Below are 126,435 nucleotides of genomic sequence, written 5' to 3'. Positions count from 1 at the left end.
TAAAGATATAAAATTTGTAGCCCACCAATGGCAATGGTGGCGTCTCATTATGAGTGAAAAATTCCCGAGAGGGACGTTTTAATTAAAACAAACAACAATTAAACAAAATCATTCATGCCACCGTCTATCAGTACTCACAGTACTTTGATTCCCTAAGTGGGGGACACAAATTCTCTGAATTAGCTTGATTTAATTGTATTAAAAGTCGCGTGGCACTATTTTTAGCACAGGAGCATGTGGAGAGGTATTACATATAATACAAGTTGTTTACGGACTTTATATTCTAGTTACATCTATTAGAACTGTTTAGTAAAGGCTAAATTGGACACCATGTGTTGTGTAAAATTTTGATAATATCGAACGTGAATATATACATGCATATGTGATCTAATGTTTGCAGTTATTTTGTTCGAAATGCAAGCGCCACGTTGGTCTAAGGGTAAGATTCTTGCTTAGAGAGGTCCCGGGTTCAAATCCTGGACGATTCCGTATTTTATATTATTTATTTATTTTTTTATTAAGGTCTTTCGTTTCCAACGGAAGACCTTCTACTGATTGTAATGATTAAGATTATTCTTTTTTTTTTTTTCCTAGACGCCAACTTTGACGCTTCATATCTTCCTCATTTTTAAACAGATTTTGTTCAAATTTTCAGAGCTTTTAGACTTTACAAAACACTGTCAGAATACCGTAATACAATTCGGAAATTACCTTCTGTTCACGAGTTATTCCCCTTTGATTGAATTTTGCATGCCTCCGATTTCCAGACAAAGGCTCAGAAATGGTTATAATTGGAGCACAAAACCCTTTGAAATTGAAAAGAGGAAGCATTGAAGTTGTGCACATCGGTTTTTGTTTTTTGATTTTTGCATTAAAAATGGCGCTAGAGAGGGGTCAAAAGTTAGAACGCGGAAAACAGCAAAAAATTTGACATATTTTCCTTTATATCTTGAAAACTAGAAATATTTTGTTAAGACATGTAGAACAAAAGTTGTGCATAATTGCAAGGGCTTTCATATTATACTATTTAAAAGGGGCTGGCCCCTATGATTAGGGATCTTGGGCCCTTAAAAGTTTTTGCTTTATAACTCAAAAACGGTAAATATTTCGATCTGGATCTTGGGAACAAAATTGTTCTTTTACACCTTTTTGATCTAATGAAAATGTTGTTTTGTTCGAGTATACCATAGGTACTGCGTAATACGTATTAGAAAGCAGGCCAGGTAAACAGGTAACGTTTTTCATTCGGCAAGGAAATCAGACCTCTTCATGTGTATAACTTAAACAGACTTGCTATCAATAATATACCCTGCGGTATTTAATGTTAATTTTCTTTTTAATAAGGTTTAAAACGTGGTTTATGGTTCACTATTAAATTATTTATTACAACTAGTCTTTCTTTTCTTCTTTTTTAAATTAGGTTAATAGTGTTCAAAAGCGGAGAATATTAAATCTATCTTTCTACGTTTATTATTACAACAAACTTTGTAAGTGATTTTAAACTGTATGCATTGAATAATTCACGATCATTAGCTGTATGCATATTACGGTCTCCATGTTCAGCTCGATGTTTAGTTATGTAACCCAACGCGCAAATTCCCACGCTGTTGAACGAGGTCACCAGTGTACTAGCCACCTGTGGCCATAAACAAAGCTAGTATTTGTGATCGCGTATAATGTCAATTTTGTACAAAGAGCTATTAATTAATGGAAAGTTATGTTTTTAATTATATCGAATCAGTAAGATTACTTTACCGATCTTTTATAATCTTAATTCCAAACACTGGTGCATAAAAATCATTTTGAATTTTAATCGCTGTTTTTGTCTGTTCACGCAACAATATACATTTAAAAAAAGTATTGCTCTATCCCGTGTTCATCTGCAATTGTAATTGAATGGGGGATTCGGTAAATAATTGTAATTACTACGCATGCTACGCACATATTATTTTTACCATCACTCTTGTGAATGTCCATTTATTATTTATAGAATTAAATAAACATTAACATAAATAAAAATTCCTTCAAATATACATGTACTATAATTCAAGTCTTTGTAATATAGCAAACAGTTTCATCCATCTCTGCCGCTTTGTGTCTTTAAGTGTTGTAGTCCAGTCCTCGTTTACATACACGTGGCCACAGAGAGCCGCGGGCACCTCGATGTTGAAATACATTGTGTACTCTGATAGTTGCTCTTCACCGCACAAACAACTAACGTGTACATGCAGTGTAGTAATTGGCAAAGATTGTTTGAAAAATATAAACTCGCATGTGTTCGCTACGAAGCATTCATTTTAAAATTTTATTTACATGTAGATACCTTATTAAGAACAAAATAAAGTAAATGTATAACACCTAGAACAATGTTTAAAAATTAAAATACAAATATCGTGTGCTCGGAAGGGAAGATGGCTTGAAAGGGTGTGTCTGTGAATGCTTAGATCTAGCAACACACTTCGCAAAGTTAAGCATACTTGTGTCCAAATCCTTTAAAAGTGGGGGCAATCCCCAATCCTCGCACCCTTCCTTTTTGAATCTAAAAAGATATACCATACTGAGAGTTGTATATAGAGCGGGAATGTTATTTTATTAGTCCTTAAAGGCACAACTTAAGAAATGACATGATTTTTTTTTAGATAAGATTGTTTCGCGATACAGCTGTGATAAATCTTAGGAACTTCTAAAGTTATAACTTAGGCATATCTTAAGATAACTTAGGAAACGTTTTTGAAACAGGCATGTCAAGCATTCAGTCAGATCTATTACGACGTCCATATTACCATATAAGAGAATGAAATTTTGTTTTGTATATAAAGTGGTTATTACAAATATGCGTGTTACAAAAATGTATGTTGAAATCTTCAAAAGCTATCGAATTATTTGCATACGTGTACTCGTACATATGAACATTGATCAACACTGATCAAGTGTATACCGGGACCCGGGATAGTCTTATTATTAACAGCTCTTGCTTTGTCAAATCATTACTTTCATACCCCTTGCATTTAAGAAAAACAATGTTATAAAAAAATAATAATCTGACATATAACAAGTATACATGTAGCGTGTGCAATTTATTTGGCTAGGGACATGTACACACGTGGTTCGAAACTGTAGGGGGCTACAAATGCGGCCATAACTAGTATATTTTTGAGGTGTTATAAAAAACAAATAATACTCACAAAAGCTTATAAAATTGCCGTTCTATCGATAACTTATATGCCATGTTTCATCCACCAACAACGCCACGACATCGATGAGAAATACGTTTCTACACGGGCATTTTCTTCGAAAAGGATAGGAAGTTAATGAATTAAAATAATTAATTCTTTTAGTTAACGCATTATGTTTACCTCTTTATTTGTTGTATGCAATAAGTATAGACCTTACTAATAATGACTGGTTGGTTGTCACACCTGTGCATGTGTCGTGCGAGGTACAGCGGTAAGGTAAATTACCGAGAGTCGCGATGTGCGGGGTGATTCGGAATACCCTAAATGACTGTGGTCCATTGAATTTCTACTAGTAAATCAACCTGTCAAATCTAACATGGGCCCACATAATACGACTAAATTCGTTTCATGAATGAACTGGTTCTTAACAAATATATGTACAGTATACAATATCTTTTCTTTAGATCTGTTTGTTTATTATTTTCAACCACAATCTGCAGTACATGTATATATAGTTACACGAAATCCATGCACAACGGCGCTACACCTGTCAATCAAAATTACTCGATATTGTGAACTCAGTCTGGTGTTACGGCAGCATTTCCGAAGTGATTCAAAATATTCTATCGGCTAATTCTAATTTTTCGCGTTGAATAATATTTTGGAACAAAGTTGGAATTAAGGCTGGAGCTGCATGCTGTGAATTTATCACACCTGCAGTCTTCCCTTCTTACATGTATATGAAGCATCTGTTGAGTAATGAATCAGAGAGCATAATATGCGGAACAAGTTTGATTGAGATTTTTTACTTTTCCTTTAAGATAAAATGATTAATAACATAATTTATGCATCTAATAGATACATATAAATGTACATGTATAGCTTTTTAAAAACAAGAAATCTGTAATTGAAAATGTGAAAGTGAAGAGTTTAGGTAATTTAGTTCTTAACCAAAATTTAATGACAGTACATTCCTTCCTAGTCTCTATATAACTTTTAATTACGGCCGTGCCCTCTCCCCTTCAAAAGATGTCTAATACATGCTTTAAAAATTCTGTTTATGTATCAAGAAATTTCCACAGGTACTTGTGGACAGGACCCCCCCCCCCCCAAATTCAACCCCAATGTTTGTTGGACATTTTTTTCCCACAAATTATATTTATTACACTTATTCATCATGTGTACCATAGGAAAAAATCGAGTACAAGTACCTGTGGAGATTTCTATTTGCCCCCCCCCCTTCCCCAAAAAACTGAAATTGTTTTCTACGGGCTTGACAACAGGTACTTGTGGACAGACCCCCCCCCCCCCGATATTCAACCCCGGGGCTTGTTGGACATTTTTTCCACAAATTATATTTATTGCACTTACTCATCATGTGTACCATATGAAAAAATCGTGAAAACCCAAAAAAAATTCGTTCCACACAAAAAATGCCTCACTATGTATAGTTAAAACATTAATTTTTCATATTTCTTGATGAAATTAACATTAATAAAATCAACACAAAATTAATACCGTATTACATATCACTTGAATTTATCATAAAGCAGAAAATCTGTTCTGCGGGCTTCAAGGCCAGCTCAGGAACCTAAAGATGTCCTCATTTTCCAAGTCCAGTACAGAACGTAAATTAAATGAAATAAATCACACGATCACTGGGAAGAACTCAAAGAAAGAAGACTCTTGAGGAAAAGATATTTTGATTCGACTTATAGACTGAAATAAACCGATATTCTCTTTTTGCCACTCTTTCCTGGTGCCCTGGGACTCTGAATGTAGGATCAGTATTTTTCTCACAGGTCCGTTGTACGGATTGTACGGGGGGGGGGGGGGGGGGCAGACCTTCTGAAAATAGTCTTTTGTTGTAGTTTTAATATGTAAATTTTGATTTAGTTGCTGCTTGCACCCTCCCCACTCTTTGTTTCTCTACGGTCATACATAGGCGAATCCCAGCAAAAATGTAATGACACCCCCCCCCCCCTCCAACACACACTTTTTTTTTTAAATGTGTATTGCGATAGGACTTAAAATTGGAAAACATTTTCTGTATATCTCTACATCGAAAAATATAAAACAAATATTTTTTTTATATTTCCTTTTTAAAACAACATAGATAATTATGCATAGCTAATTAAATACTGAATTAAATATTTATCTTTGCAGACAATATGCTCTGGGTTATAGAACATGATGTGAAAGCGTATCGTAATGCACCTTGTAATCCTTTGGATTTTCAGATTTAAGGCCAATGCGAAAACCCAAAGACGCCGACATTTTATTATGCTACTGTAATCGAAGATCCGGGGGGCATACGGTTTTTGTCCTGTCCACCTGTCTATTTGTCTGTTAGACTGTGTTAGCCTCTTTGTCCGCAAAAACTTTAACTATGCCCATAAAATTTGATTGGTTGGAACTACTGCTTTCATATTTCTTATGTGTATTCCTAGTAACAAGGACTTCCTTCAGGTACCAACATATTTGACCTCTTGACCTTGAACTTGGAGTTTGATCCTCTTTCGCAAAATTTTACCAAACTATAACCTTGGCCAAAACTTTTGAACAGTTGGTGCTATGGCTTTTATACTTCACATCTGTATCCCTTGTGATAAGTCTCCTCCTTGGGTATAAATATGTTTGACCATTTGACCTTGGAGTTTGACCAACTTTTAAACAACTTTAGCCTTGACAATAACTTTTGAATGACTAGTACTAGGGCTTTTATATTATATAGGTAATTTTCTTGTGACAAGGCCTGTCATTGTATACCTTTAATTTTGACCATTTTACCTTGACATTTGAGTATGTCCTACTTTTGAAAACTTTAACCTTGGTTTTAACTTTTGAACAGTTGGTGCTAAGGCTTATGTTTTTTTAATACCACATGTGTATTCCTTGTAACAATTAAGACCTTCCCTCAAGTACAAACAATTATGATCCCTTGACCTTGGAGTTTGACCTTTTAAAGAAATTAACCTTGGCCATAACTTTTAAACTGTTGCTGTTGTGGCTTTCATACTAGTATATATTTCACAGTATATTCTTTGTTCAAGACCTTTATTTGGGTAATAACATTTTTTTTTATCTTTTGATCTTGACCATGGAGTTTGACCTGCATTTGAGAAACTTTTAACTTTTGCCATAAGATGCCATATGGGGGCATCAGTGTTTCAAAAATCACACGTTGTTCAGTATCCAAATCGGGCATAAAACATTTACAATGATCCTTTAAAGCAGTGAGTTGAACCTAATAGATTACGACTATAGAAATTATGATAATTTATTTCGATGTATGGTCTAAAAAAACGTTTATTATACCTCTGTGAAAACTAGCTTACAAGTGAAAAATCACTAGTAAAATAGAATTTGATTGGCCGAGAAAGTCACGTGTCCATCATGTTTGCCCTGCAACAAAACGTCGTGTTTCACGATTGTGACGTCACAATTAAACGAGTGAGGAGTTAGATTGTTTATAGCGACGCTGCTAACTTCGTTCGCGCGGTAACAACAACTAAAAATTCACCCCAAAAAATCACCTTAATTAATGGAATTGCATACAGATAGTAGATTAAACGTTCTTTGTTAAAATGTTTTCACTTTTCAAAATTCGTTTATGGAAATACAGCTAACATACGTCATGAGACGTCACAGTCTAGACGTTTCAAATGTCTCGTGCTGTTTGAAGAGGCGGATCTTAAAATTAAGTGAACAATGCACTCGCCCAACGGTCGCACCGTCAACATATTATCGTTGATTGATTGTGTCGATTTAAATGTGTAAAAATGTAATGGTGTTTGAATGTTACTGGTGTGATCACACAAACTTGTCACGTAGGAATTTTTTTTAATGAAACGAGGCTATTGGTGTACCTGTAACTTACATCTCTTTCATATCGTTCTCATCAAATGCATGTTTGCTTTATTCATTGGATCTCCTTTGTAATTCCTGCATTTTGGTTAATTCGGTATTATAAACAATTTATTGCATAATAGTGAGGGAGACATAAAGATTTCTTCGCAAATGAAAAATCATATTTCTCTCGGACGTTGCCTTCGGGGAGTATGATTTTTCATGGGCAAAGAAATCTTCATGTTGCCCTCGGGGAATATGATTTTTTATGGGCGAAGAAATCTTCATGACTCCCTCACTATCATGCAATAAATGCAAACTGTGAACTTGTCAATTCCGAAACACACAAAAGGGTATCGCTGATACCATACAGAGTGTATCATTGCCTTGATCAGGCCCATAGGAAGCAAATTCAGGGTTTTTTTGGGGGGGGCACAGCCATACATTTTCAGTTGACAGTTGAGGGGGCACTACTACCATAAATTTCCTGACAAGCAAAAAAAAAAGGTCACCAACTACCAAAAATTCCTTGACAAGCAAAAAAAAAGAAGGTTATCAGACGTTTTTATTGAGGTGGCACAAGCTATAGTATCTATGTCTACTATAGTAATCTATATATCGGCAAATTATTGGGGGGGGGGGCACGCCCCCCCTCCCTCGGTTCCTACGGCCATGTTGATTAAATTTAGGGTTACTAAGGAAAGAATGTTTTGACTGGATGAATGGTCTGAAAGAACATGTGTTAACTTGTCGAGTCGGTAACACATAGATGGGGTTTGCTTAAAACCAGAGTGTGTCATGGTTTGATGCAAGGTCATTTGAACGAGTTCAAGGTCAGAAACAACATTCCTTAACTGTCTTTCTACTGGTGAGACATTGCAAGTTGATACCCCTTACAAGATTGCTTATAACCTTAGAATGTGGCATGACCTTGACTCAAGGTCACTTCTTCCTGTTCGCAGCTCCAACGGAAGACCTACTAGTTGCTTTGCAACGAGCTCTGCTCTAGTTTTATATTATTTTTTTGAACTACTAAATGATAGTATTCAACATATGAAATGAAGAAGTTATGACGTCTGGAGTGTACAAACTTTCTCATAAAATCATTACTACAGTGTGATAAATATATAATGAATCTTCTGTACACATATTAAAAATTAAGCAATCAAATCTATATATATCCATATTGGCATTTTTATTTGCTTCAGTATACATATATACATTTAATAATTCTGCTAATCTGGGGGAGGGTTCCGAACACCCCCCCCCCCAGATCTGCGCATGCTCTTCTTTTTTCTTTAAGCGGGGGACACAAATTCTCTGAATTAGCTTGGGTTTGTTTTTTGTTTTGATGACCTAGACCTAGGTTGATTTTCAAAACTTTAATCTTGGCCGTAACCTTGGCACCAAAACATTCAAAAAACCTTTTTATCTTGTAAAACAGACAAGACAGTACCAACATGCCATAGACCATTGCATTCCAACAAATGGAATTCTCAAAAGCGAGGGACCACAATTCTCTGAAGTTGCTTGATTTTGCTTAATATATATTTCATTGTTTTGTTTTACTGTTTTACAGTGTTCAAGAACGTGTACAACATGACCAATGATACAATTTCAAATAAGAGAAATCAAGAATGGTCGAGTTGGCAAAGATATTTGAACTTAAAATGTGCTCTCTAGTTCGCTATATATTACTTCTATCTGATTAAGAACATATTGTGGTATGAAATGGGATTATGTCGATTGCAGGTGTAGACTTTTTGCTTTATCTATTTATAACATCATCGCTTAACTGTACTCTGTATATAAGGATAGTGTATTAAAACGTCCATGTATATACGGATGTGGGACAGCATTGTATCCTGAATTTTCAATAAAATTAAGTAAAAATGAGACTACATGTCCGGGGGGAATCATATATTTAAGTGTGAATATATAAATATACATTTATATACTTGTTTATTTATAGTCATTCGAAGGTTTGCTTTACATTTAGGTAAGTCTTTCATTCTTTTCTTTATCACATACGTCGCCAGTAGAGTACACAAAAATCTGTGAACTGCTCACCTCAAGCCTTTGTTAGAGTAGTAAAAGCTTTATACCATATATCTCGAACTTTGCAATAAATGATTGCATGTATAAAAAAAATACATATATCAAAAAATACATGTGCTTTGTTCTTGGTCTTCTTTTTGCAACAGACAGGTGCTTGCTTGGAGACGGGGACCCCTTCCCCGTCTCTGGAATAGTATTAATGATGTGGCTTTACTGCTGTATTCAGTAACTAACTTTATTACATTTTCAACAATGAAATACTGTGATTTATTTATTGAATAAAAGTGATATTCTCTCACAGTGTGAACAGATACCAAAATGATATTCTCTCACAGTGTGAAAGGATATCAAAGTAAGTAAAAAATAATTTCTGGCCTGTCATAAGTTAGAGATAGTAACTAACCATCTTGATAGAACTAAAACTGCAAAATTCTTCTCAAATATATTGCTAAAATCTATGCTATGTAATGTTTTCAATCTCACAGCTGGTAAGCTATGACGTCTCAACTGCTAAACTGTGACGTCAAGCTTATGACACCGTGTTAAGAAAAGACAGAGGCAAAGGGAAAATAAAAAAAATGTAATAAACAGAAAATTCAATGTTTTGTAGATGAATATGGAATTTATTTCCCTCGTGAGACAGGATTTTTTTTATATTTTCACTCGTGCTTCGCACTCGTGAAAATATCAAAAATCCTGTCCCACTCGTGAAATAAATTCCATATTCATCTACAAAACATTGAATATCCTCTATATATATGGATGTATTCCTGTAATATCTACAATGTACGCCCATTCCCCCATTTTATATTCAAACTCTGCAGAATTACAATCGCAGTGAATACACGGATCTTTGATTTTGGACGGATTTTAAGATTTTTATGCCCCCGGATCGAAAGATCCCGGGGGTTTATTGGTTTATTGTCTGTCTGTTTATCTGTTTGTCTGTCTGTTGTCAACTTTAACTTTGCCCATAACTTTTGATTGGTTGGAGCTATGACTTTCATATTTCACATGTGTATTCCTTGTGACAAGACCTTTCTTTGGGTATCATCATATTTGACCTTTTGACCTTGATGTTTGACCCACTTTAACAAAATTTTGTGAGACTTTAACCTTTGCCATAACTTCTGAACAGTTGGTGCATGGGGTTTCAAACTTCACATGTGTATTCTTTGTGGCAAGGCCTTCCTTTGGATACCAACACCTTTGACCTTTTGCTTGGAGTTTGACCTACTTTTGAAAAACTATAACCTTGGTCATAACTTTTGAACAGTTGGTGCTTGGGGTTTCAAACTTCACATGTGTATTCATTATGACAAGACCTTCCTCTGGATATCAATTTCTTTGACCCTTTGACCTTGACCTAGGATTTGACCTACTTTTGAAAAACTTTAATCTTGGCCATAACTTTTGAACGGTTGGAGCTAGGGCTTTCATACTTCACATATGTAAATCCTTGTGACAAGACCTCCCTTTGGATACCAACCACTTTGACCTTGACATAGGAATTTGACCTACTTTTGGAAAACTTTAACCTTGGCCATAACTTTTGAAGCGTTGATGCTAAGGCTTTCATACTTCACATATGTAATTCTTGTGATATCATCTTCCTTTGGATACCAACCATTTTGACCCTTTGACCTTGACATTGGAGTTTGACCTACTTTTGAAAAACTTTAACCTTGGCCACAACTTTGGAATGGTTGGTGCTAGGGCTTTCATACTTCACATATATAATCTTTGTGACAAGACCTTCCTTTGGATACCAATAACTTTGACCTTGACCTTGACGTTTTACTTACTTTTTAAAAACTTTAACCTTCGCCATAACTTTTGTACAGTTGCAGCTAGGGCTTTCAAATTTCACAGGTATATTCCTTGAGAAAAGACCTTTCTTTGGGTACCAACATTTTTCATCTTTTGGCCTGGATTTTGACTTGCATTTGAGAAACTTTACTTTAACCTTCGCCATAAGCTGCCATACTGGGGCATCAGTGTTTCACAAACATATCTTGTTTCTAAGATATTATCAACCAAATTTTTTTTTTTATTTTATTTTTTTTTTATTGCAGACTACTATATATAACGGTTCCAATACTGAAATTGTTCTCTCTTTTTAAAAAATCTTTTATATATTATTCAATGATGTACTTTGATATCAAACAGGAAGTGATGAATCTGAGAAATGATAAACAAATCAACGAACAAATTTGTAAATATAACAGCACTAGTTGCACAATAATCAATTCTTAGGAAATATTATACATCTCTTCTTGCTTTTGTTATGCACAGAAAATATATATATATATATATATATGTTATCAAGTAAACGAATTCAAAGATATGTACAGTACATATATATTGATATACATATTTTGTCGACAAACTGTGGACCAGGATTAATAAAATCAATCTTCTAGACCAGTGGTCACGAGAATCTCTATTATTCCTGACGGGTTTTACGGTTTATTGTTCACTCTCCTTTGACCAAAGGAACATTCAAATCGTGAAATGGACCACTTAAAAAAATCAAACACACAAACATTTAGATAATATCGCGGGCACTCTGCTTAGACAGGTATTAAATTTAAATACAGGACACTTCTCTTCCATTGTAATAACACCTTTCTGATCCTTTTACTTGATCATTGGAGTACTAATATGGATGTTTTAAAAAGAAGTACACAATAAAACATGTTGGTGTCATTGTATTTCAAGTCAAAAGCTAGATTTGACGATTCAGCGATACTTTTTTTCCCTCAAATTCGAACATGTAGCTTTATATCCTACTAATAGTACAAATTGTCAATGTAAAATCAGGCAAACATTTAAAAGGTAGCAATATCAAATTCATTTAGAGAAAGGGTTTTATATATTGTAATTGTTAATATGAAGTTACTAGAACGTTCAATGTAATTTAGTTTAATTAATTCAAAAGAAAAAGACACTGATATTTTTCCGAGTGATTTTTTTTAACAATAGCATCACAAAGCGGAACATTCCCTTCCAATATGTTTGCATTTAAAAAAGTTTTCTCACAAAATGAATAATTACTGACTTCTGTGTTCATATATTTTCATGAAATGCGATTTCTTTTTGATGTTCCTTTGACAGAAACTCTAAGTTCACATTATTTAATTATAAAATTAATTAACGATGAACAATATTAAAGTAAGATGGCACTACCTGAAGCTATAGAGAGGACATAATCCCTATAGAAGTCTGTCATTTTTGTCATATAAAATTAACGAGTATAGATCGAATGTAAATGCAATATGTTTCAGTTTTGAAAAGTTCACTATGATATGATATTTGACAGTTTTCATTCATTCATATTTTTCATGAAGAGCTTAGGCCCTTCAAGAATGTGTAAGTCATACTTTTATGAACTTTCAAAACTGAACATTTTAAAATAAATACCAATAATTGTCCTTAACCTTTGACCAATCAATAGTCTTCTTTCCCTGTGCATCCTGCATCTCTGTAGCAAGTATTGGACTGAAAGATCAGCCGAGACTCAGTGGTGTGGCCTCGGATTTTAAATTTCAATCATTCATAAAATGCTCATGCATTCGATACACACTTACACTGAAAATTTGTAGTTAACAACAAAACATATAGACAATCTTTCACTTTACTAGAAATTCTCTGTATCTTTTGTAATAAATCTATAAGTCTGTGTACACATGTACATTCTGACTTATGATTTAATTAAGTCTAAGATGTTTTGTGGACCTGTGCTCCACAACAAAGCTCACATCAAACATCGTCTTTGACTTTGAGCCTTCTGTAACAACCATGTATCACTGTAGGAAAGCCGATGACCGTAATATAGTTTACGGTCATCAAAACATGTCGGCTGATATGATCGGTTGAAAATTTTTGACGGCGATTATAAACATTATTCAGTAAAACTGCATAATTTAAGGTAATGGTTAAACGAACATCGATGTTATCTCCACACCAGTAGTTATTGTTTACCCAAACAAAAGAAAATGAAATGATAAAAGGCCTTCGAAATTTTGCAGTATGATGACCGTAACAAACACATTCCAGCGAGAAGATGATGACCGTAAAACAGTTATATAGATGACCGTAATCTTTGTACAAAATCATGTTAGATGTTTTATATCTTATTTAACATCAATTCTACATGTTCTATAACACCCCTGTAAACAACTCTGATGCGATCGGCAACACTGATAAAATCATTGAAGAAGAAAGTATCGTAGAGAATAAGATAAAGCAGTTTTGTATGCGCTGGAGTATAACCATCTGTAAATAATACTAGAAAAGATTTAATTCGGGCAAATATCACCTAGATTAAATTTGTAAAATAATTTCTGTACAAATGATCAAATCGACAATGCTCAAAACATCGAATTTTCATGCTTTGAGATAGTTAAGATTATTATCATCTATCAACATTGAAGGTCATTCTTAGAGGTATGAACTAAACATTTTAAAATTAAAACTGTATACATTAGCATCAAAACAACTTTTAATTGGAAATTTTGACAACTGCGAGGCGATCGTCAACGACATGTATCGTTTATTAAGCGATCGTATAACTGGGAAATAGCGATCGTAAATTAAACGCATGAAGAAAAAAAAGCACAAATCTGAGTAAATTCTGTTTAGGAACTGTTATTTCGATATATAATATATATTATTAAATTCAAATAAGGCAGTCGGTCATTGTGATATATCGTTTTTAACCAATAAAAATGACCTACATAAATATCAGAAATTAAACTTAACTACCGGTATGTTAATCAAGGAGATACATGTACTACGGAAAACGAACTGGAGGGCTCGCAAAATTTTACCTAAGGTATAGCAGTTATAATATCTCATATAATATATTTCAACAGAATAGAATTTATTTGCAGGCACGCAATATCGCTTTTTTTAAAGGGGGGGGGTAAAATGTAAAATTACCTTAGAAAGTTTGACAAGCAAAATAAAAAAGGAAAATTGTCCAAATTCGAAAAATCCTATATTGAATGTGTGTGTGTTCGGGGGGGGGGGGGGGTCATCTTTCACAATCAAATTTTATTCACAAAGTACCAGAGTATCACTATTTAACTATACTGCAAAAAAGGGGGGGGAGGGCAACCAACTTTTCAATAAACATTTCAACTGTTACAGTAAATAGTTATGTTTAAAAAAAGTGGAAGAAAGCAGCCTCACTACCCCCCCCCCCCCCGTCACATTTTGTGATATCCCGATGAGTTGCACAACTCAGAGGCAATAAAGATTTGAATTGATTTGAGTTTAATAGAGTAAGCTATCATTAATTAAACCACAGGAGTTGGAATATGGCCTTTCTGACATATTTTATTTCTTACATAAAACTTGTAACATGACGACTTTTGTAAGAAAGCAATAAAATATGTCAAAAAGGACACATACCAATCATTTCCCCGAAATTTTCCATATCCCGTAAATAAAAAATATAAATACTACAATAATAACAATTTTCAGTAAAATGATAACACTTGTAATTTTAGTTTTATTGATAGATATCCCAACTCCTGTAATTGTTATTTTTATAGTATAGTGTATTCATTTTTTTTTACTGAAAATTTCGATAAAATTTATAGGTACATGTATGCCAACTTCTGTGATTAAACAGCCATTCCCTAGACAATAAAACCTGTTTTTCTATAATCCTAATATTCGGTCCTTCCAATACTTTTTGTTAGTATCTGATTCATTTTAATCGACTGCCAATAGACAATTATTAGCAAGAGTTCTGAATTTTTTATTTTGCTGTCTTAAAATGTGGACAAAATTACCCAAGCAGAAGATTAGAAAATCTGTCAATCCCCCCCCCCCCTCTTAAAAATCAAATGTTCGGTGTCCTGTTCTGTTTCGACAGACTATCAGCCCATGTAAATCGGTAAACTCTTACTATATTTCATTGAACTGTTAAGGGTATTTAATGAATTTCAAATTGCACGATCGCATGTTTATCATATTTTCTTAGTTGCATGATCGCACACAGAATCGTTACCGATCGTAAAAACGTTTGGCACATGTACACTTCAAATCTTTATTTTGACGCTTTCTGTTTGATATTACGGTCATCATAAATTTACGGTCATCCCACTTCACGGAATAAACCTCGATTACGGTCATCTTAATATTTTGTTACGGTCATCATTCTCAAAAACTTTGAGGTCATACTACAGCTTTATTTCCTTAAGTTCGAGTAAGCTATAATAACCAATAGCAAGTTCTCATTAGCGTACATTCAATTTTCAGCGGAATTTACACAGATATGCTATCAAATGTTTGATATCTTGAATGAAAAATTCTTACCGGTCAGCTCGGCCGACATGTTTTGATGACCGTAAACTATATTACGGTCATCGGCTTTCCTACAGTGATATATGCTCTCTGTAACAAGTAAAATTCAGGAAGAATGTTCCGCTTTGTGATGCTAAGCCCAAGTTGTAATCTTAAGCTTAGAATCGTGTCCACACTTTAACTAGTGATGATCTTTGAATTGTGTCAAAACACTAATTATACCACAGGTGTTTGGGGACTCTCCCTCATGCGTTCCTTACCCCAAGGGTTCTTCGACTTTTTATATAAAATATTTTTTATGACACATTCACAAAGTATCACAATTGAAAAATCCAAAATATAACCAAAACTAACCTTTTATAAAAATTATCACTCTTTGATACTAAAATTTCTATATTAGTATGAAAGAGTGTGAATTTTTATAAAAGGTTGGTTTTAGGTTATATTTTGGATTTTTCAATTGTATTACTTTATGGATGCGTCATAGAAAAAAAATTATATAAAAAGAACCCTTGGGGTACGGAACACGGGGGAAGGGGGAGGTCACGTCTCCAAGCACCTGTCTGTTGCAAAAGGGTAATTATTGCGAGGGTAATTATATTGACCTTTTCCTTGTTTATTTTCCCTAGATTTAGATTTAACGATAAAAATTGGATTTGCAAGTTGGGATTTGTTCCCCATTTCAATGAGTGAATGACAAGATTTCGTCGACTGACACTAACAAATTCAAAAATGACGGTCAATTTTACTTTATCTAAAGAAATTAATATTTCCATTGAAAAAATTTATTCAAGAGCAATAGCATCTACATCTGGAATTGCTATACTTATATGTACATTCTAAATTGTGGCTGTAGCATATTTAACTATATTGTCATTAAAATATTAGGTATTAAAAACTATAATTTTAGATCCGCCAACTCAATTTATCTGGATTATCTGGTTTTATACACACGGTGAAACAGGATGAAATGAATTATTTCATCCCTGTCTATACCTCAATCGATTTTCATCCCCAAACAGTTATATCCGTCGCAAGCTTATCGATTGATCTGCACTGGTTATACATCCAAAGAAATTCAGGTACGTCTATATTCTCTACAGACATTTGAGATATATAATGGGGTATGTGACACTGGTACCCGAATGGAATTCCATTCGGAATCTCTTAGCAGACGTCTTGTGAAAAATGGAGTCCCTTGGCTTAGGGATAGTGATAGTATACGTGTAAACCTTTAAAAAATTCTTTGTCCTGCTGGGACATTGTTAGGGTAACTTAATTATGAGAACAAGATATTTATCTTGCGAAGTAGGGATTACACAAATCGAGACTAGATCTTTCAGGTAAGTAGAAAACAGAGAATGAATTATATGGCCTTATGTATACACTATAATGCATTTTATGTATACAAACTTATTGAGTAGTGACTATTAAATTACGATCATAGATTGGGAAATATAGCCTATATTATAGGAATGATAATCTGTTTCTGAATATAGATTGTGTAAAGCTTCATTCCTAGTTAGACTACACAGTAAAATTGTCGTCACAATGTGCAAATGCTAAATAATGAGTTACATGTAGTGCAAGTACACGTGTATTCAATTTCACTAAAAAGGAGGAAACATCACGTGCCGTGACCCTCGCCCTCTTTCTTCCGTTGGGATTCTGTAATTGGCAAATAAACATTGCAAATATATCTAAACACTTGTTTGCATGATTATGACCACACAATGCCAAGAACACCGGGCCTCCCAATAACATTCTCTTTAGAGAAGTGGACAGGCTTTCGCCTACATCCATAGTGGATGTAGGCAAAAGCCTGTCCACTTCTCTAAAGAGAATAATTTTAAATTGTTTGCTATTCTAAGCTATTATTGGAAATATACTTAGAATAACATTTTGTAGTTACATATGTACTTGCATTTGTGTATTATTTTCTGCAGTATTATCAATGTTTAATGACAAAAAAAAAAAAAAAGAATTAAAACTGCATTTTTTTTTTAAATGAATTACAACTAAATTGAAGTTCTTTCTGTAAAGAAATTTATGCTAACCTTTCAGTCTTCAACTTTACCACACTTGGGATATTTGACTTGTAAACAAGTCAGTATTATTTATCATGTTTATCTGGGTTTCGTTTATTAATGAAGTGGGATATCTGCATGAGTCTGGGACACAATGCCTAAGATATAAAAAAAACCCATTAAAAAACATTATAAATTCCACTCTTACATAATTTTCAATTTGTATAGATTAAGATTACCTAAGGTACACTGCACATTGTGTTACAGTGTATCAAAGCTATAGGTTTGAAATTTCATGATCCGATCCCACAATATGCATCAGATTTTGTGCTTGAAGTTTTTGCATCGCAATTGGATCTGCAATACCTAAGATATATGTGAATAGAAATATTGCATGTTTATTGCATTCTTTAAAACAATAATTTCTGAACCATGGAATATTCTACAATATTATAATTAGGATTTACAAAAATAACCATCATAAGGTATTGTAAATCAAGAAAATGCCATCTTTTCCATATACATTCAGTATTAAGTAAGGGAATTGTTTTCCCTCTCAATGATATGAGGTGAAAATACAATTCTGATACTCTGCAATTTTTATAAATTGATGACCATGATAACAGTATGTATATGCAGTTGCAGTTAGATCCATTTGATCCCTCTAGATGTCCATCATATCATTTTTTTTACTACAGTGCATCAACTTTAAGGAAGTAGTATTCAGAATTTTTTTTTTAATGCTAAAGTCATTTATTTTTTAATCAATAACTTTAAAGATTGCAAAGTTATTTCTTACCATTTATTTCAAAGTAAGAATTCTTTGGGTGCCTCTACATTGTGGCAGTTTATAGGCAGATTTGATGGCCAGCGGTGAGATAGATCAGTTGGTAGACACCTGACTAGTGATTCAGGGGGTCTGGGAACGAATCCTGGTCTGGACCATTGTATTTTTAACCCTTAAATGTCTGAGTTACATTTGGTGCCGTGACCATGCTCTGAAGTGACAGATGATGAAAGACCTGCCAAAGAAGAACCTGGGTTGGTGTCTTCATGGGCAAAGACCTTTATAGAGGGACAGGGGAGGTATGTGGCAGTCGGACAGGTTTGATCACTGCTGGCAAGATACGACATGTAGCTCAGTTGGTAGAGGACCTGACTAGTGTCTTGATTCAGCTAGGGGCCCGGGTTTGAATTTTGGTGTGTCCATCACATTTTCTCCCTCGCTGGTTACAATTAACATAAAAAAGGAAGATTTAAGTATATAAATTTGGAGTTCCACAAAGATTTCAGCACTGTTGAAAATAAGTGATCATATCCTAATGATGGAGAAATAGTTGAACATTGACTCCCCCTTCCCCCCATCCTCTCAAAAAAGTTTAGATGTAGAGCTGCAAATTCATTTCAAATGATATTTTGTCAGTCTTTTATTTATCAAATTAATAAGCCTCTTCTCTTACCTGTGAGAATCTTCTGCAATTTCAACCTCAAGGTGTTGGTCTCCAGTTTTTCTTTGTTTTGTATCTTACAAATTTAGTGTGATTCATTGCTGTGGTCAAGAGAAAACAATGTAATTTTTTTCTTTTCTTTGCTGAATGAATTATTCATCACATTAAATATTGTTTTTAAATGCGACAACTGCCATATTTTTAGTTAGCTATAAAAGTGAGACTGGATTCTGTGATACATACAATGTTACTTAAGATAATGATTTAACCATATTTGTGATTCTATATTTCTTCTATTTAAGGACATTAAGATGAATTCAGCATAATATACTGAATTAATCATTATGTGTTAAGTTTGATAAATTTGAAATTGTAATGGAAAACTTGGAACCTATGTCCTATGTATATAAATTGCTTTAGGAAGATGCATATTTGTACAATAGATGGTTTTCCATCAAGGTGATTTAAGCAAGAGTTATTTCCCATGGCCACCATATTGTAGGTCAACATCCCCAGATCCCTTCATTATTCAACCAAGTTCAATTTGTTATAGTGGGCACTGAGGTGAAGATAACACTGTTTTTCTTATGAATATACATTTTTAAAGCTTCTTTTAATTCAATATTGTAAATATTCTTACAATATATTTTTGGCATGTTTTTTTTAAATTGGTTGCTCAAAGAGGAAGATTCACTACCTTGACCTACAAGATGGCAGCCAAGGGGAATAACTCCGAGGAAAAATATGTCATAGGAAAACCATGCAAAAAAAAAAAAAACCCAGATTACCCTTGTTTGTTATATTGATTAAAAATATACTACAGAATTTAAATCTTCTGTAAAATAAAAAAATAAATAAATAAATAAAAATATGCATTGAACTTCTTAAAGGTGAGAGCAATAATTTAATACTTTTGGTCAAATCTCATATCGCTATGACATTTATCTGATAGGCAGCTGAGAATTAAATTATTCATTGATGATACGTGTATCATAAATGCTCCTGATCAATGATTTTTATGAGATTAGAATCATTAGTTTTTTGATAAACTTCACAAATCTACATCATAGTACATGCAATACATCTTGAAACAAGTGCTGGCATCATTATTTAATCCTTCAGTTCTTAAAATAAGGAGTAGTACAAAATCCTCACCAAACAAAAATATATAAATGTTACATTTCAGAGTTAACTTGTCTTTGGAATCCATGAAATTTTTCTTTTACAAACTGTAGTCATTACTGTGGAGTTTTATTGAGCTGTTTTACCTCCCAAAGAGCTAATAAACAGCTATTGTGCTGGATGTTCTGTAATGTAGCAGGGATTTTAAAAGGAAAAGGATGTATCAAATTGACACATTGTCGAGATAAGATCAACTGTAAGTGATAAATGTAATAGATATACTGAACTTTATGTATGGATTTTATATAGATATGTTATTATATTTATGGAATTAGAAGTAGTTTTACCGTGAGGTCTATTGATTTCATTGATGAAGGTGACTGGTGACTGAAGTATATGTTGGGAGATATATTGTCTAGTTTATACTGCTGCAGTCACATGAATGGAATCCAGATCTAAACATTTTTATTGGAATGATAGAATTGTTGCTTTGAAATAAGATTTTATTACATACATAAAATTGAATGTATACAAAATGTATATTACATGTACAGAGGATTTTATATGATTTTTGGTTGATTGATTTTAATGGTACAGTCAAACCTCGCTATCTTGAACTCAATGGGGCTGAGGAAAAACTTCGAGATATCAGAGGACTTGAGATATCCAGGGTAAAATACTAAAGAGTAAGTAGTTGGGATTTCCAAATCACTTCAAGTGAAGATATCCATGGTATTCGAGATATCTGTGTTCGAGATACCTAAGGCCAAATAAAAAAGTATGTGTGGTTCCGGTTACCCGACCGTCCCTATTTTATACCCCCGACCCTAATCTTTTTTTTGACAATTTTCAAATTTCCGGAATTTTCCCCAATTTCCCTCATTGGCTCCAGTATTAGTTTTAGTTTCAGCAATGGTGGCCTTCTTTGACAACATCGTTTCAACACGCAGTACAAGTGTTTTGTCAGTTACAAATATCACCACTTGAAAGAAAGCAATAGTATTATCTCACCAATATCACCAATAGTTAATTCAAGAACATTCAATGATATTTTTGACGTTCAGTATATCAAAAAAAAAAAAAAAAAAAAACTACCTACCTACCCTAATTTGTTTGGAGGTGTAACCGGAACCACACATATTTTTTTATTTGGCCTAAGTTCAACTGTATAATCTTAACTGAACTGAAAGGATATCATAAGTATACTGGCAAACTTGTAGAACAGCACTGCAGCAGTGCTCTGCCACCATTCTGAAATTTTCATAATCCACTGTGGCTGTTCACAGTTAATACCATCTTAGGCATCCGTTAAAAGTAACATAAAACTGTGCACACATATGAAATTCAATGTATACAATACAGGTTCCTGTAATTTTTTTTTCATATAATTTATTCTTAGGTTAGATTTTTCTTTGTCTGTTGCTTTATCTCCCTTCAAGAATATTTTACTCATGTTGGGATACTAGTAATTGCTGGTGGATATTAAGGTTGCTAATTCAGACTTAAAGCCATTGAGCAGTGAGGGATGTTTTTCATGCCAACACTTACTGTGACACAGTCTGACCTCAGAATATAGGTCTCATCCAAAGGAGTGGTCTCCATGTCCTGCAATATGGGATTCAAACACCCAACATAAGGACAAACTCCTTATTCCTCTAACAGTGAACCAAAACCTTTGCTCTAACCACTGTGCCAGACAGGCCATTGGAGGCTCAGATGATATTTTTATGTGCATAGTGCAATTGGAAACAATTTCTAGAGTAGTGTATATTCAGGTTTGTTCACAAACTGGGACAGGCTTTGGGCCACCCCAGAGTCCAACATTTACAATAAAATGGGGATAAAAACCTGCCTCCCATGATTTACAAGATTTTTTACAAAAACAGAGAGCTGAAAATTACCTGAAATATAAAGTTTAAAGATGGTGTGGACCTCATATTAGGCATATGTTTTGTTATTGACTGTATTCTTTTTAAAGCTGACTCTCTAATGTGGATGAACATCTAGTGTAATATGTTTTTAACAATTGTTCATTGTTATAAAGATACAACATGTGCAAGCCAGTACATGGGACAATTGAACATTTAATAAAGAAGATGCAAATTTCCTCAATTATTTATTTAATAAAACTACTGTGTAAATATAATGTATGTATACTTAATTAAATTTTATCATATGCTGTTTGAGGTAGAAAAATTATAGAAAAAAAAATAGTTTATTATTGGTATTGTATCATATGCAATTATGCATAACAAACAAGAAATTGTATTCAGCTAGTTATAATCAATAAGTAAACATTCATATAATTTAACAAATATTTCAGACTGGCTACTGGAAATAAATGCATGCTCTGAGATTATTGTAATAACTCATTTGTGAATGCCATACGTCCCTGAACTAATAACTAGACTAATTCAATCTTAAATAAGTAGCTGATTTGCACAAATGCCCACGGATGTGAACTGTAAGGAATGTTTGACAATCTGTTGTTTTTACTCTATCAGTTTTTTTTTTCTTGCATGTTGTGAATCCTTTTTGACTGTGACACATTGATTTCTTACTAATGTAGAATGACTTAAACTTCATGCATCATGAGTGAGAAGAAAGGGCTGAATGGAGCAGTTAAGGCTTATGATGGATACGGCAGCGTCAACAAGTACTCCGACGATAAAATCCGCATCCTAGCGGAGGAGGAGACAGTGAGTGTCAGAATTCATATATTTTTCTGTAACTTCATTGTCAACTAAGTCTCAAAAGATTTATGCAATAATACTTTTTTTTCTTTTGATAAAATGAGCTGCATTTTAACCCACAATGAAATTCTTCTAAACTCTTATACAAGTATGCTACTGCAATATAGTGGGACTTTGTTTTGTTTTTGAGAACATGGCTTATGTTGTATATCAAACAACAGTTCATTGATTAAAATGTCAAACACAGACATATTTTGGTTACAGTCTGTGACAATAACTGTATCATGTCAATGTCATTGTTATTTCCTCATCTCTGTAAAAATAATTTTATCAATACAATAATATTTTTCAGGCCAATACAAGTACATGTATACCTTTAAATACCTTTAATGCTTTATTATGGCAAATTTGACTCTTGTTCTCATCAGACATCTACCAGAGCTTGCCATACTTTAACCCTATAATTTTTATCTGCATGACTAATTTGAATGTCAATCTGTAGATTGTCCAAAGGGTAAATTGTATGTACCAACTGCTATGGATATTTTTTGACAGGAAATGAATGCCTTTAGGATTTGAAATTGTACGGATTTAATATGTATTTAGTTTTACTGCATATTACCAGGTACATTCTGGAATGTTTCATATTTTGTTTGAGCATCACTTGTTTTTGCAAGCCTTACCTTCTTCACTCTCGTGCTCAAATGGTGAGTCCAGTAAACATGGTAAAGACGTCAAGATCTGTAAACTAGTAAACATGCAATCTTCACACTAAAACTTTCTGGAGACACTAGTCCCTAAATAGGCTAGTGTTGTGTCCGAGATTTTTTTTTTTTTGGAAGAGTTCGAAATTCCTCTAACAGAATCGATGTCGTCATTCATGTCATGATGTGATCTCCAATACAGATAATACAGAAGAGGGAAACATGCGAATCCCTGTCTGGAGTCTCCATAACTTTAATAAAAATATTATTCTTTTTATACTGGAACGCCCTAGATCTTGATCAGATTGACTTGTGTGAAACGTCATACCTGTTCCAACGTAATACACAAAAACGTCATTTGTCAAATTTTCACAACATGACACTTCATTCAGAGTTTATCACGGTAAATATTCAGAGTAAATTTATTTGATATGATCCCTTATTTAGAATTCATTTTACGATATAACCATCATCCTTAGTTTTCCTGATCAAATTTCTATAGGTATATGCCAATTTCGATACATTATTCATTTTCGAGTCCGAACAAGTGACATCGCGATTATGCATTTTGTCCGTCGTCTGCTTGTCTGTTTGTCAGGAATGAGTCACCACTTCCTCAACCGTTGCATGCAGCATGGTGATCGACACGTTCTCCAAGAATAATTTCGTCATAAAACGAACTGACGAACCGGCGACAGTGCCGCATGATCTGAGGTTGTCTTGTATTTTAACGATCAATTGGCAAATTATCAATGTTGCTTATAGAAGTATATCAAACAATTTCTTTGCATTTTATTGCCAGTTAGGATTTGTTCATTTTTATTCAATTTTTATAGCTGTTGTATCTTGACTTGTGTGTCATCATTTCATCTGTAAAAAACGAGTTTTCAGAAACTTTATTCGGGAAATATCTGCAAGTTTTGTGACTTATTACTTGTGAATATTTGGTTGTGAATCATATAATATTCCCTGGGTCGAGCAGTCTGAGTACATGTAACCCCCCCCCCCTTCTATCGTCGTCTACAGGAGAAAGGGGGGGGGGGTTAAATCGGACTGCTCAGTCGTTAAATTAATAGCTGCAAATGAATTTCAAACTGAAGAATGGAGAATAAAAATTGTCTCTAATAATAATTTTACAATAACTCGATCGATCATTATCGACAATCAAGAATTTTTTACAATTTATTTGCAAAATTTAAACGTCTCGTAAGAGAAAAAATCTTGCAAATGACATTTATAAAAGCAATAATGAATTTATAATGATGTTTACAAATCCACACACTCCTTCAAACAATAGTAAAATTTTGTTGCATATAGATCAGCAATACAATGCCATGAACTTTATTTTTCATAGTAAATACTTTAATTTAATAATAGAATTAATTAATCTTTTAAAAAAAGTAATTGCCATACTTATATCAATTTATAGAGATGATGCATGTATTTATGCATACTTATGTCCATCTCCAATTCTTGGAACTTTAATTGTTACTGTATAAGCTAAACATGATTTGAAGGGGTCTGAAAATTGCTTTCAAATTACAACTAAGAAAATTTTTATTTTAATAATTCCAAGTATTGAAGGCATTGACTGTCCAGATTATTTCATGAGTCACTTTCCAATTCATTAACGTACAATGGGTTATTTTAGTGATTGTCATTTTTTTTTTATTTTATCATAAAAGTGGACATTTATTGTTAGCATAATAATATTAATCTTTAGTGATTTTGAGTATTATAATAACACTTTACTTTCTATGACAATATTTGTGATTGCAATTATTTTAGCATGGCTAATAATGCCAAAATTAGATAATCACTAAAATTTCCCATTTATTTATACAGTCTTAAAAATTTACTGTCAAATTACAGTCAAATTTCAGGATTGTCGAGTGAAAATTATATGTTAAATTAATTTAAATTTGAGTTGATTAAGTATTTGTCCAGAAGGAATTTTGGCATTTAATTGTAAGTAATTAGTACATTGTACTGTAATACAGAAATATGTGTTACATTGGACCAGTGTGCATTAGGACTTCTATAAAGGTTATCAAATGTTAAAATGAAAAACAAAATCAAATTCAAATAAATGAAAAGATAAAATCTGTAAAGGGTAACTGACTTCTTGCATTAAGTAAATGAATTTCAAATATTTTCAAAGTTGACTTTGGCCTTGACTTTTGGCCATAAAGTCCGAAACACTGTACTAAATGCTTTTTTTTTTTTAATTTAAAAAAACTTCGATTTTATTTGACCATTAAGCTGGACAATATTTTAGGTGTTAAGGGTCCAAGGACATGGTTTATGTTGCTAAAACATAATTTTGCTAGTCATGTGTGGGATTTCTTTTGGAGCAAAATGCTGCCAAAGTGTTACTAATGCACTTGGTTTCCATGCAATATAACTTTATAATAGTCTGGGCTACAGTATATTAAATCAGTATACATACTGAAATACATGTACAAGATATTGGATCAATATCCATTTTAGACATGTATGTATAGGGTAACCTGAGGTTGTTGAAATTATGCAGTTTTAATTTTAAAAAAGTTCTTTTAATTCTCAGGAAAAACATCTTGTCTCTGTGTCTATCTGAGTCACAAAATCCATCACTGTCATTTGTTTATGTTTAAACAATGTTAAATCTTATAATAATCTTAAGCCTTCTTGTGCTGAACTGCCTTAAAGGAAATGATTACTTGAGATGTATCTAAAAGCATTCAAACATTGATGTTATAACAATATCTTCAGTCTTTTTGGATATAAATATTTTGAAGTGTGTATATATGTACAACTTTACATATTTACTTTGAAAGGTACACTGCTTATATATTTTTCTGTAGAAGGATAATTTGTGCAGATATGGTATGTTTGTATAATTTTATGGTTGTATAAGCATATTGTTCTGAATGCTTTTTTCCCAAAATTGTGTCTTTGAACAAATCTACTACAAGCTTTACATATTGATCAAATCCATGTAATTTTTCAGAGCTCTGATGGAGGGATTCATATGACAGGTTTGGAGGGGGGCAGGAGTGACCGGTTTCATGCAACTTGCTACCTAAGTGATGGAAAGAGACAAATAGGTATTGACTATACATGTATATATGAATATAGATATAAGGAAACTTGGGCTGTTTATGGTAGCATTGATTATAAGTAACATCTATACAATGTAATGATTCATTGTCCATGTAGATGAGAATGCTGTACATTTATCCAAAATTTTTTGGCTCACCTGAGCTGAAGGCTCAAGTGAGCTTCTCTGATAAAAATTTTTCTGTTGTCTGTCGTTGTTGTAAACTTTTTACAATTTCTTCTTCTCCAGAACTGCTGGGCCAGTTTCAACCAAACTTTGCACAGAGTATCCTTGAGTGAAAGGCATTATTGGGGGTCAAACTTTTAGATGGGAATATAATGGAAAAACCTTTTAAAATCTTTTTCTGGGACCAGTAAAGCCATGAATCTAAAGCTATGATCACTCAAAGAATGGAAGCATCCTCAGTTAGTGTAGATTCAAGTTTGTTCATGTCCCCAAGGGTAGGGCAAGGCCAAAATAGAAGATGAAATGTTTTTTATATAGAAATATCTAGAAAAAACATCTTTAAAAAAAAAAATCTTCTATCCCTCCCTCCATCCCCCCCCCCCCCCCAAGCGGTAGTTTGGACCACTTATATATTTAAGCTTTACAATACTGAACTGATTTCTGCTTTTTGCTTGCGAAAGTGCTCCAGTGAGCAATTTGGCCCATGGGCCTCTTGTTATTCATGTAATATATTGTGCATTTATTATTGTATAACAGTAAATGAATGCATATTTTGAAAGTAGTGTGTGTTACAGTGACTGTAGTAATGTAACTCTGTAATCATTGCTCACGGTGCTAACAAACCATAACTTGGAATATATCTGTTGTACAGTAATGTCTAAAAGTTGCCAAATCCTTCTTCTTCTCTTAACACAGATTTTATACTGGTTTATGAGGAGGAATTAGACCAAGCAAAGAAAAAATCACAAACGGAGGCAACCAACATTGAAAAATGGAGAGCAAAGTTCCTAGTCAATCTGAAGAAAAATGGACTAGATTTGGAAGAGGTATTAACTGAATTAAATGCATTAATATTAAATTGTCTGTCTGACCATTTATCATGCATGTTAATTCAAAATAGAGAGGGTTTATTCAACTTTAGTGAAATATAAAGAGCAATGATGATATTCCTTCAGAAGAAAAAGAAAGGGGGATGTTAAAATCACATACTGTAAACATTTTACATTTGGCTGTGTATTCTATTGAGCACTTTTGACAGAAAGCAGCTTCCGTTATATCAAGTACATTGCTAAATTTCTTGTACATATATAGATAATATGAAAATTCAGAAATGCGATGTCACTAACTTGTTGGAAAATAAATTTCCGCCAAATATGATGCAAGCTAAATATAAGGACGGACAGACTCAGAGGAAACCTATAGTCCCCTCCAGTTTCACCGGTAGGGGACTAATAAATTGACTAATAGTATTTGATTTGGCTTTAACTAAAATCTGAACCACTATATAATGGGATTATTTAAGATAATTTAATTTTCCCTTTTATTTTTGCAAGCATTTTTAGATCGCAAAAATTTGCATAAAATTGTCAATAGTAAATAAATACATAGACAACACTAGTAAACAAATGGGAGAATTACAAAAAAATAGGACTGCACTGATTAAAAATAAGAGTTTTTTGGCATATTTTTGCAAAAATTATGATAGCTATAGACAGCAAAAAAAAAAACCTGTTACAGTAAAATTCAGTTATAGCAAAGTCCTTAAGACCTGTGAATTTACTTTCTTATATCCATAATTCGTTATATTCATAAAGCGAATTCATTAAAATATATATAGGGAATTTGCAATAAACATGTTTTCTTCAAAGTATGACTATCGAACATGTTCAGAGAAGAATGAAAAACAAAACTTGCCCTAAATTACTAAAGTTTTCTGAGAATTGAATTTCAAATATAAATACTTACACAAAGTAATGTCAGTTCAGTATTTTAAATTTTGAGATCTTTAAAAATTCATTATAAAAGATCATGTAAATATCGGTTTGTTTGTTTTTTAATCTGTACAGGACAAAATCAGTTTGCTATATCTGTAAATTTGTTATATCAAATTTCCTTGTTAGTGTAAAGTTTTACAAATTTTTTTGGAAGAATTATTCCAGGGATATAAAAAAACTTAGCTATATCCATGCATAAAGAATGTTTTCACTGAAACTGAATACCGTGGCCCCTTTTTCCGAGCTCTTTAATATCATCTAATTAATTCAAATATTAATTATTTTACACGTTACCCATATTTCATTATTTTGTAATCTGTGGTACACTACTTGTGAAAAATTACATTGAAAATTGTGCTATAGTTTTGTGAAAGGTCATTAAAAGTGCCCACTTTGTTGGTATTAAGTCTGGAATATTGCCCTGAGAATTGCGAGAATTGAATTTTAGATGTGTCTCATCAAAATATGGAGTAGGCAGAGCAAAGTCATTGAACTATAACGCCGAGTCAAAATTTTATGGGGAATCTCGTGGCTGTCATTAGGTTTCTGAGAAAAGTGATGGGGGGAAGAGTTTTGGAGGGTTAATCCCTTCCCTTATCCAGATATTTATAAATTAATGAAAACCACTTTGGTGAGTTCTGCTATATATCCTAAAAGTCAGAAAAATTTAGTTGATAAAATCTAGCAGATTTGCTAAAAACAGATCAATATCAAATTTGTTTTATTTCAAAATATATTTTAGCGAGAGAGAAAGAGGAAGAGAGTTCATGGAATTTGAAGGCTTTATCTAAATATCTAGGATACTAAGAGCTAAGAATATAAGTGACAGGGTTGTGCAATTTATCAAAAGAGTAATATTCTTGGCCCTTGGGCCTTCTGTTAGAAATTTCTTTAGTTTGTCAAGATAATGCTACAGATAGATGGTAAATTGATTTCTGTTCTTGTGAGACATCTATTACTAAAATTTGAAAAAGTCCAACCTTTAATTGCAAATAGACAATACTGTACAGTTTGTGCCAGCAGCTAAATTCAGAACTGCAAGACATGAGGGGATTTCACACACTATATACTAGGTACATTGATAACTACACTGAAATAGCAACCCTTTCAGACATGGCTAATGCACATAGAGTGTTATCTCTTTTATATAATCATATATATAAGGATGTGTTTCATTCATCTGATACCTCTGTAGTGATGAAGTTTAAAGATTAAACAAATTTGATGCAGGAAAATATGTATTGCTTTGAGATAATGGTTTTATCAACATTCAATTTGCACCAACAAACACTGCAGGGAATAGCAAGATTATCATGATGAACAAACAGATCAGTGTTGATGATACTGCTGTAGGCATTTCTAAAAGTACTATCTCAAAAACATCACCATGGGATAAAATCTTCAACATTTGACAATTTTTTCCTGTATTTGTTTACCATAAAAAGTATTATTTTTGAACAAATTTTCAAGAGTAGGTGTTAGCTGCTGCATAAAGCTAGCCTTCCCCATTTTTATCTATCACCAGGAATAAGGCCAGGGCATTATGTTTGTCATGTCTGTCTTCCTCCTGTTCTTCCATCTGTCTGTCTTTCTGTCCTTCCAACTGCCTGTCATTTTTGTTTCAAAGAAACTGTTTAAGATATTTTATCAAACATCATACACTGATACATATTGGTGAATGCTATTCAACTGTATTGGTATTTTCTGACCTTGACCATCCCTATGTCCTTGACCTCACGGTCAGTCATTTTGCTTTTAGCTCGATCTGTTTAAAAAAAAATCTATATATTTTTATAAAAACTTGTAAACTGATACATATTGATAAGGCCAAAAAATAATAGTCTTGTTTTTTGCTACTCGACCGACCCTATTTTTTTGCAACCGACCCTAAAGTTTTTTTAAGTTTTGGGGGAAGAAAAATCGGGAATTTCTGGAATTTCATCTTTCTGTCACTGTAATCGGTTTCCATGTTAACACAAAACAAGCATTTCAGGAAATTTTATGTTTTAAATATGGACTTTCATAAAATACCACTTGAATTGTGCATCAAAAGACATGAAATTTAATTTTAAAAGACAATTTTGACCTGTGACTTGTTTAATTTGATCTCGTAAATAGTTCATATCCAAAAAATGCCATCGGAAAAAATAAAATTAAAAATAAAATAAAATAATTTTCTTACCTACCTACCCTATTTTTTTTTTCAGGCTGGTAGCAGGAAACAAGCCTATTAATTTTTTTGGCCTAAGTACTATTCAGCTGTGTCAAATTTTGTAACCTTTACCATCCCTGTGACCCTGACTTATTTCTCATTTTTTCATTTATCTCGGTTTCTAAGAAACTTTTCAAGATGTATTTTATCAAAACTTGTACACTTATAGATGATGATCAGAACTAATCAATTATGTCAAAATTTTTGGACCTTGACCTTTTCTCTATCCTTGACACCACTTTTCTTCAATTTACATATAGCTCAATTTCAAAGAAATTATTTATGTTTTTTTTTTCAAACTCAAACACTGATACTGACAAACACTTTCCTTTGACCTTTTAAATTTACGTTAAGCTAAGTTTCAAAGAAACTACCGGTATTCATGATATTATTATCAAACTTAATATGCTGATACATATTGAGAGCTATTCAGCTGCATCAACATTTTCAACCTTAACCTTTCCTTTGACCTTGATCTCACTTACTTAAATTAGTGATTATCTCAATTTCAAAGAAACTTTTGATATTTTTGTCAAACCTTAAATGCTCATACATATTGATCAGAGCAGTTCAACTGCATCAACATTTTTTGACTTTGGCCTTTCCTTTGACCTTGACTTCACTTATCTTAAAATGGTATTAATCTCAGTTTCAAAGAAACTATTCAAGATATTTTAATAAATTATCTCAATTTCAAAGAAACTTTAGATATTTTAATCAATCCTTATATGCTGATACATATTGGTGAGAGCTATTTAACTGCATCAACATTTTTGACCTTGACCTTTCTTTTGACCTTGACCCTATTTTTATGTTTAGATAAATTTCAAAGAAAGTATTCAAGATATTTTTTATCAAACATAATATGCTATACATAATGATAAGAGCTATTCAGTGGCATCAGTTTTTAGCTCACCTGAGCCGAATGCTCAAGTGAGCTTTTCTGATCAAAATTTGTCCATTGTCTGTCGTCGTTGGCGTCGTCGTCGTCGTCAACTTTTCACAATTTCATCTTCTTCTCCAGAACCACTGGGCCGATTTTAACCAAACATGGCACAGAGTATCCTTGGGTAAAGGGAATTCAAGTTTGTTCAAATGAAGGGCCACACCCTATTCCAAGGAGAGATAATTACAAATTAGTGAGAAATTAATGGTGTTTTTTAAAAAATTTCTTCTCAAGAACCACTGGGCCAGGAAAGATGAAACTCATGTGGAATCATCCTTAAGTAGTGTAGATTCAGATTTGTTCAAATCATGACCCCCAGGGGTAGGGTGGGGCCACAATGGACGATCAAAGTTTTACATAGGAGTATATAGGAAAAATCTTTAAAAATCTTCTTCTCAAGAACAGCAAAGTCATGATTGCTCATATTTATATGGAAGCATTCTCAGGTAGCGTAGATTCAGATTTGTTCAAATCATGACCCCCAGGGGTAGGGTGGGGCCACAATGGACGATCAAAGTTTTACATAGGAGTATATAGGAAAAATCTTTAAAAATCTTCTTCTCAAGAACAGCAAAGTCATGATTGCTCATATTTATATGGAAGCATTCTCAGGTAGCGTAGATTCAGGTTGTTCAAATCATGACCACCCCCAGGGGTAAGGTGGGGCCACAATGGACAATCAAAGTTTTACATAGGAATATATAGAAAAATCTTTAAAAATCTTCTTCTCAAGAACAGCAAAGCTATGATTGGTCATATTTATATGGAAGCAACCTCAGGTGGTGTAGATTCAATTTTGTTTAAATCATGACTCCCGGGGGTAGGGTGGGGCCACAATTGATGATCAAAGTTTTACATAGGAGTATATAGGAAAAATCTTTAAAAATCTTCTTCTCAAGAACAGCAAAGCCATGATTGCTCATATTTATATGGAAGCATCCTTAGTTAGTGTATTTTAAATTTTGTTCAAGTCATGACCCCCCCCCCCCTTTTTGGGATAGATAGGGACCACTTATGCATTTAAGCTTTTCAATACTGAACTGATCTTTGCTTTTTTCCTAGCCACATTGCTCAGGTGAGCGATGTGGCCCATGGGCCTCTTGTTTACCTTGACTTTTCCTTTGACCTTGACCTCCCCTTTAAGCTCAAAGAAACTATTCCAAAATATTTTTTTTGTGTAAGTATATGCACTGATACATTATTTGGTGAGAATTTCTCAACTGTGTCCATTTTTTTTAACCTTGACCTTCCCTTTGAATTTACTATTCATTGTATATTAAACTCAGTTTTAAAGAAACTATTCAAGGTATTTTCTTCAAACTTCATACACTAATACAAATTTTCTGTTGCACTACTAATGAGCCCTGGTGGGACATTCATGCCTTATGGACATATTTTAGTTTAAATTAATCTTTATACAAAGACAAATATTTTTAAAGCAACTCAATTTGACATTATTGGGTACCATCATATTTGACCTTTTGACCTTGACTTTGGAGTTGGATTCAGTTTTGCAAAAATTTACCCAACTTTATCCTTGGCCATAACTTTTGAATGGTTGGTGCTAGAACTTTCATACTTCACAGGTATAATCCTTGTGACATTTAGACCTTCCTTTGAATACCAACAACTTTGACCCTTTGACCTTGACCTAGGAGTTTGACCTACTTTTGAAAAACTTTAACCTTTGCCATTATTTTTTAATAGTTGGTGCTAGGGCTTTCATACTTTAGATATGTAATTTTTGTGACAAGACCTTACTTTGGAAAACAACAACTTTGACCGTTTGACCTTGACCTTGGAATTTGACCTACTTTTGGAAACTTTAACCTTGGCCATAACTTTTGAATGGAGGGTGCTAGGGCTTTCATATTTCACATGTGTATTCCTTGTGAGAAGTTCTTTCCTTAGGCACCATTAATTTTGACCATTTGACCTTGACCTTGATGTTTGACTTGCATTTGAAAAACTTTAATCTTTTTCATATCTATTCAATGGTTGCTTCTGGGGCTTTCATATTTCACAGGTACATTCCTCTAGACAACGCCTTACCTTCGGTACCAACATTTGATTTCCATTCGGGGAAGTTTAACCTTCGTTGTAAGTTGTTATACGAGGGCATCAGTGTTTTACAAACACATCTTGTTTTTACTTCAAATTGAAATAGATCATTTTTTAAAAACACAAAATTTGGCATTTTTGCAAAAGCAGCATTTCTTGGATTTTACTTTTCAAGCAATCAATATCATGAGAGAAATGGTTTCCTTAATCATCTCCATGATACAGATCTGCGTAGAGTTTTTGATACCAAAACATTTTAAAAACATTTGCCTACTAAAGATCTCAATTAACTTGTTTCGGAAATTTTTTTAACCTCAGAAAGTAAAGAAGAATGATTTTGTTTACATGTGAAAATGGCGATCTTGGATTGGCAAGAATTAGATGCCCTTTCCCTTCCATTCCTTAAGGAGGCAGTTTGAGAAATTTCTTTGGAAAATAGAGTAACAAGACCAGTAGTTAAATGCCTAAGAATTTTTGGCATAAAATACTTTGTGATAGGCTGTTTTAGGAAAATAAGTCCAAAAGAGGTGCACATATTGCATGATCTATTTCTTTTTTTTATACCCCCGCTCCAATGGACACTCTTTGTTTTGGCATGCCATATGGTGGGATACATTTTTGTACGAATCCAATATCAACTTCTTGTTTATCCAGTCTATCTGCACGAAATTTCCATTGCAGTTTTCTCAGCAATTACTCATCACAGTTCACATGAGAGCATATATTCACATCAGATGAAAATAAGTATGAAATGTAAGACTAAAATGATACTCATTAAATTACATGTATACATGTAAACTTTTTTTTATAGGACAACTTCACAGTTTTTTAAATTTATTAATAAAGACACTGAAAATACATACTATATATATGACTGTAATTTTTTTCACCTGGCCTTTGTCATTTGCACAGGAAAGTAATTCTGACTCGGAGATCGTGCATTTTGGGGCTTATATTTCCTGAAACTACACTGTATTTGCAAATCTATATATTGATTACTACAAAAATAATAATGCATGCATTGAGGCAGGCATTTAGGCAGGAGGTGTCATGCCTTCAGGTGGCCCAAGGCCCCCTGCCTCTGAAAAAAATTTCATGCCTCCTAACCCAAATTCCTGAATCTGCCTCCTGAAATGGAAATGAAAATTATTCCTTCTTGCATCATAATTTGCTATAAGCTCAGACCAAAGAAGCAAGGTAATTTCTTTCCATGTTACAATACTAATTTGTCCTGGGCAGGACAGTTTTGATTCATCTATACCCCCCCCCCCCCTTCTCCAGTTGATTGGATCAAAATGCAAATTATGTTCTAAAAAGTAATAAAAAGGAATGGGACAGTAAGAAGTTTCTAGTCCTTGAACAGTAATTAGAAGACATAAAAACTGATTCTTAAAAATCTCGTATCCCTCTCACAAAAATACTTGTAGTTTGGATGGAGGTGGAATGTATAATTTATCTTTACAAGCCAAAAACAAGAACAAAAAAAACTCTTCTGACAAAGAAAAATGGAGAAGCTACCTGGTACAAATGGAGTCAATTTCTTTTTTTCCTCTATATATTAGAGCAAAGAATTTATCACATTGTAACTAGTAATTCTCTTGTTTCTGCGAAAAATTTCCTCATCTGCTGCTCATATCTTATTGCCAGCAATAAAATTAAGTAGCCATCAGTTATGAATAGTTACTCTCTTATCTTATAGTTTCAAAAAAACTAGCAGCTTGTCCAGCATTTTAATCATGAAACTTGCAAAGCAAATATTTTTATGTGTCAATATGTACACACAACAGATATCATAAATACTTAATCATAGTTCAACATGTAAATTGATGAATAATACAAACATTAAGAGAAGTCTTTCTTCCAAAGAATTGATAAGGAACCTGTTTTATTGACAAATATTTCATTCATTCATTCATGGAAATTCATTTTGTATAAAGAAAGTTCTCACTAATTATTCATGAACAGATGGAACCTTCTATTTCTTATGATTAAGATTCTTATGCTGGTACATGTATTCATTAATTTACTTCACAATTAAATGTTTTCAGTTGAAGGAAATAGGCAAGGAATTTATATTTTTAATATTTCATGTGAATTTCTAATGCATGTATCCTAGGAACAATTATATTTATGACAGAATATGTGTGAATGTTATATTTCTTCAATTTGTAAAAGTGTTGTCAATTCTCATTTAGAACCTGGCATAATTAATTCCTAATTTCATTCTCAATTAAAATCAGAGGAGTCGTATTGAATGCAACCATATTGGGTATCTGTCTAACCTTTAACCTCATCCACAACCTTTGAACTGTTTGATATAGAATAGATCATATGTGATCAATATGAAGGTTACATGTAGAAGCAGGGAAGGTTTTTTGCTATTTGTAAACTATTTCTATATTTATAAATGTATACATTTAACAACAGGAGGAGGTAGAAGTGAGTAGTTTTAGAAACTTCATTTCTCTGTAAACGTACTTTAAATTATTTTCATGATAATATGTTTATGCCATGTAGTTTTATAATGACTATGCAATACTGTCTTTAGTTTATGTTACACAGTTTCATCCTTCTTAATTATATTGTCCTGTGTAGTACATATATAAGTATGTATTATATATGTAGCTCTATAAAAAGATTGATCTAACTGTTAGGACCAATCTTCCAGTCTTTATATGTAGGTCTATAATTAGGCATCACTGGTATGCATATCATGTGGAGTTGTTTATTTGAGGGGGAAAAAATGTTGGCCATATGTTCAGTGTTCGAAATTCAAAATTATTTTCTATGGGTCCAATGGACCAACAGATAAAGGGGCTACATGAGTCCTTCCAGGGCAGTGTAGGCCCAAAAATAATACCATCAAATATTTTGGAAAAATAAACTTTTATTGATGATCTCGGTAAGTTTATCAGTTCGTATAAAATATGTCAATTTAACAAAGGGTATCTACAACTCACAAGTATTAACAATATGAAACGGTAAAACATTAAAAGTCACACAGTCTTACTTGGTCATATGTAACACCTAATGAGTTTAAGATGTGTTTATATTTCTGTAAATGTACTCTTTTCATGACCTCAAACTCTGCGGAATTACAAAATCTGTTCTTATAAATACACATGTTTCTTAGATTGCCACAATATGTTAATAAAATATGCTTTAAGTACACTGGGACAGATTTCTGTGGAAAGTTTGTAACGCGTAATATAGCATAAACTTACACCACGCGGAAAAATTAAATCTTCAGTATTTATTTAAAAAGCACATGAAAAGAAGAATTGATAGGGTCTTGATAAAAGTAACTAGTTTTACTAATCTCAAATGTAATTTAATTTGAAGATGCTCATTGGTCACTTTGTTTAATATATCCAATCAAAATGCAGGAAAGATATAAAAGTTACAATGTAAATACATAAACCAACATATGTTAACTTCATTCTCAACTTCTTGGGCCGTTCAGTTCTGACAAGCGGTAAAAATTTTCTGAGCTTGCCGGAAAGGTTTGAGAAGATGCGGTTGACATTAACTTCATCGTCGGCCCAAAATTATTTCAAGGACCCATTTAGACATACTATTCATGAGTCCTTCTGTTTGTACTTCGGTGCAGGACCGACGGACTGACTCTAATTTCGAACACTGCATATGTTACTTGTACATGTAATTCAAAATGCTATATAAGCCTAATTTATTCATACATATCAGATAAACTTATCATAAATTTGCACTTAAATGATTTATAAACCAGCAAATTTGAATTTTTATGAAGCATAATGCCAACCAAGAGATGAGTAGTTTTGCATTTTTTTTTTTATCAACATGTTAAACCTTGTATCATAATAATTTGATATTCTGAGTGTAATGCCAGTACTGTAACAATGTACACATCTATATAATAGATATATTGATTGTGTCTGTAAGGAACACATCACTATATATTCATAAATCTTCCTTTTCATATGACTAAGATCCTTATATTCATTAATTTACTTCTTACGTTTAGATTTTTAGTTAGCAGAAATAAGCATTTTAATAGGAATTTATAATATATGTCTATGTATTTTTAATGCATTTTCCCTATATGCAGAATTTCCTTGCAACAAATCTCCCCTGGGTATGTGTATAAATAAAATATTAATAATTTAATATTTCTTAAACTGGAAAGCATTATCCATTCTCAATCAGAATTTTCAATGTCATATGCCATTAAAATCAGGGGGCTGTATTGATAGTGTGACCACTTTGGGTATCTGTCAAACTTTTAGTTCCACCCTTTGAACTGAATATATCATATTTGATCAATGTGAAGGTATTGATTGAGGCTTTACATATAGAGGCAGGGAAGGTATTTGTTATTGATATGTCTAAATTAAAATGTTACTGTATACATTTAACAACAGGAGGAGGTAGAAGTGAGTAGTTTTAGAAACTTCAATTCTCTATAAACATACTTTGAATTATTACTTTCAGGATGATCAATAAATATGCCATGTTATAGTTTTATAACAACTATGCTGAATACTGTCTTAGATTATATTACACAGTTTCATCCTTCATGTTCATATATTTTTCAGTACATTACATTAGTATGAATTAATATACAGCTGTAGCTTTATAAAAAGATTGATCTGACTGTTATTAGAACCTGAGTATTCCAGTGATCTGACATCTGTACATTTATAATCTGTTATTAGGCTCAGGCTCGTATATTATGTAGAGTTATATATATTATAGAAAAAAAATATTGATCATATGTTACTTGTATTACAAAAAAGTTATTGAAGCTTAATTTTTATAGATATCACATAAACTTAATTATTTTATCACATGTTTACTCCTTTAAACTGCAGTGGATATCAGTTATATGATATTGTTAGCTCACCTGAGCTGAAAGCTCAATTGAGCTCTTCTGATCATGTGTTGTTCACTGTCTGTCTGTCTAGCTGCTCGTCCGTCTGTAAACTTTTCACATTTTCAACTTCTTCTCAAGAACCACTGGGCCAATTTTAACCAAAGCTAATACAAAGCATTCTTGCCTGAAGGGAAGTTTAAATTGTTAAAATGAAGGGCCAAGCCCTCTTACAAGGGGAGATAGTCAAGAAAAGACAAAAATTGGGTGCGGTCATTTAAAAATCTTCTTCTGAAGAAATACTGGACCAGAAAAGCTGAAACTGATGTGGAAGCTTCCTGAGACAGTGTAGATTCTAAATTGATCAAATCATGGCCCCTGGGGATAGGGTGAGGCCACAATAGGGAGTCAAATTTTTACATTGAAATACAATGTATGATGAAAAAATCGTTTAAAATCTTCTTCTCAAGAACCACTGGGCCAGAAAAGCTGAAACTTATTTAAAAGCATCATGGGGTAATGTAGGTTCTAAATTGTTCAAATCATGGCCCCCAGGGGTAGGGTGGGGCCACAATGGGGAATCAAAGTTTTACATTGAAATATAATGAAAAAATTCTTTAAAAATCTTCTCAAGAACCACTTGGCCAGAAAAGCTAATATTTATGTGGAAGCTTCCTGGGGTAGTGACCCCAAGGGGTAGAGTGGGGCCACAATAAGTATTACAAGGGGGAATATGAGTAGAAGAACAGCAGGGCAAAAGTTACTCTGGTGAGCGTTGTGGCCCATGGACCTCTTGTTTTCATTTCAGTGATTGTGACATCAAACAAAATGGATTCATACATAAAAACAGTGTAAATCATGTGATACATGCAACTATGTTTAACATGTGATAAAAAGAATCTTACAAGGATTACAGTTAGATATTTTTTTTTTATACAATGAGTGGTGTATTTTCTATTCCCTCGCCATAGAAAATTAGAATTGGGATAGAAAATACACAACCCAATGGTTAAAAATCACATCCAACCACAAAACATGAGAGATATCCCATATTTTAATTTGCACATAAACCAAATACATATTTTTATGAAGCATGTCGCCAACAGTATATTTTATCAACATGTTAAACCTTGTATTTATGAATTTGATATTCATGATGTAATGAGTACATATGCACATTGAACATATATATATCATCATAACAGTAACTTGATCCGAAGAGCCATATCATGTGGAGATGACAGATGGGGATCATCAGATCTAACGAGATGCAAAGTGACGATATGTGATATGGCTCTTCGGATCAAGTTACTGTTATGATGATGAATTATTATATACCCCTCTAAAATTAGCAAAATATAATAATTAAAAAGAAAACTTTTGGGATCAATTATACAACTTTTATCCATTAAACAAAACATTTTTTCAAGGAACTTTTTGATATGCAAAAAAAAAAAAAAAAAGTCATGCATACTATGTACTACGTCATCAGTTTCAAATAGGGGTGATATGGACTTGGAAAACTACAGTGTGGTGAATGTTGTATCACACCGTCATGTGGTTGCCTAAAATCAACAGTAAAACTGAGTGATACACAGTTGGATATATAATAAATGTGCTTATAATTATGTCTGTATGAAACGTACTTTCCTCTCATAAGAAATAAACAATCTGTGTTTTTTTTTAATCTTCAATAGGATCGTACACAGAGTCAGAAGAAAATCACGTATTTTATCAAGATCCATGCTCCCTGGGATGTCCTGTGCTTTTATGCAGAAGACCTGTGTTTTAGAGCACCCTTACAGGTAGGTTAAACAGCTAAATAGGCAAGGGAATATTTAAGGTTCATTGATACTCTGATAAGAGAGATAACTCTCAATGTAATAAAAATCAATTATTCCTTTTAAAAAAGCTGTCAAGTTGAAATGTCTTTTTTGTCCAATTTTGCCCTGCAAGCTTTACTAAAATTATTTACATTTTATTTATGAAATAGATTACATTTCTTTTGGAAAATCATAAGCTTAGAGCAAGAATTATGTTAGTGAACTGAGGAATTATGAACCTTAATGTTCATAATTTAAAAATAGAGTTTTGAAGTGACATCAACACTAAAGATCAAAATATTTTCCAAGAGATAAAAGACGTACTAGTATTTCAGTTATCTTCAAAATGAACATACATATAAAGTATTGATGCATAATTAATTTATTCAGGGACTGTATGGAAATACTTTGATTTCATGAGTGAAGTGAATGAAGATTTTAAATTTTTTGATGGATTTTAAAATTACTAAGCTGGAAACATTATAAATGATAAACAACTTCATAATCAATGCAAATCCTGCGTGAAAAACTTTTGTGTGAATCTCTCTGACTTATGTTTTCAAGATGCATGGCCAATTGTTCAAGTTTTCAGAGAAGGATCATTCATTGTTACTTAGGGTCAGACAACATATCCTCAAAAATATGTAACTTTTCCCAAGAATTTTTGATTAATATATTACTACTTTTAAGAAGTTTCCTTACAAAAAATTAGGGTACATTACCAGGCATTTGTGCAAGATTCCAGAGGATGACAATTTTCCTATATAATCCTATACTGGAAATCAATTGAACAGCTGACATCACAATTTTCGGTTTACCGGGTATATATTTTTCAGACATTTTGAACATAGTTTAGAAATTAAAAAAAATAATGATAATTATAGAGATTTTTGGTATATAATAAAGAAATGCAAAAACAGATATTCCAGGAAAGTGTCATCAGACCTTAATTAATTGGATCAAACTTGCATGGATTTTGAATCTAGAGATGCTTACTTCCAAACCTACTTGGAATATACATGTATATTCTATTGCTGAGTGACCCAGTGCCAGTTAAAAGTTTTATGAAGGAGGTCAAAACATTTGTCCTCAATTATGTTTTCCTTGGACTAACTGGCATTGCTGATGAGTTAAGTATATTTACTTGCAGAGGAGTTAAGTGGTTTCTCGGGGCTAATAATTGATTTAACAACTCTGGGAATCAATTTAATTCTCCAGCCCAGAAGCAGCTTATCATTAATTCATGTTTAAACATTAAAGATGAAACTTGTGTAAGAATACATAGGAAAAGTCTTCCTTTAGTTTTCTGGAAGAAATCCTGGTCTGATAGCTGTGAACAAGAAAAAGTGGCAAAAGATCTAGAAGTATAAATATTTGTTATATGTAACTATGCCCTTCTATCCCCTCCTACCCCCCACCTCTCCCACCCCACCCAACAACAACAATTTTAAAAGAAATTGCATTCTTTTATGTTCCATGTGCTTTTATCTGTTTTTTTTTTCAATTGTATAAAGAATATGAATTTCTTGGATAATTTAATTTCTTTTCCTTGGTTTAATATGATTTTAGGAATTGATACACAGTAAGGTTTGTTGCATTTTTCATTTATTTTGTTCCCATGCATTGGAAATTTCTCATATTATGCATAAGGTTACAATATCTGTCTCTGTAAAATCAAATAGATATTTCCCACATATATTGATCTTATATGTATCTGCATATCAAATGACTGTTACCTCAGATTGTACAGGACCATTGTTCTACGAGCCAGGGAGTATATTCTTAAATGTTAATTGTCTTATATGGTCTTGTCTTGGAGAGAAGGATTAGAGGCATTTATGCCTGCTGTTCCATCCAATTAATGTTTGATGCATAAAATATTTTTAAATTGAATATATTCTTATTGTCAGAATTTGAATATATATCTGTTTATATCATTCTTGACCTTAAAATACTTACTTTTGTTTACTTCCATGGAATGACTGCATGCTAAAGTACATGTACACTGTATCCCCTTAATACTGTACACCACCTCTTCTGCTTTCTTTTCCAATGATGTTATTTTATGATTCTGTTTACCTAAGTTTTCTCTGCTTTTAAGATTTGACAATGAAGTAATTATGAATATCGACTGACTGAAAATGATTTTCTCACCCTCGCAAAATTTATAGCCAAGTGAAGGATACTTGAATTACAATATAATAGGTATATTAAAACATCAGATAAAATCCAGATATTTTATTCCTATGACATATTTTTGGATAACTTACTGATCTATATTTACCATTTAGAAACAGGACAAGATTAAATATATTTGACATTTGCAAAATAAACAGTAAACAATGTGATAGTTTTTGCTATTAAGGTTCATTGATACTCTGATAAGAGAGGTAACTCTCAATGGGATAAAAATCTATTATTTCTTTATAAATATGTCAAGTTGAAATGTCTTTTTTTCCAATTTTGCCTTGCAAGCTATGCTAAAATTGTTTGTATTTTATTTATAAAATGCATTTTTTTTTGAAAATTTTGTAAGCTTAGAGGAATTATGAACTTTAATGAGTGTTTCTGCTATATTTAAGTAATCTGAAATTTGTTTCTGGATTTTGATACATGCTTAACTTGGTAATGTCTGATTATGGTGAATCAAGATATGTGTTAATTAAGAAGGAATATCAGCTGATATAAATAGTATCCTACATAACTGAAGGCCTAGTCTTCAGTAAATGATGATGATTTGAAAACCTTTAATTACAGAGACAGGTGTTTGAGTGTTTTTCATTAACTTTAAATCACTTTTTATTTGCAAGGAATTTATTTTTTGGTAATTACAAGAGACAGTTTGCTCTTGAAAATTTCATTCTTGCATGTATTCTTAAAGACTATGTAGAGCAAAATCCAAAAATTCTGTCCCACAAATAAAGAGTAAATGACTATCTCATGAAAATAAGCTGTCGCAAAAAATCTGGTAATCTCCACCCCAGTACAGTGTGTATTTACCATTTCATTTGATTTGTTGGTCAGTGCTTCCATGATGGAGGAACAAATCGGTTTCTTGTTCTGTCATGCCTCCTTGAAGGCAGTAACAATTCGGTTTGTTGTTCTGCCTTCATGATGAAGGTAACAATATACATTTACTGACTGGGTTCGAGGGCAACATGCGTTTTGTCGGACCCAAGAACCAAACTGTTTGCCTGAGGCCAGTTTCGTTCGAGGGGTCAACAAAACGCATTTTGTCCGAGAACACAGTCAATAAATGTTTTGTTATACCTTTTATTTATTTATTTTATTATTATTTATTTTTGACATACACCAACGAATGCAAATGAGATTTAGCTGACCCTGCCCATTATGTGACGTAACCTGTCAAACATCTCATCGACAGGTCCAATATCTCACTCCGCGGTCAAACATCGATTTTTTTATGCCCGCTCAGTAAAACATTGGAAATGTTAGCCTTTTATTAGTATTGATTTATATAGGAACAAATTTTTAAAGGTATAACAATTTGGTTTGTTGTTCTGCCTCCATGATGAAGTTAACTATTTCGTTTGTTGTTCTGCCTTCATGATGGAGGTACCAATTGGTTTGTTGTTCTGCCTCCATGATGAAGGTAACAATTTGGTTTGTTGTTCTGCCTCCATGATGGAGGTACTAATTGGTTTGTTGTTCTGCCTCTATGATGGAGGTAACAATTGAACTGTTTTATATACAAGTGTTTAGTTAAAACTTTCTTAGAAGATGAGACATGAAATTTAATTATAATTCATTTGTGCTGTAGCAGCTACATGTGTATTGATGATTGATATTATCTTTGACAATGTTCATATGCTGTTTGCATTACAAGAGAAGACCTGATAAATCAGCCTGGCAGCATCTAATGTTTTGAATCTGAATATAATTGTGGGCTTCAGACTGTCATAGAATGAAAATATCAGACAAACTAATGTAAAGCTAGCCCACTCAAAAGAAAGTGTAAAAGAACGTGGGCTAGGGAGCGCTTCAGATGCTTTTAAATGTAACAGTTAATCTTAATTGTTATAAACAGCCAATAGATGGACTTCATTTCTAGACAGGCTATATCATTTCCAGTTTGTTGCAGAATTAATGGCTTATAATTATTTTATATAAGATTAAAATGTTCATCTCTTTGCATCACTACTGTTCTAGTCAATTTTTTCTTATCAAATAATGAAATTCATGAAACAGCATTGATTCAAAATTCATATTCATTAATCAATATTCATTTCTTTCCATCCTTTCTATCTCGAGTCACCCTGTTTCTTAAGTGATGAAATTGGTGTAACAGAATTAGTAACTGTTATATTTCCATGGATTTTTCAATGTAAAACTCCTTTATACTGAACATTGTCACCAGCGTGAATTGACAAATAAAACGAAGTATCTTTACTGACAAGCCAGTTATTGTATGTCAGACATTCAATGGAAATGTTCATATTGCATGCCAGCTAGAGAAATCTATTTTCTATCCTATCATTAAGAGAAATGGAAGACAAATATAAATTGGCTTTGTTCAAAAGTCATAGTCTTTATTTTCCCCATAGTCAGTGCAGATTGTTAAGGTTAGCTTTTTCATCTGATTTATGGCTATTGTTTGACATAAAGATTTTGATTTATCACAAGTTTTTTTTTTCCAAAAAGAATTCAATTCAGTAACCAACATAAACACTTGGGAAATACTGAATGTTTTCATGGAAAAACTCATTTTGGCTACCAGAATGATTGAGGCATTTTAGCAATTCTCTTTTTCTATGGTATTGAATTTTCAAAGATGCCATACTCAGATGGCTTGAAAATGATAAAAGCTCCACTACAAACTAAAACAAGAGCAGAGTCTCTACTGCAGATCATGAATAAATTTATTGTTTGTTAAATATTTACATTTCCAATGTTTTTGTCCGAGATAAGATTACAAATTGTAAAAATACTTTATTTCTACATAAATCTACTGGTTCATCGATAGGCACGGTTAAAAAAAAAATCACGTGCGGGGCGGGACAAATAGACAGAAGCGGGGCTATTAGCACGGGAATTTGCAGAATCAGGAGCATGTAAATATAAGGAATAACTGTCTTATTTTTTGGATTCATGACGATGATCAATCGATTGGCTTGCGTGATAATTTTATGCATAAACGCCTTCGGCGTTTATGCAAATTATCACGCAAGCCACTCGATTGATCACATCATGAATCCAAAAAATAAGACAGTTATTCCTTAATTAATAGCCTTTTAAAAGTATGTGTATCATTATATTTCATATACATTTAATATGATTTTTTATTATAAATGTTGTGCATTGGAGATAAATTTTTACCCTTGGTTACCACATTATCATTGATCATGATGTTTCTTTATTATCCTTGTTTGTGTCATATTTTTGGCATTTATACAATTGATATTATATGTCTATAGGCACATCCCAATCCTGCAGACAACTGGTCAGAGAATGTACTCCGAGCTCTACACATACCAAACCTTATGTCTGATGATGTACCTAACCAGCCAATGGACTTCTACACATGCCAGTTCAAAATGTCAAAACTGGATAGGTAAGTATAAAATTTTGTTTGTATGTGTTCATGCATGGGAGTGGAATGGAGGGAGGGGAGATAACAAAGTAGGTGGGAAAACTCTTGTCAGCCCTCTAGTTAGACATTTTTTTTTAACTTAAAGTGTGTGATATAGTCTGATTAAAATCAATCCTTTTCCTCTGCACAAATATGGTCAATAATAATAAATACTGAAATAACTTTTTTTGCAGATTTTTGGGAAGTGATAATAAGGACACATACTTCACAAACATTCAGAGACATCGAGTGGTGTGGGAGATTTTGTCTACCACTGCATACGGAAAGAAGAAGAGGGCAGAAATAGGGATAGAAAGGCTCTTAGAAGAGGATGTTTTCAAAGCAGCATTCCCCTTACATGATGTGAGTGACTCTTTGGTTTCTCAGCTCCCCTGAGTCTATCAGTTTTAGTTAGTTATTTTACAGTGTAATACATGTAATTCATCAATAGAGTATATATTTTCGTGACACCTTATTTACACGAGATAGCTATTTGTTATTTATAAGCAAGACAAAATTTTAGCGAGCTGCGGTTACTGCAATATTTAATCCTTTACATTACAAATATATGTGAGAATAAAATATTCGCGAGCAGACAGACTCGCGTAATGAAATGAAAATAAAGTTCTCACGAATAAAAAGTTATTTACAGTAGTACAAAATTCACATCATAAAATTTAACAGGAGTAACCCTATTGTTTCAGATCTTTCCCAAGGTATGTCTTTTGAAGTTCTTCAGATATTTTATCTTAATTGTGATATATATATATTAATTCTTCTGTAGGGTCCATATGAGAAACCAGATCATGGCATTAGTCCTGAAGATATGAACCATCGGCAGGTCTTGTATGAGTACTGGGCCCGATGGGGAAAGTGGTACAAGTACCAACCATTAGACCATATCAGAGAGTACTTTGGGGAGAAAATCGGCATATACTTTGCTTGGTTAGGTGAGAACTTTCAACTGAAGCATAGGAGCTAGCTTGTGTTATATAATCTGGTAGTTAGAACTCTTTAATAACCTACGTGTACTAGAGGTTATATTTTACAGTAAAACTAGTCTAATGCGAACACCACTGGTTCTTAAGAAAGTGGCCAGATTAGACAAGATTTCGAATTAGACAACTTTTTAAGCAATTGAATTAACTGAAAGAGACTAAATAAGTTTACATCATAATAGGCAATATTGCAGAATACACAACATCTGGATTAGACAGATTTTACTGTATTTATTTTTTTATAGGATTTTACACGGCGTGGTTGTTACCTGCTGCTGTTGTTGGGATTATTGTGTTTGTTTACGGAGTCATTTCTGTGTTCCATAATGTCCCAGTGTGAGTGAAACTATTTATAATATGACAGAATTTAAATATTCATGATATTTATAGCACAAAATTTGAAATTTATTGACTGAATTCTGTAAAACTCAAAGTGCAATTTGTCCAAACATGAACAGTTATCATTATAGAGTATATGTTCTCCTTTTGGTGGGTTTTTGTATTCAAAGTTTATTCTCATAAAAAAAAAAAATACAGTGGTAAAATAGTTTCCTGACTTCTGATCTTTGTCATAGAGAAATATAAAAGCCTTTGAAGGAATATAAAAACTGAACTAAAAGCATTCCCAATACTATTTATTTTTCAGAAATGATGTGTGTTCAAGTGGCAAGGACTACAAAATGTGTCCCCTGTGTGATGAGAAGATAGGCTGTGCTTACTGGTACCTTTCAGATGTCTGTACTTATGTCAAAATAGCCTATCTGTTTGATCACCCAGCTACTGTGGCTTATGCTGTGTTTGTGTCATTCTGGGGTAGGTCTTTTTTCTCTTGGTACGTCTTTTTTTATTATCTTTTTTTTTTTTTTTTTATTAAATTGCAGTTAGCACTTTCTTTATGTGTATATTTACATCAAAGATCACAGTGGTATGATTTGTAGTGGTCAACAAGCACTCTGCAAACTTGCAGAACACAACTTTCTGCAGTGTACTGTTACTGAAGTCCTAACATATTTCAGAATGCTGTGTTTTTAACATTTTGTCATTTTTATTTACGATCAGCTGTAACCTTTCTGGAGTACTGGAAAAGAAAGAATGCTAGCTTAGCTCATCATTGGGATGTCCTAGACTTTGAAGATGAAGAGGTTACAGTTTTCTTTTTCAAAGTTATCAGTCTCTTATTAGGATTATAATTAAATGTTGTGGAAATCTATTTTACAGTGGACACTCTAGCTGTTGATGGCTATTGTAGAGTTTATCATATTCAAACAGAAAGGAATACATGATTAATATACACATGCATATCAAATGCATGTTCATCTGTAAATTTGGATTATTTTTTGTTTTTATACAATTTAAGTCGATAATTCTTAGTGCATATACCTTGGACTTAATATTTTGGGTATTGGCCACCTAAGGTTTCATAGAAATATAACTATAAATATATTGTATTTAGCATGTACAATATTTGGCAAAAATTGATTTTGAACCAGTTAGTGTATTCTGATTTAGCGCTTTCTGAATGTGCTATATACAGTATACACCACAAGATATTTAGTAATGTACTTGATCTAGCGGAAGCTGTTTTCTATGAAAGGCGCTAAATAATACACACCCAAATGTAATAGATTTACAGTAATTCATTTATACAATCTACTGGGTATGTTTTCTAATACTCCAGTATATGCTGGAATAGTTTAATGAAAAGCCAAACTTCAACTAATCTTCATTTCTATAATATGGCTACATGTAATTTAATATATCTACCCATTTTCAACTTGTCGATAAATTTTTGCAGGAGAGACCCAGACCAGAGTATGCTGCAAAGGCTCCAACATACGAGAAGAACCCCATAACGGGGGTTAAAGAGCCTCATTTTCCTCCAAGAGATAGAATCCCCAGAATTTTATCAGGATTTGGAGTCATCATTTTAATGGTTATGCTTGTTTGGTTTCTTACTTCAAGTATTATGTTAATTTAACGAATTCTCTTAAAAATAAACAAAAAAAATCAATGCAAAATCTTGGCATGGGTTTATGTTTGAAACACATTCAAATTGATTTAGGTACCAGTGCTTTTAATTGAATATAACTTGTACATCAATATAAAAAATTACAGTACATTAATTCTTGTATTTGTGGATCATAATGGATTATATTGTATTAATGAATATATGAACGACTAATGAGAAAACATTTCATTATGTTTTTGAAGTTTTCTTCCTTTTTTCCTCATTCTAGATGTCGCTGGTCCTGATATTCATCGTTGCCGTCATTATGTACAGAATTTTAGTTAGTATACCTTTGTTTCAAAATAAGACACTGCGAGGCCAGGCCAACCTTATTGCCAGCACCAGTGCAGCTGTGGTCAACTTGATTTTGATTATGGCTCTTGGAAAAGTTTACGAAAAATTAGCATTAAAACTTACACAGTGGGGTGCGTACTTGTTAGCATAAAATTTCACCATGTATTTGGAGCATAAAAGTAAATATATATTTTTGTGTATGATCAGAAATTATTGGTGATATGAATATAATACTTAAATTTAAAGAAGACAATAAAGTACTTCTTTCCTGATATTTTGAAATTGATGTAGAATGTACATAAATTTTAAAAGTCTTGTATGGGAATAGTTATACATGTATTAAAGTTTAATTTTTATTTTTAGAGATGCATCGAACTCAGACTGAATTTGAAGATCAGCTGACCTTTAAAGTGTTCATTTTCCAATTTGTGAATTTCTACTCTTCAATTATTTATGTAGCATTTTTTAAGGGAAAGTAAGATTTTTGATATTATTCAGTCTTAGAATTTTGAAATCAGTATCCAAGTTAATAGATTTTCAGATATGTAATACACTAACAATTTTTTGTCTGCAGGTTTAATGGTTATCCCGGTCACTACACAAAGTTATTAGGTTTAAGGAATGAAGAGGTACATTTGTAGTCAGATTTATGTATAACTATCTGAATAGTACAAGTTAAGGAATGTATTTACACCCTGAGTTGAAAAATTTGCCTTAACAAATGGCCACTACACACATCATGCAGCAGAAATACCCTGTAGAATTATATATTAGAGGATTCAAGTTTTATTTACTCATTTAAAAAGTACATTTGGGTATTGTAGTGTAATAATGGAGGCTGCCTGATAGAGTTGACACAGCAGCTTGCAGTCATCATGATCGGCAAACAGATGATTAACAATGCACAGGAAATCATTATACCGTAAGGAAGAGTCTCTGAAGAGATGAGCCGCAATTCATTGTTTTTGATATCTAATTTAAAATAAAAGAGAATTTCTTTAAAACCAAATTTTCCCACATTCTACAGATATATGGAATATCAAGGGCCTTCATTCAAAATGTTTAAATCATTGATTATCCTCATTGCCTTACTCAACATGCATTGTAAACTGTATCTTACTCTTTTTCTCTGGAGGTCATTGCTTTGTAACCCTTTGGGTTGTTGCTATAATCATGTTTTCTATAATTATGTGCAAGCAAGTTTTATTCTTATTTGATAGTTATATTGATAATTTTTCTGATGAAATGATTATTTAACAATAATAAGAGTCCTCCTCTTTTAACAGAAAGATGAAAGCATTTTGGCACAGATGTAAGACCAGCCTGGATAAGAGTGCTGTCAACAGTAGATGGGAGGAGGACTATCAGCTGATTGAGAATGAGGGACTGTTTGAGGAATACTTGGAGATGGGTAAGATTTGATGATATGCTGAAAAGTACATTTGTAACTGAATGTGTATACATTTGACTTTAAATTATCCATCTTGTTCAAATAGATAATTACCCAGCACTGTCAGTCTTAGTTTTTCAGTGTAGTTTGACCTATTTCAGTGCTACAGTTTGGATTTATCACAATATTTGTGGCTGCGTTTCCCCTGGCTCCTCTGTTTGCTCTGCTGAATAACTGGGTGGAGATTCGACTGGATGCCCACAAGTTTGTCTGTGAAACCCGTCGACCTGTAGCCGAGAGGGCACAGGATATTGGAGTTTGGTTTAAAATCTTGGATGCACTTGCCCAGCTGGCTGTAATAAGCAATGTAAGCAAAATTTTCAGTACCATTCTATAGATGGTATGTAAAGTTTACACAAATTATCCTAAACATGAAAAAAAAAGTAATGAGAAAAAGAAAGACAGGTCAGTTTTTAAAGACTATAGTGAATATTCATTGCGGTGAAAGGTACTGTTGGAGTCCTACCTGTCAGTGTGAGTGACACAGTGATACCCAAAAAGTATAAGATGTTACTGTAAATATTCATATTTTTAAGAGGATACATATATTTTCAGGCTTTTCTGATAGCGTTTACATCTGAGTTTTTACCTCGCCTCCTCTACCAGTACCAGTATAATTGGAATCTGGAAGGATACATTAATTTTACTCTTGCTGTGTCTCCACCGGGCACCATGAACCAAACCTGCAGGTTTGTTTATTAAACTGACAGAAATTAAATCCTTATAGGTGCTTTCATATTGAATTCGTAAAAAAAAATTTTTTTTGATATTATCTCAATGACCAAGGTCAGTACTGAGAAAATTTAAATTAAAATTTAAAAATTTAAATAAAATTATATTCATTTCAGGTACAAAGAATTCCGGGATGATGAAGGACATTACACACTGTTTTACTGGCATTTACTTGCTGTCAGATTAGCATTTGTCATCTTATTTGAGGTAACTTTTGAAACATTATTAAGATTATTCATTTCCGATACTAAAATCAATTTTTGTCAGTAATGTAAAATGGTTTCATTATGGGCAGTGTAAATTAAGTGTTCATTAAAGTTAATGTCTTATAATGAGCAGTGCTTGTTTAATGTTAATGGCAATATTTAATAAATATGAAAACATCTGAAAGTCACCTAGAAATGTTAGATGTTTAAGTGCACTTGTTCAGCATTATTGCAGGGCTTAACAATTCTTCATTCAATATTCCAGCATGTAGTGTTTGGGATATGTAAGTTAATAGATTTCCTGGTGCCCGATGTACCTGAAGCTTTAGAACTGAAAATCAAAAGGGAGAGATACTTAGCCAAGCAGGCCCTGGCAGATACAGATACCATAATGAAGGTAAGGCTCACCTGGGAGAAATAAGTTGCCTGTAACCAAGTACATGTACATTGGGTAACTGTACATTGTTTGGTTTAAGTAACTTATGCTGCCGCTGTGTGTTTGGTGAATTGTGCTTTTGCATTCTGTGAAGATAATTTAACCCGTATGACAAAAAAAAATGCTTTAAAAAAAAGTTTGTCTTGTTTAATATATATTTTGCTGTTTCTTCAAAAGGTAGACTACCTTAGTTGAAGTGATTACATATACTGGATGACAAGTTTCTTATAAGCATGTCCAGTATATTTATTCCAAATAAGTTTGGATTAGAATTTGGTATTTCATAAAAAGCAAAATTTTGTTATTTGATATTTATAATGTTGATACAATTTGTGTATAGACCATACATCCAGAGGATGAGGTATGAATTGTCAATGTTGTTCACAACGTGTGTTAGAATCTGAAATATTGGTACAGAAGCATGGATAATAAAGCATGGGATTAAATATATCACAGTACACATTTAAACAATAATTTTATTCAAATGGAGATGATTTATAGTAATCATAATTTTTGACAATCACCCCCTGTTTACCTGTGTTGCTGCAGTTTTCAAATTATACCAACAAACAGAGCACTGCACTTTTATATAGATATTCCCTGTGTCCACTTAGTAAATTTTGTATGAGAAATTTTATAACCAAATTCTCAAGATGATAAAAGTATTTTGCGAAAGCATTTGTAATGAATACATTCATTTGCCACAAGCGACATATCTATTGTAACTTTTGACAGTTCTGAATATAAATAAAGAATCTGTGCTGATAACTAGACTCTGCCTGTTAAAAGTACATATTCCATAAATAGTCTGTCTGACACAAGTACAGTCAACATCCTTACTGAATCTCAATCTGCCCTGGAGTCATGATTTATTTAGGATATAAACATAAAAAAATATCGTAATGGACAATATGAAGCCTTGTTCAGGTTGAAGTATCAGCTTTTAAAAGTGAACACAAAACTAAATAAAACAAGCATGCCTGTGTAAGACCGAGTCTTGTGATGTATATAATATGTATTGTCCCTGTGAGTTGTGTTCCTCCATTGTTGTTGTTCTAATAGATACGTTGTGAAACAGTGTGAAAATTTTTAACTGACATAAAATTGTAACTTTCTTGTACTAGTATGTGTTCTTTTAAAGATTAACTCTAACTGACAGACATGGAAAGTTTGATTTGCTGTGTCTCTTTTCTGTCAAATCTTTAGAAATAACTAGTTTATATGTCTCCAATGTTTGAACCCATTTAAATTTTCTTTATGATTGGAATCATATTACTTAAATTAGAAGTAGAGGTAGTAAGAAATATCCTTCTATGCTTGGAAATATTAAATACACATATGAAACAAAAGGTAATTCAGATGAATACAAAATTAATGTAACATTTTCTAATTTTTTATTTATTGGTTTATATATTTATTTATTGGGGGGGGGAGAAAATGCTAACTTTGGACAATACTTAAATGTTTCTGGCTAAATAAACGGTATTCATACTTGTATTTACTTCCTGTAGATTGCCCGTGGAGATGACGAAGATGATGAAGAAGGTGTCCTGGTGTCGACCGTACCAAAGGGAGGTTCAAACCAGCAACCTGTGGAGGACAATAAGGTCTAGTTACTCCGACATTCTGGTGTCGATTGTCCCAGAAGAACGTTCAACCCAGCAAAATGTGGAGGACATTAAAATTTATTTACTCTGACATTCCCTCATCACACTTTAAGATGTCTCAAATTTAAACTCTGTGGGGAGAGGAGAACAATATCATGTCTTTCTTTCTTAACAGTTGTGTGTGTATTAGATTTTACATTGGGTTTAGATGCAATACATTAGATAAAAATGATAGTTAAACTATTCCTACATGTTAGTCTGTTACACTTCTATTGGTTTATCTTCCTCTTAAGTAGTTGTACTAATTGTTTAGAACAGCTTTTAATAAAGGTTTGAGCTTTATGATATGATAATGCCAATTAATACTTCCACTTTACATTGTTACTATTATATGTCTGTATGTGATTTTTTCATTCTGCTAAATTTGTGTTTCAAATATATAAGGACCAGTTATTTCACTTGTCTATACTTATTTATTTTGTAGTTTCTTTTTCAACATAATTTCAATTTATTTGTACATCATTTAAAATTATTACATTTTACTTAATCTTGCATTCCTCATACTAAACATACCGAAACAGTAAGGGATTAAATTATTATACTTACAGTGTATATACAACAGAATTATATAAGAGCAGCTGGTGTTATGAAAACTTTATACAAATACTGTCCATGTATTGGGACCAACTTAAGGTTTTTGTTTTAAAAAAATTAATTTTATCTCACTTTTAGTTTTCAGACTCCGATGTTTATATTTTCTGATTGCTAAACTATTGCTGTAGACAGATAATGTTAAAATGTCATGATAGACAGATAGTACTGAAAAATGGCTGAAATACCATAGTAGACAGATAGTGCTAAGATTTAGCTGTATAGACAGTGCTAAACTGTCAATGTAGAATTGGTCTATTTAAGTAATATGCACATTATTTTATTTGCTTCATGCACATTTACTAGTTGAAAATATATATCATTGAATGCTGTGTTAGCTACATGAACTATTACATGGTTTTGTTGGCTACATTTATTGTATTATAAATGCACGGTGGGATTGGAAAGGAGTCATATTAACACTTACTAAGCTCTCTTCCTTCAGATGCATTACAAATATGTATATCAAATGTATATTGGGTCACAGTTAAAACAATACAAGTAGTGTGCTTAAAACCATATGGGTATATTATGATAACATTTTATAGACATGGTGTATTAGACACCACCATTAAGTTCAGCATGGTATCAGCATTCAGCTTGTTATAAAAACTAGAACTGCTTTTACATGTAGCAATGCGTGATAATATATTAAAACCTGCAATTATTCCTTAAAGCAATAATGAGTATTCTACGTCTGTATTTATATTAGGCAATCCAGTAGGAATTTTATATTTAAATGCTGCAACACAAATGCTTAATGCCTATGAAATGGTATATGGTACTTAGGGAAGTTTTCTTCCCCTGTGTAATGAGTAAAGCTATTTTTCATGGAAATATTCTTATCCATTGAAAACCAGTTAATTCCTACATACTGTTGCTCTTATCAATTTATAATCTTACGATATTGCATTTTAAAAGAAAATATATGCTTTAATTAATTTATATGCAATGCTTTAGCAATTAGCATATATATTAATGTTCTTATACATAACTAATGGAGTCTGATCTCTGTGACAATCTTTAATGCTAAAATATGTCAGAACAGAATTTTTTGTTGGCTTTGATCCTATAAAGTGAATTGTTTGTTAGATATGAGTAATAAGTCCTCACCATTGACTGCTACAATAGACAGATGTTGATTTTATAGGGTACACCTGTTACTGTATACAGTTCTGAGATTTTCACTTTATCTCTCTTTTGAATTCTTGGTTCATTTATTTTATCAATGTTAATATCACTAACTTTACTTATACAGTGTACATATATGTCATGAAGCTGAGCTACAGTGAAAAACTAGGCTGCGTGTATACATTACAAATATTCACCTGTGGACCTTTTGTATTTATTATAATCAGTCTTGTGATATGACATGTATTGTTCCCTTGTTAAAATCTTCCTATTTTTGATATTTGTTGTGTATTTATCTCGCAGATCTCCCTGATTTTTTGTTATATACTGTTATTATTTGGTCTGTTGGACTTCTATGAAAGTGTTAGAAGACAAGGACTACGCATAATGCTATGATTGAATCTCAAATGTTTATTTTATACTCTTAAATCAATTAAACACTCTTTAGCATGTGTGATTGTTGTGTTAATTAATAATAGTGAGAAAGAAAGTTGGAGAAGATGGGAAAAGCTTATGCAGCATTCTTCTATAAGTTTATAAAACCTCCCGTCTGTTGTCATTCAAAAATGACACAAAATTTACAACGCATACTTTTTCGAGAAGTTTTCCAAATGAATTATTACATCTGAGTTCTAGGAGGAAGTGCATATATACTCCCTGAACAGCTTGATGCTGCTACCAGATATGCTTGGATTGGGTGTAGTAGCGCATCTATAAAGTCATTTGAATTTTAATTGGCTTGTGTGGATGTTTATGGTTGATTTAGGAAATAACTAGCTATGTTGATTCCATTACCAATGTCATATTATATAAAGTCATCTTTGTCTCTTTCAAAAAATAACTACATTCTTCTATTCAGAGATGTGTTAATGCATATATTCACATAAGCCAAAACCTATAGTGTTGTCTTTTTATGCCAGAAATATATCGATATTGTGTTGATCTCATCACAGTGTTTTTTGCCTGATTATGACACATTTGCTCAGACGATGACCAGTTCATTACGTAAAAGTAACATAGTTTACAAATGCCAATGGCATTAAAATGCTACATGCAGCTTGTTTCCAACGGGGGCGTTACTATGCTCAAGTAAACCGCCTGTTCCTTAAACAAAAATACCCACCCACAATCGACGCAGTAAACATTAGTAGATAAATACCACAAAGGGTCCAGTCTTGTTTTTCGTCATATATCAGGTTGAAGTCCACACCTTGTTTCTCTTACAAATACTGTATTCATTGACTATTGCTTAAATTCCTATGTTTTAATAACAAAAAAATGTAGTGCTTAGATATCGAACATCTGAAACATAATCCCATGTTCGTCCTTTATACAACCATAGTCCTGCTGGACTGCGGGAACCCCGATTTTTCAGCTGGTGTCAAAATTTCATAAATATTATAAATTCTGTCGCAGATTATACCAGACGATGGGTCAAATATTAAGGAGAAGACCTTGACACTTTGTCAGAATGGATTGAAAGTACAAGATGGATGCTGAAAACTCGTATTAAATGTTTGAGGGGCAATATGAAAAACATTCTTCTGTCTTCAAAAATTCAGATGTGCAAAAAGAATTAGAAAGATGACGCGATCAATATGTACTGGTCTCAGCTGACAAAGCAGGTAACAACATTGTCTTTTTCGATAAGGCTCATTATAATTGTATTTTAGAGGAATTTGGATATATTCTACAAGTGGTAATCCAATCTATACCCATAGTTCCCTTTTCTTCAAAATCATATGCCAGTTTTAAATATTTTCAATATTCCCAACAACCAAATTGAATCTGAATTACCATACCTATACTGGATTCCCGAACTGCTTAAAAAATTTCACAAAGATACATTGTACGAGGGCCGTTCACAAATTACGCGGACTTATTGCATAGAAAAAATATTTGACGACATATTCGATGAAAAAGTCATACATAATATAAAAGAATCCTTACTTATATGGTCCTAAAAATTCCATATCAAAATGTTGTCAATTGAGATAAATTTTTAGCGATTTAACAGGACATATCATGAAGTCACGGTGCAGTAAAATCTTCGACGTCACGGGCATTATAAAAATGTGAACTTTCATTTTTTTTTCAACATTTTCTCTCTGAGTTTATACTGGATAGTTTGGTTTCCCTTATCCACTCAGCATAAACATCCATATACCATCTCTGGTCAAGCTTAAAATATATAAATATGGTATAGTATATTTTTCTTCGTTTTAAACCCCACAAATTGCCGAGATTTCTGAAATATTGTGTGACGTTGGTCACTCTCAATCACGTTATTAACAGTTCAGATAACGTTTTTGTCGATGATCTTCCTCCAGTCCCCCTCCCAGATTGCCTTTTACTGAGGTCTAACTGTCTAAAATTCCTCTTTGCTATTTGTAGACAGATGTCGGGAATACCCTGGGTCACTACATGTTTCATCAAGCATATTTTGGATCTATGTTGGTGTTATCTCGAACATTACATATAATTTGATAGAAGTATGTTGTTCCGTCAATTCAAGAGACGTCATTTTAGCAGTTATTTTCTTAGGAATCGCATAGGAGAAAAAATACTATATTTCCTTTAGTATTTCAAATATTACTTCAAAAATCTAAACACAAAAATGTAGAACGATAAAAAGATACTTCGAGAAAATTGTCGAATAATATCCTGAATTATAGAAAATAAATGAGTACAATTTTGGATTCCGCGCGTTTGTTTTTCAAAATTTTTGTCGTGCTCTGTACACCTCCATCAGCGATATCAAAACAGCAATAATTTTAAGAAAAATTAATTAAAATCCAAAAAATTTACTAAAAGTTTATTGAAATCTTTAAGAAATATGTTTCTGTGAAATTTTATTACTATTTGACGTCCGCAAGAGTAAATAATAGCAGAGTCCGCGTAATTTTTGAACGGCCCGCGTACATAGAGGGTTTTAGTAAATTTTCTACCAAGTCCGTCTCTTCTCCTTACAAAAACATTAACAGCAGCGCAAGAGAAATTTCAGGAGTACTGTAAAAAAAAAAACATATTTAAGAAGTGATGTTAATCAGATGTGAATGCTTATAGTTAAAAACTCCAAGGAATTTTAAATTTGAAATCATAAAAATGAAACTCGTAAATTTACATACTTCGTCATTGGTCATCTGCAAACTTATTTTTTTAAATACATTCGGATTCAACTCTCAGATACTCCGAAATTGATATTAAAAAGATGCCTGCGTTTCTGATTGACAGTATCTATTAATATATTGTTTTTGGAGACCAGATTTTCCAACAATGTGTTGGACTTGCTATGGGTAATAATTGTGCTCCGTTATTAGTTGACCTGTTGTAGTATTCATAAATGAAGTAGAATTTATTCAAAAACTTCTACTTCAAAAGAAGTGTCTTGCTTTGCCCTTCAATTCGACATATCGATGATATATTTTATCAATTAACAATATTCAGTTTTCATTCCTGTGTTGATTCGATATGTCCCTTTGTACTTAGAATAAAAGACACTACAGAGTATGACAAATCTGTTTCATGTTTGGATATTTTACTAAAGAAAGACATTGATGGAAAACTAACAACTAAACTTTATGACAAACGATGACTTCAACTTTTCTATCGTCATCTTTCCTTATTTCTGTAGATACAATGTATAGACAATATTATCACATGCATATGGAGTTTATGTCTCTCAGTTGATTTTATTCGCAAGAGCATTTTCTATGTGCGAACAATTTCTAAAACAAGGCAAGCTACTGACAAATAAGTTGATGATACAAGGATATCAGCAGTCTCATTGAAAGTCAACATTTCGCAAATTCTATGATCGAAACAATGACTTTGTTAGCAAATACAATCTATCGTTAAGTCGAATGTTGACTAACATTTTTCATACAAATTGATAGGCCATTATTTTCACACTGAATTGTCTGCAGATTTTTCCGTTTATCCGATCATGACAAAGAGCACACGGCGGATGTGCCCGGTCGACAGGGAATGCTTACTCCTCCATTGAACCCGATCTCGCCTCTAATGTTTCTAGAGGTCCATGTTTGCTCCGCTCTCTCTGCTCATACTCTGTATTGTTTCAGTAGACTTTAGAGCTTGATTACTGTTCGTTATCTTCAAATTTCATAAACTAGTTTATAGTTGCTATCCATAGTTCATAATTAAGTAGTGAAACTATAGTTATCAGATAGATCATATTTTACAATTGTAAACATCTCTTAACTATAGATTAAGCTGTAAACTTTAGTTCAGAGATGATAAATATAGATTTATGTCAATAACTATACATTGTATTCAAGATTCGTATATTTTACAATTGACAGATCTATTTTATTGAATACAAAACTATAATTTACTCTTTTTCTGATGAATTTGGCTTGTATAGGTATTGCCCTTTTAAATTCAAGGAATTTTTTGCAAATTAGACGAATTTGGTCTTAGGGGAGAAAAAAACGTAACTGTTTACAGTCGACAGTCACAGACAAGCAAGGGACCAACTCTGCCATTTAAAGAAAAAACTTATTTGACCCTTTTGCTAAGCTAAGTTCATATGACTAACATTTAATTAGCTAAAACTAGGAAATACAAAACAGAAGCACGTTATATATACGAAGACGCTATTTATTAAACTTAACAATGAAATGTCTAAATCATAACAATATGTAAGAGTTGGTTAAGGACTCATCTCCTCCTCCCACATGACTGGTGACGTGCTCAATGAATGTATCCCGGATGTGACGTCAGTGGTGTAGCCCCCAGATGTAGAGGGGAAGAAGAAAGAACTGTTTAATGAGGATTCAGGTGGTCTATTTATATTCCGTATTCCTTCAAGTTGGTAAATGAATCCTACCATTTTCATACAACTTTCAATCTGGTGATCATGAAAATGGTATGCCATCACTGACCATGGTAGAAGGGCGTTCATTAATTCTTTCCTGACAGCAGTTGAAACGCAAGCGATAATTCTTTCTAGCAAAGACAAATAGGGTGACAGAATTTTGTTCATTTCTATATTTTTCAAACTTTTAAACGTACAAGAGGCACTACAGCGATGAAGAGAACTATGAAGCTCTTTAAGTTGAACCAGGTCCTGCTGATTTTCGCACTTATCAACAAATGGTGCAAGCTGAAAGAGCAGATCGATTTTCTTGCTGCATATTGCTGGGACTTTTGCAGTGAAAACTTGATGAAAGGGTGTTGTCAAAGCCGCCAGATTTACTGAACCCTTAATGTTTTCGTGAAGTCTCTCGTACACTAACCAAGGAATGTTTGCCCTAAGTGACCACGCAAAAAGTCCGGCCAGGGCTTGGTCCCAAGGTGCCCCAAAATATCGCATGTTAAAATGATGTTCCCTGGTTAAATCCTCGGTATGATCATGGACTGATGAGCGACTGCAGAGTGGTTTGTGCGTCACTGACGATACTTTACACATCGGCCATGGGTCTTCTTCAAGGATCAGTTCTACTACGTGTTCCATTGCTTTGCCTTGGTAACTCTGACAAATTTTCAGAAAGTAGTAGGTTTCTGATTCTGTCCCTTCCTCATTCTTCTCCTTTTTAATAAAAATTGGTCCGCCTGGTTTAAAGATATCATACTTTGGAAGTTCTGCGTACGTTTCTTTGGTAATGAGGAACCTCGACACCGATTTGTCATCGGATTCATAATCCAAGACCTCAAGGAAGTAAATGTTCATGTTGCTTAAGAGATTTTCTTTCTCCTGCTCTGGGAAGGTAAAGGAGAATTTGATATTTCCAACAACAGACTCGTCGTCAAGTCCAACGGAATCGGATCGATCAGGTCGGAACCATAAGCCCTTAATTCTAGGATAGTTTCGGAGAATGGAGTAATCCTGAGTGGGCAGCAAGGTAGTGGCTTGGTGAGTAATAACTGGGACTGCTTCATCGAAAGGCAGAACACAACTAACACAGTCGAACTTTGTGTAGTAAAGTTGAAGAAGCAGTGCCCATTCTTCTCCTCTGATAGTTTCAGGTATAAGATGATACTGTTTGCTGTCAGTTGCTGGGAGCCAGAGTGTCAGGGTTTCGTCCTCTAGATAAACATCTGTAATCTTTGTCGCTACATGGGGTTTCTGGAAAATAAAAAGAAAAGAGAAATCTTTTATATGTGCAATTTAATGGCTAAAAAGACAGAATTTTCGAAATGGACAGGAAGAAAAACAGTTAATGCAGTGAATTGCTGTATGTATAAGATCAGGGCAAAGTGAATGATTTAATATCTAAATTAAAGAATTTATCGTCCACAGAAGACATTTTGCTTCAGAATTCGTTTCTATTGCTGTTATTTCTGATAGTATATATTTAGGGTATAATCTATGATTTAGCTGTTGGTAATGTTTGGTGAGGACAGCCTTAAGACTAATCAAGCTAAGAACACTGATATACATGTATTTCACATAACTGACTGTTGTAGAGAACGAGTGACTATTATCGTGCATGGATCAATAGTTATGTGTAAATTAAGTTATTTCAGTCAAGTTTTATTAACGTGTCGACAACTGTTGACTGACCACAACAATCATTATTTATCGTAATGTAGTCCTGCAATCTGTTCAGAACGTTGAGAGACTTATTCTTCTACTGCATAATTCAGTACGTTGTTAAGGTTAACAGATATCGATACGTGTATTGAACACCAAATTGTGTATTGAAATATACTGGTATGTAATCCGATTGACTGACAATCACATTTTGACAGTACATGATGTAATCAATTAATCAGATAAAGACTAAATATTTGACGCTGGTCCAGTTCAGATAGCTCACGGTTTAACAATTCTAGATCTAAGGTTAAATCACACACTCTGTTGGCCATCAGTGTCCTATCAAAGGATGCTTAAATCACTTAAGTTTTAGGACAATAATTGTTGAATGGTTTGATTTTATCTGTGATAATCAGTACAGAACTAATTTATCATTACAACACTTCATATTTCACATGTCATCCAGAATTGGAATAGTTTGCTTAAAAAAAAAACGGTGAACGAAAAAAGAAAGTAATGAATTCGACGATATTGGAGGAATCTGAAATGCAACTATTGATGCAATACGCTGCAATCCCCCAAGGCTTTCAATCAATCTTCCTTTTTTTCTGTAGAAAGGATTCATTGATGCCAGTCCTTTGTTGTCGATCGATAAAACAGCGACAATAAAATTTAACTATTACATGTACATGATGGGTTGAAAACGGAGCATTGCACAATATAACAGCTTCCATGTGTCCGAATTGCGTAATAATAGAAATTATTTTTGTACTAATTGAATGCATAAAATACAGTTTATTGCAAATAAATGTGTTTAACTTTTGGCATTTATTCGTCTGCATAAAACTTCCATTTTTACAGCGTGACTTTAACGAAAAAGCAGTTTTTTTTTGTCAGGAGATATGGATTGTAGCTATATACTTCCTCATCCTCTCCAATCCTCACTAAAAATGAGGAAACAAATGGCTAGCTGAGGGGATAGTTACTGAGGAGTATCAGTATAAAACTGATGACGTAGAATGTTCTTTGCCTGTATAAGGATACTAGATGAGTTGTTTGTTCTCGAGCTTCAAATACAACTGTGTTAAACCCAAAAGTAAACCCTACGTACGCTGCTCTTATCTCTCTGTTTAGACAACGTTTTTCGTAATAAAGTTAAACTTCTTCGAAAAACTGTGTCTGTATGACTTTGTAATTTCCCCTATCATTTTTCAACCCCCGGACCGCTGTTAAACTGTTTATAAGCTGATCTTTAAAGGCACTACAATTTATGTGTTTGAGAAGCTTTAATTTAATCATGCAATGTGTATACGTAAATGCGTCACGAAAAGACAAAATACTTATATCGAAGTAAAATCATCCTTTCTTAAATATGTTTATGGGTGAGGAAAAAGTCCAAATTAACAAAGCGGCAGCTGAATACTTCTAGCATCAATGGTCAAAGTAAGAAAATTTAATCTTTCACAAAATGAATTTCCATTATGTATAACCCGACCCCCAAAGCACATTGGCGCTTTTTTGTAGGAAATTGGCATTTACTGAACTTTAAATTGACGATAATGTTTTATGGGATCACATCGTAAATGTTGATCTTGTATAGTTCTAACAGATAAGCTGACATAAGAGGTTCTACGATCTTATTTTCATTTAACAGCTTTCAACAGAATATGAAACAACTTGAAAATTTCGTGGGCTTTAAATTGTTTTCGTATTTTTATTGGAAGTTTAATGCCCCTCGATACATTGCATCGATAGACATAAATCATTTCCCAGTTTTGGGTAATTTGCTTGATTAAACTCAAGGCTCTCTTCTGTCGATTTTTTTAAAACTATTATACAAAACCATTTAGACAATTTGAATTTCAAAACCTTGCCTGTTGTGAATCCACGAATATGCTGAAAATGATCTGGTAACGTGAAAAGGCTGAATTTCAACAATACTTACGTAGTTTTAATAAGAAAAAATGTTTACATTTCGGTTTAAATAAATTCACGGTTATAATGATTTACTGTATCATATTACTGAAGGTTCTTTAAATTCGTGACCTTATCGAATACATAAAAAAATAATACAGAACCAACTGTGGAGCTTTTATAAGAAAATTATTATTCATTTCAAAATTCCGACTTGAAATTTACGCAATTACTAAAAAAGAACCTTGTCTTTTTTTCTTCCGTAAAACCAGTATCGTATAATGAACTTTATTTTTGAAATTATTTTGATTAAACTACAGGACTTACTGTTTTTCTCTCTTGAAAAATAAATGTTAAAGATAAAGCATTCTCCTAACACCCCCACCCCACCATCCCCATCACTCCATCTTCTAGCAAAATTCCTTCAAAATCAAATATATGTATCGAAACAATGAAAACATTTTGAAAACAAACTTTAAATAATTAGTGCCAAAAAAAAAAAAAAAAAAAAAAAAAAAAAATACACACTTACCTTTATGCTAGAACTTGATCGATCCAAGTTGTTATTTAAACAATCCGTTCTCTCCATCGCGTATTACTTAATTCATCGTATAGAAGCAAGTTTACTCCAAGTTATAAGTACAAGTTGTTCGTGTATATAGATCGCAGTGGATTACTGTGAATTAAAGTGTCCACTGTTTGAATAACGTAAGGTCCATGTTTCCTTGCAGACTGTATTGAGACAAGGAATGTGATTCCAAAGTGTTTAATGCACACGTCACTGGCGATTGATTGGTTTATCTGATCAGTGTACAGGTAGTCTTCTATCACCGGCATGTCAAGGAACTTTAAAATGCCCACAAAAATTGATTTTTTTTTAATTTTAAAAATACTTTACCATTGCTTCTTGATAAGACTTTAAAGCTGTATGTTGAAACTCATTGCTGTAAAACTTTCGTCTTTTCGAATACGTTGACCCGAGTGCTGGAATTTGTTTTATAGTGCATATCTACAAAGTATAACTTCATATTGTTTTGCGGGTTACCATATGAACCTCTTTCAAACCAAATCCTGAAATACTTATATGTAGTTCTTTTACGTGAAGACCCCCCAGCCTTCCTTTAACATAAACAATCAAAATTTTCTTCACAATTGGGTAAGATTTTGAATGTTGGCAATATATGTAAGTATTTTAATCTTCCGCTTTTTCTAACTTGTATTTTCAAGTTCTAGCAATTTGAAAGGCCCAGTCTTAGAGGAATAATGGTAAACTATAAATTCCGGAACCATTAACACACAAAATAATATATGTATACTCAAAATGAGCAAAAGCTAGTCAAAAAGTGATAATTTCTACGTCTCGCCATGTGTCTTTTGTTCAATATCTGCCAAATATCTCGCTGATTTTTGCAAAAAAGTTATGCCCAAATATGACGCGGAACAATTTGTTAAATTCCTGATTTTAACAAACAAGTCAAGACCATTCGCTTTAAATGGTGTAATTTTTACAATTAATTCACATTATCAATTTTTGAATAACCCAAACATTTGTATTTATTACTTACATTATTGTTTATTATTCCTATTACCCGATTAATATGTCTAAACAAAAAAGTTCTAAATTTATAAGAGATTTAAAATTTTCCCTTTTATATCATCTTTCAAATTGTTTCTTTTCATCATTTTAAGTTATGCTAATTTGAGACAGTACAACGTTAACATTGTACGATTTACTACTTTGTCGTTGTTGTTTGTTTGTTTGTATGTTGTTTAACGTCCCTCTCGAGAATTTTTCACTCATATGGAGACGCCACCACTTGCCGGTTTGTCATATGCTCGGCACTTACGGCCATTGAGCAGTGAGGGATCTTTTTCGTGCCAACACCTACTGCGACACGGGACCTCATCCGAAGGACCGGTCTCCACGTCCCACAGTGGGATGCGAACCCGCGACGTAAGGATTAACTCCTTACTTGCGACTCTAGAGCAGACGCTCTAACCACTGCGCCACGCGGGCGACTTGTCGTTGTTGTTAATAAGCGATAATTAATTCGTTCAATTATGTAAATCGTACTTCACCAGAGTACACGAGGTCGACCGGACGTACATGTATTTCATAGAGGTCTGGAATTATTTTATAGCGATTTATATTGGTTTTCAACTTTTAAATTAAAGATGTAAAATTGTAAATATATAATCTATAAACATAAATCTGGCAAACAAAATAGTTCTAAGTGAAAAAATGTTTGTCCAAAAAATATCTTTCAAAATGTTAACAAATAAGATTAATATCATTCTCAAATTAATTAGTGAAGGAAATTATTGTAAACATAAATGTTGGTCTTAGTCGTAATTTAAGTCCTTTTGTAAAACACATCCCTACTGCTGTTTATTATCATTATTTAATGAAAATATTGTTATTGTTCTAACTAAAAGGTTTGTCGACTGTCGTGATAACGGCAAGGGTTACTGTGTATCTTTAGCCATGATTTTTGTTTGATAAAGGGGGGGGGGGGGGACTTTGCATTTTGAACATACATGTATCATGGCATTTAGCTGTTGGTTTTATCTGAACCGAGTGACAGAATTACAAAAATCCCAACTAAATTAACATGAATTGACATCACAGCTTGTGCTAGATTTTACTTAATTGCTTCAATTACAGAACATCTGCAAGGGCAATATGTATATTTATTGCCTTCAGACAATGTGACCTGCGTAAATTCTACTGAGGATAAAGAGTCGCAGATGGTCAGTTCCATCACTTAGAGCCAACCAGTCCTACAACAAGGAAACAGAGAAATCCTGTAAGTATTTTGTTATTTTATTTTATTTTTTAAAAAAATATTTTATTTATTTGCTTATTTTTTTTATTTATTTATTTTTGCAAAAGGTTCTGTGAAATATTTTGCGCTTTAGCTTTATGATGTGATATTAAACTTAAGCATTTTTACAGACTTGCCTCTTTTTGAACCGTAACTAAGTTACAAAATATATCATCTTCAGGAAAAATTAACTATGCACGACACAAGGAATCCAACGAACTATATACAATAGTACTAGGATTAATCCCCTATTGTCATAAAAAATGATATAAACAGGTATCAGAGAGCCATTCTCCTTTATGTCTAATACTTCAGTATTTTACATTTGGCAATGTCATAAAATGAAAATCCTGTTATTTGAACAATAAAATGCTTTCTTTGTTTGTTAATGCTGGAAATAATAACGGTTGCAGCCGTTGTAAAAAAAATAATAATAACCCGCTCACGCGCATTAACAAAGAAATACATTTTATATTTTTATTATTTATATCTATGATATATAATTGTATAAAGTAGGTTTAAGTACGTTAAATAATATTGTATTATCGATCTGAATATCATGGTAACTATATTTCTAGATCCCACTGCTTCAGATTTTTTCTTCAAAAATCTGTTCTTTCTAGTTAAGAGTAAATGGATTTACTTGGGGAAGTGGATTTAGTAATAATTAAAGGAGAAAATATTCCCTGGATGTAAATGAATTTCCATTTGAAATGTTGTATGATGAGTGAACAGGTGGGTGATGAACTTTATTTTGTCACTTAAATATTTGATGGATAGGATTTTATTCATATCCAAAAAATAGTTTTAATCTCTATCTGTTTCGCGGATACACATGTGTCGTTTATCAAATCTCAATATCATTTTGATTATGATTTGTCAAGGATACTCACTTCAGATTAAAAATATTTTGAAAACGACACATATGTAACCTATTAAAAATTGATAAGTATACAAAAATTATTCAAACCTATTTTTTTTCCCCAAATATAGTCAATTGCGTAGATATACGTAATAAAGTACGGTATATATATGTTACCATTAGGGTCAGTTTTGTGTAACTATAAAAAAAAAATTAAGGTTTTCATTTCATCAATATTGTCTTCATATAAAACTAAAAAGTAATTAAAACGCACTCAAAACAAATTGTGAACCGGAGAAATTTAAACAGGATAGTCATTAAGGTAAGTATATCAATTCTGGTGTAATGATGACATAAATAATGTATTGTAAATTATATTTTTGAATTGTAAAACACTGAAGCGTTATTACTGGGTACAAGGGGGAATAGTTGAGGACTGTTCGGTTATGAGTGAATTATGTGTTTTATAACTTATCGTTGTCAAGCACTTATTTATAAAATTCTATTTACTTCTTGCTATTTACACGAAGGTGTGGGTTATGAGTAGCTATTTGTAACAACTTTCAAAGTCGATTTAAAATCTACACAATATAGAAATCTTCTAACGCTCAAATACATTGTACTATGTATAGTTTTTATACATATAAAAATTGTCTAATTCTGATTCTGTCTTTAAACTCTTAGAATGACAAATTAACGATTTTATGTGTCATTTAAAAACCAAGATTATGTATGAGTCTCATATACAATCTTGGTTTCTATATGACATCTACATTCTCATAGAAAAAGAAACTATAGAGAGAAGCGATCACCACAAAAATGCAACTATTCATACATTTTTTCAGCGTTCAACAAACATGCAGGGCCACACTGGTGTTCGAATCATTTTCTTGCTGCTATTATTGTCAGTGGTTGGAGAAGCCTACCACACGGGAAAGAACCACCTCATCAGAAAGAGAGGCACCGTCTGTAAGGACAAAGAGGGGCATATCTGGTACGAGAACGAGTGCGCTTGCGTAGACCGGAAATATAAATGCTGTTGTGGATCTGGATCTCTTTTTTGGTGCGAAGAAATGCATTCCTGTTATTAACAAATTTTTGTTCTGAGAGTTATAATTTTACTGATAACAGTGATTCCGTTTGAATATGATTCATTTCATTGAATATTAATTTGTCTGTTTTCGAATTAAAATTAAGCTTGTAAAGGAGGAGTTTTATTTTTTAAGAGTTGTACTTCTTTGGTACTTTTATGCAGTTGGAATAACCTGCCCTTAGATCTAAACGAACGTAAATTGAAATCTACATGCAGGGTATAACTTAATTTGTAATTAAGTAAAAAATTCTTGACACTTTAAAAAGGCCGAGATAAATTAAATGTTAACTTTAAGCGGGTTGTGTATTTTTCTGCAACAGCTGCAACGTTAATTCCCGTACCGTAGTTAATAACCAAAAAAAAACATTTTATTGTTAAATGAGTTTTATAGGAGAAATGCAAAAATGGGTACCAAAATCTAAAATTTAAGAAAAATTAAAAAAAAAAAAAACAACTTCCAAAAGCAAAATAAACTCAATAAATCCGCCTATGAAATTTGTTAATGAATGTTGAAGACCCCCCTCCCCTGATCTTTGGGGATCCAAAAAAAGGAAATGCTTGCAATTTTATGCCTGCAGAGACTATGCATTCTGTGTGTACGTTAATTAACATACCTGTATTTCTGAACCTCTTCGGGGTTTTTTAAAATTTATTTTGGGCATTATTAAATCATTACAGCTATTCATCTAGATGTTCAGTAATTTTATTTTACTATCTTTCATCATATTACTAGATCATCTTTACTTCCACCTCCCACTAAATGTTGTAGGTTTGTTTCGTCTCGGTCCAAGTTTTCTCTTTGATGATATCGGACAAAAATATTAGTTTGACTGATTCTTAAAATGGAAGTTACATCTTGAAATTATACCTTATTATTATATGCCACTCAAACTTGGCACACCCCTTTACCTCCTACTGATTACTGTTCACATCATCTGTGTATAGTACAAATGTATTTGTAGAACAGGAGAGATTCCCAGATGTTTGGATGGTGTCTTACGCATTAATTGTAATAAAAGAAATATTTTCAACTCAAAAATCCCATTTGGTATTCGATTTCACTTCTAAATTAATGCTTGGGGTATTTTAGATAAAATGCATGCAATCAAAATTTAAAGTAATTACCTTAAGTATATTCATATGTGGCGGTCAGAAGATTCAGTGGTGCTTGGGTTCAAATTTTGGTATGGTCTGTCGCATCTTTCTACCTTCCTGTTACATTTGGTGCCGGGTTATGCATGGAAGTGACAGGTGAAAGACCTGCCAGGGAAGAGTCTGGTTTGGTGTCTTCAGGGGCGAAGACCTGTAAGGAGGGAGGAATGTGGCGGTCAGGCAGCTTCAATCACCAGTGGCCAGATAGATCAGTTGGTTGAGCACCTGACAAAAGATTAAGGGGACCAGGGTTCGAATCTTCTGTTCTGTCGCATTTTTCTCTTTTCCTGTTACACATATTCTCACAAATATTTGGGGGGAAAAAGATTTCTGTTACCGCAATTGCGTAAGAAACATTAGCATGACAGGACAATTTGGGATATGACGTTATTCAATTATTACGTCAGTTATTGTGACGTCATAGATAGATTTTTTTAACAGTGTGGCATTTTACTACACAAAAAGAACAAAAGTACAAGACAAGACGCAAAATGGGTGAGTGTTCGCAAAATTAATTGAAACGACATTATGATTTTTCACAGCTTTTGACTACGTTACGAATTTTGACAGTGAAACGTTTTATGAATATTCATCTTAATTTATCCATTTATTTTATTTCATAATGTATATACTACAGGATTTATAGTCATATGATATAGAAAATGATGGAATGAAAGTTTTTTTTAATATTTGTGCCAATTTGCAATTTCTTTTGTAAATTTGAATATCTTAGTTAGGAAGAGCAGATGACAAGAGAAATGCCCAATATGAACCAATGTTTAATTTTAAGGGAAATATTTTTAACATATACTTAGTACTTGATTAACAGAAACATTTGTATAAAGGAGATGGGCGAACATAGTGTGCAGAAAGCCCACAGCTTCAGAAATATAGAAATCATGCTCAGTTTGTGAATTCAATATTAAGAGTAAAGTTCTCATTATTGAAATTTATGAAATTGTGATAAACAAAACTTCTCTGAGGAAAATTTTTTCGGCAAAATTTGTTCTTTTATTAAAAAAAATAATGTGGTATTCGTGGGGTTCGAACCCTAGCAATAAAAATCCTGAGTATCATTTTCTTTCGAGACTAGCACGCTAACCACTAGACTACACAAGTCCTGACGAACAGTGACGTTTAAATCATGTTTGTGATATGACCCTTGACTTAATGGACTTCAAGTATTTCTCGAAAAGATGCGAATGTTGTGTCATAAAAGTATATTTTTAAGGTATAGTGGGTCATTGCTCCATATTTTTGGTAGCCAACAAATGTATATTTTTATGCAAACTTTGAGGATTAACTTTCAAAAAGGTGGAGCGAAGACCCACTCATATCGAAAAATAGTATTATAGTATGAGAAAATGTCTCTTTTTGCCCGCTTTTGTGTGTGTCTAATATTTCACAGGCAAATAATTTCAATCTTTGAGGGATTTTTGCAAATTATAGAGATTTTACATTAAGTATATTTTAATGTCAGACGAAATATCAAGGAAAATTTTGATATAATTGAAATTTAATTTTTCATCTTCATGTTTGTCACACTATAGGCTTATTGCTCGTCATGTTCACCCATCTCCTTAAATATAAAGGTTATATTATATTTTTATGTGTTTTTGATTTTTTTTTATGATCTTTTTTTTATGCCAAAGTAACTGTGTGGTACAACAGGCACTATTAACGCAGTGCATCTTTGACCATATTAATGATGGAAACTAGGCAATTTGCACATACATGTATTATGAATTCCCTTTGTAAACATATTAATGAAGCGGTCATCCATCCGAGGGATATACAGGCTCCCCACAGCTTTACTTGCCAGAGATCGAGATAGACTACCTCATTAGCTAGCTCACTAGGGAATCAGTACAAGTTCCCTATATATTTTCCAACCCCCCAACCCCCTTCGCTCAGTAACGACAACCTATATGTATGCCTCCACGGAAACTAGTATTAAGTTCGTACATGGACACAACGTTCTAGCCCTAAGGCTTCCTGAAGCAGGTCACCAAATACCAGAGTCACTATCATACTGCCACCATTTTTCTTACGTAAAGCGGTCACCTATCCAAGAGCTCATCATGCTTGCTGCAGCTTAGCTTGCCTGAGATCAATGGAGAATTTGCTTCATCACTAGAAAAGCTAGATGGCTCACTAGCAAGGCAGTATAAGTCCCTCATAATACTGTCCGCTACATCAAAGATGTGTAAAAGGGATACTTTTATATGCTATGTACGTCGTTGTATGTTTCATTGATTGAACAGCACACTGCGCAAGAAATCTTCAACAGGTTGCTTGAAAAACCGAGTAGCGGTGTTCACGAATTGCTAAATGACGATAAGAAATGTGAATATTATCTTGTGAATTCAGCTATTTTGCTAAGGCTGTGTTCTAAATGTGTCATTGACATCGTATAGTTCATTTGCCAAATACCCGGTATTTTGGGTTTATTCTACCTATTCCCACTTTTTGAAATTCAGGTTGGAAAAGGTAAGATTTTATGTGGGAATAGGTGGAATTTTTGTGTAAACAAATAATTAATTGTATAAACATATATCCAATATATAAACAGTGATTATTGAACACCTGTTGGAATAGAGAACAGGTAAATTGGCTTTTTAAAATTTATATTCACGTAAATCAGACTTTTTACTAATATTTGAAAGAAAAATTAGAGATTTTTAACTGAATTAAATCATATTTTTCCCAATAATCAATTTATTGTATTTTCTAAAATTCAGCTATTAAAATGCATTTTTTCATAAATCTATTTATTTTATGTAAAAAAAAATCAAGATATTAAAGTGTTTTTTAATAACTCTTTTTATTTTCTAAAATATATTAAATTGAAATAAATCATTTTTTCATAAATCTTTTTATTTTCTGGCTTAAAATGTACAAAATACAGGTAAATCTAAGATGGGAAGTAATTAGTCTAATTACTATAAAAACAAATTAACTACTGTCTAAACATCTATTGTTATTTGCAAGTGGAAATAAGTGGAATTGAGATTTTTAAAAAGTGGGAATAGGTAGAAGACACCGTATTTTGGCACCCAAGTAACCTCTATACACAGAAGCAAATTTATTTGGACATAGAGATAATTCTGTAGTATAAAGGTGTAAAAACATGAACTTATCTATTTCATATTCAACATAGGGTACCTGGCAATTACCCCCAGGAAAAATGTTCAAAGAAAATTAATAAATAATATCAACAGAAATCGCTCGTGTTTACTTTAGTTGGGAGATACATGTGGGAGAAGAGAAGTTGTAACAATGTGCCACCCCTTCCCCCTTTTATATAAGTTTACACTCAGGCATGATTTTTTTTTTGAGGGAAAATTGGTTTTGGAGGAAATCGCACTCTATAACAATTACAAAGAGAAAGATTCACCCCTCCCCCACCCCACCTCCAAATAGAATCTGGTGTGGGATTTCCGTGGAGGAAATCCTACTTTAGGGTAAAATCCTACTCTAGAGCCAATTTTCCGGGGGAAAAGATTTTAGAGGGGAAAGCCTACTCTACAAGACTGGTATATGCAATCATACTCAGATTGAATTTTTTGCCTTAAAAGATTAAAGGTTATATTGAGTCTGGTTTGTCTATCTGTCTGTCCATCCATAACTTTCACCTTTTAAATTTACAGACAGGTTATATTTTGCTCAGATAAAGATCAAAGTGGAAGTTCGCTATGAATTGTTAGGTCAAAGATCAAGTAATACTTTGTAATGGAGGATTAGTGATTATAAATTAGGTAAAATAGCGTATTTTGTTTTCTTTTCCAGAGGACTACTTGCGTAACATGGGGCACAGCAACTTTAGAGGTATACGCTGACAAAAAAGTTTGATATGCACATGACACTTTTGACTAAGTATGTATGTATCTGTGCTCATACCTAAATATGGACAGATTAAATACAGGAATATGGAACATACATGTAATTTTAGACAATTTGATTTGAAAAAAAAGATTCCCCGCTTTAACTGAAATTGGGGGCATTAATTTTAGTCTATTTGTCCATCTGTTCATACTGTGTGTAACACTTTCGTTTCCGGAAGGCATCTCAAAAATGCTTTGGGTTTTTGCAATGCAATTTAGCATGATAACTCCCTATAGCTTAAAGAAGACCCGTATTGATTTTGAGGTTAAAAGGTCGAGATCAGAAATGCATATATTACAAAAATATTTTTAATTTCCAAATAACTTTCGTTCTCCTTGAGTATTTGCAATGATATTTAATACTACTAGTCAATTTGAATTAAAGAAGACCCTTATTGATTTTGAGGTAAAAAGATCAAAGGCCAATGTAAGAAATTCATATACTATATTGCACACACAATTTTCAGATGTTAACTAGTCCTCTGTAAGCCTTCGAATGAAACTTAAGGTCACGAGCTTTTTTGTTTTTCAACTTAAGAAAGACCCCTGTTTACTTTAAGACCAAAAGCTGAAGGTCATGGTCAATCTTTTTTTTTCTTTCTCCATCTGCATTTTTTAAAAGGTCTTCCTTCTTAAGCGCGAGACATAAATTCCCTGATTTAGCTTGTTTCCATTATTAAATGCTTAGAGGACTTTTTGTGAATTGTCATTTACACTCATTTATATTCTAGTTTATGAAAAATTACTGAGATTCCTTGTACTTCCAAAATATACTTTTCCTTCAAAGGAAACTACAGTTTTATGTCCCATGAAACAGAAATAGATGAATATTCTTTCACAATGTAGGAGTCAGAATATTATTAGATTCTGGGGTTTAGATTTAGAGCTGCATGCAATGATTGACTGCCAAATTGTTTAGACAGAGGCTTGTATCTTTCACAAATTAACAATTTTCAATTGTCAACGAATAATAATTGTATCTTTTTAATTTTGTAGGGGCCCTGAAAACAGAATATGGGTGTCAGACCAACTTTCTTGAAATGAAATCTCTTCGCAGAAGGTTCAATGACATGTATAAAAAACGTTTCAGAGAATTAGATGAAGCAGCAAGTCATGGGAAGGATGAAGTACAAATTTTAAAAGTTAGATCATTGGCTTTTGATTTATATTTCTTCAAAAAAAAGAGTGATATCCTCCATACTTTAAAAATACTCACAAAATTGCATATCAATTTCCTTAACTTGTTTATTCTACAAAAAATTAGTTAATCAGTTTTAATTCAGTGTTCATATACAATTATTGCTGTTTTTTGAGGTCAATACGATGATTTAGACACCTTCAAAGTATAATAAATGTCTAATTCATCGTATTGACCTCTAAAAAAATAGCAATAACTGTTTTAGAATATGATTATCTATTTTTGGTCCAATGTAGAATAAATAATTCCTTATATTACCCGGAAATGATTTCTTATATTGACCTGGAATGTCACATGCAGGTCAATATAACGTAGTATTTTTCTAACATTGTTGGATTTCAGCCAATCAGAGAGATGGGAATTATTCAATCATATAATAATTCCTGTTATCACTGTATAATTTGCATATTGCTAGTATTACAAAGACTGACAAAACTAGATGAATAAATCAGATTACATGATGTAATACTATGAATCAAAAATATTCTGGTGAAACTCCATGATATCAGCTGTACTTATAAAGAGTGATGCTGAATATTAAAAGAAATAGAGACATTGTCCTGTACAGTTGCTTCTATTACTGATAGATTCATGATCAAAATAAGTTCAGGATCAAGAATTCAAATTATAAATGTTTTGTTACAGCCTCGAGTTCAAGTTCTAGAGCGATATGGCGAGGAGCTTGATGAACAGAACAATGTACTTTTATCAATATTAGAACAGACTCAGCAAAAAATGGTGGAGACCAAGGTAAAGTATAATAGAAAGAAACTAGTATTGTAAGACTACATAAAGTTGTGTTCGTTGTGTTCAATCAACATGGATAGTTTAAACGTGCTTTATTAGACCAAGAATTTGTTACAAATGTATATATCATGATATCATGATTTATTACAATTGCAACACTGAAATACTATCAGATTTTATTGAATGAAAGTGATATTTTTTCACAGTGTGAATAAATATCAAAGTGATAAATATCGAAAGTGTGACAAAACTCGAAATTTTCCTACCCTTCACGAAGCGGTTATGAAGAATACTCCCCTAGTCTGTTATGAGAAGCGAGAGTAAATAAACCATCCTGACAGAGACTGAAACATACAAAGTTTATCCAAATTATTGTTTAAATCCATGTTTACAATTTTCAATCTCACAATCGCTTGGCTATGACATCTCAGGACCACTCAATTATAACGTCACAGCCTACAATACTTCGTTATGAAAAGGTTAATAAAAAAGTGAAATAAACACCATAAACTATAAAACATTCATTATCCTCTTCCTAAAAATTGTAGAAGATTGATTGTATGTTGTTTTACGTCCCATTCGAGAATCTTTCACTCATTTAGAGACGTCACCATATATACCGGTGAAGAGCTTCAAATTTAGACCTATACTTGGCACTCAGGGCCGTTGAGCAGTGAGGGTTCTCTATCCATGTTTGCAGTAAATGTAGATTGCCATTAGAGTATCATGCATCAATTGTCCTGCATGAACTAAACTGACTGATTACTGTCCACCACTCCCCCATTCCAAACAAACTGACACGTCTATATTACTAGTCAAACACTCTATCAGTATACTATCCAGGCCAATATCCACAGTCCATATAGCTCAACTTAATACAATCCTCCCTCTTTAAAATTATCTTTGCCTTGGAGGACACACAATCCAAATCTTTAAGCCCCTGACAGAACTTTCACCTGTAAGTCCATGGGAATATAAGATCAACAGCACCAATGTAGTACTTAAGAAAGGAGGAATGAACAAATGTACATTTCCCCCGTTCTTTTTAAAAAGTCGAACATCACTGAAGCTAATCTTGTCATGCAACAGTTACATATACAGCTCCTCTTTTTACTTTGCATGCTAACACCCTCTTTTTAATAATGGCAGTGATTTTCGTTTCGCTGAATCTAGAAGACATGTCTCTAGCTTGACTCTATGATAAAATAATGATGGATGTATATATCTAAAACAGTTTCTTTATCTATTCTACATAGGAAGAAAGAGATAGCAAGATCCAATGTCTCGAGTCCCAAATTGAAACACTAGAGAAACAACTACATGATACTGCTAGCAAGGTAAAAGATTGATGGAATTAATGTAAAATCTAACTCGTACAATTCATAAAATTACTGAAATATTGCAGGATCCAGTAAATGTTCAACCAAGCCCCTATCCTTATTCCTCATCAATATACATGTATTAACTGCTGTGAAGGAGAAACTTCAGAAGTATTGTGCAACTACATCAAAAAGTGGTGTAAATCAAATGTGGATTCTAAAAAACTCCAAAGAACTTTTGGAAAATTTAAAATCTCAAAACTTTTAAACATCATTAGCTTGGAAACGTACTAATTTTCTACATTTTATATAGCCATTCCTTACGATAAATTAAAGATCAGTCTTTTTGACACCATAGAAAACTGCTTCCTCAATAAAAACGGAACTCGTAACTTTTCATATCTGTGATTGGTCTACAAAATTACTTTGTTCAAAAAATTCTGATTCTATATATATATATATATATATAAGTACTCTGAAGTTGATATTAAAAAGATGCTCGAGTTCCTTATTGACAATATCTGTGTATTCTTTGGGGACCTGGTCTTACGGCGATCTGTTAGAATTTCGAGGAGCAATAATTGTGCTCCTTAATTAGCCAACCTGTATTCATATTCTTATGAAGCAGAATTTATTCAAAAACTTCTACATGAAAAGAAAACTCTAGTTATGGCCTTCGTCTCGACATTTAGATATATCAACGACGTTTTATCAATAAACAATAGTACTTTCATTCATATGTCGACTGGATATATCTCAGTGAACTCGAAATTAAGGACGCCACTGAGTCTGCCACATCTGTTTCATATTTGGATGTTTTACTGCCTATAGACGATAATGGCCAACTAATAACTAAATTGTATGACAAACGGGGTGACTTCAGCTTTTCCATCGTCATGTAATAATATTCCAGCATCACCTGCATATGGTGTTTATGTCTCCCAACTGATTTGATACGTAAGATCATGCTCTGAGTACGATCAATTTTTAAACTAAGGCAAACTACTGACAAATAAGTTGATGTTACATGAATACAACTTAGCTTTTGGTCGTATTTTGTCTAACATGTTTGATACCATTTGTTAGGTCATTGCTTTTATACTTAATTATACACAAGGATCACAGCAGGTGTGACCGGTCAACAGGGGATGCTTACTCCTCCTAGGCACCTGATCCCATCTCTGGTGTTTCCAAGGGTGTTTTTGCCCTGTTAAGATTCGTTTTGTTTACCAGATTTATGATTTTGATCACTGTTCATTATATCTTCACATCAATGTAAAATCTAAGCCTTATAAAGATAGGTAATTTTGATTACAGATGGATGGGAAGGACGGAATGATTTATGATTTGAAGAATGAAATTGCTGATTTAAAATTCCATCACATGGTCAAATCAGGAGAGGCCCAAAGGCAAGAGGAGAGAATCAAAAGCTTACAAGAGGAACTTAACAAAAGTCATATCAATGCCGAAAAAGAGGTTATTACAATTACTTTTTGTGACAAAATGACTCAAAGTGATAGAGTTTTGGTAGATTTGTGCTTTCAATAGAGTTTTAATTACAGCAAAAAAGATTTAAAATCCTACGCAGACAACCTTTCAAACCTTGCTCTTATATTTAATTAATTTCACAGATGTATCAATGTGTACATGCTAATTTATATGGTTGGTCTTCTTTTGCTTCCCACAATTCTTGTTTTTACCAAAATTCACTGCAGAGAGTAGACTTGAGTGAGTTGCAATAAGATAAACTCTACTAATATGGCCTCCCAGACGTAGCATTTTAGTATCTCAGCAATTCATGTATCTTATGTTTAGTTTTTCAGATATTGATTTATTTAGGTGAATTGGGCACCTAAACTTAAAGCTGATTTATCAAATTACTCTTGTTATTATAGATGGACACTTTGCGAAGCAACATTACTAACCTAAAATACAGGCTAGAGGAGTCCAACAGGCAAGGAGCACAATGGAGAGAGGAGAAGAGTGCACTGGAGACGAAGGTCAAATTGTTAATAACGCAAATATATGTAAAGATAAGAGAGGTTGATATATTAACACAATAATTTGATATAATTTTACATACATTTTTAGGGAAGATATTTTTTTAACCTACTTTTTTTGTTGGTCTGATTGTATGTTAAATTTAGTGTGATATAGTAAACACATCATATTAATAAGCTACTAGGGCATTAATTCTATCAAACTAGTAAATAAATTTGAAAACCTAATTCATATGCGTTTAAATACATGTGCGAGTGTATTGATGTCATTATCTACTTAATTTTTCAAAATTGAAGCAAAAAAGAAATGTTCATTTGTAAAACACCAGTATATTTAGCTCAGCAATAAAACAAAGTATAACTCTTATAAATCTTCTAAACTGGAATTATATTCAATTCATAGCTGATGGAAAAAGAAGAAATTATCAAGAAATGTAATGAAGAGTATGGGAAGTTAGAAGCAAAGTACCAAGAAAAGGAACTGGAAGTTCAAAAACAAGGGAAGACAATCAAAAGGTTACAGCAGGAGATTGAGAAAGGCCATCAAGAACTTAATGCTGCCAATAAAAAAGCAAATAAAGAGGTAAGTGGCATTGTCGTTCTCTTTATTTTATGAATCAATCCTTATTTCATCTACTTATTTGAGCAAAATAGAAGATTTATGTATTTCTTATATTTTAAATATAGATTATAGCCAAAAGAGATGACAATATCAAGAAATTAGAGAAAGAAATCAAACAGTTGAAGGTCAAGAATCAGATAAAAAAGAAGCAGTTTCAGAAACAAGGGGAGACAATCAGGAAGCTACAGGCAGAAGTTGATAAAAGCCACCAGAAGCAGGATTCTGTAAACAGAAATTCGGACAATGCTGTTGGTGTTAAAGAGGTTGGTGTATTTTCTCCATTGTTGGCGTTAACTTTCATAGTTCCTTTTCAGCTTAGATTATAGGAGTTTATGTCTCCCAGTTGATTCGATACGCAAGAGTATGTTCTACGCTCCAGCAATTTCTAAAAAAGAGCCAAGCAATTGACAAACAAGTTGATGAAACAGGCATATCTCGTTTAACGTCAACATTTCGCATGTTCTATGGTCAATACAATTACCTTGTCAGCAAATACAGTGCAGAATGCCTATAGTTTCAGATATATAAAAATCATATTCAATTTGCGAATTAGTATTTAGAGTAAAGTTCTTATAATTGAAATTTATGAAATTATGACAAACGAAACTTCTCCGCGGAAAATTTCTCGGCAAAAATTATTCTATTATTTAAAAAAAAATAATGTGGTATTCTGGTTCGAACCCTAGCAATAGAGATCCTGAGTTCCTTTGAGGCTAACACGCTAACCACTACATTCCAAAACTCCCTACATAATGCCCTTGACTAAATGGACTCTCGGTATTTCTCGAAATTATACGAATGCTGAGTCATAAAAGTGTATTTTTGAGGTATAGTGGGTCTTTGCTCCATCCAAAAAATGTATATTTTTACGCATACTTTTAGGATAAACTTTCAAAAAAAAAAAATGGAGCAAAGACTCACTCATATAGAAAAATTGTGTTATAATAAGAGAAAATGATCCTTTTTTCCCTCTTTGATGTGTATATGCTATTTCATAGACAAATAATTTCAAGCTTTGTGAGAGATTTACATAAAGTATATCTTAATGTTAGATGAAATATCAAAGAAAATTTTGTTATAATTGAAATTTGATTTCTCAGCTTCATATTTGTCGCACCATAGGCATTTCGCTCGCCTTGTTCGCCCATCTACTTTCTATTGCAGCTTGAAAAATATATTGCCTTTTTGGCATAATTTCAAGATGGCAAAGGATCTGATTTTCTTGACATAATTTTTACTTCATAGATATATTCAACATTCAAGTCCAGACTTTTCCGTTTATATCCTTTTTTCATGCCTATTGTAAAACAAACATGCACAAAAGTTTTTACTGAAAATAAAAATCATAATTAAGTAGAGAATGATGATTAACTTGTCCGTCTTTCAGAGGGATACTCAAACAACTGAAATTATTATAAATTGTCTTAATGTCAGTCTGTTACAATACATGAATATAGAATGCTAACCTGCTTTAAACTCTAGTACCAACAGGTCTTATATTTTTACAGACACCTGAAAGTTATGCAACTATAAAGGACGAGGTGAGCCAGTTACGTTATGATATTGCCAGTTGTTTAGAAGAATATGATAAGGCTCACAGAGGTGCTGATGAAGAGGTTGGTAAATATATTTATCCGATAGTTTTATATTTCCGTGGCAAAACAACTTTTTTTGTCAAGTTGGAAGACACAATTTGAGTTTCCTTTAAATTTTTATCACAGATAGCAAATAAGGATGATACCATCCAGAAACGGACTGAGGGTAGAGGGATGAAGGCCATGTGCCCAGAAAATGTTGTTATACTGAGACAGAGGGAAGCAATCACGATGTTACAGCAGGAAGTTAGTAAAAGTCACCAAGAGCTGGATACTGCCAACAAAAACGCAGACAAAGAGGTTAAAAATCATTTGTATCCAGAGTTTTTTTCTTTTGTCTATTTTAATCAAGCTAGTACAAAGTTAATGCAAAAGAACATATGTGACAATACAAGGCTGTGGAAATAAATAGTCAAATGTGGAATTTTGCATGAGGCAACAAAAACTGTTGGATTTTTTCATTAAGGAATATATTATATGACTGTAAACATAAAGTTGAAGGGTGTTTTCTTTTTAGAACATAAGAAAACGAAAAGCAAGAAGATACCTTGCAATTACGACCTTTTAGTATTAATTATTATATTAGGTATGAATTGTCGTAACTGTCACGTAAGACCTTATTTCTGAAAGATTATGCGCTAAATTAACAAGTTTTAGGTCGTAAAAGCCATTTAGTGGTTAGAGCGTCTGCTCTAGAGTCGCGAAGTAAGGAGTTGATCCATACGTCGCGGGTTGGAATCTCACTGTGGGACGTGGAGACCGGTCCTTCGGATGAGACCGTATAAACCGAGGTCCCGTGTCGCAGTAGGTGCTGACACGTAAAAGATCCCTTACTGCTCAATGGCCGTAAGTGCCGAGTATAGGACAAAATTTGCAGCTCTCCACCGGCAAGTGGTGGCGTCTCTGAGTGAAAAATTCTCGAGAGGGACGTTAAACAACATACAAACAAACGATGTTTCAAAATCCTTTAAGAAATAGAAATTTACGTGGAAAAATCTATATAAAAACTTTTGCGACGTCGAAAGTTATGAGATACCCAGATATAATTCCTTTTATGAAATCAGGCATATCAGCCATTTGCGAATGCCCTCTCTCAAAAAGTTTGCTACACAATAAGTCACGTATTGAAAAACTGCAAATTTAATTGTTTGTCTTGTTGGCACAGTTATCTGAATCATCTTAATTTAACATGCTCATAATTTTATTGAATTTTCTGTATTCTACACTAAAATGCAGCTTGAAACAATTTACTGCAGCCACTTTTTTCCAGCTTCATTCCATACAGAACACTGGAAATACTTTGTACAATTATCATACGTTGTAAAATTTTACGTCGATTACTTCCTGCTGAAGTGGAATCGATCGCTAAGGAATACTTTTTGGTGTTTTCAGGACATTTTTAAGTCAGAATTTGCATTTTTAATCATTGACCTCTTTCTCTTCCTCTTGTTCCTTGTTCTGGTTGCTATTTTCTCAGAGACGTAATTGTATTTTTCTTTTTTCTCTTTTCTATTTTTACATTTTTAATAATGTTGTTGTGAAGTACTCCTGAAGTTTCTCCTTAACTGCTTTTAATATTTTTGTGAGTCGTAAAGAAAAAGGTGAAAATAAGGAACAGTGATCGATCTCAATAACTCTACAAACAATACAAATCTGTTAACAAGGCATAAAACACGGTGGGATCAGGTGCCTAGGAGGAGTAAGTATGCCCTGTTGATCGGTCACATCTGCAGTGAGCCTATATATTGATCAGGAAGACGGAACATTCCGTAGTCAAATTTAGTATAAAAACAAAGGCCTAACAATTGGTATGAAAGACGTCAGTCAAATTAAATACGACCCAATGATAGGTTGTGTTTGCTAACAAGGTAATTATAACGTCCATAGAATTTACGAATGTTGAAATCCCTGTAACATAAACCTATCTTTCAGAAGCCTGCCTCGATTTAAAAATTGATCGTACCCAGAACATGCTCTTGAATATTGAATATGTTGGAAGATGTAAACACTATATGCAGGTGATAGCGGAATATTACTACATAAATAAGGAAAGTTTACGATGTAAAAGCTGAAATTAATTCGTTTGTCAAACAATATAGTCGTTAGTTGGCCCTTATCGTCTATAGTCGGTAAAACATCCAAATATGAAACAGAATTGGAAAAAAGATGTGGCGTCAACCTGCACAGTGTGCTGTTATGTAATTTAAGATTTAATTATTCTATGTATGTAGGCAGAAAGTATAGTGAAGTATGGGTTTATATTTAAATGTTACACTTTACAAGAATACAGTCAAGGACTAGTTTGATTTATCTGGATATTTTTATTCCCTGCACTGGATAAAGCCAGGGCATTCAGTGTTCATTATGTCCATCATCTGTCCTGTGTGCACATTATCCATTTCATACTTTCTTCAAATCGTCTCAACCGATGAAAATTTTGTGACCTTGGTCTTTGTTATGACCTTAGACACACATTTCATCACTTAAACTCATTTTGGCATTTGATTAAAGATTGAAAACTCAGAAAATAATGCAAGTGTTTACATGAGAGGAGACTGAGATGGGTATCTGCATCAATTTACCTCTTGTATTTATCATTGCAGTTGGATAAACTACGTGACGTCATTATGTCTCTAGAACAAGATCAAGAAGAAAATAATAAGAAAGAAGAAGAAATGAAGGAAGAGATTAATTTCCTGGAGGAGCAGGTCACCTTTTCTTATAATCAACAAAAATAAGAAGCAAAGAAGTCTCAAAATTCTGCTCAATCTGCATCCATATAGCTGCTTAATTCTAATGAAATATAAATGTAAAATAAATATAAAGTTATTCTTATAGAGAGCTGCAAGTGATGCCATTGTATTGAAGTTGAACAAAGAGATCGACAAGCTGAGGGCAGAGGAAGAGTTCAACAAAGTTCAGAAAGAAGAATGTATAAGCAAATTGAAGCAGGAAAATTCCAGGATTCAGAAGGAAGTAGAAAAAGCTCGAAAAATTGCTAATGAGGAGGTTTGTATAGCAAATTTCTTTGTTTTATTTCATTTTTATGATGATATTGATGGTGTTTTATGTTACCTGGGTTACTCTGGTGAGCTATTGTTCTCCGTTCTTTTCCGTTGTCATGCATGGTGTTGTGGTTGTACATCATCCATTAATTTTTTTGACATTGTAAACTTCTCTTGAACCGCAGAAGCAATTTTAACAAATTTTGATATAAAGCATTTTATGACGAAGATTGACACAAGTTGTGCATGGTCTCCGCCTTCTTGGGACCAGAGGGATGAAGCCAAGACCATCAAAATTATGCAATCTTCAAAATCTTCCAGGACTTGTACTTTTCAAGCCCCAGGGTTGTAAATAATACAATTGGTCATATATTTGAAAATACATGTAAAGTAAATATTTAACAGTCTGCATGATTTTGAAAAAAAAATATTGATAATAGCATTCCCTTTTGGGGTTTTTAAATCAACAAAATGTTTGATAGGCATTTTTGTGAAGACCATCTGTGTTTTTTTTCTTGTTTTTTTTAGTGGATTTAGTTTCTTTTTCGGTAATGTCAGGGTTATGTTGCATCGGATGAATATCATCATAATCTGATGCAGATACGGATTCCTTCTCGGGCATTTTAAGGTTAAGGTACAATGACCTGCATCATCTGAATACATGTATTTGGCAACATCAACATGGATCTGTTAAAAAAAAATGCTGAAATCTTCGTATGAAAAAGACTTAATTTCAAAGATACCAGTATCACAAGATCAAACAGCACATGACCCTGCATCAAAGATTCGTCTTCACTTCAATGTATGAATTTATTTTCAGCGCAAAATTTTTCAATTAAAAAGATTTCATTTCGAAAACTTCTCATTGAGTGCCTTCAATTGAAGAGCATTCTCACTCTCAAAGGCTGCCATGGTAGCTCAGTCGGCAGAGCGCTCGCTCCGTGATCGGAAGGTCGTGTGTTCGAATCACGGCCTTGATTGACCTAAGACGATGAAAAATAGGTAGCAACTGTTCCTTCGCTAAAGACTCTTTGAAGTGAAAGTTGCGGGTCCTTTGGATGAGACCTTAAAAATCGAAGTCCAGTGTCACGGTAGGCGTTGGCACGATAAAGAACCCTCACTGCTCAGTGGCCCTAAGTGCCGAGTAAAGGTCTAAAATTGAAGCCCTTTACCGGTATATGATGCCCTCTCTCTATGAGTGAAAAATTCTCGAACGGGACGTAAAACAACATACAATCAATCAATCAGATTCTCCATCATTTTGAAATAGTCTGTGTGATCAACACTGTGAAACGACATTTCATTACTTTGATTTGGAGTCCTGAATACTTGAGTGAGGTTCCGCCACTCCAATTTTTTCTTACTCTGCATTTTTGCTGCAGATACACAGGTTTCCATAGCGTTTTCAAAAATTAAAATGTTTTGTTTTTTTTTTTTTTATCTTTTTTTCTCTAAGAGGTAGAGTATGCTTATATTATTTTGAATACGTTTATTGTGCATTTCTTTTTAAAAATATGAATTGTATGAAAAATCTGCTTGATTGCATGTTTTATTAGAGAATAAACTTGTCGTCGACCTGCACGGTGTGTTGTTATGTAATATAAGCTTTTATTATAATTATTTATATATGTAGACATAAAATGTAGTGAAGTGTCGATCTTTATTTTAGTTGTAGCTTCAGATGATCACTAGTAATGTGAAAACGTTAATTTGTAAGAGAATGCAGTCCAGGACTTATCTGATTTACTTGGGTATTTTATTACCTGCACTGTATACAGCCAGGGCATTCAGTGCTCATTACGTCCATCATCTGTCCTATTGGTTCGATATCCATATCATATTGTTATGTTTAATTGTTTTAAAATTCTTCCAATTTTATACAAACTGAGAAATAAACTTTCTTCAAACTTAATGGATAAAGACATTTGTCTGGTGAAATCGTCTTAACCGATGAAATTTTGTAACTTTTGTGACCTTTGTTGTGACCTTGAACCTACACTTCTGCACTAAAACTCAGTTTGGCATTTGGTTAAAAACTGAACACTCAGAAAAAGATGCAAGTATTTACACGAGAAGAGACTGAGATGAGCATTATCATTAATTTACCTGTTGTGTGTATCATTGCAGTTGGATAAACTACGTGATGTCATCATGTCTCTAGAAAAAGATCAGGAAGAAAATGAAAAGAAAGAAGAAGAAATGAAGGAAGAGATTAATTTCCTGGAGGAGCAGGTCACTTTTTCTTTTAATCAACAAAAAAAAGAAGCAAAGAAGTCTCACGAATTCCACTCAATCTCATCCACATAGCTGCTTAATTCTAAATTATTTTTACAGAGAGCTGCAAGTGACGCCATGGTATTGAAGTTGAACAAAGAGATCGACAAATTGAGGGCAGAAGAAAAGTTCAACAAAGTTCAGAAAGAGGAATGTATAAGCAAATTGAAGCAGGAAAATTCCAGGATTCAGAAGGAAGTAGAAAAAGCTCAAAAAATTGCTGATGAGAAGGTTTGTCACGAAAATTTGTTTTCCTTTCTTTTTTATTCTGTTTGATGATGTCTTTTAGGTCACCTGAATCGCTCAGTTGACCTATTACTCTCCGTTTTTTTTTTTTTTTTTTTTTTTTTTTTTGTCTTTTGTTATGCATGATGTCTTGTGGTTGTCCATCATCCATTTAATTTTTTGACATTGTCAACTTCTCCTCTTGAACAGCAGAACCAATTATAGGGACTTAACTTGTGCATTTGTCGTATCCTCCTTGAGACCAGAGGGATGGAGCCAAAACAATCAAAATTATGCAATAATTCAATTTTTTTTCCCCAGGATATGTACTGTTCAGACTACAGAGTTGGTCTAAATAATAAAATTGGTCATATATTTGAAAATACTGTACATCTTTGACAGTCTGCATAATTTTGAAAAAAAAATACGATAAGAGAAATCCCTTCTGGAGTTGTTAATAATAAAACATTTTGTACAAGCGTTTTGTGAGGACCCTTTTTGTGTGTTATTGTACTGAATTTAATTTTTAGGTAAAGTCAGGGTTATCTTGCAACGGATCTGTATCATCTTTGCTTAATCTGCATTTTTGCTGCGGATATACAGGTTTCCATAGCATTTTCAGAAATTTGAAATGTTTTGTTTTTTTTCTTCTCAAAGCTGCTTTGTTTGCATGTTTAATAGGAAAATAAAAGTGGGATAACCTGCACGGTGTGCTGGTATGCAATTTAAGGTTTATAATTATATTTATATATGTAGACATAAAGTGTAGTGAAGTGTCGATCTATATTTAGAAGTTGTTTGAGATGATCAGTAGTAATATGAAAACAATGTTACATTTTAAGAGAATGCAGTTCAGGACTAATCTGATTTACCTGGGTATCTTTATTTCCTGCACTGGATACATTAAGTGTTCATCATGTCCATCATATGTCCTATTTGCTCTCTATCCATATCGTATCGATTTGTGTATAATTGTTTAAGATTCCTTCTTATTTTACACAAACTGAGAAATAAACTTTCTTTAAACTCAATGGACAGAGACATACATTCTGGTGAATTTGTCTTAACCAATAAAAATTATGTGTCCTTGGCCTTTGTTGTGACCTTAAACACATAATTCTGTACTAAAACTCATTTAAGCATTTGTACTCAGATAAAAGGTGCAAGTGTTTACACGAGAGGAGACTGAGGTGAGCATCTGCACAAATATACCTGTTGTGTTTGTCGTTTATCAATTCACCTCTTTTGTTTGTCGTCCATTAATTTACCTTTTGTGTTTGTCATTTTAGCTGGAAAAGTTACAAGGTGTCATCATGACTCTAGAACAAGATCAAGAAGAAAATGAAAAGGAAAAAGAAGAAATGAGGGAAGAGATAAATTTCCTGGAGGAACAGGTCACTTTTTTCTTTTAATCATCAAAAATAAGACTTCTCATGAATTATACTCAATCTACATTCATTCTATATTCTTACAGAGAGCTGCAAGTAATGCTATGATCTGGAAATTGAACAAAGAGATCGACAAATTGAGGACAGAAGAGCTCAACAAAGTTCAGAAAGAAGAATCTATAAGCAAACTAAAGCAGGAAAATTCCAGGATTCAAATGGAAATAGAAAAAGCTCGAACAATTGCTAATGAGGAGGTTTGTCATGCAAAAATTGTGTTTTAAAATTCTTTTTGATATCTTTAAGGTCACTCTGCTGACCTGTTGCTCACCGTTTTTGATCCTTGTCATGCCTGGTGCGTTGTGGTTCTTCGTCATCCATTTTGAAAATTTGTCAGCTTGTCCTCTTGAAGAGCAGAATCAGTTTTACCCAATTTCGATATAGTATCTTTTGGTGAAGAGGGGCACAGGTTGTTCATAGTCTCAGCCTCCTTTGGGCCAGAGGGATGGAGCCAAAACCATCAAAATTATGCAGTCTTCAAAAATTTTCCTTTTCTTTCACTATATGTACTGTTTAGGTCCCAGGTTTGGGCTAAATTGGTCATATATTTGAAAATACGGTACATCTTTGAAAACATCTTTCATTACTATTTAGCAGTCAAATTGTTTGAGTGATAATAATGTGCATTTATCCCTGTACAAAAAATAATTAAAATTCATGGCCCCAAAATGAAGAGATTAGGTTCAAAACGCCATATTAACATATATTCAAATATTTGTACTTATCTTCAAATATTTGTACATATCTTCAAATTAATATTACCTATCTCCAAATGCATTGAAGATAGGCTTTTTAATTCAATTATACCTATCTTTAATTCAGTTGAAGATAGGTACAATTGTATTGAAGATGGGTATAATTAAATTGAAGATAGGTACAGATACTAAAATTTAAAGATAGGTAAGTAAGTAAATTATTTATTATAGTGACATGTGTATTGATACAATTATACAATATATTTTACAATAATAAACTTAATTTCGTACACCCGGCCTGTATCATCCCAGGTTCTGTTATAGGACCGACGACAAAAAAATTCAATGCTTAAATATAAATACACGTATATATGATAAAGCAAGGCATACGCAGAAGATAATGTCAATAAAGTTTGAAGGAGCTTGTTGTTAGCGTTTGCAACAATGTTTTTCTAAAGAAAAAAATGTTTACCTCTCGTCTGATACAAGAAGGAAGCAAAATTTCGATTTATGCCTATTAGATCATAGGTGGGTTTTTTTTTTTTTGTTTGTTTGTTTTTTGTTTGTTTGTTTTTTTTTGCAACAGAAAGTACAAGTAAAAAATACTCTTACATTAAGGTTAAACTACTGGTGGCTGGTAAAGAAGATATGATCCAGGAGTTGAACAGGGAGATCAAAAAATTGAAAGCTGAGAATCAAGAAAAGTTGCAAGAAGTCCATTACCATGCACAGAATTTTAAAGAGTTACAAGTGAAGTTTGAAAAATGCCAAGTGGATCTCGATACTGCTCTAAAAAATGCTGATAAAGAGGTTAATTATACAGTTGCCTGAACTTCCCCTCTTTTATTCGTTAAGACACAAAAATGAATTCATTTATACATTCCATTACAGAGGAAAACTTTGTATGGAATCATCAGCTCTGTGAAGCAGAATTTGGAGGAATCAAAAAAGCAGGAGGAGTCTCAACAAGATGAGATACGTCTTCTGGAGAAAAAGGCATAAACGATTTCTTTAAAATCATTGCATACTTTGTCATTTATACTCTAATATACACCAAATGTTACCGTCTGTTAACATTTTCATTTATTTTCAAAATTTGACAGATATGGGGACAAGTGTTTGCAGTTTATGTATATATTATCAAAGAATTCACATACTTCACTAATAGTACATTGTACATAATCCAATGCCCCCACACAGTGATAGATCACTTAATTAAGATATATGTACCTGTAATAGCTAATAATAATGACAAATTATCGGTGTTTCTCTTTTCAAAATTAAATTTGTTATCTTTTAAAATTACTGCAGGTAAATGAATGTGATACCACTATCCAAAAACTTAGCAGTGAGATAGATAAGTTGAAGGCAGAAAACCAGGAATTGCTAGGAGATAATCTTATTCAAAAGCAAGGGGAGACAATTAGGAAGTTACAGAGGGAAGTGGAAAGAAGCCATCAGGAACTAAGTACTGCCAATAAAAATGCTGACAAAGAGGTAGTATCATTACTATAGTATCTATTTTGGAACACATTTTTCAGATACAGTGGCACCCTATTAATTTGGACTTTGTTCCATTACTCAATTACTCAATTGTCTATCAATCATAATACCGGGTAGTTTTTAGCTCACCTGAGCCGAAGGCTCAAGTGAGCTTTTCTGATCACATTTTGTCCGGCGTCCGTCTGTCTGTCCGTCTGTAAACTTTTCACATTTTTGATTTCTTCTCAAGAACCACTCGGTCAAATTCAACCAAACTTGCCACAAAGCATCCTTTGGTGAAGGGGATTCAAGTTTGTTCAAATGAAGGGTCACGCCCTCTTTCAAGGGGAGATAATTAGGAATTAGTGAAAAAATAATGGCATCATTTTAAAATCTTCTTCTCAAGAACCACTGGGCCAGGAAAGATAAAACATATGTGGAAACATCCTCAGTAGTGTAGATTCGAGTTTGTTCAATCATGACCCCGGGGGTAGGGTGGGGCCACAATGGGGGATCAAAGTTTTACATAGAAATATATAGGAAAATATCTTTAAAAATCTTCTTCTTAAGAACAGTAAAGCCATGATTGGTCATATTTATTACATAGAAATATATAGGAAAATATCTTTAAAAATCTTCTTCTCAAGAACAGCAAAGCCATGATTGGTCATATTTAAATGAAAGCATCCTCAGGTAGTGTAGATTCAAGTTTGTTCAAATCATGACCCCCAGGGGTAGGGTGGGGCCACAATGGGGGATCAAATTTTTACAAATGAATATATGGGAAAAAATCTTCTGCTCAAGAACAGCAAAGCCATTTGTTATATTGATATGAAAGCATCATCAGGTAGTTTAAAATTCAACACCCCCCCCCCCCCTCCCCGTAAACTTTTCAATACTGAACGGATTTTTGCTTTTTTTTCCCTAGCCAATGTGCTCAGGTGAGCGATATGGCCCATGGGCATCTTGTTAAAATCCATTTTCGATAAAATATTGACTGGAAGTAGCCTGAATTCAGGATATCTGGAATATATGGATGAAGAATTTACCCGGTAGTTTACATGAATTTATCTCACCATTGCTAACACCATCAATTACAGCTGAGCAATAGAGATGAAATGATCAACAAACTAAACATTGAGATAGAGAAAAACCATCAGGAGCTTGAAGCTGTATACAAAACTTCAAAGCAAGAGGTAAACAAACTTTCTGTGCACAAATTTTATGCCCCCATATCGAAGATTCGGGGGTATATAGTTTTTGCCCTGTCCGTCCGTCTGTCTGTCTGTTTGTCCGCACAAACTTTAACATTGCCCATAACTTTTGATTGGTTGGAGCTATGGCTTTCGTATTTCACATGTGTATTCCTTGTGACAAAACCTTTCTTTGGGTACCACGATATTTGACCTTTTGACCTTGACCTTGGAGTTTGACCCAGTTTTGCAAAATTTTATCCAACTTTAACCTTGGCCCTAACTTTTGAACAATTGGTGCTAGGGCTTTCATACTTCACAGGCGTAATTCTTTGTGACAAATCCTTCCTTTGGATACCAACAACTTTGACCCTTTGAGCTTTACCTTGGAGTTTGACCTACTTTTGAAAAAAACTTTAACATTGGCCATAACTTTTGAACGATTGGTGCTTCAGCTTTCATACTTCACATATGTAATCCTTGTGACAAGACCTTCCTTTGGATACCAACAACTTTGACCCTTTGACCTTGGAGTTTGACCTACTTTTGAAAAACTTTAACCTTTGCTCATACTTTTGAATCATTGGTGCTAGGCCTTTCGTACTTCACATATGTAATCCTTGTGACAAGACCTTCCTTTGGATACCAACAACTTTGACCCTTTGACCTTGACCTTGGAGTTTGACCTACTTTTGAAAAACTTTATCCTTGGCCATAACTTTTGAACCATTGGTGCTAAGGCTTTCATTTTTCACATATGTAATTCTTGTGACAAGACTTTTCTTTTGTATACCAACAATTGAAATCCGTTGACCTTGACCTTGGAGTTTGACCTACTTTTGAAAAACTTAAACCTTGGTCATAACTTTTGAATGATTGGTGCTTCAGTTTTCATATTTCACCTGTATATTTCTTGTGAGAAGGCCTTTCCTTAGGCACCATTAATTTTGACCTTGACTTTGATGTTTGACTTGCTTTTGAAAAACTTTAACCTTTTCTATATCTATTCAATGGTTGCTGCTAGGGCTTTCATATTTCACAGGTGTATTCCTCGAGACAAGACCTCACTTTGGGTACCAACATATTTGATTTGCATTTGAGAAAGTTTAACCTTTGCTATAAGTTGCCATACGGGGGCATCAGTGTTTCACAAACACATCTTGTTTGTCTTGCTTTTGAACATAAAAATCAGAGCATTTCTAGGGAACAAATTAATGAGCAAAATCAGAAAGTAGGCAGGGGATTGATTATTAATTGAAATCAGAAGGTAGTTAGGGGATAGATTATTAAGTGAAATCAGAAGGTAGGTGGGGGATAGATTATTAAGTGAAATCAGTAGGTGGGGGATAGATTATTAAGTGAAATCAGAAGGTAGCTAGGGGATAGATTATTAAGTGAAATCAGAAGGTAGTTAGGGGATAGATTATTAAGTGAAATCAGAAGGTAGTAGGGGATGGATTATTAAGTGAAATCAGAAGGTAGGTAGGGGATAGATTATTAAGTGAAATCAGAAGGTAGTAGGGGATAGATTATTAAATGAAATCAGAAGGTAGTTAGGGGATAGATTTTTAAGTGAAATCAGAAGGTAGGTAGGGGATATATTATTAAGTGAAATCAGAAGGTAGGTGGGAGATAGATTATTAAGTGAAATCAGAAGGTAGTTAGGGGATAGATTTTTTAAGTGAAATCAGAAGGTAGTTAGGGGATAGATTATTAAGTGAATTCAGAAGGTAGGTGGGAGATAGATTTTTAAGTGAAATCAGAAGGTAGTTAGGGGATAGATTTTTAAGTGAAATCAGAAGGTAGTTAGGGGGTAGATTATTAAGTGAAATCAGAAGGTAGGTGGGAGATAGATTATTAAGTGAAATCAGAAGGTAGTTAGGGGATAGAGTTTTAAGTGAAATCAGAAGGTAGTTAGGGGATAGATTATTAAGTGAAATCAGAAGGTAGTTAGGGGATAGAGTTTTAAGTGAAATCAGAAGGTAGTTAGGGGATAGATTATTAAGTGAAATCAGAAGGTAGTTAGGGGATAGATTTTTAAGTGAAATCAGAAGGTAGGGGATAGATTATTAAGTGAAATCAGAAGGTAGGTAGGATAGATTAGTGAGCAAAGTTAGAGGGTAGATAGTAGATGGAATAATAAAGAAATCAGATGGTAGCTAGAGGATAGAATAATGAGACATAATTGATATGCAGAGTGTTGTAATGAGTCTCTTAACTATATATATATATATAACATGGTTAAAGCAAACAAGCTTATAATGGCATCATGCTTACAGTGAAGTGATCTTCATTCCCTTTGTTTTAGAATGTTTTGATACAATGAGTGATATTTTTAAAGAATTGAAATTGTTTCTTTCCTGGAACTTTGCTTTAATCATGATTTAAAGTAGCAGTATGTCATCTCTTTTGACCATGCAACTTCAATAGCATATGTACTGGTAACAGTTTTTTTTAGCTCACTTTAGCTGAAGTGAGCTTTTGTGATAACATTTTATCTGATGTTCATCCGTCTGTTCGTAACCTTTTATCATTTTTGACTTCTTATCAAGAACCACTGAGCCAATTTCAACAACACTTGCCACAAAGCTCAATCCTTGAGTGAAGAGGATTGGAGATCTTATTAATGGAGAACCAGTTTTATTTAAAGGGGGGGATAATAAAGAATTGGTGAAAATATGGTGACATTTTTTTTTGAAAATCATCTCACGAACCAGTTTAATAGCCAGAAAAAATGAAACATATGAAAGCTTTCTGATATAGTGTAGATTCAAGTTTGTGCAAATCACCCTAGGGCAGGGTGGGGTCGTAATAGGTTATCAAGATTTTACAGGTGGATATATAAAAAAATATTCCATAAAAATCTGATGATGTACAGCAGGGCCATAAGTCATATTCATATTGAAACATAATCGGGTAGAGTATACATGTAGATCTAAGTTTATTCAAAACCACGGGGCAGGATGGGGTCACAATAGGGGATCAAATTTTATGTGGTAATAATTGGAAATCTGAGGTAGTGTAGATTTAACTTTGATCAAATCACCCCCCCCCCCCCCTCTTTCACTCCTAGGGTTAGATGTAGCCACAATTTGAGATTCCCAAATTTTACGTGGTATTAGGTAGGAAAATATCTTTGAAAAATTTCTGAAGTATAGCAGGGCAATAATCAGCATAATTGTGCAAACATCCTCAGGTAATGTATTCAAGTTTGTTTAGATTAGGGCACCCATCTGAGGGGTAGGAATGGGCTACATTGGGAGATCAGTTTTATAAGGAAATGTGTAGGAACAAAAATTGTTTTAAATAGTAGCACAGAAATAATATATAATAATATACAAACATACTTCTGATTCATTTCTTTATTCAAATTATGGACCTTGGAGTTAGACTAGGGATAATATTCAGAGATCGATCAGAATTTACATAATGCAAATGTACAGGGAAAAGTCTTTAACAAATCCTTTACTACAGAAAAGCAAGGCCATGTTAGTCATACTGCTTTTAAAGCATATCACAATGCTGTGTGGATTGAGGCTGATTAAATCAAAACCCTCTGAGGCAATGCAGAGTCAAAAATTTTTATTGGAATTATTCTAAAAAATATATTCCTCTGAAGAACAGTAGCACCAAGATGACTCAGATGGGCCTCTTGTTAATGTGTTCTTGCAGCTGGACACCAAGTGTGAAATCATTAGAGACCTAGAACAACGGTTAGAGGAGTCCAAGAAGCAAGGAGATGGTCAGCAGGATGAAATTTATCGTCTAGAGGACCAGGTCAAGAAGCTAAATATAGAACTGACCTCTGTTCAGTCTAAAGTGGATGAACTCCAACTATTGGTAAGTGGCCTCCTCTGACTCAGAGCATTAGAAAGGGCATTCCCTTTACAAGGCATTTAGTGAACAGTAGTATAGTAGATGATTTCCTGAACAATAATTATTGTAAATTGCCATTTGATTGAAGGTGGCTGAAAAAGATGACAAAATCCAATACTTCAAAAAAGGAGGACATAATTTGGGTGCTATGAACCAAAAAATTGCACTTGAAGCGCAGAAGGTTTTGGAGATGAATGCAAAGTTAAAGGAGACACTAGCTAATACTCAAAAGGACCTGGATGCTGCTGTACAAAGGGTATATGTCTAATTTTAATAGTCTATATATAGTACTGCACTTTCTTTAAAAAAGAAACAATGTCAATGTACTCATACCAAGTAAACAATCTGCTGAGAGTTTTTAAATTAAATGCTGTATCTAGATTAATAAAAAAGAAGAACTGATAGAAGATTTTAAAAAATACACAGAAGGACTTCGAAAGCAGCAAAGCAAAGATGCAAGCAAGGTATATATTAGATTAAAATGAATTAAAAAATATATATCATGTCATTAGACTGAACAGTCAATCATTCCTGATACATTGTACATACTGAAATACTTGTAACCATATTTGTACCTGTAACCAGGTACATGTGTGTAACTGTAACCAGATACATGCGTGCAACTGTAACCAGGTACATGTGTGCATTACAAGGTGGAAAATTGTGTACCCCTTTTCATCACATGAAGTTAAAGATCCAACATTTTTGTTTCACCAGAATTCTAGACTAACAATTTAAATGGCATCTAAGTATTACATGTAGCATGCAATTCAAGTCACTCACAAATTTATATGGATGATCAAGAGAAGACATATTTGCAACTCACTAACTCTCTGATATCAGACCCTCGCTTATTTTAAAATATCCTCAAGGATAAATAAATAGGTGCCTCTCTCACTAAAGTGATAAATCTTTAGTGAAACACCTTTTTTACCATGCCACATACTGTAAACGTACAAAAATTAGCGCACTCAAAATTTAGCAAAATTTAACATCTTCAATTGATTGACACAATCATATATTTGTGTACTAAGAGTTTAAACAAATACACGTGTTAGCTTAAATCATATATAAGCATGCACATAAACTAGCAGACAAGAGGCAGCACTAAAATAAGTATGCATGTTTACAGTAATTTGGCGAAAAGTGAGAAAATGTAACTTTACAGTTCAATATAATTTTTGAAAAATTAAGTTTAGAAATGTATGAAATTTTGTTAGCATCAAGTTCTATGGAACATTTTTTCAAGAGTCTAATTTTACATTATACACAATTAAAATTTCCTACTTAGATTTCCATTAAAAGAAATATTGAATGAAAAGCAATGAAACTCTTCTGTGTGGGAGATAAGAAAATTTGTTTAAAATAAAAATCTTCTTTTAAGTGTTTATAAATGTCATTAATGACAGATTGCAGCAAGTGATGGCATGATCCAGAAACTGAACAGCGAGATAAGCATGCTGAAAACCAAGTACCAAGAAAAAGCCCTGGAAGCCCAAATACAACAGACCACTAACAAAAAGATATATGAAAGATTCAGCAAGTGGCGTTTGGACGTTTATAATACTGCTCAATAAATTAATTTTTTTTTTTTTTTTTTTTTTTTATATATAATTTTTTAAAGAATAACACATAAAGCCACTTTCAATTTTACATGTATATATATTATTTCATCAGTAAATTTGTCTGTTTAAACTTTACTTCTAGTTTCTTAGCAGTGCTATACCTAACCAACAATTTGATTTTGTCACAAGATGGTTCAGATAACAAATACCCAGCATCCGAATTTACATGCATTTATCATTAAAATTTCAACTTAGATAACCTGGTATTTAACTCTAAAATCTAGTCAGAAAGCATCTATAGTTGACATTGTCCACAGGCATCACCAGTAATATATTTCTCCGTGTAAAATATCTTTGCTAAAGCAGCCATTCTACAGTTTATAAAATTTAAGAAAACAGCTTCCCAACTTGGCTGAAAAGTAGCCAAATAAATCATTTGTTCTACCTTGAAATCGTTGGAACACAAAACTTCATGTACTCTTCTACAAACTTTATTTACACAAGAACAAGTTCCTTACACAACACAGTTGTAACATATTTTAAAAATACATGTACCTTCAAACAATGACAAAGATTTTTCTAGCACAGTTTGTTCATGAAGTCACCTTTCACACATGAAGTCCCAACTTCAACTTCACACCTTTTGTAACCAGTCTTGGCAAACTTGAAACGTGTCAATTTCAAGTTAATCTCAACAGGAATGGCACTAATTTAGATGGATATGTAGATCAAAAAGCATTCAGACAAAATAGACTTATTATTTTCTGTATACTGTAATAATAATGACAAGAACCTTTCAGGAAAAAAAATTAACAAAGTGCAGAATTGCAGTTTCTCTTAATTAAAGAACAAGGAAAGACCATATGGAAAAAAAAAAATTTCAAAGTCCAATCAATGTAGATACAATCAAGATAAGATTTTACAACCTTCATTATTTGTAGTTTAGATGTATACATGTATTATTTTTAACAAACTGAACTTTGAATTCTATCATGCCTGCATGATGTCACAATGTGCCTCAATTTTGTCACAATAATTGCACATAAATTTGAGATAAAATCCCCCCCCCCCCCCCAATAACCCCTATTAGCCACCTAACCTTTTGTTTGTTGGGATACACATTCTGTCTTATCAGTATAGTAATAAAAATTAGAACTATGGAATTGTTTGGATTCTATTCTTGATGCCAAATTTTGTTAGATTATATAAACCTCATTTTCCAGGCTGTTTTTTTAAAACAAATTTCTATATGTTTGTGTATAATCCAATACAAATCCTTTGAAGACACTATAAAACCAATACAATTTCATAGATATTAATTAAACATCTTTTACCACCACCACACAATTAAAAAAACAAACACAAAAACAAAATATGAACACAACATAAATACAATTTTGTCTTTTTCAGATTACATCCTCCAATAATATAAAGAGCTTCATTCACTTAAGGCATAAAATTGCCCTGTACATTTCAATTTCTTGTACAATGTAAAATCCAATTTCAGTGTAATAATTCATTTCCTCTGCAAAATGTTAAAATTTCAGAGCACAGAATCAAATTTCTTATTAAAAAGAAAACCCCCATAAACCAACATTTTTTTCTCATCCCACAAAAGTGATTTTACAGTACATGGATTATTCTTAACTGCATTTCTTTGAAATTTCATAAAATTAAATGATATAATTTTTATAAATTTTAACTTTGAGTTAAAAACTTTTATGAAACTTTTGTCTTTTTAGCCATAAAAAAAACCTGCAGAAGTTTCATAAACCACTGGTATTTTTAAAATAATGACCAACATGTCACTATATTTTTTTTTTCTAATAGCAAACATAATTCTATGATATTATATTCTAAGTATCTTGTATAATAAACGAAATATAATAGTAACATAGTTTCCATGAACACAACATAATACAATCAATTCTATCTATTCAATCTAAGGGCTAGAATATTTAAACAGATCATTCACACAATACTACAAGTGTATATCTTTTTTCTGGTCCTACCTCAGCACTAACATAGTTGACTTCAGATAAAACAATATTTTACTTTCCAGAATAAAGAAATACTTCAACAATATAACAATCTCCTATCTCATACAAAGCATTCATAAAAGGATTCTGTAAGAATCGTGTTTTCGATTACTTCTAAAAACACATCAATGTGATGCAAGGAATTATACTGATACAAGTTACTATGAGATTCACCATAACATGGCTACAGTTTTCTGAGCACCTCTACCAAACTCTGATTACATGTATAAAAAGAACAAAATGATGCAATTTGCACAAAACCTCAAGATATCTTTATGATAATTATGTTTACAAAACTTAAGCTACAGTTGAACTTTGGTATCTCTAACACTGATATCTTGAATACCATGGATATGTTGAAGTGAGTTGGAAGCTCCCACTTCACTTTTTCTATGTATTTTAACCTCAATATCTCAAAAACCGGAATATCTCTCAGTTTTTTGTAGGTCCCATCGAGTTCGAGATAACAAGGTTTGACTGAACATCATTCTAACATTAATAAATGACAGTTACTCCGTCATAGGACATTAGTTAAGTAAAAGAAAGCAATTCTTTTTTATTTCAGAGTGTCTGTCATTCTAATGACAAATCCTTTTAGTGAATAAATAAAATCAAATAAAATTTGAGTTCTCTGAAAAATTCAAAGAAGATTTCTTGCTGTGTACCAAGTATGTGTAAGAAAAAAATGAAAAGAAGACCCTTTCAATTTTTTAACAAGTAAATAGTTTACATAGCACCAAAGTATTGTAAATGAAATATATACAAATGCATGCAAGTTTAAGCTTACAAAAATGCAGTCACATGTATCTGCAAAAAGCAATTTTCTATATGCAAGTATATCTGAGGTAACTATGGATATTTTTGAATTACAGACTCTCAGTTTATAACAGAGTGAGATAAATGAGATCTTTGATTCTAACCGCTGAGCAAAAATTACATACATGTTCAAATTTTGTCCACAACTCTCATTTTTCACGGTTGCATATCCTTAATATAGGCAACTCCACAAAAAATCAATCCAGGCCTATGCAACCAATTTTCTTTTTTCTACAAGATCTTAAATGCTCGGGTGAGATTAAAATTGATTTTGTTGGTATCCATAGTTATTCATCTGTCCTTGACCCTGCATTTGATTTCCTGGATTTGGCATTGGTCCACCCTGCTGACCAGGGTTACCCATTGGAGATGGGCCAGGTCCTCCTTGAGCTGGCATTGCACCCTGACTTGGGTTTGGCATCCCCCCTTGACCTGGCATTGAATTCTGACCACCTTGATTTGGCATCTGACCTTGGTTTCCCATCGTAGTTTGCTGAGAAGGCATAGGTCCTGGTCCTCCCATTTGGGTCTGGTTTGGCATTTGTCCTTGGCCTGACATTTGATTAGGCATTTGACCTTGACTCATTTGACCTCCTGGGCCTCTGTATGGGCTGTATCTCTGAGGTGTATTTTGTCCCTGATAAGGACCATACTGATTTGGTTGCATATTTTGATTGTAACCATGACCCTGTGGAAAATTTTGCTGTCCTTGACCTTGTGGATACTGAGACTGGTTGTTATATGGCTGTTGACCTTGGTAATTTTGTTGATATTGCCCTGTAAATAATTCAAATTAAGCATAATGTAAAAAAAAATTGTCACTGTTGAACAACAGTTCAGAATTGTCAACAATATGTATCAGTTTATAACTTGTTATAAAAATATCTTGAATAGTTTCTTTGAAAATGAGCTAAATATAAAATGTGAAAGGCGAACAGATGCCAATTAGCCTACTAGCTAATATATAATATCAATAGCTATAATAAAAAATCACCTTGTTGTGGACGCTGACGATTATATCCTCCCTGCATTGGCATCTGCTGATTCATCATCTGCCCTCCTTGATTTGCCATTCTGTTTCCACCAGACATCATCCCTTGAGAGGGCATCATTGGCTGCTGAGCCTGTGAGCCCAATGGCTGCTGCTGATTTTGTGACATTACTGGCTGTTGTTGATTCTGTGACATCATTGACTGCTGTTGATTCTGTGCACCTATTGGCTGCTGATTCTGTGACATCATTGGCTGCTGATTCTGTGACATCATTGGCTGTTGATTCTGTGACATCATTGACTGCTGATTCTGAGATCCCATTGGCTGTTGCTGGCTCTGTGACATCATGGGTTGCTGATTTTGAGACATCATCTGTTGATTCTGTGACATCATTGGCTGTTGATTCTGTGACATCATTGGCTGTTGATTCTGTGACATCATTGGCTGCTGGCCTTGTGACATCATTGGCTGTTGTTGGGTCATACCAGACTGTTGTTGAGACATCATTGGTTGGCCACCTTGCTGATTTCCATAGTTGCCATGTTGCATATTATAATTCTGTTGCCCTTGACCTTCAAAATAAAACATTATCAAAAACTTTATATATCTTATTAAATGAAAACTTCCAGTTGATAGAGGTGTCTTGTAACCATTAAATGTTATCTTTCCATACTTATTGTGAACACTATAAATAAAAACAAATGTTCTTAACATTACAATAATCTGTGATGAAAGAAAATTTCTTTAGTGCTAAGAACTGAAATCTTCCTAGAAGAGTTAGTAAAAATTAAAACCTCATTAACTAAGAAAAGGAAACGCTGAAATAAGTATGTGTAAAAAATTAACTACATTTGGAAAGAGAAATAACTGAAATGAATTCCAATATAACCAATATCACACACATCAAAGTGCAATGTTTGCAACTACATGTACATGTGTAATACTTCACTTTTGTAAGGTTTAGACATCAGATTTCTTATTAATAAATTTACTATCTGAACTAGGTAGATAAAAAGTTCTCATTAGCTCAATAAAATACATGATTCATCATTACAGTTCTGTATATACTACTACTATTAGACTACTCAGACAGGTTGAAGAAGTTATGTAGCTGTTGATAGGCTCCATTTTAGACCTGGAGCTGTGTGTGCTAGAATGCTTTCTTTTATACAACATCTCTCCTTGTTTTGAAATTAATAATTGAAATCTAAAGGAAAAACTTATGTTGCATCATTTGATTCCATTTTAATATATCAATGATTAGGATTAATTCAGACAATTTCATGATACTGGAATTTCCATTTATCTTTCACAGTTTTAATTATGATGAAATTTATGAATGAAGGCAAAATGAATACTACTAAAAAAGTATCTAAAATTTTGTCACAGAAAAAATAGAAAGATAAATGGCTAAATAGTGTATTAACTGTAAATGGCATTAACATTTAACCCTCATTAATTTTACATATTTTAAGACATTTTTGAAAATAATGAAGTACATGTAATTGTACCCTGTGTTTTGGTGCATTAATACAGAAACCTGCCTACCACCTGCATAGTTTATTCAGTGTGAAATACAGAAAAGGTGTAAAGCATGCTTATTTTAATGAATGAGGTGAAACAAAGATTTTTTTTTTGTAATCTTTCTCTACACTATCCTCCACAAGTTAACTGGAACACTGCAGTATTTTCTACAATATTTTCACCATAACTTTTAAATTTTATTGATTACAACAACAAACAAGAGGCCCATGGGCCACATCGCTCACCTGAGTAACTTTGGCCATGCTGTTCTTTACCAGATTCTCCCCCTTTTAATATACCTATTGTGGCTCCGCCCTACCCCCGGGGGTCATGATCTGAACAATTTAGAATCTGCACTACCCCAGGATGCTTCCAAATAAGTTTCAGCTTTATTGGCTCAGTGGTTCTTGAGAAGAAGATTTTTAAAGATTTTTCTTATATATTTCAATGTAAAACTTGGATTCCCTATTGTGGCCCCGCCCTGCCCCCGGGGGTCATGATTTGAACAATACAGAATCTACACTACCCCAGGATGCTTCCATATAAGTTTCAGCTTTTCTGGCCCAGTGGTTCTTGAGAAGAAGATTTTTAAAAAAATTTCCTATATATTTCAATGTAAAACTCCAATTCCCTATTGTGGCCCCGCCCTACCCCCGGGGGTCATGATTTGAACAATTTAGAATCTACAATACCCCAGGATGCTTTCATAAAAGTTTCAGCTTTTCTGGCCCAGTGGTTCTTGAGAAGAAGATTTTTAAAGATTTTTCTTATGTATTTCAATGTAAAACTTGGATTCCCTATTGTGGCCCCGCCCTGCCCCCGGGGGTCATGATTTGAACAATTTAGAATCTACACTACCCCAGGATGCTTCCATAAAAGTTTCAGCTTTTCTGGCCCAGTGGTTCTTGAGAAGAAGATTTTTAAAAATTTTTCCTATATATTTCAATGTAAAACTTGGATTCCCTATTGTGGCCCCGCCCTACCCCCGGGGGTCATGATTTTTACAATTTAGAATCTACACTACCCCAGGATGCTTCCATATAAGTTTCAGCTTTTCTGGCCCAGTGGTTCTTGAGAAGAAGATTTTTAAAGATTTTTCTTATATATTTCAATGTAAAACTTGGATTCCCTATTGTGGCCCCGCCCTACCCCTGGGGGTCATGATTTTTAAAATTTAGAATCTACACTATCCCAGGATGCTTCCACATAAGTTTCAGCTTTTCTGGCCCAGTGGTTCTTGAGAAGAAGATTTTTTAATGACCCCACCCTATTTTTGTCTTTTCTTGATTATCTCCCCTTTGAAGGGGACTTGGCCCTTTATTTTAACAATTTACACTCCCCTTCACCCAAGGATACTTTGTACCAAGTTTGGTTAAAATTGGCCCAGTGGTTCTTGAGAAGAAGTTGAAAATGTGAAAAGTTTACAGACGGACGGACAGACGGACGGACGACGGACAATGGGTGATCAGAAAAGCTCACTTGAGCTTTCAGCTCAGGTGAGCTAAAAATTATGAAAAAAAAATTAAAATTGGGATTTCCATTCCTACCAATTATTTGTCAGATGACAACTCTAGCTCTGTGCCTTAAAAAAAACTAGTAATTAGCAAATGTTCATTAACTGAGTGAGGCAAATGGATCCTAATAGTCATCTGATACTGTAAGCTTCCTTAATTTTGTGGTTTGTGTGCTATTCCTTGTCCATTAATTCCAGTACATGCTAATATTTCATTAAATAAGATACATATAAAAGCTTTGCTTCCAAAGCGCTAATTTACGATTAATTTACAATTACACTGAACATCTGAAAAAGATCGAGAAAGAATGTGCTACCTTTTGAGTGAATGACTTTATGTGTGTTTACAAGTGTTTTTACTTGGATCAACAAGAAGTCTGTGAACCAATGATCACTAGTAATACTGTTGTGTATCAAAAATTCAATTTTCTGCCCATGTTTGTCTTTGGTAACAAGCTTCCCAACATTTGATTATGTAGTAACTCTACTTGTTACCACAAGGTTCTCCAACATTTGAATTTTTACCGAGTACAAAAAAGCATTTTCAGAAATCAATGACGACATTTTTTCCTGATGACAAACAAAACCAAATGCTCCAGAGTAAACATATACCAAGGTATATATACCGGTATATAAATTTTTCTTCATGTTTTCAGGAATAATTACTCTATCTTACAACCAGATGGTCTGACCCTTGTAACATAGGTGGATTTTAATGAGACAATGGGAATTTTGCTGTGGTGCCGAGAAATGTTATTGTGACCTGCAAAATAAAATTTCTCTGTGGTGCTTGTACACAATTAAAAAACTCATGGAGAAACTTTACCATGGAAAAAACTTCAACTAATTACTAACATCAAAGATGCAAGTGTTAATAAATATTTAGATTAGCAGTATATATTCATATACATTATAGATAGCACCCCATCTTGTCCTAAAAAAAAGAATATGTAAATGTTTTTACTGCAGATAACTACTGTTACAATAATGAGCCCTTCCAGCACAAAAACAAGGAATTGTCTTTCTGTTTTTTTTTCTTGTGAAATATTAATTAAGCTAAAATAATCTCATTTTCATAGACCAAACAAATGTTTATCAAAATTTACCCAGTTCTTTTTTATCCCCTTCCATTCATTTTTTCAATTCCTTGTTTAACAACAAGTAGGCACCAGTGATGATAAATAAACTCTAAATACTTGTGAACTAGTAGTAGAATTCAGTCAGTAAATATATTGTATGTATAGTTAGAGTACCACTCAGTATACCAACACACAAACAAGCAGAAAAACACAAGTCTAGCATAGATCCCGGCTCAGTTTTTTCCACTCACTGAAATTTCCGGGGGGCACCATATTAGGCTGGTTCATCGGTGACTGCATTGGCCCCTGTGTGAAGCCCCCAGAACCGGATTGTCCTGGGGCTCCCACAGGGCCTTGTTGGGAGTACATACTGTTGGGAGGAGACATACTGGCTCCGCCCATGTACTGATTGACAGATCCTTGTGCTCCACCTTCGTATACACAAATATATTTTTTAATAAGAATTTTTACAACTGGGCTTATAAATTACATGTAGTCTTGTTGCAAAGCAACTGTAAATAAATACTAATATCTTTTCAAACAAAGAAAAAGCTGCATGTATACAAAATACACCTGGGACATACATCTTGACACAAATGAAAATAGAGGTAACATTACATAAATACCATGTAATGTTTGTAGATCAGAAAATCAAAAATACAAAATTAGATAAAAATGATTTTAGGTTGAAACTAGATATCAATAGATGGTGACCATCTCTATGGACCCCACTATAGTAAAATTTAATGTACCGGTATAAGACATTTATAAGAATAAATGGGACTTGTTAAGGATTGCAATTATTTTTCATATTTAGTTTAAAACAGCAGTTCATTGAGTTTATGACTACTGGAATATAGTTGCTCAATGGAGACCAAAATAATGCTGTGACTTTGATATTTGCTTGGTAAAACACTACACACCCTTTTATCTAAGCTACCTTGGAAGTGCAATCCAAACTGCTCCAAGGTGAGAAAATGCATTCTCCATACAAGATTTCAACTTTGACCTCCAATCTAGAAACAAGGTTAAGGGTCACCTTTTACCCAAAGACACATTTAAGGTGAAATGAGCCAGGTTGGACCAAGATGAGAAGAAATTCTGCACATGGATTTTTCACCAGACCTATTTTGACCTTGACATTCAACTGCAAAATTTTGATCAAGGTCAATGTAAAATGAGACAAACTGGTCCAGGGGCAGTAAATATATATTCCAAAGATCAACAGCAACCTTGACCTCTAACCTAGAAATTTGGTTTAAAATCACTGCACAACCCTTTCCAAAAGCACTTTTTAGATTAGTTAAATTGAGCTAAGTGAAGTAAAAATATTGTAATCAGTATTTTAATGAGACACTTGTTTTGACCTTGACCTTCAATGCAGATAATAGGATTAATTATGTCACACCTTTTACTCATGGGCACTCTGTGTGTGCATTGGGGAAAAAAACAAACTATGGACAAGTAATATCAGACAGAAGGACACATACAGATGGACATAATGATCCATAAAGGATGCTTGCAAAGTGGGGCCCTAATGAACTCCAACATTCTTAGTAAACTAAATTGTGCAAGAAGCTTTTAATGGGATCTGGACAACACTAATGGCTTGTTTTGCGAAGTAAAATCTACAAAATGTTTCTATGGAGCATACCTTGAGGAATCTGATTTGGGATATTTCCTGGAGGCCTCATCTGATTCATCTGTGGATTGGGCTGCTGAGAAGCCATGTTGCCTTGTCCTGACTGTCCAAGAGCCTAAACAGAAACAAGAAATGTGTGAGAAACTTACACATGTATATGCCCCAATGTGTCGAAATTTAATAGGGTACAATTCTGAAAGTCTGTAATGATAGTGAAAGCAATTGGTCATTTACTTAGTTTGGGGCAAACATAATACTAAGTTTGATCTTTATCTGACCTTAATATAACTTTACTTCTTAGGATTACCAGTGTACCAAGTTTGATGTCTGTCAAGCAAAGAGTTCTCAACATATTGGGCAATCAATATATTCAAGGACCAACCTAGGGGGTGACTGAGGTGAAATAGTCGCTTTTGAGCTCCAAACTTCGCCGTAAATTATCACGAAAGAGAAGTTTAAGTCACCTTAATATTTACAAGCGCTTTATTGAAAATCATAAAAAATCTATTAAGAAACGTGGTATTATCGTCACTATTTTATAAATCTGGTTTTATTACTGCTGAAATAAGTGAATACTCTGTCGGAACTCCTCTAGATTTTACGCTTCCATGTATGAAAAAGTCCATTGTTACAAGTCAGGAATAGACATTAACTTTCAGATTCACTTGCCCTTCGGGCAAGTGATTTCAAACTTTGACTTGTCCGCGTGCAAAACTTGGTTGCCCAAAATTAGGAAAGAACTTCAGAAGAAAATTATTAATTACTGTAAACGTTATGATAAGAAAAATGTGACCAAATACACTACTGTCAATTTGGCAAGTTGAGCTACCTGAAAAATGTCGATGCATGCTGCATTTGTACATATATGTATACCGCTGTACTTGTAAATTTAACCTGTTAACACACACTGCCATGCAACAATAACCCTCCGTTTCCTTTTAATAAAATTCATATTTTTAATAATTATTTTCGGTAGGATCCTTTTGTGAATCATGATTTTCAGAGATAACAGTAAAGCAACGCTTAAGGAAGACAGTTGCTACGAAACATTCATCTTATCTTGATCAGGATACATCATGTTACAATATAATTATATTCTGTGCTTGAATTAATAATCTAATTTCCTAATGAGAAGTTAACAAAATTTTATTAGACGTAGAGCGTATTTACTACGAAAGAAAATAACGAAGCCGATTTTTAAATGAGCGGTATAATCAAGAAACGCTACCAAGGACGCAAAAGCATTGTCAGTCAGGTGCGTGGCGGAAATCAAGCGTTCGATTTATTGTTTTATTTATAAATTAATGTAAACTAAATAAATATGTACATTTGTATAAGAAAATTTCACTTGCCCGATCGGACAAGTACGTCAACAATTTCACTTGCCCGAACTGAGAGTTTACTTGTCCCGGGCAATCGGACAACCGTTAATGTCGATCCCTGCAAGTTACACACAACAAGACACAAAACAGCTGGACAGATATCGATGTCATGCCAAAGATGTTGGAGATGATTTTAGATCTTTTTATTTTCAAATAATTAATACATGCTGTGAATACAGACATATTTTTACTGCTAAATTGTGGAGTTATTAACTGTCTAAGAAATTACACATGTCTGATAAACCTAAGTAGTTCAATCGGCATGCAGTAGCGCATCAAAACGTTTTTTAGAGAAAGAATTTAATATTGAAAACGAATTTTGAAGAGAAAATAACAAAATTATGACTATGCTAAGAGCCTGAAAATCTAACCCTGAGAGGAGAGAAAAACTAGTGAACCATTTAAAAGTTAATTGTGCATAATATTATGCAAGAAATGAAAAAAGTTTGATAACCAAGTTTATCAATTAGAAACTTTTACATTGTCATTGTTTTATATATTTTGCTAGATATTTAGATACCTTTTAATTGGAAAAAAATAAAGTTATTTTTTTAAAGAATATTTTTAATTATTTTTACTAGGATGTTTAAATAATACAGAAAAAATTATTGAAATGTATTTAAGTAATAAAAAATGATTTTTTTTAATTTTTAAAAAGTTTAATAATGATCATTGTGTGCCACGCGCGCCAAGAAGTCTCCCTAGAATTCAAAACTTCTCCCTACATTTCTCTGAGGGAGAAGTGAAGTCTCCCTAAATTTTGGGTCAAGGTTGGTCCCTGATATTCCTATGTCAAGTTTGACTCTTGACCTTTGGCTTTGTGACCGAAAAATCTGCAGTGGTCATCTACTCCTCAGGGTGGACCAATGTACACAGTATGATGTCTGTCAAACAGATGGTTTTCAAGATACTGAACAAACAAGATCTGTCTATGTCTAGAATAGTTTGACCCTTGACCTTGTGACCTCAAAATCAATAGGGATCACCTACTCTTCATGACCCTTTTCAAAAGGGGCATAAAAATTAATCGTTAAACAGCAAACTTCTTTCATCATCTTAATTACTTTAAATGTTTTTGTTAACTTAACCACTGGTACTGATAAAGTGTATAAAAGTTCTTGATATTCTTACTGGCAAGAGTTGATTACTGAGATTCTGGTTTGAGTCGGCTAAGGTTGCCAGGTAAACCAGATTCCGGTGCAGCATCTGCTGGTATCTGTAATCACAAAATAAAAATTCATAAAAAATTACAACAAGGTTCTCAGTTCACAATATTAATATGAATATCTCATACTCAAAAATGTTTCAATACTTTACCCCTCTCCCAAAAGGGGTGCATTCATGCAACTTTTAATAGCTTTCTTATCTTCCAATTATTGAATTATTTTATAAAGTTTTATTAGTCTATTTCTGTTTTGAATTATTTTATAATCCAAGTAAGATACTTTTAAACAGATAGTTCCATGACTGATGTTACTTACTGCATGCATTCCGATGCTTTCCCTTTTGTCTGATAGTCTACAATTGTCTGTATCAATTGATTATTTTCATCAAGCATCTACAAAATAGAACAGTACCAAGATTAAATTTGCCGGTGAGGTCCATAGGTCCAATGTTTTTCACGTTCAGTGAAATAAGAATCAAACTTGTGGTAGCAATGACAGAATAAAAATTTACAAAACCTAATTGCAAACTTTTCATTACTCTGAGAGTCAGGGATCGACATTAACAGTTTCTTAAGTTTGTCACAAGTAAAATCTCAGTTCAGACAAGTGAAACTATCAATGTACTTGTCCAATTTGGCAAGTGAGTATTTTTTATTAAATCAGTAAAATTACTTGTGACCCTCCACTGCCTTATCTGCAAATGTGATTTTTATTTCAAAATCCCTGTATTATTCTTTGACCTTCCCCTCCATGTTATGGTCTATTGAACGCTAAGTTTTCCACATATTTTATAAGCAAAATACATGTTGAATGTAAATATAGTCCATTGGATTATTTCTATCCGTAAACCCCCTCTCTGTAAGCATCTCCGTCCATTTACTACTGCATATGTTTTCGCCATACTAGTATTTAGTTTCTCTCTTAAAGACATCTATTTACCTCTCTTAAAATTACGACATAACTTAGGAATATCCTTAGACAAAGTAATGAACTTAGGAAAAAGTTCTTTCCCAAGATAACTTAGTCCCAAGTTAGCTTTGTGAAACAGGCCCCTGGGGTCAATTAATTCAAAGAAGTGCTAACAAGAAAAGACTCAAATCAACTGAATTTACAATGTGTTGGGAGTAATCGTGCCTGCCTTCCTCCTCAAATATTTTACTCTTTCTTTCCTCTTGATTTCCCCTTTTAATTTCCCCATCACTTAACTTCCCTCCGACTCATCCGCTATGCAAGTTTTAACCCCACCCCACCCCTCAAAAACACAACGAAGTCTTCAATCATGAAAGTCGAATTTTATTGCCATACCCATTGAACAATTATTTTGCATACTGGGTGGCAACGGCATTTAAAATTAATAAAAGCACTTAAAAAATACAATACGTTGAGGTGAACACGCAATGCATGTCAACACAGACCATGAAGTTGAATATCATTACAAGTTCCAAACACTGACACTCTCATTACTTCCCTATGAATAAAAAACTATTTTTAATACATTTGATTAAAATAAGATATTTTCACTGTGCAATGGTGACCCAGATAATGTAAAACTAAAATGTATAACACTGTTGTCGATAGAGATAATTTTTACAATCTTACAAACCTTTTGAATAGATGCTTGATTTGGTGGAGGTCCTTTCTTCTGAGGTGGTTGAACGAAAGCTAAAGACATTTTTATATACGTATGTTTAACAAAATATTTTAAATATCGATGTTGATTAGCAGGTGCAGGTGCTCGCTCGAAGTCCGCGTCGATATGCGACAGCCCCGCAGCGAAGAAATGGGGACAATGGGTAAATCTAGTGTTCAGTGGCATTCACCAATTTCTATACTTCATCACTGTACAGATCTCTACGCTGAAATATATACACGCATAAATAGATGTATCAACAATGTTACATATAATGTCAATCTTGATACATCAAGAACTTTTGATTTCAGGGATACCGATTCATCGAACTCAAATTGGAACTGCTCAATTTAGTCAGTAAATGCCACTGTTTGTAATATTTTTGAATTTTTTTATATGTCTACGTGAACTTATTTCAACACTTTCAACATTTTATCTAAAGTAACAACCGATTCTGTTAAACGACGTGGAGACATTTATCCGAGAGAGTCGGGAATATACAATACTAGATTTACCGCCTGCCAGAAATGGGTGGTACTAAACACCGAATAATAACTAAATAGACCAAAGATGAAATTTCATTCAACCTAAAGGCAAATATTCATATATTTGTTTATTCCTATTTCAATTCTGACAAGAAACTTGTACTATTTTATAAATTTGTACGCCCTTTTTTTCAGAAATAATATTTTTATTCTATTGCAGTCCTGAAAAAAAAATAATTTGAAGTTTATTTCTCCCCATAATATAAATCACATCTACATTACATTTATATAAATATATAATAAATGATATAAATCCGATATTTATATAAGAGATAACTTTTTTAGTTTCAGAGAGTTTAAAATTTTATAAAAGGTTAGTTTTCACGTAGAACCTACGTCGTATGACGTCATATCAAGTAAATGAGTTTGTCTGTCTATTTGGTGTTAGATCTTTTATGACGTCATAATTAATGTTACTTTTTCCCGTATTTTACGGCTTTAATCCAAGACTGTCTCATGTAATGAAGTTGCACAACTGTGATAATGTGAATGGCATGCAACTATTCTGAAGGAATGCAAAAATCCTAAGATATCTAAAGAGTACAATATCTTGATAAAATGTGTCTGAGTCAAATATCTGTTACAGTTTGTGTGTATATTTTGTAATGTCTATCATGAAATGACGTGCATTCTTTTCATGGCCGTAGGAACCGGGGGGGGGGGCAATAATTTTGTAGATATATAGATTACTATAGTAAACATAGATAATATGTGCTTGTGCCCCCTCAATAAAAACGTCTGATGACCTTTTTTTTTTTTTTTTTTTTTTTTGCTTGCCAGGAAAGAAGTATTGATAAATAATGTATATTTTAATAACTTTTTCTAATTATTTGGGTATTTTCTTCATCATATTAAAGATTGAAAACATTCTGACAAAGACTTTTGAAAAATATTTACAAATTTAGGTTGTAAATTGACTCAAAAAATATTGAGCACATTTGCCAATATTCGTTAGAATGTGGACTTATAATCTTTTATGTCAGTTGAATAAAAAAGAATTCATTCTCGAATAATATTGCTTAATACGGTTCAGTTAATAAAGTCTATAAACGAAGATGTTTGAAGAAGTATTTTTGTGATTTTCTATATTCTCTTTATGACCAGTACCCCTAAAAATGGCTGAAATTAAAATGTAGTTGCAGTGTAACATTATCATTCCAAGTTGCACAGGCTGCACTACATTTAATAACAAGGAAACATACCATATATTTTTAACTGATTGATAAGCAAGTACAATGTACTAATTTATCATTTTGAAAATCTTGTGACAAAGACTTTTCCGACATAGGTTCTACCTTAAGTTATAATTAAGTTGTAATACTTTGTGAATGTGTACGACCAGCCAATTTCACAATAAATGAGCTAGATGATAAAGTATAGTTTACGGATCGTACTATATATAGTTAACGAATGTTACAGTTAGGTGCTGTTAAGGTGCGGAATTCACAAAATATTGTGATACGTATAGTTCTACATTTGAGAAACGCCGTTTAACAGCAGAATGTCCTCTGATTTCGTTCATACACAATTGATATTACCGGTATATTTCACCACACTTAACTAGAATTTACGATCAACTAACTGTTATCAATAGTTTTGATGGTAAATCAGAGATACGGTTAATCCTAGTTACAGCATCTTAAGATTTTGCTACACTTGCAACAATTATATTCATTGGTTGTTAAAAATATATTACTTGTTGACATTAATAGGACATTTTTCTATCATGTCAAAGAAAATCTAATAGGAAATGAAGAAAAAACAAAGACAGGAAAATTATTAAAATTTATTTCTCATTCTAAAAAAAAGGGATAGAGAAAAATGCGGACGGTTTGTTACATCAAATGTTTCTTCATAAAAAATAAAGTAAATCATTGATATTTATCCCTGCCAAAGGAACTTCAAGGAAGTCAATCAAACTTGCATCGCGATGCGCATCACGAGTCACTCAGGTGACCTATTGCTGTATGTTTTCGTGCGTTAATATTTTCAGCTTCTTCTCTGGAACCACTGAACCTATTTCAGGCAATTGGCTTAAATACCATTTATGAAATGAGTGAATGTATATTGAATTCTTTAAAAATCTTCTTCTCTGTCCCTTGGTATTTAGCAGACAAACTAATTGCATAGTTCTGATAAACAAGGACACCTAGTTCTTCCAAAATTTTGAATTTCATGGCCCCTGGGTCAGAAGTGTTAGGGTGGGGCTCTATTGATCATATAGTAAAATACATATTAAATTCTTTAAAATTCTTCTTTTCTGTCCCTGGGTATTTAGCAGACAAATTAATTTCATGGTTATTATGAGCAGGGATTCATATTCCAAAATTGTAAAATTCATGTTTTGGTTAGGGTGGGGCAAAAAAATCTTCTTCTCTCCCCCTGTATATTAAGCAGACAAAGTAAGGGCATTGTTTTAGAAAGCAAGAGCGGCTCGTTCAAAATTGTGAATTTCATGGCTCCAGGGTCAAGGTTCTGGTGTAAGGGTGGGGCTTCATTGATTATTTAGTGAAAATGCATTATTTTTTTGAAAATCTTCTCTGCTCCTGGGTATTAAGCAGATAAACTAAGTGCATGGTTATGATGCCCAAGGGTGCCTCTTTCCAAATGATGAAATTCATGGCCCCCGGATCAGGGGTGTTGGTGTTAGGGTGGGGTTCTGTTGATCATATCGTGAAATACATATTAAATTCTTTGAAAATCTTTTGCGTCTTTAGGTATTTAGCAGATAAATTAATTGTATGGTTATGATGAGCAAGGGTGCCTCTTCCAAAATTGTGAATTTCATGGCCCTGAGTCAGACGTTTTAGTGTTAGGGTGGAACTGTATTGATCATAATGAAATGCATGCTGAATTCTTAAAAACTCTTCTTCTCTGGCCCTGGGTATTTAGCAAACAAACCAACTGCATGATTATGATGAGCAAGGATGTTTGAAATTTATGGCCCCTGGGTCAGAGGTTTTGGTTTTAGGGTGGGGTCCTATTGAACATATAGTGAAATGCATATTAGATTCTTTAAAAAACCTTCTCTGCATGGCTCTGGGTATTTAGCAGACAAATTAATTTCAACCTTATGATGAGTAAGTTACATTTCCAAAATTGTGAAGTTCAAGGCCCCTGGATCAGGAGTTTTGTTGTTAGGGTGGGGCTCTATTGATCATATAGTGAAATGCATATCAAATTCTTTAAAAACCTCTGGCCCTGGATATTAAGCAGATAAATGAATTTCATGCTTATGATGAGTAAGGATACTTCTTCCAAATTTGTGAAATTCATGGCCCCTGGGTCAGGGGTTTTGCCATTAGGGTGGGGGGCTATATTGATCAAATAGAGAAAAAAAAACATTATTTCTTTGAAAATAATCTTCTCTGCCCCTAAGTATTTAGCAAACTTACTAAGTGCATAGTTATATGATGAGCAAGGTTACCTCTTCCAAAATTATTCAGAATTTCATGGCCCTGCAACGTCAGGATTTTTGGAGTTAGGACAGGGCTTTATTAACTATATATAGTGAAAATGCATTAATTTAGTTCTTTGAAAATCTTCTCTTCTCTACCCCTGGGTATTAAGCAGACAAACTAATTGCATGATTATATTAAGCAAGGATAACTCTTCCAAAATTATGAAATTCATGGCCCCTTGGTCAAGGGATTTAATGTTAGGGTGGGGCTCTATTGATTATAGAGTGAAAATACATTTTTTTCTCAGAAAATATTATTCTCTGACTTTGGGTATTAAGCAAAGGTTATAAGGGCATAGTTATGATGAGCAATGGTGCCTCTTCCAAAAATGTGAATTTAATGGCCATGGGGTCAGGGTTTTGGAGTTAGGACAGGGCTCTATTAACAAAATACAAAAATGCATAAATTCTATAAAAATCTTCTTCCTACCCCTGGGATATTTAGCTGACAAACTAATTGAATGGTTATTGTGAAATTCTTGGCCCCTATACTAGAGTTTCTGGTGTTAGGATGGGGTTATATTGACTATACAGTGAAAATGCATTTAATCTTTGAAAAGCTTCTTCTCTGCTTATGGGCAACTTTGAGGCAAACAGAGTATTAAGTTGTAATCAGCAAGGGTGTTTTTTACCAGACTTGTGAAATTTTGGACCACTGGCTCAAGTGTTCTGGTGCTGGACAGGTCTCTTTTGATCTTGTAGTGAAATTTGTATGCTACTGTGAGACGTTGTTCTCCTTTAGTCCTCTTTTTCCCCTTTCCCCTCACCTATGATAATTAATCTCTGTTCATAATGTAAAATGTCAATTGATTAAAAGAATTATACAAGAAAGCTTAATATATAATACAAAAAATAATTTCATAGTTTTCAATGGTCTGATAGACTTATAAATAATAGATAAATAAAAATGAGGGGGAAAAAATATTCTATCTTTGTACATTAAATGTTCCTCAAATACAAAGAGAGAGACCATTCTGAGAGGGAATGTGATGGGTTTACTGTATGCCAAAGCATTATTGTTTTGAATAGTCTGCATCGTGATAGTGACAAATGGGAGTGTATTAGCACTGCCAATGAGGATAAGACAACTTTTTGTTGATCCTTGATCATCTTATTTCTCTTGCTTTCGGCAACATTGCTTTATCTATCAGTTTATTTTTATTTTATACATGTACTTCTATGAATCTTTTACAGTGCTAAACTCAGGTGACTGTTAAGTCCCATGGGCCTCTTGTAAATTTCAAGGTATATTGTCAACCAAAAGTCTCTGACGAGACTGTAGCTCTACTGGTTGTACTTATAAAGGAAGATAAAAGTAGCACTTGGACTTAAAACTTTGCAATAGCAATAAATAGAATAGCGATCCTTGGTTTTGTCTCTTTTTGTGGAAAAGATTTATTGCAATCAGACTAAAACTGTAGGAGGAGTAACCTTTGTAAAATAATTTTACAGAAATTTCTATTTAATTAAGTAACCATGGCAACATCATTCAACAAAATCAAAAAACAATAATGACAATTATGTATCTCAGTGTAGTCTACTTGTATGCCAAGTTATACTGAAATCAGACAAAAAAGTGTAGGAGGAGTAGCGTTTTGAAAGTATTTCAAGAAATTTCTATTTTTAGCACCCATGGAAACACTGTTCATTGAAATCCAAAACTGGTAAAAGAGAATTATGTATCTTAGTGTAGTCTACTTGTGTGTCAAGTTATACTAAAATCAGACCAAAACTGTAGGAGGAGTAGCGTTTTGAAAGAATTTCTAAGAAATCTCTATTTTTGGTAACCATGGCGACACATTCATTGAAATCAAAAACCGATATACAGAATTATGTATCTTAGTGTAGTCTAATTGTGTGCTAGGTTATACTGAAATGAGACCAAAACTGTAGGAGGAGTAGTGGTTTGAAAGTATTTCAGAGAAATTTCTATTTTAAGTAACCATGCCAACACTGTTCATTGAAATCAAAAACCGATATAAAGAATTATGTATCTTATTATAGTCTACTTGTGTGCCAAGTTATATTGAAATCAGATCAAAACTGTAGGAGAACTACTGTTTTGAAAGTTTTTCACAGAAATTTCTATTTTTAGTAACCATTGCAACACCGTTCATTGATATCAAAAACCGATATAGAGAATTATGTATCTTAGTGTAGTCTACTAATGTGCCAAGTCATATTGAAATTAGACCAAAACTGTAGGAGGAGTAGCATTTTGAAAAATTGTGTACAGAGGACAGACAGCTAGACGGACGGACGACGGACACCTTACTATCGCATAGGCTCTTCTGGTCTCTGACCAGTAGAGCTAAAAATAAGGAAGTTATTGAGATTTTTGTTTTAGCCACTTGCAAATTCCTGGTCTCACTATTTGACTTCTTTGAGGCATTTAGCAATATTAAGTACTCGTGTAAAAATAAGGAATCTGCAGTAGACCCCACAACCATTCATACTGGGGGATGAGAAATTTACTTATAGAAACATTTGGAGAATCGACCTCCCAATCCCTGCTAAGATATCTGTTATGTAACTAATTTTGTAACTTATCTTTTACCACTAGACTTATCCAGAATCAATGAATTTAAAAGTATCAGTTAAACATGAATCTGTTATTTCTGCCATTAAAAATAAAAAGTCACAAGGTGTTCATCTTCTCTTAAATTTTATGGTATTTGATTATTAGATAACGTCCCAACATTATTTGTATAATACTGTTAGAAATAAACTGAACAAGGCACTTTAGTGCATTGTACCTGTATATCTTTTAGTGCATTGTACCTGTATATCTTTTAAAATAGTCAGTAGAAAAGAATCTTAATAACAAATACTAGCTGAATGCAAACCTTTAGCAACACTGAAAAAATGTACATATGAATAATACACATATTCTTAAAACATGAAATTTGCAATTTTCGAACAAGTTTTTGGAATGTGGGTTTTGAGGAATGTTATAGAAATATTAAAACCTACAATGCCTCCATATTTATATCATAAAGAATATCACAGGTCATATATTAAGGCTGAGAAAAGAACTGATATGCACATCACAACTTTGACTTTTCATCTTGCTGGTCCTTCAAGAGAAAACCTCCCTGTGGAGAACTAGTCAAGCCAGCTCTGTCTTCAAACACTGTGTTGCCACGGACAACAGTTTGGTACACACGTCCCTGAAGTGTTCTGCCCATATATGGAGAGACCTTGTTTTTGTAGTAAATTTTGTCTTCTGTGACCTGGATCAATAAAAAATCAGAAATATCAAAAAATATACCTGAAAATTCATGCAAATTTATATATATAAAAAAAAGGACAATAGGATTTTTTACCTCAATAAAGAGACAGCATTGCATAATAAAACAATTAACACCAACAATTCTTTAAATTATCATTGGATCATTGTTAATTGAACATTCACATTAACTGAACTAATCAGTAGAGGAGTATTTTTTACCTTGAATGGAGCATCAGGGTCCCAGATAACAAAGTCAGCATCAAATCCTGGCTTGATGGCACCTTTTCTGTTACTTAGGCTGGCCACTTTCGCTGTATTCTCACACATCAATTTCACCATGTCAAACAACGTCATTCCATAGTTACGACAATTTGTCCAGAAGAGAGACAGTCCTTAAAAAATACAAAAATGATTTTTTTTTTACACATTCATCATTCAGAGACAATATAACCATTAAAACTATACCTATACAAAATAATTACAACGTCTTTCACTGTCCAATATTTACTGAGACAACCTTCCAATATCTATCGAAATTTATATATTAGTAACTATATTATTAAAACAGGAAATGAACTTGATATCACCAGTACCTACCAAACTGTACAGAAGCAACCCCTCCCCAGGCTTCCATAAAGTCCCCCTTGTCCAGAAGTTTGAGGTCTGGTGTGCAGGGGGAGTGGTCAGACACCACCATGTCTATGTAGCCCCTCTTAAGACCATCCCACAGAAGATCCTGTTAAATAAATAATGCAGCAAGTTCTCACTATTTAAGAGATTTTGATTTTTATGCAGAGAAGTTTCATTGAAGGTGCAATATTCTCACCAAATCTTTGTAAATCAAACTAACTAAAAGAAAGACATCAGAGTATGTGACAGAGGTCAAAGGTAAATGATATCTGATAACTACAGCATACATATATATGTACATATTCAGACATTTCTTCCCTTTAATTTAGGGACCAAATACATTTTAAAAAAACCCCCATCTCTTTCTAAATTTGCCCAAAGCTGTTTTATTACTGCAGAGTCATACGTTCTGTGTAAAGCACCACGGATGAAAATTTCCCACATCACATGATTTGTACCTGGTTTTTCTTTTCCCTGATTGGTGGACAACACTTGTACAAAGTGTTGCCATTGGGAACAGTCTCTGCATTCAGTGACAAGTAATGGTGACATGTCTCCACCGTCAGAGGGGCCCCCTTCTGCTTTGCAGCTATAATGGTGGGCAGAGCTGAGGCAGCAGACAGGTGGACTATATGACATTTCACTCTGTGAAAGATTGAAAATATTATTCCAGGTAAAAGTAAATTGACATAAGTCCTCTGATTCTTTACTCAGTACTTTACGTTACACTGTATATCAAAGGATAAAAAAGTTCTGGTATAGACATAGCTGTAAGAGAAGAATACATATCAGGGATTAAATAGTACACTGAATGAGGGATTGTTTCAAAGGAAAAGTTCTAAAATCCCTTTTCTAAAACATACAGGTATGTGACCAGCATAGTACTTTAAAAACACCAATATTTCTTGGCTTATGACTTTATTTTCATAATTGAAGAACTGAAAGTAGATATTTGTGAAACTTCATTTTTGCTTTTTTTGCTGTAAGTAAACACTTTATTCATTATATCCCCATTCTTTGACAATACATGTAATACCGGTAGTTTCAAGATAAATTTGTAAAATTACTTAAAAATAAATATCAATCTTGCTAATAAAATTGATCTTCATTAATTTTCTTGTTTTCACACAAACCGATGCTTACAGTTGGTTTTTTTTTTAGCTCACTTGATCTGAAAGCTCAAATGAACTTTTCTGATCACCTGCTGTCTGGCATACATCTGTCTGTAAACTTTTCACATTTTTGACTTTTTCTAAAGAACCACTGGGCCAATTTTAACCAAAGTAATCACAAAGCATCCTTGGGTAAAGGGGATTCTAAATTTCTCAAATGAAGGGCTAAACCCTCTTCCAAGCAGAGATAATCAAGAAAAGACAAAACTAGAGTAGAGTCATTCTCCTCAAGAACCACTGGGCTGGAAGAAGCTTCCTGACATAGTGTAGATTCTAAATTGTTCAAATCATGGCTCCCAGGCCCACAACATTGGATCAAATTTTTACACTGAAAGAACTATATACGGTAAGGGCGTATTCCTGCCCCCATAATAGTCAAATTTTGAAAATCTCTTGAAATGAGAAAAAGTGCATACATTGTATAAAATAATCCAAATTAAGACAATATATTGTGAAATTGGAAAAATTAGCTGGCTTTTCTTGTCTCTGTAACGTCACAAACTATTTGGATTTCCGTTATTTTTAAATAGAGGCCAAAATGCACAGAGTTTGTTCAATTTTGACTATAGTTTTTATAGAGCGCAAGCTTGCTCAGGTACCATATTCACATATTTCATTGATATTATCATTCTACACATTATATCAAAAGATCTAGTCTGAGCAGACCTGCGCTCGATAATTTCCAATCAAAATACCGACGTAAAATACGCTATTTTCTCTCAAAATCATTGCAATTTGGAATTTACGTCATTTTATTGACGTCATATCTAACTAATGATGTCATAGTTGATAAAAATATTTAATGCTTTGAAGTCTGCAAATATTCACCTGGTTTAGAACATAATTAAAGATTTCTCCATCAAAGTTTTATTTTGGGGGCAGATACTGGCCACTACAGAATATAGTCCTTTAAGAAAAAGCTTTTTCTCAAGAATCACTACACCAGAAAAGATGGAACTTATGTGAAAGCTTTCTGAGGTAGTGTAGATTCTAAATTACACATATCATAGCCCTTGGAGGTAGGACAGGGCCACAACTAGAACCACTAGACCAGAAAAGATGAACTTATGTGAAAGCTTCCTGAAGTAGTATAGATTCTAAGTTGTTTAAATTATGGACCCTGGGGGTAAGGTGAGATCACAATAGGGGATCAAAGTTTTACATGCGTGGGGTTATAAAAGAAAATAATTAAACTACAAGAGAAACACTGATTTGCAAACATTCCCAAGTTGTGAGGATTTATTTTTTTCTTCAATTATGGACCCCAGCTTGGAGGTGGCTAAAATCAGGTCAAATTTGACATAATGCAAATATACAGAAAAAAACTTTCTTTTCCATAGCAGCAAGACTATTTTAGTCATATTGATATTAAAGCATCCCCATTTTGTATGTAAATCAGAGACCCCTTAAAGTTAGGTTAGGGACATAATAATTTGGGGGGGGGGGGAGGGTCACAATTTTTACAAGATGCCCATGGGTCACAATGCTCACCTAAGTAACCTTGGCCCTTCTGTTCTTTATCAGATTATTTTCCCTATAAATTCTATGTAAATCTCACATGTTGTGGCCAAACACTACCCCTGTGGGTCATTTTTTTTAACAAACTTGAATCTACACTATCTGAGGATGTATCCATATCAATATGACTAATCATGCCTTTGCTGTTCTTGAGATGAAGATTTTTAAAGTTTTTTTCCCATATATATTTATTCCCATGTAAAATTTGAATGCCCATTGTTGCTCCATTTTACCCCTGGGTGTCATTATTTAAACAAACTTAAACTACACTACCTGGAGATGCTTCCATATCAATATAACAAATCATAAGTTTGATGTTCTTAAGATTTTAAAGATTTTTCCTTTGCTTTTCTTGAGAAGAAAGTTTTTAAAGATTTCACCTATATGTTCACTATGTAAAACTTTGATTGCCCATTGTAACCCCACCCTATCCCCAGGGATCATGCAAGATTTGAACAAACTTGAATCTACAACACCTATGGATGTTTCCAAATAAATGTGAATGATCATAGGTTGGCTGTTCTTGAGAAGAAGATTTTTCAAGATTTTTTCTATACATTCCCATGTAACTTTGAATGCACACAGTGGTCTTAACCTACCCCAGGGGGCAAGATTTGAACAAACTTGAAACTACCCTATGTCAGGATCTGTCATATGAGTTTCATTCTTTTCTGGCCTATTAGTTCTTGAGACTTATAAATGACCCACCAATTTTCACTATTTTTTTCATTATCTCTTCTTGGAAAAAAATTGGAAAAAAAAACATGAATCCCCTTTACCCAAGAACGCTCTATGCCAAGTTTGGCTGAAATTGGCCAGTAGTTAATGTAAGAACATGAAAATGTGAAAAGTTTACAAAGACAATAATGATGACAGACAATGAACAAATTTTGTTCAGAAAAGCTCACTTGAGCCTTCAGCTGAGGTGAGCTAAAAATCCATAAATATGGCTGGAGTTTTTCAGGTCAGCTTTGTGGCCAATGGACCTCTTCTTATGTTTAAAACAACTGATTTATAATTTAATTAATATCTGAATCCAAAATCATGATCATACTTGTATTTCAGGCACATTTCACACACAAGATCTATGGCTTTCTCTTCCATGATTGCTGGTCTGGATTCTAGAAACGTTTTATACTCCTCAGGGTTTCCTATAAAAAAAAAGATCACCATGCACTAATACCACAAATTTTTGCAGATTAAATCATTTTTTTCCATTGCCACTATGGGTTTCATCACTCTCACACAGTGATTCCATTTTCTGTTTCTTTAACATGTTAGAAAACCTTTAGGGAGGCATCTGATTGGATGCTATGATCTGTAAAGAACTATATATGATAAAGGCATATCCCTCCTTCTTTTTAAAGTCAAATATTGTAATTCTCTTGAAATGTGCACAATTGCATATCTGACAAAGAGTAAATCTGAATAATAAAATGCACAATTATTGGGAAAAAATATTAGCATTTTTGTCTCTGTGATGTCACAGACTATTGAGATTTCCGATTATTTTTTGAAAAAGCGAGAAAAATCCACATTTTTTACTCATTACAAATTTTTAATATGCACAAACTTGCTAAAAACTATTTTTACATATGACATTGATATCATGCTAAACATTATATCAAAAGATGGGGTCTGAGAGGACCTGCAATCAATATTTTCCAATCAAATTATTAATGTTAAATCACACTACAGTCTGAAAGTATTTTCTTTTGAAATCATTGAAATGTTGAATTTACATCACTTTTTGGCATCATATCTAACTTATGACATCACAGAGGATGAAAATATTTAATGGTTTGAAGTCATCATATAGTCCTTTATAATAAACAAAAACTTAGGAAATTCATTTTTGCAAAGAGAAAAAGGTTGCAAAAAATATGCTCTTCAGTTAACAAGCCATGTGACTTTCAACAATTAAAAAAAATTGAAGTTGGTGAAATAAACATGTAGGTTCCACAATTTCTGCATGCTAGAAACCGGTATCGACCAATCAAATTCCTTTAATTGTCAATAGACACAAGGCTTGCCAAGTGTGTATTGACAGTTAAAAAAGTTAAGGAATGAGCATTGGGAAAAAAGTTATTACTTGAACACATTTATGGAAACATTATCACTGCATGAAACACAAATATTACAATTAAATATAAAGAACAATGTGATGTCATGATACAGTTATTACTAAAGTTGAAAAGGTCAAAAGTCAAGGTCATGAAGTAAAAAATTACTAGTAATAATTGAAAAGTTTTGTCATCAGTAATGCACATGTGAAATATAAATTAAAGCCATATATATCCTTAATCTTCTCTCATTCAAGAGTTATTAACAAAGTTAAAATTTTTAAAAAGTAGGGCAAACTCCATGATCAAGGGGGTCAAAAATAATTGTGCATTTTGAAAGGTCTTATCAAAGGTAATTCACATGTAAAATACGAAAGTCTTATCTTCTCTGATCCAAAAGTTATGACCAAGGTTAAAGTTTTTGTGACAGACAGACATATGGACTGAACGAATGAGATCTAAAGTCCCCGCCCTTTTGCGAAAGCAGGGGACAAAAAAGAATCACTGCACTGGAGTGATGAAACATACAGCAGTAATGGAGATAAAACAGTAACTAACTTACACAAGTCATGAGGAAGTTAATTAGCCAAGAGATTACCATCAGATAAGGTAAAGACACTGAAATGTATAAATTTTATTCAATGTTTAACAGTGATTTACCTTTTGTTCCATTACATGCACAGTCCATCTCTGCATGAAACTGATTGAAAAAAAAATGACACAAAACATAGCATTTATTTGAAACAAGTACAGAATCATGAATTAATTTTAAAAAATTTATAAATATATTTCTTGAGAAAGAACTTATATATAGTTTTAGTCTGATCTGAAATAGCTTTTTACCTAATTTTCATTAATTAATAAATACTTAATTCTAATGAATGGTTTTACTTCACCTTACCAACACTGTGGCATCAGTGCCTTGAAGTGTTTGAAGTGCAGTTTCTAGGTCGGCTCGCTCCACATGTGGAAAATCATCCACTCCACTGTGTATAAGGAAACATTTAAAGCCTACCACGCCTGCATTTAACATGGGCTTCAGTTCTTTCTGCCATTCAAATTCAAGAAAATACTTAAGTATTCCACACTATTTAACAGCAATTAATTCTGTAATCACTTAAACTCTTTTGGTACACATAGTCACAAATTTTAAAAATTGCTCTCCAGTCATACAGGAATGTGCTCTGTTAAAAGATAGTAACTGATGAAAACACACAGACAGTTAATAGACTGTTTCACGATAACTGCGGTACTGCTCTTTTGCAGGGCAAAATGATATATTTTGGTGAAATATGACGTAAAAGTAATTGTTTAATATACGTCATTTAATTATCTGTCATCAAAAACTTCGCCAAATGTTGTAACATGTATTTAGCCCTGCAAAAAAGAAGTACCGCAGTTATCGTGAAAGGGCTAATTCAAAATCAATTTTGCAGTATTATAACCATAGCAACCTTTGCCAACCAATGAATAAAAAAATTCCTTCCTTAAAATATGTAACAAGGATTTTTCTCTTTTATTTGGTTGCATTTCAACTTATAATTGCTTTTGTTTTTTGAATGTGTGTCTAATCAAAATGAATAAAATTCTTTTAAATACCTTGTTTCCATTGTAACGTATGTAATAAATGTTTTCCCAATATTTTTATTCATTTATTTTATTTACAGACACTGTCACTTTGCTGTATAGCTGCCAATGTTAATAATGGGTCACTCAATATGGTTAAAAATGCTATTTTTCAGACTTTAGTGAATGTTGCCATGGTAACCATGACACAAATCAACCAATTTTTGTCTGATATCTAAGTTTACAATATCAAATACTTTTGTCACACAAGTTTGAAGAAATTCTGTGACTATGTGTGCCTCGGTTCCTATTTAACGAACTTAAAATCATTACAGGGAATGGATCTTAATACCATGTACATGAATTGAGAAAAATTAACACTATTATTATGAAATTTCTCTCTCTCTTTTTTTTTTACATTCTTCCTTACTTGATGATTTTTTTCAAAGAGCAATCAAGAATGACTTATGTTGAATATCCTCACTTACTGAATTTCCTGGAACTATCCCTCCCCAGAATGCTACATCTACAAAACACTGGTTTTTGGCTGCATCCATTTTTATTCTGAAGGCATCCAGTGTGGTTGTTGATGGAATGGAATTCCTGAAAATTACAGTAAGGATGCCAAATCATCTATGCACACATCCTATACTTTGATGAAAAAATTATTTTATTTTCATCATCAAGACTTCCATATCAATCCAGAACTTACAGTGGCATGTCAACAATGGTAGTTATTCCCCCTGCCGCTGCAGCTCTTGTAGCAGTCGTGTAACCCTCCCATCTTGTCCTCCCAGGCTCATTCACATGGACATGAGCGTCCACAATCCCAGGCATTATCAGCAAATTCCCAACATCCTGCACCTAATAAAAAGTGGATACACTCGCAGTTACATCAGTCTGCTTTAGATGGAATGTGTCTTAGAATTTGGTAAGGACCTGTCCTGAGATAAATATTAATTTAACTACATCTGCATGCATTCCATGTTTGGCATAATAAAACACAGAAAGTTTTGACATATCAGAATTCTTTATTATATTTATTTTATATAGACCTATAGATAAAAAGACTAATGAGAATTATTATTTTGTGTGAAATATCCTTGTAATTCAGATATTAAAAAAACAACAGCAGTTATATACCTCGCTGTAATCCTTCGCATCGAATCCCGCGGTAAGGACCCTGCATACCTGTCCGTTCTGAACCTCTATACATGCAGGTTTGATCTCATCATCCACCAAGACCCTCTTGCTGAAAAACGCTTTCTTTGATGATGCCATCTAAACACGAAGCAGGGCATCCAATGACTTTTAAAAACAATGATCATGAACAAGTAGCCTAGTATCGCTTGCAAACAATATATTTAACATGCAGATAATAAAAAAAGAGAGAGGACCTGGAAACCCCTTGGTTTGAAACGCTGTTATAAAGTAAAACAGTAGTTACTTACCTGTCGCCAATGTCACCGCGGTTGAACCAAAACTAGGCCTTCTTGCAAAATAAGGTCACATACGTGTGTAAAACCCAAGTCGGTTTCAGTCTCACAAATTCAAGTGGCGGATTTAA

At 33.3% G+C, this 126,435-nt stretch overlaps 6 protein-coding genes across 12 annotated transcripts; 3 read left to right on the top strand and 3 right to left on the bottom strand.

Moving 5' to 3' along the window:
• The first annotated feature begins 16,339 nt into the window (after positions 1-16,339).
• LOC133172565 (anoctamin-7-like) lies at positions 16,340-55,881 on the top strand. Of its 6 annotated transcripts, none has more exons than XM_061307482.1 (24): positions 16,340-16,483; positions 22,568-22,697; positions 26,385-26,481; positions 27,357-27,487; positions 40,201-40,308; positions 41,896-41,913; positions 45,762-45,898; positions 46,111-46,279; positions 46,701-46,866; positions 47,160-47,250; positions 47,561-47,727; positions 47,974-48,056; positions 48,710-48,847; positions 49,152-49,347; positions 49,580-49,691; positions 49,791-49,845; positions 50,041-50,138; positions 50,503-50,627; positions 50,768-50,973; positions 51,222-51,355; positions 51,515-51,605; positions 51,870-52,001; positions 52,381-52,401; positions 53,552-55,881. In XM_061307482.1, exons 2-24 carry the CDS (start codon positions 22,590-22,592, stop codon positions 53,651-53,653), a joined length of 2,685 nt encoding a protein of 894 aa, XP_061163466.1. In that variant the 5' UTR covers positions 16,340-16,483; positions 22,568-22,589; the 3' UTR covers positions 53,654-55,881. The 6 variants fall into 6 exon arrangements, with proteins under 6 accessions (XP_061163466.1, XP_061163467.1, XP_061163465.1 ...); XM_061307481.1 differs by lacking the exon at positions 16,340-16,483 and adding an exon at positions 16,575-16,744; XM_061307483.1 differs by lacking the exons at positions 16,340-16,483; positions 41,896-41,913 and adding an exon at positions 16,574-16,744.
• Positions 55,882-60,063: 4,182 nt separating this feature from the next.
• Positions 60,064-64,577, bottom strand: LOC133205560 (uncharacterized). The gene is made up of 2 exons (XM_061341396.1): positions 64,375-64,577; positions 60,064-61,517 (listed from the first exon to the last, which is right to left on the bottom strand). Exons 1-2 carry the CDS (start codon positions 64,429-64,431, stop codon positions 60,102-60,104), a joined length of 1,473 nt encoding a protein of 490 aa, XP_061197380.1. The 5' UTR covers positions 64,432-64,577; the 3' UTR covers positions 60,064-60,101.
• A 5,283-nt stretch (positions 64,578-69,860) lies between these two features.
• On the top strand, positions 69,861-84,681 carry LOC133172287 (coiled-coil domain-containing protein 186-like). The gene is made up of 13 exons (XM_061307144.1): positions 69,861-69,990; positions 74,655-74,785; positions 75,502-75,606; positions 76,860-76,940; positions 78,240-78,398; positions 78,818-78,922; positions 79,326-79,505; positions 79,610-79,807; positions 81,053-81,160; positions 81,266-81,439; positions 83,743-83,847; positions 83,978-84,148; positions 84,673-84,681. Exons 1-13 carry the CDS (start codon positions 69,861-69,863, stop codon positions 84,679-84,681), a joined length of 1,656 nt encoding a protein of 551 aa, XP_061163128.1.
• A 4,965-nt stretch (positions 84,682-89,646) lies between these two features.
• LOC133172282 (protein lava lamp-like) lies at positions 89,647-96,911 on the top strand. Its single transcript, XM_061307137.1, has 6 exons — positions 89,647-89,742; positions 90,095-90,280; positions 95,131-95,298; positions 95,423-95,590; positions 95,715-95,798; positions 96,744-96,911. The coding sequence occupies exons 1-6, from the start codon at positions 89,647-89,649 to the stop codon at positions 96,909-96,911; spliced, it is 870 nt and encodes a 289-aa protein (XP_061163121.1).
• A 463-nt stretch (positions 96,912-97,374) lies between these two features.
• LOC133205438 (protein SSXT-like) lies at positions 97,375-110,820 on the bottom strand. 2 transcript variants are annotated; one of them, XM_061341258.1, is made up of 7 exons: positions 110,656-110,820; positions 109,368-109,444; positions 109,018-109,102; positions 106,517-106,619; positions 105,114-105,293; positions 100,749-101,318; positions 97,375-100,531 (listed from the first exon to the last, which is right to left on the bottom strand). In XM_061341258.1, exons 1-7 carry the CDS (start codon positions 110,722-110,724, stop codon positions 100,014-100,016), a joined length of 1,602 nt encoding a protein of 533 aa, XP_061197242.1. In that variant the 5' UTR covers positions 110,725-110,820; the 3' UTR covers positions 97,375-100,013. The 2 variants fall into 2 exon arrangements, with proteins under 2 accessions (XP_061197242.1, XP_061197243.1); XM_061341259.1 differs by lacking the exon at positions 105,114-105,293.
• Positions 110,821-117,335: 6,515 nt separating this feature from the next.
• LOC133172570 (allantoinase, mitochondrial-like) lies at positions 117,336-126,155 on the bottom strand. Its single transcript, XM_061307492.1, has 10 exons — positions 126,012-126,155; positions 125,581-125,732; positions 125,357-125,471; positions 124,204-124,350; positions 123,963-124,002; positions 122,294-122,390; positions 119,008-119,194; positions 118,517-118,655; positions 118,139-118,311; positions 117,336-117,920 (listed from the first exon to the last, which is right to left on the bottom strand). Exons 1-10 carry the CDS (start codon positions 126,147-126,149, stop codon positions 117,735-117,737), a joined length of 1,374 nt encoding a protein of 457 aa, XP_061163476.1. The 5' UTR covers positions 126,150-126,155; the 3' UTR covers positions 117,336-117,734.
• Positions 126,156-126,435: the final 280 nt, after the last annotated feature.

This window comes from Saccostrea echinata, unplaced genomic scaffold, assembly GCF_033153115.1.
Source record: "Saccostrea echinata isolate AGI-Se365-2 ecotype Australia unplaced genomic scaffold, CSIRO_AGI_Sech_v1 ptg000054l, whole genome shotgun sequence".
In the NCBI taxonomy this organism is placed as follows: Eukaryota; Metazoa; Mollusca; class Bivalvia; order Ostreida; family Ostreidae; genus Saccostrea; species Saccostrea echinata.
Note: the sequence above shows the minus strand (reverse complement) of the source record. Positions and strands in the feature narration are given on the sequence as shown.

What these genes read in the sequence shown, in the direction of transcription:
- LOC133172565 (XM_061307482.1), top strand. Translation starts at nt 22,590, where the DNA reads ATGAGTGAGAAGAAAGGGCTGAATGGAGCAGTTAAGGCTTATGATGGA. An exon ending in ATTAAAACTTACACAGTGGG is followed by an intron (nt 49,348 to 49,579) that starts GTGCGTACTTGT and finishes TTTTATTTTTAG; the next exon opens with AGATGCATCGAACTCAGACT. An exon ending in CATTTGTCATCTTATTTGAG is followed by an intron (nt 51,606 to 51,869) that starts GTAACTTTTGAA and finishes TCAATATTCCAG; the next exon opens with CATGTAGTGTTTGGGATATG.
- LOC133205560 (XM_061341396.1), bottom strand. Translation starts at nt 64,431, where the DNA reads ATGGAGAGAACGGATTGTTTAAATAACAACTTGGATCGATCAAGTTCT. An exon ending in GATCAAGTTCTAGCATAAAG is followed by an intron (nt 61,518 to 64,374) that starts GTAAGTGTGTAT and finishes TTTATTTTCCAG; the next exon opens with AAACCCCATGTAGCGACAAA.
- LOC133172287 (XM_061307144.1), top strand. Translation starts at nt 69,861, where the DNA reads ATGGAAGTGACAGGTGAAAGACCTGCCAGGGAAGAGTCTGGTTTGGTG. An exon ending in GTGGCCAGATAGATCAGTTG is followed by an intron (nt 69,991 to 74,654) that starts GTTGAGCACCTG and finishes TTAATTTTGTAG; the next exon opens with GGGCCCTGAAAACAGAATAT. An exon ending in TACATGATACTGCTAGCAAG is followed by an intron (nt 76,941 to 78,239) that starts GTAAAAGATTGA and finishes TTTTGATTACAG; the next exon opens with ATGGATGGGAAGGACGGAAT.
- LOC133172282 (XM_061307137.1), top strand. Translation starts at nt 89,647, where the DNA reads ATGAATTCATTTATACATTCCATTACAGAGGAAAACTTTGTATGGAAT. An exon ending in GAATCAAAAAAGCAGGAGGA is followed by an intron (nt 89,743 to 90,094) that starts GTCTCAACAAGA and finishes AAATTACTGCAG; the next exon opens with GTAAATGAATGTGATACCAC. An exon ending in TGGATGCTGCTGTACAAAGG is followed by an intron (nt 95,591 to 95,714) that starts GTATATGTCTAA and finishes TGCTGTATCTAG; the next exon opens with ATTAATAAAAAAGAAGAACT.
- LOC133205438 (XM_061341258.1), bottom strand. Translation starts at nt 110,724, where the DNA reads ATGTCTTTAGCTTTCGTTCAACCACCTCAGAAGAAAGGACCTCCACCA. An exon ending in CCCAAATCAGATTCCTCAAG is followed by an intron (nt 105,294 to 106,516) that starts GTATGCTCCATA and finishes GTGTATACGAAG; the next exon opens with GTGGAGCACAAGGATCTGTC. An exon ending in GGTGCCCCCCGGAAATTTCA is followed by an intron (nt 101,319 to 105,113) that starts GTGAGTGGAAAA and finishes TTTATTTTGAAG; the next exon opens with GTCAAGGGCAACAGAATTAT.
- LOC133172570 (XM_061307492.1), bottom strand. Translation starts at nt 126,149, where the DNA reads ATGGCATCATCAAAGAAAGCGTTTTTCAGCAAGAGGGTCTTGGTGGAT. An exon ending in ATGCGAAGGATTACAGCGAG is followed by an intron (nt 125,733 to 126,011) that starts GTATATAACTGC and finishes ACTTTTTATTAG; the next exon opens with GTGCAGGATGTTGGGAATTT. An exon ending in TGCATGTAATGGAACAAAAG is followed by an intron (nt 122,391 to 123,962) that starts GTAAATCACTGT and finishes TTTTTTTTATAG; the next exon opens with GAAACCCTGAGGAGTATAAA.